Source organism: Phyllobates terribilis, unplaced genomic scaffold, assembly GCF_046119375.1.
Source record: "Phyllobates terribilis strain yellow unplaced genomic scaffold, ASM4611937v1 Scaffold_2__4_contigs__length_985480577, whole genome shotgun sequence".
In the NCBI taxonomy this organism is placed as follows: domain Eukaryota; kingdom Metazoa; phylum Chordata; class Amphibia; order Anura; family Dendrobatidae; genus Phyllobates; species Phyllobates terribilis.
Genome location: NW_027362762.1, coordinates 932965394 through 933087289, shown reverse-complemented (window position 1 = coordinate 933087289; position 121896 = coordinate 932965394). Strand labels below are relative to the sequence as shown.

General features: G+C 43.1%; 2 protein-coding genes across 3 annotated transcripts; both read left to right on the top strand.

Annotated features, from left to right (window-relative positions):
- The first annotated feature begins 910 nt into the window (after positions 1 to 910).
- On the top strand, positions 911 to 29165 carry GART (phosphoribosylglycinamide formyltransferase, phosphoribosylglycinamide synthetase, phosphoribosylaminoimidazole synthetase). Of its 2 annotated transcripts, none has more exons than XM_073668348.1 (22): positions 911 to 1022; positions 3844 to 3990; positions 6822 to 6917; positions 7746 to 7920; positions 9931 to 10042; positions 10280 to 10348; positions 10690 to 10815; positions 11261 to 11348; positions 11419 to 11504; positions 16962 to 17130; positions 17370 to 17601; positions 20544 to 20638; positions 20984 to 21093; positions 21233 to 21431; positions 22574 to 22825; positions 22957 to 23109; positions 23912 to 24115; positions 24282 to 24431; positions 25990 to 26120; positions 26383 to 26524; positions 27411 to 27526; positions 27994 to 29165. In XM_073668348.1, exons 2-22 carry the CDS (start codon positions 3846 to 3848, stop codon positions 28198 to 28200), a joined length of 3057 nt encoding a protein of 1018 aa, XP_073524449.1. In that variant the 5' UTR covers positions 911 to 1022; positions 3844 to 3845; the 3' UTR covers positions 28201 to 29165. The 2 variants fall into 2 exon arrangements, with proteins under 2 accessions (XP_073524449.1, XP_073524450.1); XM_073668349.1 differs by lacking the exon at positions 911 to 1022 and adding an exon at positions 1042 to 1291.
- Positions 29166 to 40217: 11052 nt separating this feature from the next.
- DNAJC28 (DnaJ heat shock protein family (Hsp40) member C28) lies at positions 40218 to 43272 on the top strand. The gene is made up of 2 exons (XM_073670829.1): positions 40218 to 40315; positions 41871 to 43272. Exon 2 carries the CDS (start codon positions 41906 to 41908, stop codon positions 43037 to 43039), a length of 1134 nt encoding a protein of 377 aa, XP_073526930.1. The 5' UTR covers positions 40218 to 40315; positions 41871 to 41905; the 3' UTR covers positions 43040 to 43272.
- Positions 43273 to 121896: the final 78624 nt, after the last annotated feature.

The following is a 121896-nucleotide window of genomic DNA, read 5'->3' as shown; positions in this document are numbered from 1 at the left end:
GAGGTCATACAGGCACATGGAGGCCACACACAATACTCAGCCTTATCAGGAGCATGCCCAGGCGGTGTAGGGAGGTCATACAGGCACGTGGAGGCCACACACAATACTCAGCCTCATCAGGAGCATGCCCAGGCGTTGTAGGGAGGTCATACAGGCACATGGAGGCCACACACAATACTCAGCCTCATCAGGAGCATGCCCAGGCGGTGTAGGGAGGTCATACAGGCACGTGGAGGCCACACACAATACTCAGCCTCATCAGGAGCATGCCCAGGCGTTGTAGGGAGGTCATACAGGCACGTGGAGGCCACACACAATACTCAGCCTCATCAGGAGCATGCCCAGGTGTTGTAGGGAGGTCATACAGGCACGTGGAGGCCACACACAATACTCAGCCTCATCAGGAGCATGCCCAGGCGTTGTAGGGAGGTCATACAGGCACGTGGAGGCCACACACAATACTCAGCCTCATCAGGAGCATGCCCAGACGTTGTAGGGAGGTCATACAGGCACGTGGAGGCCACACACAATACTCAGCCTCATTTTGACTTGTTTTAAGGACATTACATCAAAGTTGGATCAGCCTGTAGTGTGTTTTTCCACTTTAATTTTGGGGTTGACTCCAAATCCAGGCCTCCATTGGTTAATAAATTAGATTTCCATTGATGATTTTTGGGTGATTTTGTTGTCAGCACATTCAACTTTGTACAGAACAAAGTATTCAATGAGAATATTTCATTCATTCAGATCTAGGATGTGTTATTTCAGTGTTCCCTTTATTTTTTTGAGCAGTGTACATCAGTTGGAAAATGAGGACATTTAGACACAATGATCAGCAGCAGACTCTCCCCACACTCACTCACATCACTGGCTCAAGTTTCAAAAACTTTATAAAAGTTCAGTAAAGTCTTCCGACCAGCAGGTGGCGCTGAAAACACAGATCCGCGCTGCTCGCTGTAGTTTCCTGCCCACTGTGGGTCCTGTACAGAACACGTGGGTCCGACCCGCTGTGATACTTCCCGGTGAGTGCTACTAATACCGGGACATAGGCCTCCACGTTAGTACTGGTAGAAGCCCAGTGAGGCGAAGCGGCAGCGGGCGGCTCTGCTGCAAATCCCGCGGGCGAGAGTGCAACTGCACGGACTGTAATACACATGCGGCCGGCAGGGGGCAGTGTGATAGTGCTGATAATGAGTGTGACCGGTATATGAGCGGCTGCGCGGTCGGTTGGTGGTCGCACATACACGTGGGGGCTGCTGTGTCCGTCAGACTGCTGCGTACTGAGCTGGGGGTGAGAATGCAGCTGCAGAGCTCTGTACTGTACAGTATGTGTGATACTAGTGCCTTGGATTGTGTGTGTGTGTGTGTGTGTGTGTGTGTGTGTATATATGTATGTATATATATATATATATATATATATATATATATATATATATATATATATATACAATTAGTAAAAAAAATTCTGCATGCATCTGATCTAGAATACATAGGGATTGATAAATTAGAGGGGGGAAAAAAATAATATACATATGTTTTATATTTTTTTTACCTCTAATTTATCAATCCCTATGTATTCTAGATCAGATGCATGCAGAATTTTTTTACTAATTGTAAATTTATATATAATCTCTACAGCTTGTAGTACAGTGCATGCATGTGATATAGAATACATAGGGCAAATGCAATATATTTTTTAATATATATATATATATATATATATATATATATATATATATATATATATATATATATATATATATATATAATTTATTATTTTTTATTTTTTTTTCTATAGACTCCGAGTGTTGGTCCATGCTAATTGTCTTTAGTTGCTTTTTTTGTTGTTGTTTTGTGTAGTACATGTTCTATGGCAGGAATACTTTCTTTCATTGGCATTTTGCAAGTGAAAGCCGCAGCAGTTTCTACAGCCCTGAGGATTTGCTGTAATTAAAGGATATCAACAGATTAGGGGACTTTAATTTTTCTTTTGCATGTGCGGTGCTTTTAAAAAGAACCTGTTGTGTGGAGAGAGATAGATTTACTATTTTAGAACCATCCATACATTACATTGTATGCTAATGAGTTAGAAGTGCATTTGTCGGGCGCTGCACTTGCAGCTCTCAAGCTTCTCTCCATATTTCCTGCCTCTTGTCTGTGACTGACAGGTTACTCATGTTTCAGTTACTTGTCAGACAGGAGGAAGGTGTGGAATATGGAGAAAAGCAGGAGAGCTGTAAGTTAAGCACCCAACAGATGCACTTCTAACTCATTAGCATGCAATGTAATCTATGGATCTCTCTAAAATGGCAAAAGTGGTTTCTACAAGAAAGGTAAAGATTTTGGAGTATAAAATCCCAATGATCGGTTCTCTTTAAGCTGAAAAAAAAAAGTAATCTTTGCAGTTAAGTTTAATAAAAAAAAACAAAAAAAAAAAACGCTGCACTAGAGTTGAGCAAAACTATTGTCAGGACCCTGGTCCAGCGGGAGCATCAGTATTCCGTGACCACCAGAGCCCTGCAAACTTCCTCCTGATTTGAAGGGACCCCTTAATATCATGATGTACGTGGTGGGGGGGTCTACTAATCAGAGGAGGCGTGCGCATGGGGTGTTCTGATTCTTCTCTAACTGGTGGAGGGGTAAGTGGGATCAGGCTGTTGGATATTGACATGCCCAATCGTATCAGCGGTGGCTGAGCATGAGTGAGAGGAAAAGTTTTAAGGCAAACAAGCATGTAAAGGATGACTGGTTTATGTGGCCTTGGCACGGTGATGGCATGGCCAAAGCTTCACTTGCCCGCAGTGGGCTAATTGCTGCATTATTGAGGCAACTGTCCACTGAAGTTAGCTGAGCTTTAGCCGGGTTATACTAAGGCCGGTTTCACACCTCCGCATATCTCTGGTACCGGAGATATCAGTGTCAGAGTATGTCACACGTGTGCGACATCAGGGTCACACGCCTGAGAATCAGCGTTACATTTAGCACTGTTCCCAATCACCGGTGCTGAACACTGCCCTCATCATGGTTCCCTGCCGGCGCTGTAATCAGCACCAGCAGAGACAATGACGAGGGTAGTGGTAGTCTGCTCCCGCAGTGTCCCCACCTCTCCTAGGTGTCCCCTGCTGTAATCCATGCTACCTCTGCTGCCGGGGAGATTGAGCGGCTCCGGAGCTACAGCTCAGGAGCGGTGTCCTGTCATTCACTGAGCGCAGCTCCGGAGCCGCTCATTCTCCTCTGCGTCAGCGGTGGCATGGATACATCGGGGTTTACCTAGGAGAGGTGAGTTCATGGATTTTTATTTTATTCTTATTTTTACAGGTGGGGACACTACTATCCTCATCATTGTCCCTGCTCGACACGGATTCCCAGGCGCCTGTCCGTGTCACACTGATGAAACATGGATGTCATCCGTGTATGTTCAGCGTTAGACACCGTGTATCCGCAAAAAGACTTGACTCAGTGTGAAGCACACGGAAACACACTGACATGTGCACAGACCCATTCATTTGAATGGGTCTACGTGTGTCAGTGTCTACGGTATGTGTGGAAACTGTCACCACACGTACCAGACACACTGACGTGTGAAAGAGCTCTTGGAATGTGTTCGCATTGCTTTAAACGCCTTGATTGGACGCATGCCATACTTATATGCTGCAATGCATTAACCTATATAGGTAAATGTGTCACTTATTGGCACCTATGTTTATAAATTGGATACTGGACAGTGAATATATAGATATATTAATTTTTTTTCCCCTCCACCCCCCCCCCCATCTTTCTGTAACTATGAACCAATTTCTTTTATGACTCTAAAGTTCGTTCTTGTAATTTTTTTTTTGGCAGAGATGGCCGGAAAGGTTCTTGTGATCGGTGGCGGAGCCAGAGAACATGCTTTGGCCTGGAAACTGGCACAATCTTCCCATGTCAAGCAAGTCCTGGTTGCCCCGGGAAATGCCGGCACTGCCAACAATGGAAAGATCTCAAATTCTGGTAAGTTTGATATTGTATGAGTCAGTGTTGCGTCACTGCTAAAGTGCCCTTGTGGCCATATACCCCTTAAGGCCAGTTTCACACGTCCTGATTTTTCTGGTACCGGAGATGTCCATGTGCTGCATCAGGCGCACACATACTGACTCCTGGGAATCCGTGTACAATTAGAGCTGTTCCCAAGTGCTGTGTGCTGAACGCTGCACTCATCATTGTCCCTTGCTCAAATTGGGATCAGCACGAGCAAGGGACAATGTTGGGAGTAGTAGTCTGCTCCTGCATTGTCCATGTGTAAAAATAAGAATAAAATAACAATAAAATCCTTATACTCACCTGTCTGGAGATGTCCCCCACTGTAATCATCTGACCGCTGACTCTGAAAAGAATGAGGCGCTCCAGCGAGTGGGGCCCTGCACTGAGCGGAGCTCACTGAGTAACAAGACACTGCTCCTGAGCTCAGCACAGCTCTTTGGCTCGCTCACTGGAGCTGCTCATGCTCCTCGGCATCAGTGGTCAGAGGATTACAGTGAGGGACATCTCCGGACAGGTGAGTATTTTTTATTTTATTCTTAGGGCCACTGCAGGAGCAGACTACTACTCCCAATGTTGTCCCTTGCTCCTGCTGATCACAGCGCAAGCAAGGGACAATGATGAGGGCAGCGTTCAGCACCCGACGCTTGGGAAACTAGCTACACTAATTCCCAGGCATTGGTACGTGTCACACAGATCTCATACGTCTTCAGTGTGGGACGTTTTGCAGCCTGTGCGGTGTGTGTTTAAAAAAAAAAACACGGACATGTCAGCGTGTGGAACACATGGTCCGTGGAAACACACTGAGATGTGACAGATTTGACTGAGTCTGCATGTGTCAGTGTCTCCAGTATGTGTGGAAACTGTCACCATACGTATCGGAGATACTAATGTGTGAAAGAGCCCTAAGGCTGCATACACTTTTCTGTGATTTCCAAACTTTCGGCAGAACTGAGCCAAACTCTACGCCCTCATATGTTTAACATAAAAGTCTGATTTAGTCATTCTCTGACACTTTCCCTTTGAAAAGGGGTCTTCAAGAGAACAGGGTTCTGCAGAGACTGAGGGAATGGGATTGCATTATTAATGCCAGCACTTAAACTTTAGAGTTTCTCTATAATAGTAAGGTGTGGCAGGTCCTGACCAACTTAGCCCATCCCAAAAATATATCTCTGGCAGTAGTCGGCAAACCTGTTCACCATCTCTCTCATACTTTGCTCAAGTACGTTAATTCCCCCCCCCCCCCCCTTGCAATTTACTCTTCAATATGTCATTCCTTGTATATATCACAAAGAAGGGAAGAAAAAAAAAGTTGCATAAAATCAACTTTTATTAAACAACAACAAAAAGTTATTGGCAGAGTGCAAACCTGATTACACTACATTGTGCACATAATATATTGAAATTAATGTTAATTTAAGGTGAATAAAACTATAAAATCTATTTGTGTTACTCCTATATAAGTACCAGCAGAGGGGGTGAGAATTTTAGAATAGCATGGCGACTAGTTGTGCACTACTTGCAGTAAAATCAGAAACCCCAGCTGTCACCTGAGCTGAATAGCGGCGCACTCATGTCATCCTACATGGACTTCTCAATGGCTTTTGTGAAGCACAATTAAATTACCTTCTCTCCATCCTCCCTCGATCATGTGTGAATCACATGGAGAATCATCTGATCGTTATGGCTTACTGACATCAGTCATGCAGAATGAGGGTGAATCCGCCAAAGGCCACTGTCGTTTAGGCCTATAGTTATGGCATAATTGATTTGTAGCTATGACTTTATCCATTGCCACCCCCCCCCCCCCCCAAAAAAAAAAAAAAAAAATTGCATATATAAGGCTGAATGTTTGTCTTAACCTGCTTGTATCAAAAACCATCACTAGTCTGCTGCTTGACTGGTTCAAGTAAGCCTGATTTATCTATTTTTGTTTGTTTTTTTTGTCCATGTTATGCACCAGATCCTTTCAAATTTGATGCATATGGTTCATGAATTTTATACAAAATCAGAAAATTTCTTGTCTCGTGACTTTTCAAGCCCAAATAAAAAGGCAAATGTTCCTCTAAAATGTTACAAAACTTGCATAAAACTCAAGCGTACATATAAAATAGACTTTATTCTCTTCTCAATTTGTGCTTTTATAATGTGCAACAGTAAAACAGGCAAAAAAACACCAAAAGCTAGAAAGGTGCAAATGCAATAATGAATCTGGCTTTTAGTGTTTTGTTCTTTACTTTCTACAATAGATTTTTATGTTCTCACAAATCTTCAAGGACTCTGTTGCCACCCTTGTGAATTCTCAGGAATATTTTTGCAGTGTGACCTTAGAGTAGGAACCAGCTCTTTGAATGAAGGATAAACAAAGAATCCCCTTTTTTTTTTTATTTTTTTTTTTTATAATTTGTGCCAGTGCCCTGATCCCCCTTCTAATTATGTGTTTATGCCATATTCTCTCCTTAAAGGGGTTGCCCAGTATTTTCATATAGTTGTCCAGCTGAAAGAATTGTTAAAAAAAAAAAAAACAACAAAAAACCCCACATCATTACTTTTAGATCCCTCGCTTCTCCAGGACCCATGTTCTCATAGTCTTCCATGGTCATGCAGTAATGATAAAAGTTGACTTCTGACCGCTGGGACCCCCAATGATGCTGAGAACAGGGCTCTACACCTTGCATGGAGCAGAGGTGCCTATGTTTGGTCTACGTTCCATTTAATATCTATGGGGCTTCTAAGTACAATAGATAGGGGGTAACTTTTTTTTCTTAATTTACTACTGTTACTATGTCTTTTCTTCCTTTCAGACATTCCTACCAACGATCACAACCGACTTATCGAATTTTGCAAAAGTGGCAACGTATCCCTTGTGGTGGTCGGCCCAGAAGCTCCTCTTGCCGCAGGTAGTGGTGCCATCTAGATTGCTTATACCTATTGAGCCATAAAACTCAGATTATTGGTCCAGTGGCCATGTTGGCTCCTCTTCTTTTTCCATTAGTCAGCCGGGGGCGACCTCATGCCTGTCTTCTGTAACGATGACGTTAGGCCTATTAATCAAAAGAGGTGCTAAGGATGCCGGCAGGTAGGTCCGTACGTAGGGCTTTAGTCTGGCAACCACAGACTACGGACATGGCCACTGATCCAGGGTCCTGAGCATCGTGTTTTTTTTTTTTTTCTTTTTTTTTTTTAAATTCCCTCTACTATTAAGTGAAAAAGGGCTGAAAATGCAAAAATATAGAAATGGTAATCTATTAAGAAAAAAAAGAAGTTAAAACTGAACCCAAAGTTTGGTTATTACATCTTAAAGTGATGTTTTTTGTGAGGGGGTTTTATAGTGGCGGCCATTTATACATGACTGACTATAGGAAATGCAGCTGTTAGTTATTGTCTTTTGAGTTAACTTTTTGGCAAAAGATGGTAAATCTATCAATTTCAAAGGCCACAACCAATATGGCTTCACACTTGTGTGTTTTTGAAAGAGCAAAACAAACTGCCGCAACAAAACTTATGGATGACCATATCTCTATAGTGTGTATGTATGTCATTTGTTTTGTCTTTTCTTCGTTATTTTTCCATCCATACTAGGCCTCTAATAAAGGCTTTGCTGCCCATAGCAACCAATCAGAGCTCAGCTTTCATTTTGAAAACAGCTCTGGTGAAATGAAAGCTGCACTGTGATTGGTTGCTATGGGCATCAGACCCAGTACTTTCCTCTTTTTTTTTCTTTCCAGGCCTTGTTGATGATCTGACCGCGGCCGGATTGAGATGTTTCGGGCCCACAGCAAAGGCCGCACAACTGGAATCCAGTAAAAGCTTTTCGAAGGATTTTATGGTTCGCCATGGTATCCCGACAGCCAAGTACAAATCCTTCACTAATCCAGAGGAGGCCTGTGACTTTATAAATAGGTAGCCCATCCCAGAAGCTCAGCTTACCCATTACAAGAGGACCTGTCTGCTCTCTTGACATGTCTGTAATTACTTTTCCTGGAGCCCTGCATTGTGCTGTTCCTCTGTTATTCTTCTTGGAAATTTATGAATAAAACTGCAAATGGACAGTACCTGTACCCTTGTGAACCCTTGTCTGACCTGCTCACTCTCTGACACCTCGAAATGGTAACATTCAATGACAAGTTGTTAGTATATTTACTGGAGGAGCAACAGAGGGACATTTTCCAAAGTTATTTCTTAAAAAAAAAAATAATTCTGTGTTTTTTTTTTTTTTAAACACCGAATATAATTATTTGCACTAGTCAAAAATGGCTAATGTATAAAGGGAAAAAAGGTACATAATTGCTATTGCCATATGTGAAATTGCCTGAACTAAAAAATCTAAAGATCTCCCATATGCTGAGGACTAAAAAAAAAAAAAAATATGCCACAATGCTGGTTTTCAGTCCTTTTCCTTTCCCCCTTAGGCTGTGTTCACACATTGCACTTTTTTTTTTTTTTATTTTGCAGCGAGACTTGATTTCTTGCCATGAAGGTTTGTTCAGGGTTTTGCTGTGTGTTTTTTTTTTTTTCCTGTGTATACAGTTTTGTCTCTTTATGCATAAAGTTCAATGGAGGGGGGGAAAGGAGAAAAAAAAAAAAAAAAATATAAATAAATAAATAAATAAATAAATATATATATATATATATATATATATATATATATATATATATATATATATATATATATATATATATATATATATATATATATATATATATATATATATATATATATATATATATATATATATATATATATATATAATTTTTTTATTTATTTCTCATCAGGTTTTGGCACCACAAAAAAAGACACCTGCATTTTTGGTGCGGTATTTTTCACCACCCTTTACTTTCAATGGGTGAAAAACGCTGAAAGTAACCTGCTCTGTTGTGCAAAAAAAAAAAAACATGCAAAATCCTGATGACACAAAAAACAAGGTGTGTGCATGAGATTTCTGAAATCTCATAGACTTTGCTGGTACTGTAAAACACAGCTGAAAATTTGCATAAAAAAACGCAATGTGTGAACATGGCCTTACTTCCACCTGCATCCCCACCTTTAAAAAATAAAAAAAATGTATAAAATTTTATATATAATTCTATAGTGCCAACATATTCCGCAGCGCTTTACATTTTAAATGTAATAAAATACGATTAAAGCAAACGCTCATCGATGGAAGAATTAAAATTAAGGCTCTTAAACTTTTTTTTTTTGTGAAAACTCTAAATCTTTTTAAAAACAAAGTAGTTTGGGGTCTTATCATGCATACTTTTTAATTTATATTTTTGGTTCAGATCGTCAAACTATCTGTACCTCCTTTATTTCAGTGTCCTTTTCTCCCCTCTGACCCAATGAGGTCTTTAGGGGGCATTTTAACATCTTAATACATCCCTCCCCCCTGTAATCCTGTATACATATGTGCTGCTTCAACGCTGTATGTGCAAAGATTGAGAAGGCAGAGATGGTAATAAACCCTCTGTCTGTGGGGGGAGTCCGGCTGTGTCTGACACTCTCAGCACTGTACCACCTCAATCGTGTGCAAGCATCTTACACTGCATTGTTGTTTTAGAACAGTGCAAAGTAAAGTGTGGACTGAATGGACTTTTACAGTTCATGGCTAGTCCAGAAGTAGTTAAGAGGTGAAATGGGACCTTAGACTGTACGATTTTAAGGTCTCATACACCCAGACCCAGCCATACACTATTCACTGTATCCTGCACCTTTTTTTTATGCAAAAAAGAAAGAACTCACCTCCCCCCCCCCCCCCCCCCGTCATAGTTGATTTTTTTTTTTTACCTTTTCAGAAATGTGTTAATATGTATCTTATGGAGAGTTTCCTATATTATTATTTTTTATTATTATTTATTATTATTATTATTATTATTTTTTTTATTCATTCCCCTTTTTTCTTTTGATTATTTTAGTGCAGATTTCCGTGCCTTGGTGGTAAAAGCGAGCGGCCTGGCTGCCGGGAAGGGAGTGATTGTAGCGGGCAGTAAGGAGGAGGCCTGTAAAGCGGTGAATGAAATCATGCAGGTTTGTTCTGGTTGCAGTTTTATTTCCTTATTTTTAGCCTATATTTCAATATTTATGCAGATAATTACTTTATAAAAGTCGGTTTCATCTTTATTTATTTTTTTTCTATTTTCCTTCCATTGTCTGTGTGCATTATCAATTGGCGTCTGCAATTTTATTTGTAAATGTGATGGCTTTTTGCTTATCCTTTGCTGGTTGTCCCTGCATTAATTCTTATTGTATATTTTCTTCTAATAGGACAGGACTTTTGGAGAAGCTGGAGATACAGTTGTGGTCGAGGAGCTGCTGGAGGGGGAAGAAGTGTCTGTATGTATCACATTTGCCAATGTAATTGCCGTCGATAGAAGGACTGTGCTGTAACGCAGTCTATATATGTGTATATGAAATATAAATCACCACTGCAGCCAATCGCTGAGCTCAGCGTCTCTGCCAATGTAGATGGCACAAGCCACAGTGTATTCGCTACTTGGGCACATAACGTTTTACAGGTGTTCTATATTATTCATTATAACTTTATGATCTGGATTTTTACAGACTGAGCCGTGGAAATTTCCCACTGTTTCTTTGTTCTCTTGGAAAACTAAAAGCTTTACGTATCTGCTGTAATGACTGACTACAAACTAAGCGCCTTGTATTCTTCTCCGCAGTGCCTGTGTTTCACGGATGGACTCACTGTTGCCCCCATGCCACCGGCCCAGGATCACAAGAGACTAATGGATAAAGACCAAGGCCCCAACACAGGAGGAATGGGAGCTTATTGTCCTGTTCCCCAGGTATAACCTACAGTAGGGCCTAGAGGAGGTTTCTTTAAAAAGATCTGTCAGTTTTGGTCATTAATTGTATTCTTGGTAAAATAAGACAAGTTAAACTTTCCCTAAAGTTGAGTCTTGTGTTGTCGCTCTCTTATTCCTCCTGGAAAGGTATGAATTAACTGACAATCGGATGTCACTAGTTATGGTGGTGCCTTTAATCAGTGCTGCATCATGTGGACACATACAGAAAGAATATTAACAGAAATTTACAGGAGGATTAACAGAGGAACATATTTTGCTTGGTTACAGGAAAAGTTTCTCCAGAATTAGTTGTCACTTGAGGTTTTCCTTTGAAAGTCTGCTAGATATCGGAGCACAGCTCTGTTGTGCCGGCTAAACTTTCTGTATTTCTGTCCATATTTTGCTTGTAGAAATTTGCCACTTATTTAATTTAATCTCTTGTCAGATTTCTAAGGATTTGCTTGATGAGATCCGGGATTCTGTTTTGCTAAGAACCGTGAATGGGATCCGAGAAGAGGGCGCCCCTTATGTCGGTGAGTAGGAGACATCCCCATGATATAAGCTAATGGTTTTCCAGATTTGATACCAAACTTTATATTTCAGGCGTTCTCTATGCCGGATTAATGCTTACAAAGGACAGCCCTAAGGTGCTCGAATTTAACTGCAGATTTGGGGACCCGGAATGTCAGGTGAGTCTCGGAGGCAATTGACTGCTGTCGTTTGTGTGTGAAGGGGTTACATAGGATGAAGAGTGGGTGGACAAATGGCTTTGGGGTAAATCATGATTCCAAAACTCTGCCACAACTTGGCCCTGATCTGATGGTGTCCAATCCCCTGGATTGGCCAGCAATATAAAAGTAGTGGACAACCCCCTTAATTTGCTGAGACCAGCTGGGTATGGGGCAGGTCGCCTTAGTCATTGTCGGGCCTGTTTACTGCAGTGTCTCTCCATGCCTAATATGATGTCAGGTGGAGAAGAGCGGCTCCCGGCGACCCCACAAAATCAGGTTACATTGTACCTATAAATCTTCACTATGAACTAATCAACTTTTCCAGGACGTCCCTCCTGACAGCACCATCAGGAGGTCATCCTTGATAGGGACAGGAAACACACAAGGTTAAAAGACCCCTCCCTCCACCCCCACTTCATTGTTTTTCCTGTCCCTATCAGGGATGGACACAGAAGAGGATTACGTACCGGGAGCAGGAGTTCATGAAGCAGGGCGCAGGAGGATCGGGGTCCTCTTACTCCTCCCCTCCCTCCTACCAGGGTCCGGAGGCAGACACCCCGCCGAAACCAGGGGTCCCTCAGCCTTTTTTCTGGTGGGAATGGAACAGTCTTCCCCGCAAAGGGGGCTCTTTGGTTCCGGCAGCTGCAGCCCTGCATACTCCAGCGTGCGCAAGATGGTGGAGACAGCACTTCCGGTTACAGAGGAAGCGATACGCGAACCTCTAGTAACCAGCGTGCGTTCCACAGTGGAAAGCACTTCTGGAAAATTTGAAAATAGCTCTAAACTAAAAATTAAAGGAGAAACGCTTTTTTTCTGACGATTCAGATGGAAGACAGGTGAGACAGTCCCATCTTCCCCTTAACCTTAGGTCTATTTATCAGTCAACCAGCACACCAGTAATGGCAGATCAAACCACTGGTCATTCTGACACTCCGATTGAACCTCCAGTCCAAGTAAGTTTACTAGGTACGTCCCCTCTTCTCACCTCATTCCCATTTGTATACGGTAGTAAAAGTCTTGTGCTCCTTATCATTTTAGGACAAGGAGACACCTAAAAAAGACTCGATGACATCAGCTCCTAAGAAAAGGAGATGCGCCATCTGTAACAAACTACCTGACACATATGGGAAACGGTTATGCTCTACCTGTATTGCAAAAATTGTCAGAGAAGAACATTCCTCCTTCATGTCAGACTTAGAGCCATAGTAAGAGAGGAAGTACAGCGTACTGTCACATATTTAGCCGCTCCTCAGGGTGCGCCCCGTCTCAAGAGGCCACGTCAGGAGCTGGAGTCCAGTTCTGGGGAAGACTAGTTGTCGGACTTTTCTGTCCCCGATCAGCACAGGGAAGACTCTATCATTAACCCTCCAGAAGAGAAGAAAAAATATCTCTTCTCCTGGGAAGATACCGATACACTGTTAACCGCAGTAAGAAACACTATGCAGATAGAAGACACTTACCAACCATCATCAGTGCAGGATGAGATGTTTGGAGGGTTTTTCCTGTGAATAGTCACATTAAGGCAATGATCCTGTGGTTGGGAGGACACCGAGAAGAAGCTAGTAATTCCCAGAAGCTTCAGAACTCGCCTACCATTCAAACCAGAAGATATAAAATTATGGGATGAAACCCCAAAAATTGATATCCCGATTGCCAGGGTAGCGAAAAAAACATCCATCCCGTTTGAGGATTCATCATCTCTAAAAGATGCAATGGATAGGAAGGCAGACAGTCTCCTTAAAAAGACCTTGGAAACATCTGCAGCAATAATAAATGCCAATATCGCATCCACTTCAGTAGCAAAATCCATGAGTATATGGCTGGAACAACTTGAAAGACATCCAGAGAGGAGATCCTCGACTCTATTCCGCTACTTAAGATGGCAACAGGTTTCATTGCCGATGCCTCGGCAGAATCAATAAGATTTGCTGCTCGGATTGGGGTCCTTTCTACTGCATCCAGAAGAGCAATATGGCTAAAAACCTGGTCAGGAGACAGTCACTAAAAGTAAATTGTGTGCCATTCCCTTTTCAGGCCTCCAGGTGTTTGGTCCATTATTGGATGAAATTCTGGAGAAGGCCTCAGATAACAAAAAAGGGATTTCCGGAGGAGAAACCTAAGAAGTAGGTGTCCTCCTCTTGGAAACCTCGTTACCAGCAAAAGCCAGAATATTCCGGTAAAGGGATGTCTGGTAGATGGAGCTACCAGAAGGAGGTATCTAGAGGAATCCCCTTCCCACTACAAGTGCTAACACACGTAGAAGATGACGCCAGGAAAGTAGGAGGAAGACTCCCAACTTTTCCACGGAGCTTGGATGAAGATTACCAACAGCCCATGGATTTTCCAGTCTATCGCACAGGGCTACAAGATAGAATTCAGACAGATTCCGCAGGGAAGGTTTCACCTGACAACAACCCATTCCGCCCAGGTCTCCAAAAGGCTGCTAACAGATGTGAGAAAACTGATCAAATCGGGAGCAGTAATACCAGTACCTGAAGCGGGATAGTTCCTGGGCTTTTACTCGGGTCTTTTTTCAATAAAGAAACCCGGGGGCGATTATCGCACCATAATAAATCTGAAGTCTCTAAACCAATCAGTCTTTTACATTAAGTTCAAAATGGAATCAATCAAGTCGACAATTCCCTTAATTGGACACAATGTGGTGATGTGTACAATAGATCTCAAAGAAGCCTATTATGTCCCAATTCACCGTCGGTCAAAAATTTCTATGGTTTGCACTAAAAGGAGACACCATTCTACATTACCAGTTTACTTGTCTTCCATTTGGCCTATCTTCAGCTCCACTTATCTTTACCAAACTGATGGCCAAAGGTATGGCGTTCCTCATTGAACAAGGAATATTATTCAGTATCTAGACCAGTGGTTCTCAACTCCAGTCCTCAAGACCCACCAACAGATCATGTTTTCAGGATTTCCTTAGTATTGCACAGGTGATGGAATTATCACTTGTGCACTACTAAGGAAATCCTGAAAACATGATCTGTTGGTGGGTCTTGAGGACTGGAGTTGAGAACTACTGATCTAGACTATTTCCTGGTATTGGCAGACTCTCCACAGCAGTTAAAAACCAACCTAACATCAACCATCCTGACCCCAAAAATTTAGGATGGATTATAAGGAACACGAAAGTTACCATTCAGGAATGTATGAAAATCCTGGGTCTCATGACAGCTTCCGTACCGGGAGTCAGGTGTAGCCAATTCCATTCGAGATAATTGCAGCAACAAATTCTATCAACCTGGAATCGGAAAATGGTCGATCTGGACAAAAGGGTTTCCTTATCGAAGGTAACCAAAAGATCATTAACTTGGTGGACCTCCAAGGCCAACCTACAGGAAGAAGTCATGTGGAAATTAACCCCATTCGTGACTCTCACTACCGATGCGAGCAGCAGAGGCTGGGGGGCTCGTGTAAACGGTCAATACCTACAAGGTACATGGCGGACACAGGATCGTCCCAGATCATCAAATCTAAGAGCGCTTCAGGCCATCTGGGAGGTGTTGAAAAGGTGTCAAAAACATCTAAAAGATCAACATGTCAGAGTATTAACGGACAACATGACATCAGTGGCTTTCCGCAAACATCGGGGAGGTCCTCGTCACCACCTTCTACAATCCTTGGCGGGCAAAATCTTCCAGTGGGCAGAAAGATCGGTCCTTTCAGTATCTGCAGTACACCTTAAAAAAAAGGTTCTCAGAATACAGTAGCAAACTTCCTCAGTCGAGAAACTGTTCTACAGTCGGAATGGGAGTTGAACTGGGAGGTGTTTCGTCAGGTAACACATTGATGGGGCATTCCCCAATGGGATCTTTTCGCCACTTGGAAAAACGCAAAGGCAGAAAAATTCTTCTCCCTCAATCCAGAAGACAGACCAGAAAGGATGGATGCTTTATCTCAAAGATGGAACATGAATCTATCATATGCATTCCCTCCTATACCCTTGATACCGTCGGTGCTAAAGAAGATTCAGGAAGACCAAGCCAGGGAGATAATAATTCTACCTTTCTGGCCCAAGAGAAGTTGGTTCCCCTTACTGAAGAAAATGTCCCTGGAGGATCCAATAATCCTGCCGGAGAGGCAGGACTTGCTGTTTCAGGGCCCGATATTCCATCCCGATGTGAAGTTTCTCCAGCTTTCGGGATGGACCCTGAAAGGCAGATCCTGAGATCTAGGGGCCTATCAGACGCCGTAATCTCAACCATGCAAAATAGTAGGAAACCTGTGACATCGGCCATCTATACAAAAATCTGGAAGAGATTCCGTTCGCAGGATCAACCAGCATCTGAGACTTCCGTTCCAGACTTCCCTAAAATATTAGAATTCTTGCAGACAGGGTTTGGAAAAGGTCTAAGGTCCAGCACATTAAAAGTACAAATTGCTGCATTGAGTGCTTTCATGGATTACCCACTAGTTCACCTTCCATGGGTAGAAAGATTTGTTAAGACCACCAATTAAAACCCACATCCCACCATGGGACTTGAATATGGTCCTAAAGAGTCTATGCAACAAGCCCTTCGAGCCTCTCATAGAATCAAACATAAAATTCCTCTCACTTAAGACAGTGTTCCTTGTCGCAATAACCACAGCGAGAAGGATTGAGAATGCTTGAATTTCCCCTGTCAGAGACCCGTACTTGAAATGCCTAGACAATTGTATTATCCTCAGGTTAGACTCAGCTTTTTTGCCAAAAGTAGTTACCCCTTTCCATGTGAATCAGGAGGTAGTTCTACCCTCTTTTTGTCAGGACTATATAAGAATGATCAGGAACTAACCTTCCACTCACTTGATGTCAGGAGAGTAGTTCTACAATACTTAGAGGTCACGAAGGACTGGCGCATAGATTCCATCCTGTTCATACAGTTTGGAGGAAAAAATAAGGGGAAGAAGGCAACAAAATCTACATTAGCAAGGTGGGTCAGATCAGTAATTAGTCTAGCCTATTTAGCTGGACATTCTATCAAGCCAAAAGATGGTCTTCGGAAGGAAGGTCCTCCAGGCAGTGATCCCCCACCCACCCTAAAATGTATACTCTGGTATTCTCCTGATGGTGCTATCAGGAAGGATGTCCTGGAAAGTAGGCATTAGACCTACCGGTAATAGGGTTTCCTGGAGTCCCTCATGACAGCACCCATTATATTCCCTCCCTAAATATTCCTAAACTGCTATGTGAAATTAACATAGATTGTTGAAAGGCAAATAAAATAGAGTTGCCTCCATCCTGGTGTGGTACTTGAAAAATCACTGGAGTGGGGGTGGAGGGAGGGGCCTTTTAACCTCTTGTGTGTTTCCTGTCCCTATCAAGGATATGAAGGACTACCTCCTGATAGTGCTGTCATGAGGGACTCCTGGAAACCCTATTACCAGTAGTTCTAATGCCTACTTTCTATTTTCAAGGTGATTCTGCCGCTGCTTCAGAGCGACCTGTATGAAGTCATCCAGGCCACGATCGACGGTCAACTTGCTGGTTCTATGCCGGTCTGGTTAGAAGACCACGCTGCTGTTACTGTGGTCATGGCCAGCGGGGGCTATCCTGGAAGTTATAACAAAGGACTGGAAATCACAGGTAAAGGGAACTTTTTTTTTTTTTCCATTTTATTTTTTTTTTATGTAAATATTATCTGTCATTGATACTACTAGTGACTCGATTAGTTTAAATGCTGAGTAGAATGGAAAATTTGCAAGTTCCTTATTCTCATTCAAACTATGAGTAACAATGATCAGATATTTCATAGTTTCCACCAGTAGAATAGTGAGTGCAGCTCTGGAGTATAATACAGGATGTAACTTTGGTTTCTTTCCCAGGGCTTACAAATGCCAAGAACCTTGGTACAGAGGTGTTCCACGCTGGCACAGCACTGAAGGACGGAAAGGTAGTCACCAGCGGTGGGCGAGTTCTGACAGTGACTTCAGTTAGGAAGGATTTACGATCTGCCCTAGAAGAGGCCAACAAAGGAGTGTCTGCCATAGACTTCTCTGGAGCCGTGTACAGGAAGGACATTGGTTTCAGAGCCATTGCCTATCTCAAGCAACACAGGTGTGTATAGGAGGAGCAGCAGTGAGACTTGTCATCAGGGACTGTAACTCGGCCATTGAGTACCACAACTTATCCACTATGACCATCTTTTTGTAGATTTTTGATCTGTAACTTTCATTTGATCACAATAAAACACTACAAATTTTGTTTAAAGCCAGTGTTGTCTTCATGGAATTATCACATCTATATCATACTTCCACGAATGTTTGTGCTTTTTTGGGCCACTCCCCTCCTTTCTTTCTCCTCTTGATATCCTCTTTTACATCGGTCTTTACAGAGTTACATTCACATCAATTCTGCGTAGTCGATTGCAGAAGATGCACTGTTACAGTTCATCAGATTTTTGGAAATCTGAGATCTGCAGCATTTTAATTGATGTTGCGGATGTCTGTGCCAAAGTCCCCCCTTGAAATGCATTCAATGAAACTTGCAGCTCCTACACATCCTTTTCATAACCAAATCCAAAGTTGTTAATGCTACGGCTGGAAAATTTGATAAGGGGACAAATTTTATCACCCTTCAACCCCAGTTTTCAGAGTCAAGTTGCAATATGTTATTATTCTCCATCACCTTTCTAAAAAGTGGATGGGGCCTTGTGAAATGGGTCTGCGTATGACAACCTTACAAAAATCCACACCAGCAAATTTGTGTAAATTATAGCTGAAATCTACAGGGGCTTGTAATTCTACACACAACCCAAATATATTGTATAAGCTTAATGTCAAGCAGCAGCTGCAAAAGCAAACAGGATTTTTAGGATGTATAAAGAGAGGGGGGGGGGGGGACCCGTGATCCTAACAGATTGTTGCTCCTTTATAAATCACTCGTGAGGCCACATGTAGAATATGGGATCCAGTTTTGGGCTCCACATTTTTAAAAAGGATATTCAGAAGTTAGTTCAAAGGCAGCAACTAGTTTATTACATGGGATGGAATGGCGCTCATGATGAAGTTAAGTTTTGGAAAACGATGCCTCAGAGGAGATTTCGTCTATGTATAAATACATATGTGGTCAATACAAAGTACTTGAACATGACTTATTCCTTCCAAAGACCATACTAAGGACCCGGGGGCACTCATTACAGGTGGAAGAAAGGCGATTCCAGCACCTAAACAGGAAAGGGTTCTTTACAGTCAGAGCAGTCGGACTGTGGAATGCCGACCACAAGAGGTAGTGATGACCGACACTAACAGCTTTCAAAAAAGAGCTGGCCGATTTCCTCACTACACATAACATTGTCGGTTAAAGATAATTAGTGACAAATGTATAATTAGTGGAGTAAGGTTGAACTTGATGGACCTAGATCTTTTTTTTTCAACCTATGTGACTAAAAGGGTATACACTTCTTTTTTTTTTTAATTTTTTTAACAAAAAATAAAAAAAAATTTGGAATACCTTACCACAGCAAACTTTTGGTTATCACTTCCATCTTAAATTCCATATATTGGAAGAAACTCAAAGAAAGACCTATGATTATTGTGTGCCCAGCTTCTGAAGGAACGGGTGCAGTCTTATCTTTTGCAGCCATTGGACACTCGGTATTTTTATATTTTTTGCTCCTGCTTTAATATTGGAACAATGAGAAGAAAATGGTCAACAGAGCAACCAATCAGAGGATGTTTCAGCTGCGAGGGGGTGGAGCGAAAGCCGCATCTTGAACCAATGATGTTACAGGGGGCGTATCTAGGACTACCTCAAACTTGCTGTAGACGCTGTACCTAAGATGTGGTCACAGATTCCAGCTAAAACCGAGCAATGCGGAAAATCTCAGACAAACGAATTGCAAGAAGGCATTTGCTGTAGGTACCGACTTGAATATCTCTGTCCTTTTAAAACAGGCTTTAATACAGATCTTAAATTGAATCTGTCACCAGGTTTTTGCTAGCTCATTTGAGAGCAGCATAATGTAGGGGCAGAGACCCTGATTCCGGCGATGTATCACTTAGTTTACTGGGTGCAGTAGTTGTGACACAATCAGGTGTGTTTTTTTTTTTGTTTTTTTTTTGATGTAGCATGAAGCAGAGCTGAGAAAGCTAACCCTGCTTACACTACAGCTCTCTATGTACATTGTCTATTGACAGTGAGCTGCTTATCAGGGTGAGGGTGTGGTCGGACCAGAGCACCAGTCCTGTCAATAATAATCTCCTGGTGATAAAACATTTATTGTATTGAAACAGCTCACAGCCTAATAAGTGACACATCCCTCAAATCTGTATCTTAGCCACTACCTCATGCTGTCCTCAGATTACATAGAAAAAAAACTTGCCAACAAACTCCCTTTTAAAGTAGCTGCCTAGTCAGGAGGTCAAAGTGATATTTGAGTCAGTACCGACAGCAAATGCTTACTTTCTATTAATTTTGTCTATCACTTTGACTTCCTGACTAGGCTGGCTTAATACAGATTTTAAAATTTTTATTTTCTTTTTTTCATACTGGGTTTATTTTATTTTATATTTTTTTTATAAGTGAAACTTGCTGGTATTTTATATAAATAAAAAAAAAAAAAAAAAAGCTAATGCAGACTAAAGTGCTTCATTCTTTTTTTTTTTTTTTTTTTTAAAAAGAAACCAACAAAACAAACTCCTATTCACTTAAACTGTGATTTAAATTAAGATTAAAAAGCGGAAAAAATGCCGTATTGAAACCCAGCCTAATACGGGGGGACGACAAAACCACCTTCAGAAATCTCACTTGGGTAGATGGCTAATGTGATCAAACTCCATAAAACATTTTAATATTTTATATTGCGCTAACATATTCTGCAGCACTTTACAATTACTGTTTCTCTCCCCCCCCCCCCCCCCACCTCCCAGCATCTTGAGGAAAAAAAAAAAGTTGTTTTATAATTGAAAGTTAATCAGTAGAACTGTACAGAGCAAAATGTTTACCACTATATAGATAACAGTAGAGGGTGACTTTTTTTAGATTTCTGTTTCCTACAGACCTCTCACCTACAAGGACAGTGGTGTGGATATTGAGGCTGGAAATAACCTGGTGCGGAAAATTAAACCATTTGCGGCAGCTACAGCTAGACCAGGTACAGTTATTCACATGGACTGTGGTGACCCATCCATAGGAAACATAATAATTGTAGATGACAAGCAGGAGAGCAAGAGCAAACACACAAACTACATATAGGCATATTGAGAAGACGAGCTTTCAGTTAAAGGCAGGCCAGTGGATGGAGGAAAAGTCGAGGTAAGGCAGCTCCAGCACCTATAGTGCTGGAGGAATGCTAATAAGGAGCCACCACTCAAAAAGGGGTGAAGGTCAAGTTAGAGAGCATGAGAATCGGGTTAGCAGTTTTAACTTTTTGTAGCAGATATCGGCCAAACCATGCCATTGCTTTTGTACATTGTTGCTATTTGACTTCTTCCCACAGGTTGTAATGCGGAGCTCGGGGGGTTCGCCGGCCTGTTTGATCTTAAAGCTGCAGGATTTATTGACCCCATACTGGTATCTGGTACAGACGGTGTAGGAACGAAGCTAAAGGTGAACTGGGAACCTGTTTGTAAAACTTCTTAGAATTTATTAAGAAATATAGCACAAATCTTGGTGCCTGGATGATGCTATAGCTGCCAGTCTCCTGCCCGGATACAACATGTCCTAAGCTGTCCTGTTCTCTCCATAGATCGCTCAGTCGTGTAACAAGCATGACACCATTGGCCAGGACCTGGTGGCCATGTGCGTCAATGACATCTTGGCGCAGGGAGCGGAGCCTCTGTTCTTCCTGGACTACTTTGGCTGCGGGGCCTTGGACTTGTCTGTGGCTGAATCGGTGGTCTCTGGTATTGCCAAAGCCTGTCAGATGGCCGGCTGTGCCCTTCTAGGTAGGGACTTTTTTGGCTTTATCACTTGAACTTCTTTTATAAAATGCTATTTCGGGCGACTTGATATTAATGAGAATCTTTTCCTGGGTCTGGGAATCCACTTTAGAAGGTCCGTGCCAAAAATGACACCCTGTGGGGCCAGGTCTACCCCCTGGAGTAAAAAAAATAAATAAATAAAAAAAATATTTGATGTTCGAGTCAGTGTATTTATTTTTTTTTTCCTCCTCTATATTCCGTTTCCCTTTCTGCTCCCCCCCAGTAATTGGAGCAGGTACGTAACTACCCCAGTGGACCATAACCTTCCCAGTAGTCACAGCGGTGCCTCCTTCATTGGGCACGGGCAGCTTCTACTTTCAGCCTTTTCATATTTTTACAGCCTCTCACCACGCACCAATGTATTCACAACAGACATCCTCTCCTGTGTTTCCAGTAGTCACAGCAGCTCCTCATCACACTAACCTAGTCAACTAGTCACAAAGACCCCCAACCCTCCTTGTCCCTTTCCTAATTGTGATGGCCACAACCACCCTCATTTGTTCCAGGTCCCCTCTCACGATCCCAACAGCTGTAACAGCTCATCCCCAGTAGTCACGGCAGCCCTCGCTCTTCTAGTGGCGGCAGCCCTCGCTCTTCCGACTTTCTACTAGCTTCAAAACACACTTGTCTTGTCACAAAAGACCACCTTCCCCTCTTTCCCAGTTATCACAGCCACATCCCACGCCTCCACTAGTCAGGACAGTCCCCAACCATACTAGTCTAGTTACAACAGCCCCACTATCCCATATTTTTCTCAGTCAAAACAACCCACCACACTATACCGGACACTCTCAGTAATCGCACCAGACCTCCCTTCAATGAATTCATTGCACTTGGCATTAGTTAGTAGTACCCGGTGGTGAATGTCACCCGTTGTGCCGTGCTGGTGGCCGCGACATTCAGGTTTTTGTCCCGCTCTGCTCTGATATATTCTACATTCATTTCATAATTCCAGTAGTCTGGAAACCTTACCAGGCTGCTAGGACTGGACTATCAGGATTCTGGCGGTTTATCTAAATGTAAACTTTTTTTTTTTTGTATTGAGATTGTAGTGAAATCTAATAGTGATTGATCATTATCTTATATTTATTGCCTTCTGTTGTCAGGTGGGGAAACGGCTGAGATGCCAGGCATGTACACCCCCGGGGAGTATGACCTGGCCGGCTTTGCTGTGGGCGCGGTGGAGCGAGGCTGCATGCTGCCCCTTCTGGAGAAGATCTCTGCGGGTGACCTGGTGATTGGCGTCTCTTCCTCTGGGGTTCACAGCAACGGTTTCAGCTTAGTCCGTAAGATTCTTGAGAAGTCGTCTCTGCAATTGTCGTCACCATCACCACCCGGATGTGGGAGTGGGACATTGGGTGAGAACTTTTTTAAATTAATTATACATTTTGAGACCCCCCCCCCCCTTTTTTTTTTTTTTTTTCTTTTATGTCCTTGAGATGTTCAGTCTTTTGTCCTTTATCTGTGTGGTTTTCCCTTTTTCTTGCAGGGGAACTTTTATTGACTCCTACCAAGATCTACAGCAAAACCCTCCTGCCCATCCTGAAGTCCGGCCACGTGAAGGCCTATGCCCACATCACAGGGGGTGGTCTGCTGGAGAATGTTCCCAGGGTCCTGCCTGCATCACTTGGAGTAACTTTAGGTGAGATTTTGTGCATCTGTAGCTAGTCACGCTAGAGACCCTAATGTGTTTATTTTATTTTTTCTTTCCCATTTTTCAAAGAACACTTTTTTTTTAGTTTTCACTCGACATACCCTTATGAGGGGTTTGTTTTTTTGCTTGATAACTTTGTAGTTTTCAATGATTACATTCATTTTCCAAACAGGTGAAAAAAATAGTTTAAAATATTTATATATTTTTTTTTCATCATTTTAGCTATTGGGTTAAATTTATTATTTTTGTATATTTTCATAGATTGGACTTTACGCACACGATGTCAAATATTGTTACCTTTTTGTTGATTTTTTATATTTGTCTGGACTTCACCAAGATGGAGACCAGGACTTAATCCCAACAGGAATCGGGACATTTTAATCCCACTGTCCGAGATTGGCTATGGTGTGTGAGTGATTAAACAGCAGCTAGCTCCGATCACTGCTATTAAAGACAGGTGCTGACTGTATAACACAGCTGGCACCAGCCCTACATACAGCAGGCTCCATTCTATTCACCCTGTCTAGGACTTGTAATAATAAGTGTTAGTCTGCCATATTCATTATACTCTGTTCATGAAATGTTTATTATCTCGGTGAAGACTCGTGTAACAGATTTCTCCGCTGTTCCCGATCCGGCACATCCCAGGTTCCCCACTGGTCTCTACTTCTTGGTGCCTCAGACAGGACCACTCACCCAATCACGTTCTCAATGATGACTCTCCTCAGCTAGTGACTGGCTTCAGCTGCTCACAGCACAGGTTGTCCTCTAATGCACAACTATTTTTCAGATGCCCTTTGCTGGCAGATACCAGGTATTTTCTCTTGGCTTCAGAAGGAAGGTGGCCTATCGGAGGAGGAGATGAGCCGGACCTTTAACTGTGGTATCGGTTCTGTACTTGTCGTGGAGAACAGGTTTGCAGATGGTATCCTGAAGGAAATCCAGGCCGTTGAAGATGCATGGCTCATCGGAGAAGTAATCCTGCGCCCATCAGGTCAGACTACCTGCAGTTACCAGCAGTAATATATATGGGGAGCAATCGAGCAGAGCTAATGATAAAGGGCAGAGCAATGTTAGGAAAGCCCCGGCTCCCACAGTCCTTAGTCATAGAAAACCATTGCTGGAATTGGATACTGCAGTGATCTGTTACCTTCCCATAGGCTCCGAAAGTGTGAAAATCCAGAATCTGACTGCTGCTCTCTACAGGACAGAGCCACAACCACAGAGGTATATGTCTGCATCAGTCTGTGGTGGGGAACGTCTGGCTGTAGAGCCGAGAGTGAGAGTAGCCGTTCTCATTTCTGGGACAGGTAAGGACTTAATCTGATCTGTAGGAGTCAAATTATATAAAATATAGTAAAATGATAATCCAAAGTTGTAGGCTGTAAAATATGCATATAGAATCATAGAATGGTAGAGTTGGAAGGGACCTCCTGGGTCATCTGGTCCAACCCCCTGCTCAAAGCAGGATTCACTAGATCATCTCAGACAGATGTCTGTCCAGCCATCTGTCATGTCTTTGATGGTTGGTATAGGAAAGCAGGCTTGTCATCAGACATAACCTTAACAGTATAGATAATGATCTACAGTGCCAGGGCAGAATGGTTCAGATTAGTATATGTTCACAGACTGCAACTCTAGAGTATAATACAGGATGTACCTTGGGATCATTAATGTATGTACACCGTGACTGCACCAGCAGAATAGTGAGTGCAGCTCTGGAGTATAATGCAGGATGTAACTCGGGATCAGTACAGGAGAAGTCATGGATTTACTTTTAATTTTATGTAGATTTTTGCACAAAATTTAGAGACCGCTCTTAGACCACAGTACAAGAAGCCATGTAGCACTGGCCTATGAACAGCACATAATGAATGATAATGTGGTGTACGTGTCCATGTGAGACATAGACTTCACCTGCTAATATCATCCTGTGTGGCACAGTTCATTAGGCTATGTTCCCACGATGCAGAAATGCTGCATATTTTTTACGCTTCTCCCTGGCAGGAAAAACACATGCGGATTTTACATGCGTTTTTCCCGCCAGGTAGAAGCGTTTGTCAAGTGTTTTTGCATGCATTTCTGCACGCGGGTTATCAAGCGCTTTTCCAAGCGATTTTAGCATCACTTAGAAAAGTGCTTGACAACTTGTTCACACTATATAAATCCATGCAACCGGCATATATAGTGTGACCAAGTAATAGTTAAAAAAAAAAATAAAAAAGAATAAGAATGGTAAAAAAAGATTATACTCGCCTTCCGATGCCCTCCCGGTGTTAACTACCCCGCGTCCGGCGTCTTGCACTGCTTGCAGTGGTTTGAAGGACCTGTCATGACGTCATTGAGTCATGTGACCTGTCACATGACTCAGTGATGTCACCACAGGTCCTTCAAACAACCGCGAGCCGTGCAAGACACCGGACGCGGGGTACTTAACACCGGGAGGGCATCGGAAGGCGAGTATAATCTTTATTTTTTATTTTAAATTATTTTTTTTTACAGTTTCTATGGTACCCAGGTCTGGATGAGAGTCTCCTCTCCTCCAGACTTGGGTACCATCCGCACATAGAAGCGCATATTATCCGTGTGTACAAATGTACTGAGACGGATAATATGCGTTCAATGCAAGTCAGTGGCATTGATTACGCTGCGTGTCCGCAAAATTAATGGGCATGCTGCAGAAAATCCACAGCATGGGCATTGATATTTCGGCTTGTCATTGGGGACCATGGGGGGTGGATTACCAAGCGTTTATGCTGAGGAAATTCCGCAGCATAAATGCTTGGAAAACGCATAGTGGGCACACAGCCTTATATTGAGCCGTGCAGCATTATAACAGGTTTGCTCTGTTCGCTCTACTTTCCTCAGGTACAAATCTTGATGCCCTAATAAGAAGCACCCAGTCCCCCGGCAGCGCTGCGTACATTTCCCTGGTCATCTCCAACAAAGCTGATGTCGGCGGCCTGCAGAAGGCGGACGCTGCCGGGATTCCAACAAAGGTGCGTCGTTCTTTCTTGCACTATGATTTACCATCATCTGCAGCTTTCCACATGGCCATATTACAATTGACGGTCACTCTTGCTATATCCGCTAAGATAACGCCCAGCACTTCTGGATATATTGCACAATTTTTGGCATCCACATCACATTCCAGTCCTGCGTGCCCATCCTCACTCAGTAACGCTGCTCATTAGTCTGTCTGGCCTTGGTATATGGCTGTTTTTAGAATGACCTATACTAATCCAGCCTCTCCCATTGTAGGTGATTGACCACAGACAGTTCAGCAGCCGGGAAGAGTTTGATAACGCTATTGGGAAAGTTCTTGAGGAGTTCTCCATCGAGCTCGTATGTCTGGCCGGCTTCATGCGGATTTTATCTGGTCCCTTTGTCAGGAGGTGGAATGGTAAGTGTGGATAGTTACAAAATGTGTGGGGGGTTTTTTTTTTTATATATTTTTTTACATTCTGGGTGGTGATGTGAACACTTAAAAAAAAAATAAAATAAATACAATTAAATAAAATCTGTAATAAAACTGTACTCCTATGAAGCTTCACAAGTGTACAAATATGACAGCATTGCTATATGGCTGTTGTGTCTATCGGGACCTCATGTCCAATTTCTTAAATGCCACTACCATAATAGATTTGGGGGTTAAATTGGTGCGATGGGTGCTGGCTGTACAACACAGCTGGCACATGTGCTGTATGACAAGCAGTGCACGCAGGGCTCGGTGGGCTCCCTGACAACCATGTTTGCCAGGTACATATAGATACTACACTTAAGGACTCGAAGTAAAACTAGTCATAGAAGTTTCATAGGAAGCTCCCGGCTCATTCTGATCCTCCCTGATGGCAGATGGCAGCTCTCCCCACTCCTCCCATACACATTTAATGGTCGTCCAGTCACTTTCAGATACTCGTATTGCGCCACTTGGCACCGTCAATAACTTTTTCACTCACTTTAGCGTTTTGGCCTTAACTTCTGAACTTTCTGCTTGTTTAATAATTGGCTAATTATCTGTTTGATGGGGGGGGGGTTATGTAGCATGAAACGTTGTCTTTTTCAAATTAATCACTGTTCATGTACTGTGTGGACACGCCAGAGCTAGTTTTTACTAAAGAAGTCCCTCTTACTTGTCCTTGAGGGGGAATCCTGAGTGGTGGGGCTATCCCTTTTTATTACACACTAAAGTGGTCACATAGGACGACAACTTTCATCTCCATCGTCCTGACTTTTGTAGTACAATCCTATAGGACACTGACATTCTTTTTTTATATTTTTCCCGGCAGGAAAGATTCTCAATATCCATCCATCGCTGCTTCCATCATTTAAAGGAGCCCACGCCCACAAGCTGGTGTTAGAAGCCGGAGTGAGAGTCACCGGTTGTACTGTGCATTTTGTAGCTGTAAGTACATGAAAAGTTTTAAAACTTTGTTTTAATATTGGATGTTGTATAATTTATTGAAAAATCCCGCTGATCCCACACAGGCTACGCGACATATGATGGATGCGTGTCCTACGTGTAAGTGTGGAGGTGGTCAGAACTCCCCATACAGATGAATGGAGAGCACCGTGCACATACGGCCACCTCTCCACTGTTAATAGGGCTCGTCTTTACTGCCTGACCCTGTTAGCACGGATCGGACACTATAGGGACGTCCATATTGGCAATGGGAATAGTAACACCCAGTTGTGTGTATTTATTCAATGTTTCCAGGAGGATTAACAGAGGGGACAGCATTGCATTGCAGAGTTCTAAGAAATGATTCCTAAATTTTTAGTTTTACCAAATTCTTCTATTGTCCAATAAAACAAGTCAGAATAGTAGACTTTTCCTTTTAGTCCTAGAAATGACGTTTTTGTTTCTTGCAGGAGGAGGTTGATGCGGGAGCCATCGTCTATCAGGAGGCCGTACCTGTAGAGTTTGGTGATACTGTAGACAGCCTATCTGAGCGGGTCAAAAAGGCTGAACACAAGGCTTTTCCTGCAGCTTTAGAGCTCGTTGCCAGTGGTGCTGCAAAGCTGGGGGAAGATGGCAAAATCTGCTGGAATAAGAACCTGCTGTGCAATAAGCATTGAGGATAACGTGTGCGGAGTAATTCTGTATATATCTAGCTCTATTGCTTTTTCCCAATACAGTGTACCAAATCACCTGAATAGATGTAAAGCATAGCACACTGGCTGCCAATAGTCGCCACTAGAGGGAGCTCACTACACACTGTTCTACATTGGCCGATGCAGAGAGCTCCCTCTAGTGGAGACTTGCAGGAAGCCAGAATGTTATCTCTTAATCTCTCTACGCAGAGGATATGGTACTCAAAGATCTATATAAAGAAATCAGCCAATACATATCACTCAATATTTGGACCAAAATAAGATTTGATGTGTCAGATACATGTGAAGTCTATGATCTTGGTCCAGGCAGATGGTGAAATCATGAGATCCTTACAGTGCTATATCACAGAGCCATGCTGGCCGCCAGAGCGGTGGCATGGTAGCCGGTTTCCAACCATGGTCGGACAACTTTTATAGTTAGAACGCTAATCATTAGTCACCCTAGTGAGCTACCTGCCCCACCACCTAAAACCACGTCTCATCATTCCTAGAAGACGTCTTACATGTGAAGCCTTTTCATCAGGCTTTGGGCCCGGTGATTGAGCTCTATGTGCATTGTGTAAACCTGTGATATACAATTATATGTAGAAATGTTTTTTGTAAATACCTTTTCCATTTGTTCTCCTGATGTACAATATTTCAAATTTAAAAAAAAAAAAAAAAAAATGTTTTGGCTAAGAAAAAGATGTATGTGGGTCTAGATATAGTTTAGAGATGTGCAGTATCGACTGTTCATGGCACATAAACTGTTCCCTATATCCCACCCCAACTCCAGAAGCTAATAGTAGAACAAATATAAGAAACATAATAAATCATCAGATACTATTTCTTTATCCACTTAGGAGCCACTTCTTTCCTGATGAACTAATCATTCACACTGGAAAAACTGCAACAATCGGTCTTTATCCTAAATAAAATGGAAAACTAGCTCACTGAATGCAGCTGTCTATTAATGTCTATGGACAGGGATGGTGACTGGGAATCTTAAAGGGGTATTCTCATCGCAACGGCAGGCAGGCAAGCTGGCGGGCACGACTGACAGGCAAGCTGGCACAGGGAACTGAGGGCTGAGGAGAGTGTTAGCACACAAAAAGCAACCTTGCACAGGCACCTCCATTTTGGAGGAGGTGCCTTATATAGGGGGAAGTCCTCCGGCCATTGGCCGAGGACTCTTTAGGATGGCGCGCGCGGCCCCTTTAAGAGAAGGGAGCGCTCGCTCCCTAAGCACAGTGCCCGGGAAGCTGCGCGCATCAGGGAAGCAGGAAGACGCCGGACCAGGACCGCGTCGGTAAGGGGGGGCGGTGGCTCTGCCCGGCAGGAGGCAGAGACGCCGATGCTACAGTACCCCCCCCACCCACCTTACTCCCCCTCTCCAGGCCCCCCGAGAAATTCTTTAAGATGATGAGGGGTATGAATGTTCTCCCTGGGCTCCCAAGATCTCTCCTCCGGGCCAAACCCCTTCCAATCCACAAGAAAGAAGGTTTTTTCCTCTTACCCTCTTGGTGGCCAAAATGTTTTCTACCTCAAAGATGTCCTCAAGCGGAGACTGGAGCTGGGGTGGTACCTGGATCGTCAGAGAAGGGCAACTGGTTTGAGGAGAGATACGTGAAAGGAGTTGGGAATCCGTAAGGTGGCCGGGAGTTTCAGCTTGTAAGCCACGGGATTAATTTGGTTCAGAACCTCGAACGGACCGATGAACCGCGGACCCCACTTATAAGATGGTATCTTGAGACGAACATATTTGGAGGAAAGCCAGACTTTGTCTCCCAGACGTCTCTTATCAGCGTGTGTCTTCATCCGCTCGGAGGACTGAAGAAGCGCAGATCTGGTGTCTTCCCAAATTGCTGAAAATTCGCTGACTAGAGACTCCGCGGCAGGATTGTCTGCTGAAGAGGAGACTGGAAACTGAATCCGGAGGTGTCGACCGTAGACAAAAAACGGAGATTTAGTAGAAGACTCGCTCTCATGGTTGTTATAGGAAAACTCGCCCCAGGGCAGGAACTCAACCCAATCACTATGGTGAGCGTTGACAAAGTGCCGAAGAAAGCTGGTGAGGATTTGATTGATGCGTTCCACTTGACCATTGGACTGAGGATTATAGGCCGACGAAAAATCCAAGGAGACATCCAGCAGTTTGCATGTGGCTCTCCAGAAGCCCGAAGTGAATTGATCTCTGCGATCCGAGACAATGTTGAGGGGTAGGCCGTGAAGACAGATGTGATGGATGAAATCCTTAGCCAGCACCGGGGCAGATGGAAGACCAGCCAGAGGGATGAACTGGGCCATCTTAGAAAAGCGGTCGGCGACCACCCAAATGACAGTACATCCGGCAGAAACTGGGAGATCCGTGATGAAATCCATTGCAATATGTTGCCACGGAGCGGAAGGCACAGGAAGAGGAAGGAGACGGCCGGCTGGAAGGTGCCTGGGAATCTTGTTACGGGCACAGGAGGAACAAGCCGTGACAAAATCCGCAACATCCTTGTGCAGGGTAGGCCACCAGTAATGTCGGGCAACGAGCAGAAAAGTCTTCCTCTGGCCAGCTAATTTGGATAAATGGCCCCAGAGAAGAACCTTCTTCCGATCTGGAACCGCTACAAAGGTCTTACTGGGTGGTAGATGAGACAGGTCAAACGGAGCAACAGTCATTATTTTGGAGGGATCAATGATATGTAGAGGCTCCTCCTCTTGGTCAATAGACAGGAATGAGTGGGATAAAGCATCAGCTTTAAAGTTCTTGTTTGCCGGGCGGTAGTGCGGAGTGAAGCAGAATCGGGCAAAGAATAGAGACCTCCTGGCCTGACGCGGATTTAGTCTTTGGGCGTTCTGCAGATAAGCGAGGTTTTTGTGGTCAGTGTAGATGACCACCGGATGCAGAGCCCCCTCAAGCAAATAGTTCCACTCCTCCAGCGCTAATTTGATGGCCAGCAGTTCTCAATGTCCTATGGAGTAGTTGCGTTTGGACGAGGAGAAGAGCTTGGAGAAGAAGCCGCAGGTCACCATTCGCCCGGATGAAGGCTTCTGGGTGAGCACTGCTCCGGCCCCAGAGGAGGAGGCATCAACCTCCAGGAAGAACTGCTTGTTACAATCCGGACGGTGTAGCACAGGAGCGGAGGAGAAGGCTTGTTTGTCAGGCAAAATGTATTTTTGTCCGAGTTTTAAAAATGAGAGATGTCCTAAATTTCCACCCCCCTGTCCATTTGTAAGACATAGGATTCACTGTAGCTTCCCCCAACCGAGGAATTTTTATGACGCCATAAAACCTCAGCCCAGAGCAAGTATACTAGTATACCCTGGATTTTTCCCTCCAATTCTATTGTTTAGCTTTACAAACGTTGAATGGCGATTTTAATAATGCACATGACGGTCACAAACACAGGGACCACATTTTTGGAATGCTCACCTTTTCCCCATTATAATAATATATCTTGCATAACTGAGAAACGACCGGGAACTGGGGAAATGGATTCTGAGCATCATAGAGATTTCATATTTGATATCCATCTTCATGAATAGTGGTGACAGCAAACATGAGGTCTCCTTCTTGGATGTGGGACCCCCCCCCCACACCGAGATATGAAATTTGAAGGAGTTTTAGGTCTTCTGCAGCTGGGTGGGTTCACAAAACCGAGCCCCCGTGTGAGGTAAACACCATGGGTGTCACCTAAGGTTTTGGCCCTTTGCTAAAAGCCAGAACGGCCATTTTCCAAGTTATTCTTGCCAGGGACGTCAGACGCATGCCCTACACTCTGCGTGGAAGAATCGCATCTAATTTCCGGGGAGCCGTCCCCCCCCACAGAATCTGAGACCATCACCACGTAGCACAGGTTTTGCTATCACTTATTAAAATAAAAGGGATAACTGTTTATGCATATATGTAAATTGTCTCTTTTATAATATCTTGTATATCTTTTGTAAACACTGCCCACTTTCGGGAGTAAATCATTATTATTTACCAGCTTTGTTCTTCTGGTCCCATGTCGAGCAAACACGTTCCTCACCCGCTAATTCACGTTACCTAACAGGTACCCGATCCACCTGTTAAGCGATCGGTGGTGGCAGTATACCAGTATTTATGTGATATTGTGGTTTGAGGGTGGCTGGTCGGAGGTATATATACGTTCCTGGAAGGAACTGGTGGTATATATACGTCCTGTCATATCACGTGCCACAATAGTCGACATAAATTAGAGCAGCTGTGCCCGTGCTTATCCTCGGTCAATACCGTGTTTGACCAGCAGGATAAGTGGGCGCCAGAGAGCTGCAAGGTCTGACCCAAAAGTGGGTGTTTTCGTGACATTGTTTAAGGGAGACTAAGGCATTCTCCACCTCGGAAGTCCATTCCCTGGGATTTGCTCCTTTTACGGGTGAGCGCTGAGATGGGCGCAGTCCAGGAGGACGAATGAAGAGGCGGTAATAATTTGCGAAACCCAGGAACCGTTGAATCGCCTTCATGCCCTCAGGTCGGGGCCACTTTAAGACAGCAGACACCTTCTTGGGATCCATCTGCAGTCTGGTCTCGGAGATGATTTATCCCAGAAACGGCAGAGAGGTCTGCTCAAAGAGACATTTCTCGTATTTAGCATACTGGCGATTCTTCCTTTGCCTCAGCAGAACCTGACGAACCTCCCTCCGGTGTGAGGGCAGCTCCGGGGAGAACACTAAGATATCGTCCAGGTACACCACCAGGGGGTCCTCTCTCCCACAGGGGGTTAAGCCACGCCAACGCCTGTCCGGTGACGTGAGACATGATGAATGCCACCTTGGCCCGGTCGGAGATGAACCGGTGTGCCAGAAGTTCAAAGTGCAGCGTGCACTGATTAATGAAGCCCCCACATAAGACAGGATCACCATCGAAACGTGGAGGTGCAGAAAGCCGGGTGCCACAGCGCCACTGGGTAGAGGTGTCGCCGGAGCGGGTGTCGCTCGATAAGAGACAGACACAATCTGGGTGGACAGCGTGTCCAGTCGGGAGTTGACTGTCCGCAGATAGGACAGGATAGTTTCCTGCTGGGATCTCTGACGAGAGACCTCCTGGTACAGTTCTGAGAGCGAAGGGGCCTGAGAGCCACTGGATTCCATGGCCTGTGCAAACTGTTACGGATCCGGGTGGTGGAACCTCTGTACTTTGGGGCAAGGAGGGACCAGAGGGGCGTAACGAAGTGCCTACTCGGACTGACCCAGGTCACACGGGGGCTTAGTCGACTCCGTGAACTACGGAGGGCCCGGGCAGGTGGACCAGGTACCACTCTGGGACCGACCTCGAGAGAGAGCAGGCGACTCCCACGGGTCAGATGACTGAGGCTGACAGGTACAGCAGATGAGCACGGCAGGTAGGCAGGTGGGTGCTCCGGGTAGACAAGCAGGCGGGTATGGCAGATGTCTACCCGGAGCACCCGTCTGGCTAAGCAGGTGGGTATGGCAGATAGCCAGACTGGTGCTCCGGGTAGACAAGCAGGCGGGTATGGCAGATAGCCAGACGGGTGCTCCGGGTAGACAAGCAGGCGGGTATGGCAGATAGCCAGACTGGTGCTCCGGGTAAGCAAGCAGGCGGGTATGGCAGATAGCCAGACGGGTGCTCCGGGTAAGCAAGCAGGCGGGTATGGCCAGATGGGTGCACTGGGCTGGTGGGCACGGCTGTTGGGCAGGCTGGCACAGGGACCTGAGGGCGGAGAGTGTTGGCACACAAAACCAACCTTGCACAGGCACCTCCATTTTGGAGGAGGTGCCTTATATAGGGGAAGTCCTCCGGCCATTGGCCGGGGACTCTTTTGAAGGGGCCGTGTGCGCGCCCTAAGCATAGTGCCCAGGAAGCTGCGCACACCAGCAGCAGCAGGGGAGCAGGAAGACGCCGGACCAGGACCGCGGCGGTAAGGGGGACGGTGTTTCTGCCCGGCAGGAGGCAGAGACGCCGATGCTACACTGGTGTTGGATCCTGCTCGTGCACCATAGATATAGGAAGTGCTGTGATATTCTACTTTATTTGATTTTCTCCAAAAAGCTTGTCGGCAGAGGGAAGCATGAAGTGCTCTAAAATGTCCTGGTCGACGGCTGCGCTGACTTTGGTCTTGATAAAACACAGTGGACCTACACCAGCAGATGACATGGCTCCCCAAACCATCACTGATTGTGGAAACTTCACACTAGACCTCAAGCAGCTTGGATTGTGGCCTCTCCACTCTTCCGCCAGACTCTGGGACTTTGATTTCCAAATGAAGATTGGGACTCTGGGACCTTGTGGAGTGTGTCAATGACTACCTTCTGGACATCTGTCAAGTCAGCAGTCTTCCCTATGATTGTGGAGCCTACTGAAACAGATTAAGGGACCTTTTTAAATGTTTTGGAAGCCTTTGCAGGTGTTTTTTGTTAATTATTCTAATTTACTGAGATGATGATTATGGCTTACAGCCAATGAAAACACAAAAGTCATTAACAGAAATAAACACTTGAAATAGATCACTCTGTTTTTAATGACTCTATATAATATATTTATTTCAGTTCTTCAATACAAAAAGTGAAACTAATTAACTTTTCGATGATATGCTAATTTAGTGAGATGCACCTGTATAATACATGTACTACTATGGTAAAATAAAGAGAAAAAAACCCCAAAACACCACAATTGCCATTTTTCTGTCTTCGCAAATTCATTTAAAAATCTATTAAAATGTGAAATTTACAGCGAAGTCGTGTCAATAAAACGCCAGTTCTCTTCAGATAAAAAAAGCTCTCGTACACATTCATTGACTAAAAAGAAAAAAGTTATAGATTTCAGAATGCGGCAACACAAACCAAAAGTTATCTTTTACAAAGTTTTTTTTTTTTTTTTTTTTTTTAAGCCACTAAAACATCCGGCCTTATACTGTACGTTTGGCGAACCCGAACATCCACCGGTTCACTCATCCCTACAGGGCAGTACTAATCCTTTAAGGATTTCACAGTGACAAAGTCTGCTATACAGTTTCAGTGTCTTTAAATGGGTTAACAACTAACTCAGTGATCGAAATCAGAGGTTGGTTATTAATGGAACATATTCTTATTGGGTCAAAGATAACAGTGGGGTACCTAAGGGGTCAGTGTTGGGCCCTCTTCTTTTTAACATAGAATTTCAATATGTGTAGATGATACTTAGCTCTACAAGGTAATCAACACAGAGGAGGATAATTTAATATTACAGTGGTATTTATTTAACCAGGAGGCCTGGGTCGAGAAATGGTCGATAGAAGTTTAAAGTAGAAAAATATAAGGCCATGCACTTGGGGCAAAACATAATCTACAATTTTACCATTTAGTATTAAACACTGGGAAAATCTGTCAATGATAAAGACCTGGGGGTAACGGTGGACAGCAGACTCAACTTTAGTAAACAGTGCCAGGCAGCTGCTGCCAAGACAAATAGAGTCATGGGAGCCATTAAAAGACATATTTTCAGTGGGTACAGTATTGTACGGTGCAAGTCGGAAGCGGATGTATGGAGTGGGCTCACGGGGTGACCCCGCACCATTCTCACCAGGTGATGGCTGTGTTACAGCCAGGATCTGCCTCTAATAATCGGGGGTGAAGTGAAGATCCGCCTGCAATTGTTAACCTGTTAATTGCTGCTGTCCAGAGGCATAGCTAGGGGTTTGGCTCAGTGGGGATGAAACTTCTTAGTGGGCCCCTAACCCGATAACCCTGATTACAAATGTGGTGGCGCACCCTAATACTGGATGTAGGAGAACCTCAGCAGATGACCGGGTTGTTACTAAAAAAAAATCTCTATACAAAGACCAACACTGATATTACTGGCATATGGTGACCACATAGTGGTAGATACCAGTGCTGCAAAACATATAAGAGATGAGAGTACAGTTACTGATGGTGACTTACAGCTGACATTTTTTTCTTGTGGAGGCAGGGCCGGCTTCAGGTATCCATGGGCCCCGGGCGAAAGAGTCTTAGTGGGTCCCTTTAACACATACCACGATTCATGATGCACAGATACAGCAGAGAAATATAGTTATAGTACAAGGCCAAAGATTTCACTGACTTCTTAGATATCACTCAAGTAATGTATTATAAATTCTACAATAGGTCAGAAACCGGCGAATCCTTGCAGCGCAGAGTGCAGACCGGACAGTATAGTCCTCCATACAGAATAATGGGCCCCACATAGTCCTCCATACAGAATAATGGGCCCCACATAGTCCTCCATACAGAATAATGGGCCCCACATAGTCCTCCATACAGAATAATGGGCCCCACATAGTCCTCCATACAGAATAATGGGCCCCACATAGTCCTCCATACAGAATAATGGGCCCCACATAGTCCTCCATACAGTATTATGGGCACCACATAGTCCTCCATAGAGTATAATGGCCCCACATTATGCTCTATACAGCATAAAGTGCCCCATATATTGCTCCATACAGAATAATGAGACCCATATATTGCTCCATACAGAATAAAGAACCCCATATAATGCTGTATACAAAATAATTGACCCCATATAATGTTCCATACAGAATTACTGACCCCATATAATGCTCCATACAGAATAATGAGCCCTATTTAATGCAGTCTGCAGAACCTGCAGGGCACGTATCAGGTTAGCTAAAGCTGACAATGAATTAAGGCTTGCAAGAGATGTCAAAAGCAATAAAAAAGGATTTTGGGGGTATGTTAAAAGTAAAAGAAAAGTCAAAGATGCTATAGGATTTTTACAGGATGAAAATGGTGAAATGGTAAGAAAGGATGTTGAGAAGGCCGATCTTTTTAATTCCTATTTTGCATCAGTTTTCTCTCAGAAATAAAATGTAACATCAACTGATCTTCACTGTCCTATTAAAGGAATAGAAGAATCCAGGTTATCTGTAAACAGAAAGACTGTGAGGGAATATTTAGCTAACATAAATGAGTTCAAGTCTCCAGGTCCAGATGAATTACACCCCAGAGTACTGAAGGAGATTGTAGAAGAAATTTTAGAACCACTCTCCATAATCTTTGAAAATTCTGGGAGAACAGGAGAAGTCCCAGAAGACTGGAGAAGAGCAAATGTTCCTATCTTCAAAAAGGGGAAGAAGGTGGACCCAGGGAACTATAGGCCGGTGAGTCTGACTTCTATACCAGGAAAGATCTTTGAACAAATTATTAAACAACATGTATGTAAGTACCTGGATAAGAATGAAGTGATTAACCAGAGTAAGCATGGGTTTGTAACTAACAAGTCATGTCAGACTAACTTAATTTACTTCTATGACAGAATCACTGACTGGGTGTGTAGAACGGGCAAGAAAGCTTGTAAAAGAACCTCAACATGACGTTTCAAGGATGGAGCGAGACTGTATCTGGCCAGTAGATGGCAGTCAAGCGGAACCAAAATATACAAGGGAAGTTGCAGGGGGAGCAGGTTCAGACGCTGAACCCGATCAGGTGACTTCCAGGAAGGAGTTCAGAGAGATAAGAGGCCAGCGCGCCAAACCTGAGGGGTCTTTGGTGCCAAGCAGCAGAGAGGAGCAGACGTGCTCCCTGCGTCCTGAGAAACCCCGCGTGACAGGCCAAATCCAGAGGCCTGAGAGGTGGTCCAGCCGGGCACCGGTAAAAGAGCTCCGGATCCCTCACAGTTGTGACCCAAGTGCTGTGCCTGCTGAGGATACTAGGAACCTGATCGCTGTGCTGAGTGAGTTCGCGGAACCCGACATCGCCCGCCAACAGACGAGGCCTGGACCCCCCTATCCAAGGCTCGAGAGACTGCCTCCAACGGCCAAGCAGAGAGGAGCTGCGTACGTGAGCAGGGCCGTAACTTCCACTGCTCACCCATGGTATCGGGGACAATTGGGTTTAAGTACTCAGGTTGGGAGGGGAACGGTTGGGGCTACAGTAGCACAACGTGATTTGATTGAATTTATCCGGAAGAGACTCACGGCCTAGCGGGAATAACCGGTGACCCCCGCTAGGGCCAAATTCACGGTTAAAGAACTTGTGTGGTGTCTCTCATGCTTGAGGGCATCACCTTACTTTAAGAGACTGCGCCTTATTTTAAGAGACTGCACCTTATTTTAAGAGACTGCGCCTTACTTTGAGAAATTTCGTATTTTTCTGATATTTCAAACCACTGTTCATTACCCTTGTTGCTAATCCCTTGTTTCAGTATACCTGTTGTATAAAACTGTTTACAATCATCTCTGACTGTTCTCGCCTTGTGTCTCTGTGCGTTGCATTCCGGCACCTGCATTACAGGTGAATCAGGGAAATGCTGTACATATAGTATATCTTGACTTCAGCAAAGCATTTGACAAAGTATCTCACACCATCCTTATTGAAAAAATGACCAAGTATGGAATGGACAAGGCAACTGTTAGGTGGATTCATAACTGGCTTAGTGATCGGACTCAAAGAGTGGTTGTAAATGGCTTCACATCCAGCTGGATGAATGTCTCAAGTGGGGTACCACAGGGCTCTGTCCTGGGACCTGTATTGTTCAACATATTTATCAATGATTTAGATAAAGGAATTGAGGGTAAACTGATTAAATTTGCTGATGACACAAAGCTAGGAGGGATAGCTAATACTAGAGAAGAGAGAGAGAGGATTCAAAAAGACCTAAATAAACTGGAGCAGTGGGCAGCAACCAACAGAATGGTTTTTAACGGGGAAAAATGCAAAGTACTACATCTGGGCAATAAAAATGAAAAAAGCTTCTACAGAATGGGAGGAATAGAGCTAAGCAACAGTACATGTGAAAAAGACTTAGGTATACTAATAGATCACAGACTGAACATGAGTCAACAGTGTGATGCAGCAGCAAAAAAGGTAAATACAATTCTGGGATGTATTAACAGAAGCATACAGTCTAGATCACGTGAAGTCATTATCGGTCTTTACTCCTCTTTGGTCAGACCTCATCTGGAATACTGTGTACAGTTTTGGGCACCACATTTTAAAAAAGACATAGACAAACTGGAGCAAGTTCAGAGAAGAGCGACCAGAATGGTGACTGGTCTGCAAACCATGTCCTATGAGGAACGGTTACAGGATTTGGGAATATTTAGCTTGCAAAAAAGAAGACTGAGAGGAGACTTAATAGCTGTCTACAAATATGTCAAGGGCTCTCACATTGTAGAAGGATCATCTTTATTCTCATTTGCACAAGGAAAGACTAGAAGCAATGGGATGAAACTGAATGGGAGGAGACACAGATTAGATATTAGAAAAAACGTTTTGACAGTGAGGGTGATCAATGAGTGGAACAGGCGGCCACGAGAGGTGGTGAGTTCTCCTTCAATGGACGTCTTGAAACAGAGGCTGGACAGACATCTGTCTGAGATGATTTAGTGAGTCCTGCTTTGAGCAGGGGGTTGGACCAGATGACCAAGGAGATCCCCTCAAACTCTACCATTCTATGATTCTATGATATAATGCTCCATGCAGAATAATGGACCCCATATAATGCTGCATACAGAATAATGGACCCCATAATAATGCTTCATACAGAATGGTCCCCATATATTGCTCCACACAGTTCCATTGACCGAAAACTAAAAATGTTACTGGTCTCGGAAAATAGCGACGCAACCCCCCAAAAATTGTTTAGCAAACTTCTGATTTTTTTACCACTAAAATAATAAACAAACTGGACATGTTGGGTATCGACGTAATCGTACTGATGAGGAGAATCATACTGCAAGGTCATTTCCACCACACAATGTACACAGTAAAAACCGTTCCCACAAAACAAAGTCAGAATTGCGTTTTTTTCACAATTTCTCCCCATTCTTTCCCGTTTTGCAATACATTATGTGGTAAAATGAATGGTGTCATTCAAAACTAAAAACTCGTCCCGCAAAAAACAAGCCCTCATATGTCTATGTGCACAGAGAAATAAAAAAAGTTATGGAAAATCCATGTAAAAAATGCAGGTAGACAGACCCCAAATCACACAGGCAAAAGATAAAGTATTCATAAAATAACCAGCAGATGGCACTGCTGTCAAATAATACAGAACTACATTTCCCAGAAGTCTGTCCTGCACAACAAACATGTCTGCTTCCTGAAAGGAGAGGAGTGCACAGCTGATCTGTGCAACTATAAGCCATAGGTAAGTAAAGCCACATGCACACACAGCTGTTTTATCAATCTGGTGCAGCCTTTGCTGTGAATGGAGAGATGGGAAAAGTTGCCGATTGTGCAATGTCCGTGTGACCCTGACCCCCAGATAGTCAGTGACAACCGTGCAGTCTGTGGCAGCAGAAAATGCAGAAGCTATTCATTATATATAGCAGCTTTGCTTTTAAGAGTAGCGTATGCATATTATAAAGGTTGTCCAATTTTATTTTTTTTACATTTTTTTATGGATTAAAAATAATTTTTGCAATTGGGTTTCAATAAATATTTTGTGCTGTTTTGATTCTTTCCCTGCACACTCAATTTTGATGTCATAAATCAGCTGAGAGGAGCTCAAAAAAATCACAGGTAAAAGAGTTAGGAAGTTTTCTTTAAACTTCAGGACAAGTTCATTCACTGACGGATTCTCAGTCAAATTATTCTGCAGAGAGCAACACAGAAGCTATAGAAGGCAAAGGGTGCATAAATTTTAACCAAACCCAATTTCAAAAATTATTTTTAGCTAAATTTACAAGCATTATTTGACCAATCCTGGGCCCCTTCAAGCAACAATGTCCCCCTTCCGGGTATAATATCCTCCATACTGTGCCCCTTCCAGTAATAATGTCCCACATACAGGTGTAATGTCCCCTTCCCAGCCCCTTCCAGTAATATGTCCCTCATTACTGCTCATGGTGATCATCCAATGTATTCTCCTTTATATACCGCCATAAGACACCGAGTGTGGCATTAAGTTTGGTGGACACTACATGTAGAACTCAGTGGTGTAGAGTCCGATAGATCCCTGTGCAAAATTTGGACCTGGTCTCCCATCTACATATTGGTCAGATGTATTAGTCCTTTTAGCGTTCTAAATCCTAGAAAGGCATACGTGTTTCCTCCCCATAATGTAATAATGCCCCCCATCCTGTACTAATGTCATCCATCCTGGGACCATTCCAGTAATAATGTCTTCCATTCTGGGCCCTTTGCAATACTAATGTACAATATCCTGTGCCCCTTCCAGTAAGAATGTTCCCCACCCTTGGCCCCTTCCAGTAATAATGTCCAACATCCTGGGCCCCTTCCTGGTATAATGTCCCCCATCCTGTCTCTATGTAACACATGTTGAGGAGCAGCAGCCCCAAGGAGGACATTAGGCAGCAATACTGAGCATTGTAACTATGAATCCAGCTCTGGAGTGAGATAAAACACTTACTAGAAAGCTCCAGAACAGATCTGTGTCTTTCTCTGTCTCTCTCTCACACACTTTTCCTTACTCCTCTTTTCCCTAGACTTCCCTCTAATCTGATCCCTCAGTGAGCTTGCAGTCCATCTTGGGACTTTAGCAGTTTTTCACAGTGATTGATTAGCCCAGGAGGCAGAGAAGAAAGTGGATCATAATTAGAGAGAAAAAGGCATATTATATGATGAAATATATTAAAAAGTTCCCTATATTCTCTTGTACTTTTGATTTCTGAAGCGTTTGTTGAAACGACAGCGACTATGTAATTCTGCCCCATTATTGTTGTTTTTTTTCCCTCTCGCAGGTTTCTTTTATGTTCACTTTCTTCACTATACCAACATGAAATTCATTAGTCTACTTCTAACTCAGAATACAAGAAATCCCCTCTGTTTTTTGGATACTGCAAATAAATTTCCCAGCTGTGAAGTCTTGAAGTTCTGTGGTTATTCGACCTACAAGCAGAAAAGAAACATCAAGGATTGTTACCAGATTCTTAATGTCCCCGAAGGATGTTCTGCCGATGAAGTGAGAGATTCTTATAAAACCTTAGCGAAGAAATACCATCCAGATAGTGGAGCAACCTCTGCAAGTGCCACTAAGTTCATGCAGATAGATGAAGCCTACAGGGACTTATTGACCCACTTGGCCAAAGAGTCTAAAAAAACACAAACTCTGGAAGACGATGAAGAAAAGTTGTCAGAATATAAAATGCCACAGCATAGACATTACTTGAATTATGAGGGTGTAGGTTTCGGTACGCCAAGTCAAAGAGAGCGTCAGTATGTGCAGTTTCGCGTTGACCGTGCTACTGACCAGGTTCTAGATTTTCGGAAGCAGAAGCTAGAACAACAGTATGCTGAAAACTCAATGATAGCCAAAGATGTAAAGCACAGCAAAAAGGTCAAAATTACTCAAGCCATTGAGCGTCTAGTAGAAGACCTTATCCAAGAGTCCATGGCCAAAGGGGATTTTGATAATCTCAGTGGAAAAGGAAAGCCCCTCAATAAATTCTCCTCGTGTCCACATATTGACCCTATGACCCATAATCTCAACAGAATATTGATAGATAACGGTTATCAACCCGAGTGGATTGTGTTGCAGAAAGAGATCCGGGAAACTATAGATAAATTGAGACAAGATTTGGTGGCTTCTCGGAAAAAACTAGGTGATCCCATGACCTACAGGCAGGAAACCCAGTGGATGGAGATTTGCGAGACGTTCAGAGAAGACATAACCAAACTCAACAAAAGAATCAGTGACTTTAATCTGGTTGTTCCTCTATTGAGCAGACAGATGGTCCATTTCAGGGCAGAGAAAGAAATATCGCGAGCGGAGCAGGCTTTTATCACCTTCAAGGAACAAATGAATGCGGCAAATAACTCTAAAGTTGCTGAAAAGACGGGCAATGATCGGGTCAACCCTACAGAGATCTTCTTAAATTGGATAAACCGGTGGAAGAACTTCAGAAGTTAAAAAATAAAGATTATTTGAATATTATATAATGAATGGATATATTATGTCAGGTTATGAATTATACAGGGCTGAGCAGTGATGTAGTTGGGTAGTAATGTTGTCGTACGTCACTGAGGCCATGGGTTTCAATCCAATTTGGCAACATGTAATTTGCTGTTTTTCCCCTATTCTTTGCTTTATTTCCTTAAAGGGAACCTGTCATGTCCCCAAACACTACTAACCTGCAGATATAGGGTTAATCTGTAGGTACATAGTGTTACAATGCTGTCCGGGCCACCACACGGAGAGCGCTGTTACCGGGAAGAAATTAACTTTACACCTTCTGGGCGCCGCCGGCTTTCAGTCATACAGGCATGAACAAAGAGGTATCAGTCACCACTCAGTACACTGTCAGAGGCGACTGCAAGCATGGCCCGACACCATGCTCTGCATGAATGCCCTGTAGAGCCAGCTGTCAAAGTGCCGGGACGTGCTTACTACCACTGTGCACAATGCTGTGAATGACTGCAGCTGCAAAAGTCGGCGGCTCCCGGGAGGAATAAAGTTTTTCTTCTGGTAGCCGGGCTATCAGTGTAACGGCCGTGCTGTATTGTAGCGCTGTTTACCTACAGATTAACCCTATATCTGCAGGTTAATAAGTTTGGGAACATGACCGGTTCCTTTTAAAGGGTGTGTACTAAGATTGCTACATGGCACTAAATAAATGAGAAGTGGCTGATAACTGGGGGGTCTGTCCCACCATGTGGACACCTACACCTGTCACTGTAGCAGCATGGGTGCTGGGCCTTCATTCAGAGTCTATGAGACTGATGAAGTAGCAGAGCTCTGTACCTAGGTATCTGTCTCCATTAGTCACATAGACTATGAATAAAGCATCAGTTTCCTACTCTTTTGCCTTCCCACCACAACCTGTCACGCAAGGTGTGGAAAAGACTAAGTGCAACACGAAGGGAAGAGGGGAGGAAGCCCAAACACTAGGGAAAGGGGGAGTGGAGACCCCTAGGCAGATCTAATATCACCCTGCCTACCCTACCGTCCCTATATAGGTTCGACATCTATCACTGAGCAGGACCCTGAACCCTGGATGACCCTAGAGCTTGGCCCTAGATAGGGAGGGGTGAGCACCAGTCAGGCCCCACTACAAACTAAAGACAACAAGGTAGACAAACAAAGGGGATAAACGTAGCTTGAGCAGACACCAGAGGAGTACCGCCAACTGTCCTCCAAGGGCACCAGAGAAGACGCTAGCCGACTGCTAGTGCTCCAAGCTCCATAGAAGTATCACCGACGATTCCCTGAGTGTTTTTAACTCCCAGGCAAGGGTGTGTCATTCAGCAGGAGGGAGGTCACCGCTGAAGGCAGAAGGATTAAGAAGGCGTCCTCAACCAATGGTAGCAGGAGATCATCTTGGATAACTCTAAGCACCAGGATGACCCTGTGATTTTATGGGAGACGGCGAAGGCGGTACTTCTGGGGAAAATTCTGGCATATACATTTTATCAGAAAAAAAAAGTTTTTAAAAAATATAATGAACTCTTCACTGAACTGAAACAAGTCTACACTAAATTCTTACTTGACCCGTCCCTCATGAATAAGGAGCATTGGTCACAAAAGCAAACAGAATTTAATCTCTATGCAGTTTTAAGGGAAAAATTTAATCTTTCTAAATCAGAAACCTACAGTACAGACCAAAAGTTTGGACACACCTTCTCATTTAAAGATTTTTCTGTATTTTCATGACTTTGAAAATTGTACTTTCACACTGAAGGCATCAAAACTATGAATTAACACATGTGGAATTATATACTTAACAAAAAAGTGTGAAACAACTGAAAATATGTCTTATATTCTATGTTCTTCAAAGTAGCCACCTTTTGCTTTGATGATTGCTTTGCACACTCTTGGCATTCTCTTGATGAGCTTCAAGAGGTAGTCACCGGAAATGGTTTTCACTTCACAGGTGTGTCCTGTCACGTTTAATAAGTGGGATTTCTTGCCTTATAAATGGGGTTGGGACCATCAGTTGTGTTGTGCAGAAGTCTGGTGGATACACAGCTGATAGTACTACTGAATAGACTGTTAGAATTTGTATTATGGCAAGAAAAAAGCAGCTAAGTAAAGAAAAACAAGTGGCCATCATTACTTTAAGAAATGAAGGTCAGTCAGTCCGAAAAATTGGGAAAACTTTGAAATTGTCCCCAACTGCAGTTGCAAAAACCATCAAGCGCTACAAAGAAACTGGCTCACATGAGGACCGCCTCAGGAAAGGAAGACCAAGAGTCACCTCTGCTTCTGAGGATAAGTTTATCCAAGTCACCAGCCTCAGAAATCGCAGGTTAACAACAGCTCAGATTAGAGACCAGGTCAATGCCACACAGAGTTCTAGCAGCAGACACATCTCTACAACAACTGTTAAGAGGAGACTTTGTGCAGCAGGCCTTCATAGTAAAATAGCTGCTAGGAAACCACTGCTAAGGACAGGCAACAAGCAGAAGAGACTTGTTTGGGCTAAAGAACACAAGGAATGGACATTAGACCAGTGGAAATCTGTGCTTTGGTCTGATGAGTCCAAATTTGAGATCTTTGGTTCCAACCACCGTGTCTTTGTGCGACGCAGAAAAGGTGAACGGATGGACTCTACATGCCTGGTTCCCACCGTGAAGCATGGAGGAGGAGGTGTGATGGTGTGGGGGTGCTTTGCTGGTGACACTGTTGGGGATTTATTCAAAATTGATGGCATACTGAACCAGCCTGTCTACCACAGCATCTTGCAGCGGTATGCTATTCCATCCGGTTTGTGTTTAGTTGGACCATCATTTATTTTTCAACAGGACAATGACCCCAAACACACCTCCAGGCTGTGTAAGGGCTATTTGACCAAGAAGGAGAGTGATGGGGTGCTACGCCAGATGACCTGGCCTCCACAGTCACCAGACCTTAACCCAATCGAGATGGTTTGGGGTGAGCAGGACCGCAGAGTGAAGGCAAAAGGGCCAACAAGTGCTAAGCATCTCTGGGAACTCCTTCAAGATTGTTGGAAGACCATTTCCGGTGACTACCTCTTGAAGCTCATCAAGAGAATGCCAAGAGTGTGCAAAACAGTCATCAAAGCAAAAGGTGGCTACTTTGAAGAACCTAGAATATAAGACATACTTTCAGTTGTTTCACACTTTTTTGTTAAGAATATAATTCCACATGTGTTAATTCATAGTTTTGATGCCTTCAGTGTGAATGTACAATTTTCATAGTCATGAAAATGCAGAAAAATCTTTAAATGAGAAGGTGTGTCCAAACTTTTGGTCTGTACTGTACTTCTATAGATTTGGAAATAAGCCAGGACGGATGCTGGCTAATTTAGCTAAAGGAATGAGGAAACCACAAGGAATATTCCAGCTAAGAAACTCAAAAGGAGAGATTCACACCAACCCTAAAACAATAAATGAGATTTTAGGCTCTTTTTATAAAGACCTATACAAAAATCCAAAACAAACCCTCTTCCACGGTTACACTCCTGGACAAGGTTAAGCTGCCCTCCTTCTCAGAGGAACAAAAGTGCATGTTGAATAAACCTATATCCGCAGAGGAGGTCACCAATACAATTAAAAACTTGAGTCTAAACAAAGCCCCCGGCCCTGGTGGCTATACTAATGAATTCTTTAAATCGCTGGTGGTGGAAATCTCCCCAATGTTGGTGTCGATCTTTAATAAAATATCTCAAGGTGATCCCATTTTTGCTTCCGCAAACATGGCATACATTAAACTATTATTAAAGCTAGATAAAGACCCTTTGTCCTCCTGTTCTTATAGGCCAATTTCTCTCATTAATTCGGATATCAAAATCATGTCCAAAATAATGGCCGATAGACTGACCTCCATATTGCCCAACCTGATATCTCCTGCTCAGACGAGTTTATTAAGGGCCGCTCAGCTACTTTGAATATAAGAAAAGTACTCTTGGTTCTAGATAAAATCCACACCTCACCTAACTTAAAAAATTCCCCAGCAATCATCTCATTAGACGCGGAAAAGGCCTTTGACAACATAAATTGGGAATGACTACATAAGGTACTAACAAAAATGTCATTAACAGGCCCCTTCTTTAACTGCATATGTAATTTATACGCATCTCCAAAGGCTCAGGTTTACACTACAGGCTTTTTGTCCACTCCCTTTCCCCTCGAAAAAGGAACGAGACAAGGCTGTCCATTGTCCCCCCTCCTGTTCAATTTAGCTCTGGAAACCTTAGTCCGCATATTATCAGATCCATACACCTTTTCGGGCATACAGTTCACAAGGAGATCAATACTGGCAGCTTTTTTTTGCTGACGACGTCATTTTATTTATGTCTGATCCCATTCAGCATTTGCCTAAAGTTCTCGAACTACTTAAAAACTTCGGCACTTACTCCGGGTTTAAAATAAATGTCAAAAAATACAAAATACTCCCCCTAACCAAGAGAGGAATAAAATTATTCCCGAGTGGATCTTTCAGTGGCATAACATTAGCCCCCTCATATATTACATACTTGGGTATCAAGATAGGTCTCTCGCCCTCGTCTTTATACACTCTAAACTATCCCCCCCTTATTAAAAAATTATTACTCAGCTAAAGACCTGGCAAGATCTACCCTTATCCTTTATGGGTAGGGCACACTTGGTGAAGATGATAAGTACGGCAAAGCTCATGTATCATCTACAAACCTTACCATTACTTTTAAAACACTCAGACGTTACTATACTTAATAGAGCTTTTAGTCAGTTCATCTGGAAGGGAAAACGTCCTAGAATTAGTATGAATAAACTGATAGCCTCCAAGGAAGAGGGAGGCATCAACTTTCCATGCATTAGAAATTACAACCTAGCTTGCCTTTTTCGATATATAATAGATTGGTTTCATAAAAGACATACATATTCGGACTACTCGCTAGATTCTGACTATGTATCCCCCTACAACTTAACAGCTCTCCTCCACTCCCGATTTACCTCACTACCCTTAGTAATCAAGAAATCCGTGATCTTTAGAGATACTATCTCTACATGGAAAGCAGTCAGGAAAAAATATGGCCTTTCATTCAGAATCTCAAAACACCTTCCGTTGTGGCACAACCCAGAATTCCCCCAAGGTAGTGAGAATAAATTCTTTATAAAATGGCAACAAGCAGGTGTTGTGAACATATCTCACCTTCTTCACCCAATTGAAAAGAGATGGCTAACGTGCAGAAACGTTGGGAAAATATGAACTACCCCCACAGCACTATTTCCAATATGAACAGATCCAACTCTCGTCATGGCTAACTTAAGAGATGTTACCTTTGAAACTTCTCGAAACGAGCTGGATACCATCCTGTCATCTCCAATGGGTACCCGCTCAATATCTGCACTATACTCATCAATGAAACCTAACCTTGTGGAAACACACCCAGATAACTTTTTTAACTACTGGAAACAACAATTTGATGATGTAGATATCCCCGAGAAGATTAGAACGGGTTGGAGGTTATTCAGGAAACATATTATAAATGAGTCATGGAGAGAAACTCAGTTCAAAATCATGCATGGTGCGATATACACCTTTAATCTACCAAAAAGAGACCCACTTTCTAATAGACTAATTGCGTGTCTCAAGTGCCAACATCCACGCTCTGACCTCCTACACGGCCTTTGGTCCTGTCCTGCATCGGTTTCCTATTGGGACCAGGTAGCTGACATGATTAACACATCATGGGGACCAGGATATGTCCTTTCTCCATGTTTAGGCCTGCTGCATTTTTGGACTAACATAAACAACCCTAACAAATTAATGGGGAGTCCCCCCAAGTTACTACATACCTGGCTTATATTGGCAAAAAAACAGCTCCTAAAACATTGGCTAGATCTCAATATCCCCCCATTACAGAACTAATAGCACAAATGAAGCATTATATGGAGGTAGAACAACAAGATGCCCTATGTAATAAAGAGAAGCAAGCAGGCAAATTCCTTCTAAAATGGAAACAGTTTATTATAAATTGCTGTTCAATAAAGGACAAAAGGAAAATGGTAGAACCCTTTACATCTACAGCTTGGTATATACTAGAAGATCTCAAAAATAACTTAGGTCCACTTCGTTTAACTTAAAATGAAGAAGAGAATGGTGAGAACAACAATCAATGGGCCAGGACTTCTGGCATAGATATAAATGCATTAATTATCCATGATGGCTTCAATGAGATATAAGACATACTGTCAACTAATTCATTTTGTTGTTTGTTATATCTGTTATACCAATTAAATATGTGAATAGAGTTGTTATAGACCCAGTCTGCGTACGGGCACTCTTACCTCTCTATGTACCAGATTTGATGTATGTTATGTATTTGTGTCATGGAAAATCAAATAAAAATGATGCTGAAAAAAAAAAAGAAGGCGTCTGTGATGTCAAGCGCAGTGACCTTCTACAGCCAGATCCAGAGCGACTGTCTATTACACATGACACACCCACGACAACCGCTTCCGCCGGCCAAGGTTTGGGAACAGGACTTAAGCATCCTGGGAAATGTTGGCTATCATGGACCTTGCACATACAGTAGAGTCCATGTGGTCCTGTAGGCACTTTAGTAAGGTATCTGCAGGCACCATACCATCTCTTAGGAAAAAACACTTCTAAGAGGGAATACTTTGGAACATGCTTCAGTTTTTCTTGTAAGATATTCCACTTTTATACAAATAATTGCCATGACATAAAATCAGGAAGTACGTTCCTAGGGCCTTCGAACATAATCGGGCATAAACCCAAGAGGTTACACCAGTATGTTATGTAAGCCCGCAAGGGCAGGGTCCTCTTCCCTCCATACCAGTCTATCATTGTTAGTTTGTTTACTGTAGTGGTATTCTTATTTTATATGTAACCCCTTATGTACAGCGCCATGGACTCAATGGCGCTATATAAATTAATAATAATAATAATAATGTTATTTGGATGCAGCATGTGCATGTTCCTCAAGATGTTGCTATGGTATTGATGCTCCCCTCGACTGATTCCAGCGTTGCATCCCCACTGACAGCCCCTGTGGACAGCTGTATCAGGTGGCCAGGCTATTGAATGCTTCCTCCTGTGCTGGTGTGAGTCCCGTCTTCTATTACTTGCCTTCTTAAATTCATATAATCTTGGCTGTCATCACCTGTGCTACTGATCCTGGGTCTGACTGACCCTGATTCTGACCTCAGCCTTGCTTCTTCGTATTGCTTTAACCTTACCATTGGGGTTGTTCTTCAGGGACGTTTTCTACCCCCAGCCCTGAGCCCTGGCTCCATTCCTGAATTACCTCCCATCTAGTCTTCTGCACAGTCATCAAAAGCATCTGTCATGAAGCGTCCAGGAGGCTTCCAGGGAAAGGGGACACGTCCATGACTCCAAAAATATTTGGGTGCTGCTGAAACCTTCTGAAAAGCAATGCTCCTGAAAATGTTTCTAGTGTAATGCCAGGAGACTCCATCATTAGAACCATTGTTATAAGGGCAGGGAAATGGGCGTAAAACATTTCAGCAACATGATAATACGCTGCACTTCAAACCACAGGGACATGCTCTTCATCCCCTTCCTGACTTGTGATGTACATGTCCATGCATGCAGGGCCGGCTCCAGGTGTTTGTGGGCCCTGGGCGAAAGAGTCTCAGTGGGCCCCTTTAACACATACCACGATTCATGATGCACAGCTACCGCAGAGAAATATATATACAGTCATATGAAAAAGTTTGGGCACCCCTATTAATCTTAAGCTTAATGTTTTATAAAAATTGGTGTTTTTGCAACAGCTATTTCAGTTTGATATATGTAATAACTGTTGAACACAGTAATGTTTCTGCCTTGAAATGAGGTTTATTGTGCTAACAGAAAATGTGCAATCTGCATTCAAACAAAATTTGACCGGTGCATAAGTATGGGCACCCTTATCATTTTCTTGTTTTAAATACTCCTGCCTAATTTTTACTGACTTACTAAAGCACTTTTTTTGGTTTTGTAACCTCATTGAGCTTTGAACTTTATAGCCAGGTGTATGCAATCATGAGAAAAGCTACTTAAAGTGGCCACTTGCAAGTTGTTCTCCTGTTTGAATCTCCTCTGAAGAGTGGCATCATGGGCTCCTCAAAACAACTGTCAAATGATCTGAAAACAAAGATTATTCAACATAGTTGTTCAGGGGAAGGATACAAAAAGCTGTCTCAGAGATTTAACCTGTCAGTTTCCACTGTGAGGAACATAGTAAGGAAATGGAAGAACATAGGGACAGTTCTTGTTAAGGCCAGAAGTGTCAGGACAAGAAAAACATCAGAAAGGCAGAGAAGAAGAATGGTGAGATCAGTCAAGGACAATCCTCAGACCACCTCCAGAGAGCTGCAGCATCAACTTGCTGCAGATGGTGTCACTGTGCATCGGTCAACTATACAACGCACTTTGCACAAGGAGAAGCTGTATGGGAGAGTGATGCGAAAGAAGCCGTTTCTGCAAGTACGCACAAACAGAGTCGGCTGAGGTATGCAAAAGCACATTTGAAGAAGCCTATTTCTTTTTGGAAGAAGGTCCTGTGGACTGATGAAACCAAGATTGAGTTGTTTGGTCATACAAAAAGGCGTTATGCATGGTGGCAAAAAAACACAGCATTCCAAGAAAAACACTTGCTACCCACAGTAAAATTTGGTGGAGGTTCCATCATGCTTTGGGGCTGTGTGGTCAATGCCGGCACTGGGAATCTTGTTAAAGTTGAGGGACGCATGGATTCCACTCAGTATCAGCAGATTCTTGGCAATAGTGTTCAAGAATCAGTGATAAAGTTGAAGTTACGCAGTGGATGGATCTTTCAGCAAGACAATGATCCAAAACACCGCTCCAAATCTACTCAGGCATTCATGCAGAGGAACAATTACAATGTTCTGGAATGGCCATCCCAGTCCCCAGACCTGAATATCATTGAACATCTGTGGGATCATTTGAAGAGGCTGTCCATGCTCGGAGACCATCAAACTTAACTGAACTGGAATTGTTTTGTAAAGAGGAATGGTCAAAAATACCTTCATCCAGGATCCAGGAACTCATTAAAAGCTACAGGAAGCGACTAGAGGCTGTTATTTTTGCAAAAGGAGGATCTACTAAATATTAATGTCACTTTTCTGGTGAGGTGCCCATACTTATGCACCTGTCAAATTTTGTTTGAATGCAGATTGCACATTTTCTGTTAGTACAATAAACCTCATTTCAAGGCAGAAACATTACTGTATCCAACAGTTATTACATATATCAAACTGAAATAGCTGTTGCAAAAACACCAATTTTTATAAAACATTAAGCTTAAGATTAATAGGGGTGCCCAAACTTTTTCATATGACTGTATATAGTACAAGGCCAAAGATTTCACTTCTTACATTACATGAGTGATATCTATTGTAAATTCACAATAGCTCAGAAACCGGCGAATCGCTCCACGCAGTATACTGGCCCCCATATAATGCTCCATACAGGATACTGGCCCCTATATAACGCTCCACACAGTATACTGGCCCCCATATAGTGCTCCACACAGGATACTGTCCCCCATATAACGCTCCATACAGGATACTGGCCCCCATATAACACTCCACACAGTATACTGGCCCCCATATAACGCTCCACACAGGATACTGGCCCCCATATAACGCTCCACACAGGATACTGGCCCCCATATAACGCTCCAAACAGGATACTGGCCCACATATAACGCTCCACACAGGATACTGGCCCCCATATCACGCTCCATACAGGATACTGGCCCCCATATAACGCTCCATACAGGATACTGGCCCTCATATAACGCTCCATACAGGCTGTGTGTTACGCTCACGCCTGGACTGACTGGCGTGAGCGTGGTTAGTGGTCCCACTGGGCCACGAACCGAGGAGTGCCTGGAGGGGCGTGACTAGGGGCCTCGCCAGATCCGACCACGAACACACGGCGGCTTAATCGACTTCGTGGTCTGAAGAGGGACGTGGGAGGTGGCCCAGGTGCTACTCCAGGTCAGACCCCGGTCACAGCTGTTGACCCACACCGGGGAATTCAGGAACGGGCAGGTTTGGCTGGTATGCAGACAGGTGGGTACTGGCAGGCACGGCTGGTATGCAGACAGGCGGGTACTGGCAAGCACGGCTGGTATGCAGACAGGCGGGTACAGGCAGGCACGGCTGGTATGCGGACAGGCGGGTACAGGCAGGCACAGCTGGTATGCAGACAGGTGGGTAAAGGCAGGCACGGCTGGTATGCAGACAGGCGGGTACAGGCAGGTAGGAAAACAGGCTGGATAGGGACCAGTACAGACTGGGATACAGGAAAAGAGCCGCAAGTGCAGAGGACAAGCGGAGCAGAGCAGAGCAGAACCGCAGGTGCGGAGGACAAGTGGAGCAGAGCAGAACCGCAGGTGCGGAGGACAAGCGGAGCAGAGCAGAACCGAAGGTGCGGAGGACAAGCGGAGCAGAGCCGCAAGTGCAGAGGACAAGCGGAGCAGGGCAGAGCAGAGCAAAGCTGCAGGTGCGGAGGGCAAGAGGAGCAGAGCAGAGCCGCAGGCAGACAGGACAGGGCTCTGTTCACATGGAACAGACTTGGAAACACAGGAAGATAGCTAGAACACAGGAGGTAGAAACGGAGGCAGTGAAATGGGCCAAGCAGAACCAGATACACACAAGGTACTTGCAATGAAGTAGCGAGTGGACACAAAACTCACAAACAGAAGTACAGAGACAACGAGTAAGAGTTAGGTACAGGTTCAGACACTGCAGGAAAAGGGAAGGATCAGACATAGAGACAAACAGGTAACGAGCTATTACACAGTACAGACAAGAACTGACACTGGAACGAGATACAAGAGCGAGCCTGGGTACTCAGCCCCAAGGGTGGCAGGAATAGACTAGAAGTTACAGATACAGGTAATGGGCCTGGGTACTCAGCCCCCAGGGTGTCAGAAACAGACAAGATACAGGACAGGACCTGGCAACTCAGTTGCACAGAACACACTGAAAGAAAGTGTTGCTCAGGCGCCTCCCACTGGGTGGGGGAGGTTTAAGTATCCAGTGACTCACAGCAATAGGCTGGGGGCGCATTAGGACTGCGCACACTGTAACTTTAAGAATCAGGAAGTACTAGCGCTGCCGCCCTAAGCCAACAGAGAAGAGACATGCACACAGCAAGTAAAGGAGTATAGTGCACAGCCTGGACTGATAGGTAAGTTGGCTGTCTTGCATGGTGGGAGATGGTAAGCCATGCCAGCACGCCGCCAGGGATGTTACAGTACCCCCCGTTTACGCCCCCTCTTCTTCAAGCCTGCAAGGATTTTCTGTAGAGAAGTTGGAGGTCGATCCTTCACAATGGATTCCCAAGACTTCTCTTCAAGAAGACTACCTCTTCTGTTCACTAGAGGGAGCAAGACTGGTATCACCATCCTGGTGACTAGGATGCTTCGTCCCATTGAGCCATCCTCAGCATCAGATGAAGTGGACGAAGTACCAGGAACAGGGTGTAGGAAAGTCTCTCTCCATTTGTTAATATCAGGTAGCACCCCAGAGGATTCAAGAGACAACTGGAGGTCCTCCGCCTGGTTGGAGGGGTGCAGAGACTTGGAGGTAGCGACTGCCTTGATGGACTTATTAGAGAAAGAATTAGAACCGAGTACTAAGTTGCTAAATATGATTAAATATCCAATATATACATCATACATTTTGCAACCTACTCATGGACATATGTCTCTGACCACTCGTTTAAATCAGTTTTATAGGAAGGATGCCGAAGCAAAAACAACGAGTCTAAGGCCCATTATATGAAAAAAGTAGAAAATATTTTATTAGACATTATTGTTTAAACAGTATCCGGAGTGACGCAAATATGCAACCGATACGTGAGTGAGTTAAAACATACTAAAAACATATATGAGTATTACAGCAGATCACCACAGGTAACCGGTGTATATCTCACTGATATCCCCATTTCACCACTCATTGTCACATAGAAAAAAATACACATAAGGGGAAAAAGGAGAAACCATCCAAATATCACAGATTGTCATATGCAATGACTCCCAAATATACTGTGTTCTCCCTCTCCTCCCTAAAAGCAAATGAAGAGTAGAATCTAGTTACCTTTGTAGCGTGGCACCGGTACTCTGTGTGATTCCCCGACGCGCGTTTCGGCGCTAATGCCTTTCTCAAGGGGATGGCCTTGGATGAGCCCGGAGTGTTTAAATATGACGTCGCCCATGTTTCTAGCCAATCAAGTAAAGGTCACGCCCATTCCGAAAAAGAGGGCGATCACATGGGCATCGTCATAGCGACCATAGCCGCTGTTTAGAAATATCCCGCGACCCGGAAGTAGACGATCACGTGGGCATCGTCATAGCGACATAGCCGCTATTTAATGTATCACACGACCCGGAAGTGGGTGATCACATGGGCATCATCATAGCAACATAACCACTGCTTATTGTACCCCACGACCCGGAAGTGACGCAGAGTGCGTCGCCGTAACCCAGACAACAGGACCCTCCGGCATCGCAGCAAAAACGCTACCCTGGATGTCGAAGGAACCAGGCGTGAGGGGACAGCGGTGCACCTGCGTACAGAGTCGATGGTAGATTACCGCCACATATCACACTGAACACTGCTGTCTAAGCCCTATTTTAACACAGATACTGGTATTACCATTTTAGCCCTTATTTACCCCTATATTGTCCCTTAATACACATAGATGTTATTCACGACACCAATATTCAAAATATCGTAATATATATATATACTTCTATAGATACACATGTATCATTGATGGTTATTACCTCTACGTATTAGTATTGTGAGTCACATCAGTAACAACTGAGCATAAATACAGGACAAATTAATTAACAATAGACTTATTTACATGTAATTACACACCATGAATGGATATTAAGGATATTCAAATATAAATACATGTATTTCTCCCGTGACCATACCATCACTTCATATCACAAATTTTAAGTCCTAAATCATGGTTACATACCAATATTATGTGAATCAGGGCCAAATACCAGTACACAAAGGGGGGATCACCACCCACATATACATCATCTAACCCTCTATGTGTACATAGAATCATATAACATAGATAAAATACAACAACTGTGCGGGTACAAATACATAGAGATCATTGGATATATATTTTATCTTCTTTTTTACGAATTCCTCTGTATTCGTGTGACGTCTAAGGCGAAATATCACGGATTGTGATCACGGGTGTGATATATAGCAATGTTGCAAAGACGGCCCCATCTATGGACGCACAATGGACCATACTCATCCAAACCAATAAATTCATTAGGCCTGCTGAAAAAATATCATAGTTAAAAACCACATCAAAAACAACATAAAACCGTTATTACACATATGGGTTGTATAGGACACCATGATGTAACTGCAAGATAGGTTCACAAAAATGGGGCAAACGTATTATTTTCATTAAGGCCATTTGGGTGTAGGGTTCCAAGGGTCCAGATCCACCTTGTCTCCATACGGGCAAGTTTCTGTGAGATGGGCCCACCCCTTATCCCCCCGTCCACCATATCTATACCTTTTACCACCAACAGTTTAGCATTGCAATCGTGGTGGATTTTAAAGTGTTTAGGTATCGTCTTAAGGGATGATATATCTTTTTGTTCAGACGCAGCTATTATCCCAAGGACATGTTCTCTAACCCGTATTTTTAGGCAGCGCGTGGTCATCCCAACGTAGATAAGGCCACATGGGCATGTGGCATGATATATCACATTGCGTGATATACATGTAATATATTTTTTGATCTTATATATCTGTTTGCCCGTGGAATCGACAAATGTGGTACTTCTAGCCACGTTGGGACAGGCCACACACCGCCCACATGGTATACATCCGGGATTGACACTAATATTGTCCATAAATGTCTGCACTTTACCACCCTCATAATGGCTCCGGACCAAATGGTCACGGAGATTTTTTGCACGGCGAAATACGATTGCCGGTGTTTTTGGGACGTATTGGGATAATACAGGATCAGCTCTCAATACTGGCCAAGCTTTGTTGAGAGCATCTCTAACGGCGGGTATCTGGGTGTGAAATGTTGTTATAAATCTAACCATATCATTCTCTTGTTTATCACGGGATTTATATAATAAATCATTCCGTGAAGAGTATTTGGCCCGATTATAGGCTTTTTTGATCATTCTACGACTATACCCACGCTCATAGAAACGCTCCCTCAGTTCCTATGATTGTTTCTCAAATTCCTGCTCCGTGGAGCAGATCCTGCGGAGACGCAGAAACTGCCCCACCGGAACAGCTCGAACCATATGTGATGGATGGGATGAGGAAGCGTGGAGAAGGGTGTTAGATGCAGTCGGTTTCCTAAAAATATTAGTTTGGACGGCATTGTCCCTATCACGTGTTAAACATACGTCCAGAAACTCAATTCTATGCGGATCGTATGCAAACGTGATATGTATGTTCATTGTATTGATGTTTAAAGAATCCATGAATATAACAAGATGTTCACATGAACCCTGCCAGATCAGAAAGATGTCATCAATGTACCGCGTCCAAGAAAGGACGCGGCCCATTGACGACCCCTGATCGGGCAGGGAGAGGTCCTTCTCCCACAGCCCCAGAAATAGGTTAGCATATGAGGGGGCAAAGGCCGCCCCCATAGCAGTCCCCTGGAGCTGTAGGTAGAAGGACCCCTTAAACACAAAAAAATTATGAGTAAGTGTAAATTCCAATAACTCCATTATTAGAGCTTGTATATCCATAGCTAGAGATGACCCTCTCAGAAAATAATGGGTGGCACGTAGGCCATCATCATGTCTAATATTGGTATATAGCGACTCCACGTCGGCTGTTACCAATAAAGAGTCGGTCTCTAGAAAGAGTCCGTCTACTCTCCTAAGCAGGTCGCTCGTATCCTTTAAGAACGAAGGGAGATTCTCCACCAGTGGGTTCAATTTAGAGTCTATCCATCTATTGATGGACTCCAAGTAATTCCCCCTACCCGATATAATAGGCCTTCCGGGAGGTTTATTCAGATATTTATGTAGTTTTGGGAGAAGGTATAGGGTGGGAATTGTTGGCTCGGCCACAGTTAATGTAGATGCCAGTTCATCCGTAATGACTCTTCCACTAACTGCCTTATCCAGAATCCCTTTCAGTTGTGCCTGAAAGCCAAGGAGTGGATTATATGTAAGTCTCTTATAGCATATTCCATCTCGTAACTGGCGAAATGCTTCTGTTTCATACATGTGCCGTGGCCAAACCACCAAATTCCCACCCTTATCGGCTGGTTTAATTACCACATCTGGTAAGTTCTTCAAAGTTTTAAGCCGTTCTCTCTCCTCCCTACTCAAGTTATCACCAGAAATGTATCTTGGGATCTTGTGTAACTCATTAGATACAATCTGCACAAACATCTCCACATTAGTATTACTAGATAAAGGAGGGAACCGCTTGGAGCCCTTTCTAATAGATGGAGGTACCTTATCACCATCTACGGAATTATGCTCCACCGCTAATTCCTCTAGCGTTCTCAATGCTCGTTGCTCCTCCTCAGTGGGAAATAAATTCCTTATATTGGGATCATGGAATTGATGTTTAAAAATCAAGGATCTAGCAAATATATGTAGATCCTTGATTAATGTAAATTCATCAAATCCCGCTGAGGGGGAAAAGGATAATCCCCTGCCAAGTAAAGAGAGATCGGACTCAGATAACATGTGTTGACTCAAATTAATTACCTTGTTGTCATTTTTCTTTATTTCGGGTAGTCTAAAGTTTTGCCGCTTATAAGGATGATAATTAATATCACGATGTTTTCTTGTCTGTGAACTGGACCTAGTCACCCTTGATGTAGATGCATCTTCACCAATTTCATTAATAGATGATCCAGATGTAAACGATGATGTACGGGATAGTCGAGTTTGTTGAGTAGCTATTTTTCGCCACCAATATACCCTTTTAGATTGATAATCGCGCATGTCTCTATTAATTTTTTTGAATTGGACCTCTTGTATTTTTTTGACAATGCCGTCCAAAGATTTCTCCAATTTTGCATCAAAAACGGGTAATTTATCCAAAGGGCAACTTGTCTTAAAGACTGCCTGAGCAGTATCAATAGATGCATCTAAATCAATAATTTTACCCGTATTGAGCTCGATCAACTGTTTCATAAGATTGATGGAACATTCATCACAGGTTGCTTCCCATTTAGAGATGAATAATACATCATCTACAGGGAAGGTAGGGACAATTCGCACACGTAGACCCCTTGGTATCATTTTTCTATTAAGGTAGGTATCCAGAAACGCCCTATTCCACCATAGCCGAGTACGTTTAACCATCATGTCTTGCATTCTGGAAAAATCCTCCTCCCATTTGCGACTCCCATCTTGCTGGGGAGTGTCACCATCCACCCCAAACGCCTGTTCAACTTGATTAAGCCATGCCTTTTCCTTGGCTTTATAATCCATACTTCTAATATCATAACCTGTGCTAGACACAGTAAATAGAATATGAGAGAAAGAATTAGAACCGAGTACTAAGTTGCTAAATATGATTAAATATCCAATATATACATCATACATTTTGCAACCTACTCATGGACATATGTCTCTGACCACTCGTTTAAATCAGTTTTATAGGAAGGATGCCGAAGCAAAAACAACGAGTCTAAGGCCCATTATATGAAAAAAGTAGAAAATATTTTATTAGACATTATTGTTTAAACAGTATCCGGAGTGACGCAAATATGCAACCGATACGTGAGTGAGTTAAAACATACTAAAAACATATATGAGTATTACAGCAGATCACCACAGGTAACCGGTGTATATCTCACTGATATCCCCATTTCACCACTCATTGTCACATAGAAAAAAATACACATAAGGGGAAAAAGGAGAAACCATCCAAATATCACAGATTGTCATATGCAATGACTCCCAAATATACTGTGTTCTCCCTCTCCTCCCTAAAAGCAAATGAAGAGTAGAATCTAGTTACCTTTGTAGCGTGGCACCGGTACTCTGTGTGATTCCCCGACGCGCGTTTCGGCGCTAATGCCTTTCTCAAGGGGATGGCCTTGGATGAGCCCGGAGTGTTTAAATATGACGTCGCCCATGTTTCTAGCCAATCAAGTAAAGGTCACGCCCATTCCGAAAAAGAGGGCGATCACATGGGCATCGTCATAGCGACCATAGCCGCTGTTTAGAAATATCCCGCGACCCGGAAGTAGACGATCACGTGGGCATCGTCATAGCGACATAGCCGCTATTTAATGTATCACACGACCCGGAAGTGGGTGATCACATGGGCATCATCATAGCAACATAACCACTGCTTATTGTACCCCACGACCCGGAAGTGACGCAGAGTGCGTCGCCGTAACCCAGACAACAGGACCCTCCAGCATCGCAGCAAAAACGCTACCCTGGATGTCGAAGGAACCAGGCGTGAGGGGACAGCGGTGCACCTGCGTACAGAGTCGATGGTAGATTACCGCCACATATCACACTGAACACTGCTGTCTAAGCCCTATTTTAACACAGATACTGGTATTACCATTTTAGCCCTTATTTACCCCTATATTGTCCCTTAATACACATAGATGTTATTCACGACACCAATATTCAAAATATCGTAATATATATATATACTTCTATAGATACACATGTATCATTGATGGTTATTACCTCTACGTATTAGTATTGTGAGTCACATCAGTAACAACTGAGCATAAATACAGGACAAATTAATTAACAATAGACTTATTTACATGTAATTACACACCATGAATGGATATTAAGGATATTCAAATATAAATACATGTATTTCTCCCGTGACCATACCATCACTTCATATCACAAATTTTAAGTCCTAAATCATGGTTACATACCAATATTATGTGAATCAGGGCCAAATACCAGTACACAAAGGGGGGATCACCACCCACATATACATCATCTAACCCTCTATGTGTACATAGAATCATATAACATAGATAAAATACAACAACTGTGCGGGTACAAATACATAGAGATCATTGGATATATATTTTATCTTCTTTTTTACGAATTCCTCTGTATTCGTGTGACGTCTAAGGCGAAATATCACGGATTGTGATCACGGGTGTGATATATAGCAATGTTGCAAAGACGGCCCCATCTATGGACGCACAATGGACCATACTCATCCAAACCAATAAATTCATTAGGCCTGCTGAAAAAATATCATAGTTAAAAACCACATCAAAAACAACATAAAACCGTTATTACACATATGGGTTGTATAGGACACCATGATGTAACTGCAAGATAGGTTCACAAAAATGGGGCAAACGTATTATTTTCATTAAGGCCATTTGGGTGTAGGGTTCCAAGGGTCCAGATCCACCTTGTCTCCATACGGGCAAGTTTCTGTGAGATGGGCCCACCCCTTATCCCCCCGTCCACCATATCTATACCTTTTACCACCAACAGTTTAGCATTGCAATCGTGGTGGATTTTAAAGTGTTTAGGTATCGTCTTAAGGGATGATATATCTTTTTGTTCAGACGCAGCTATTATCCCAAGGACATGTTCTCTAACCCGTATTTTTAGGCAGCGCGTGGTCATCCCAACGTAGATAAGGCCACATGGGCATGTGGCATGATATATCACATTGCGTGATATACATGTAATATATTTTTTGATCTTATATATCTGTTTGCCCGTGGAATCGACAAATGTGGTACTTCTAGCCACGTTGGGACAGGCCACACACCGCCCACATGGTATACATCCGGGATTGACACTAATATTGTCCATAAATGTCTGCACTTTACCACCCTCATAATGGCTCCGGACCAAATGGTCACGGAGATTTTTTGCACGGCGAAATACGATTGCCGGTGTTTTTGGGACGTATTGGGATAATACAGGATCAGCTCTCAATACTGGCCAAGCTTTGTTGAGAGCATCTCTAACGGCGGGTATCTGGGTGTGAAATGTTGTTATAAATCTAACCATATCATTCTCTTGTTTATCACGGGATTTATATAATAAATCATTCCGTGAAGAGTATTTGGCCCGATTATAGGCTTTTTTGATCATTCTACGACTATACCCACGCTCATAGAAACGCTCCCTCAGTTCCAATGATTGTTTCTCAAATTCCTGCTCCGTGGAGCAGATCCTGCGGAGACGCAGAAACTGCCCCACCGGAACAGCTCGAACCATATGTGATGGATGGGATGAGGAAGCGTGGAGAAGGGTGTTAGATGCAGTCGGTTTCCTAAAAATATTAGTTTGGACGGCATTGTCCCTATCACGTGTTAAACATACGTCCAGAAACTCAATTCTATGCGGATCGTATGCAAACGTGATATGTATGTTCATTGTATTGATGTTTAAAGAATCCATGAATATAACAAGATGTTCACATGAACCCTGCCAGATCAGAAAGATGTCATCAATGTACCGCGTCCAAGAAAGGACGCGGCCCATTGACGACCCCTGATCGGGCAGGGAGAGGTCCTTCTCCCACAGCCCCAGAAATAGGTTAGCATATGAGGGGGCAAAGGCCGCCCCCATAGCAGTCCCCTGGAGCTGTAGGTAGAAGGACCCCTTAAACACAAAAAAATTATGAGTAAGTGTAAATTCCAATAACTCCATTATTAGAGCTTGTATATCCATAGCTAGAGATGACCCTCTCAGAAAATAATGGGTGGCACGTAGGCCATCATCATGTCTAATATTGGTATATAGCGACTCCACGTCGGCTGTTACCAATAAAGAGTCGGTCTCTAGAAAGAGTCCGTCTACTCTCCTAAGCAGGTCGCTCGTATCCTTTAAGAACGAAGGGAGATTCTCCACCAGTGGGTTCAATTTAGAGTCTATCCATCTATTGATGGACTCCAAGTAATTCCCCCTACCCGATATAATAGGCCTTCCGGGAGGTTTATTCAGATTTTTATGTAGTTTTGGGAGAAGGTATAGGGTGGGAATTGTTGGCTCGGCCACAGTTAATGTAGATGCCAGTTCATCCGTAATGACTCTTCCACTAACTGCCTTATCCAGATGGACTTATTGCCAGACTTATTAGAGATGGAAGATCCTTGCTTCGGGACCATTTTCAGTCTGGTCTCTGAGATGACACGTCTGCGAGGCGGGGCGGTACCTGAAGCCAGATCATTGGTACAATCATCGAGACTTTGTGGGGACATCGCCTCCGCTTCCCTTCCTTCGGAGACTTCAGCGCACAGCGAGTCAGCGACTAGCAGATCTGGTGAAGAAGACAACATTGCTGACTGTACTGAAGATATGGGGACAGGACACCCCTTGTACCTCAGCAGTCCCCCAGGAAACACCATACAGGATCTCCAGACCTGAGCGGGCACTAGATTTCTCGGCTCTGGATGACCTGTGGGTAAACCAGACAGCACCTGGAATGTGATCTTCTTCAAGTGTAATGCTCCAATCCGGAGCTTAATTTGTACAGACATATTTAGATTGTTTCTGAGTAGGGCTCGCCCTTCCGCTGACAAAGCCCAAACCAGATTCTGAAGTTGTTGGACGGGAATCGGACACCGACTCTTCAAGGCTTTCAGCCCGAAACTTCCGGTAAATCCGGGGCCTTCACTTGCCATGGAGACAGTCACGGTCATCTGTGGAGAGGAAACACTAACGCCAAGGGCGGCCTCTCCTACAGGCCTAGTGTCTTGGGACTCTCCAACCTTCGCTGGACAAAGACCGTTAGGGTGTCCCAAACAACAGCAGCTGGTCCGCAATCCGATTTTATGACTGAATTCCGGCCTCTGCTTTGCCTGACAAACATGGTCAACCTTCATGGATTCTGTGCGGGTAGCTTCCTCTACAGGCTGGGGAACAGGAGGTCTTTGGGAGGACAGAACCTAACATGACTGTTTACCTCTACGCCTTGCACGTCTGGACTGCCTCTTGAGGTTGGGAAGGGAACTATTCTGCGGAGCATTGTCATCCTGTGTGGATTCTGCGTGGGCAGCAGCCTCTTCAGGCTGGGGAACTGGTGGGCTACCTACACGCATCACCCATCTGGACTGCTCCAGGATATTGGGAAGGGAAGCTTTACCAGAAGCTTCAGGGTTAGGGTCATCAAAGACCATTAGAAAGGCCACCAGGAATGCCTGCAGGTCAGAGACAATAGGATCCCTTGCTTCCCATAGGGGGGTGACCCAATTTAAGGCATCATCTGCTAGGTAGGACATCAGAAATGCCACTTTAACCCGATCAGTGGGAAAATAGTTGGCATAGAATTTGAAATGTAGCATGCATTGCTCCACAAACTCACGGCTTTGTTTTGGATCCCCATAGTATCGTGGTGGATCCGCAGGAACGAGTGCTGATAGCTCCATTTGGGCTGGTGCGTAAATCGCCTGGACCTCAGCTTGAGAAAATTTTTTTTCTTGGTGCACGTATTCGCCAGACAAGGATTCAAATGTCTCTGAGAGCAAAGGGCTGTGGGACTCAACGGGGACCATGGCCTGAGCAAACTGTTACACTCACGCCTGGACTGACTGGCGTGAGCGTGGTTAGTGGTCCCACTGGGCCACGAACCGAGGAGTGCCTGGAGGGGCGTGACTAAGGGCCTCGCCAGATCCGATCATGAACACACGGCGGCTTAATCGACTCCGTGGTCCGAAGAGGGACGTGGGAGGTGGCCCAGGTGCTACTCCAGGTCAGACCCCGGTCACAGCTGTTGACTCACACCGCAGAATGCAGGAACGGGCAGGCATGGCTGGTATGCAGACAGGCAGGTACAGGCAGGTAGGAAAACAGGCTGGATAGGGACCAGTACAGACTGGGATACAAGAACAGAGCCACAGGTGCAGAGGACAAGCGGAGCGGAGCGGAGCAGAACCGCAGGTGCGGAGGACAAGCGGAACGGAGCAGAGCAGAGCCGCAGGTGTTGAGGACAAGCGGAGCGGAGCAGAGCCGCAGGTGCGGAGGACAAGCGGAGCAGAGCAGAGCCGCAGGTGCGGAGGACTAGCGGCGCAGAGCAGAACCGCAGGTGCGGAGGACAATTGGAGCAGAGCAGAGCCGCAAGTGTGGAGAACAAGCAGAGCAGAGCAGGAACGCAGGTGCAAAGGACAAGCGGAGCAGAACCGCAGGTGCGGAGGACAAGCGGAGCAGAGCAGAGCCGCAGGTTTGGAGGACAAGCGGAGCAGAGCAGAGCCATAGGTGCGGAGGACAAGTGGAGCAGAGCAGGAACGCAGGTCCGGAGGACAAGCGGAGCAGAGTAGAGCAGAACCGCAGGTGCAGAGGACAAGCGGAGCAGAGCAGAACCGCAGGTGCGGAAGACAAGCAGAGCAGAGAAGAACCGCAGGTGCGGAAGACAAGTGGAGCAGAGCAGAACCGCAGGTGCAGAGGACAAGCGGAGCAGAGCAGAGCAGCAGGTGCGGAGGACAAGTGGAGCAGAGCAGAACCGCAGGTGCAGAGGACAAGCAGGGCAGAGCAGAGTAGAACCACAGGTGTGGAGGACAAGCATGGCAGAACAGAGCGGCAGGTGCGGAGGACAAGAAGAGCAGGGCAGAGCAGAGCAAAGCTGCAGGTGCGGAGGGCAAGCGGAGCAGAGCAGAGCGGATCAGAGCCGCAGGTGCAGGCAGACAGGACAGGGCTCTGTTCACATGGAACAGACTAGGAAACACAGGAAGCTAGCTAGAACACAGGAGGTAGAAACAGAGGCAGAGAAATGGGACAGGCAGAACCAGATGCACACAAGGTACTTGCAATAAAGTAGCGAGTGGACACAAAACTCACAAACAGAAGTACAGAGACAAAGAGTAGGAGTTAGGTACAGGTTCAGACACTGCAGGAAGAGGGAAGGATCGGACATAGAGACAAACAGGTAACAAGCTAGGACACAGTACAGACAAGAACTGACACTGGAATGAGATACAGGAATGAGCCTGGGTACTCAGCCCCCAGAGTGGCAGGAATAGACTAGAAGTCACAGATACAGGTAATGGGCCTGGGTACTCAGCCCCCAGGGTGGCAGAAGCAGACAAGATACAGGACAGGACAGGACCTGGCAACTCAGCTGCACAGAACACACTAAAAGTGTTGCTCAGGTGCCTCCCACTGGGTGGGGGAGGTTTAAATATCCAGTGACTCACAGCAATAGGCTGGGGACGCATTAGGACTGTGCACACTGTAACTTTAAGAATCAGGAAGTACCAGCGCTGCCACCCTAAGCCAGCAGACAAGAGACATGCACACAGCAAGTAAAGGAGTATAGTGCACAGCCTGACTGATAGGTAAGTTGGCGGTCTTGCATGATGGGAGATGGTAAGCCATGCCAGCACGCCGCCAGGGATGTTACACTGTGCCCCACCATAATGCTCCATGCAGGCTGTTCCCCCCACATAATGCCCCATGCAGGCTATTCCCCCCATATAATGCCCCATGTAGGATGTCACCCCCCTTATAATGCCCCATGCAAGATGTCACCCCCCCTCCCTTATAATGCCCAATGCAGGATGTCACCCCCTCCCTTAAAATGCCCCATGCAGGATGTCACACCTTCACCCCTTATAATGCCCCATGCAGGATGTCACCCCCCCCTTATAATGCCCCATGCAGCATGTCATACCCCCACCCCTTGTAATGCCCTATGCAGGATGTCACACACACCCCTCCCTTATAATGCCCCATGCCTCCATACAATAAAATAAAAAATAAATCAAATACTCACCTCACTTCTCCTCACCTGCTGCCGCTGGTCTGGTCTCCAGCGTTGCTGGCGTCTTCCCGCTCTGCGCTGTGACGACTCAGGAGAGAGCGTGGTGTAATGACGTCACCGCACCCTCTGACCTGAGACGTCACTGTGCAGCAGCCGCAGAAGAGACAGGACCTGCTGCGGAGGCACGGGGAGAGGTAAGTATTGCGCCGGCTGCCGAGGCCCTGAGCAAGAGGGGGGAGGGAGCTGACACCGCTCTCCTCTGCTCACGGGTCCCATAGCGCGGCGGGGTGCCCGACGGCGAGTGGGCCCCCCAGCCTGATCAGGGCCCTGGCACTTGCCTGGGTGCGCCGGGTGCTGACGCCGGCCCTACATGCATGGCAGCTGTGTCATGCAGCCGGCATCTACCTCAGTTTTTCTACTGTTTAACCACTTAAAGAGGACTTGTTACCAAGTTAAAAGTGGGCAGTTTTTGCTCTTATTTCATTCCCACTGCTCCTGAGTATTCTGTTTTTTGTTTTTTTTTCCAACTATACGGTTCCAGACAGGGCTGTGGAGGTAGTAAGCCAAACCTCAGACTCCGACTCCACAGTCCTGCTCACTACGGAGCAGGTACGTAAAGTGCAGCACAGACTCATCTCAACTAAATGCCGAGACCCTTAGATCAGGAACAGAACAGACATTTATAGGACATTTCATAACTTTCCCAAATTCTTATGAAAACATTTACACCACATCCTGCATTGAATTACTGTACCCAATGTATTTTATATAATCGAAGTCGGTCCATTTTATACCGACTCCACAGCTCTGGTTCCAGAGACATGGGCCTTTTTATTTACTACTAATTTTATGGTTTTAATAAAGGGGCGTGGCTCACAGAATTCTAATACAGAGCAGCCTATAGCCACGCCCCCTAGAATCCTGTGAGCCACGCCCACTTGCTAAACACATAAAATTAGCATATCTCTGGAACCATATGGAGGATTTGAAAGAAAAAAAAATGGATTATTCAGGAGACCAACAGAAATAAAATAAAAAAATTGTCCAGTTAATAGGTCCTCTTTAAACGCCATTGTAACTCTCTGACAGCGGCACGTGGCGCAATCCTGGTGGGGCGTTGAATCCAGCGCCCCTCCCCAAACGATGTGAACGCAGGGTGCCGATGGTTACCCATAGCTGCTTACTGAAGGCACCCGTCACTGCAGTCTGTGCACTTTTATGAAGTCCACCATAGTACAAGACACTAAACAACCGCAGGTTCTCTATAAAAAAAAAAAGAGTAAAAAATAAAAAAAAAAATTTTTTTTTGCTTAAAATTAAACATTTTAATAACCCTTTTCCCCACACACTCCCTTTCCCTAAAATAAAATAAATTAAAAAAATCCATATTTAATATTTTCAGGGGACATACTAAACTGCATATTGGGATGATGGGATGATGGGCTGCAATGCTAGACTCGACCACTAGATGGCAGCACATTTTTCAAATGCAGACCAGGAACTGACTTCTGGCTTTGATACTGGTTAAGAAGAAGCAGCAGTTTTTAACTCTTGACCTGTAATATAGAAAGAAATCAGAGGGAATTCAATGGAAATACTAAAATGAATCAGAACATCCACACGGCTGGATTAAAGTTTATTAATAGAACCAGGGAAAACAGATTGTAACTGTTTGGGATTAAGTGTAGAGTATCGGGGTTACAAATGCCTGGTGATATATCTCATCAACATCTCATAGGAATATAGGTATAATTATTGTTCTGTATGGGGATTAAGGCTAAAATAACACAAATACACAAGCCCAGGAACATATTTCATCTACTTCTCATAGGAATATGGGTATAACTATTGTTCTGTATGGGGATTATGGGTGAAATATCACAAATACACATGCCCAGAAACATATTTCATCTACATTCAATAGGAATATGGGTATAATTATTGTTCTGTATGGGGATTATGGGTGAAATATCAAAAATACACATGCCCAGGAACATATTTCATCTACATTCAATAGGAATATGGGTATAATTATTGTTCTGTATGGGGATTATGGGTGAAATATCAAAAATACACATGCCCAGGAACATATTTCATCTACTTCTCATAGGAATATGGATATAACTATTGTTCTGTATGGGGATTATGGATGAAATATCACAAATACACATGCCCAGAAACATATTTCATTTACTTCTGATAGGAATATGGGTATAACTATTGTTCTGCATGGGGATTATGGGTGAAATATCACAAATATACATGCCCAGAAACATATTTCATCTACATTCAATAGGAATATGGGTATAATTATTGTTCTGTATGGGGATTATGGGTGAAATATCACAAATACACATGCCCAGGAACATATTTCATCTACTTCTCATAGGAATATGGGTATAACTATTGTTCTGTATGGGGATTATGGGTGAAATATCACAAATACACATGCCCAGGAACATATTTCATCTACTTCTCATAGGAATATGGGTATAACTATTGTTCTGTATGGGGATTATGGGTGAAATATCACAAATACACATGCCCAGAAACATGTTTCATTTACTTCTGATAGGAATATGGGTATAACTATTGTTCTGCATGGGGATTATGGGTGAAATATCACAAATATACATGCCCAGGAACATATTTCATCTACATTCAATAGGAATATGGGTATAATTATTGTTCTGTATGGGGATTATGGGTGAAATATCAAAAATACACATGCCCAGGAACATATTTCATCTACTTCTCATAGGAATATGGATATAACTATTGTTCTGTATGGGGATTATGGATGAAATATCACAAATACACATGCCCAGGAACATATTTCATCTACTTCTCATAGGAATATGTGTATAACTATTGTTCTGTATGGGGATTATGGGTGAAATATCACAAATACACATGCCCAGAAACATATTTCATTTACTTCTGATCGGAATATGGGTATAACTATTGTTCTGCATGGGGATTATGGGTGAAATATCACAAATATACATGCCCAGGAACATATTTCATCTACATTCAATAGGAATATGGGTATAATTATTGTTCTGTATGGGGATTATGGGTGAAATATCACAAATGCACATGCCAAGGAACATATTTCATCTACTTCTCATAGGAATATGGGTATAACTATTGTTCTGTATGGGGATTATGGGTGAAATATCACAAATACACATGCCCAGGAACATACTTCATCTACATTCAATAGGAATATGGGTATAACTATTGTTCTCTATGGGGATTATGGGTGAAATATCACAAATACACATGCCCAGGAACATATTTCATCTGCAATCAATAGGAATATGGGTATAACTATTGTTCTGTATGAGGATTATGGGTGAAATATCACAAATACACATGCCCAGGAACATATTTCATCTACATTCAATAGGAATATGGGTATAACTGTTGTTCTCTATGGGGATTATGGGTGAAATATCACAAATACACATGCCGAGGAACATATTTCATCTACATTCAATAGGAATATGGGTATAACTATTGTTCAGTATGGGGATTATGGGTGAAATATCACAAATACACATGCCCAGGAACATATTTCATCTACATTTAATAGGAATATGGGTATAACTATTGTTCTGCATTGGGATTATGGTTTAAATATCACAAATACACATGCCCAGGAACATATTTCATCTACATTCAATAGAAATATGTGTATAACTATTGTTCTGTATTGGGATTAAAGGTGAGATATCACAAATACACATGCCCAGGAACATACTTCATCTTCTTCTGATAGGAATATGGGTATAACTATTGTTCTGTATGGGGATTATGGGTGAAATATCACAAATACACATGCGGAGGAACATATTTCATCTACATTCAATAGGAATATGTGTATAACTATTGTTCTGTATTGGGATTAAGGGTGAGATATCACAAATACACATGCCCAGGAACATACTTCATCTTCTTCTGATAGGAATATGGGTATAACCATTGTTATGTATGGGGATTATGGTTGAAATATCACAAATACACATGCGGAGGAACATATTTCATCTACATTCAATAGGAATATGGGTATAACTATTGTTCTGTATGGGGATTATGGGTGAAATATCACAAATACACATGCCCAGGAGCATATTTCATCTACATTAAATAGCAATATGGGTATAACTATTGTTCTGTATGGGGATTATGGGTGAAATATCACAAACACACATGCCCAGGAACATATTTCATCTACATTCAATAGGAATATGTGTATAACTATTGTTGTGTATGGGGATTATGGGTGAAATATCACAAATACACTTGGCCCAGGTACATACTTCATTTACGTCTGATAGGAATATGGGTATAACTATTGTTCTGTATGGGGATTATGGGTGAAATATCACAAATGCACATGCCCAGGAACATATTTCATCTACATTCAATAGGAATATGGGTATAACTATTGTTCTGTATGGGGATTATGGGTGAAATATCACAAATACACATGCCCAGGAACATATTTCATCTACATTCAATAGGAATATGGGTGTAACCATTGTTCTGTATGGGTATTATGGGTGAATTATCACAAATACACATGCCCAGGAACATATTTCATCTACATTCAATAGGAATATGTGTATAACTATTGTTCTGTATGGGGATTATGGGTGAAATATCACAAATGCACATGCCAAGGAACAAATTTCATGTACTTCTCATAGGAATATGTGTATAACTATTGTTCTGTATGGGGATTATGGGTGAAATATCACAAATGCACATGCCAAGGAACATATTTCATCTACTTCTCATAGGAATATGGGTATAACTATTGTTCTGTATGGGGATTATGGGTGAAATATCACAAATGCACATGCCCAGGAGCATACTTCATCTACTTCAGGTAGGAATATGGGTATAACTATTGTTCTGTATGGGGATTATGGGTGAAATATCACAAATACACATGCCCAGAAACATATTTCATCTGCAATCAATAGGAATATGGGTATAACTATTGTTCTGTATGAGGATTATGGGTGAAATATCACAAATACACATGCCCAGGAACATATTTCATCTGCAATCAATAGGAATATGGGTATAACTATTGTTCTCTATGGGGATTATGGGTGAAATATCACATATACACATGCCCAGGAACATATTTCATCTACATTCAATAGGAATATGGGTATAACTGTTGTTCTCTATGGGGATTATGGGTGAAATATCACAAATACACATGCCCAGGAACATATTTCATCTACATTCAATAGAAATATGTGTATAACTATTGTTCTGTATGGGGATTATGGGTGAAATATCACAAATACACATGCCCAGGAACATACTTCATCTTCTTCTGATAGGAATATGGGTATAACTATTGTTCTCTATGGGGATTATGGGTGAAATATCACAAATACACATGCCAAGGAACATATTTCATCTACATTTAATAGGAATATGGGTATAACTATTGTTCTGCATTGGGATTATGGTTTAAATATCACAAATACACATGCCCAGGAACATATTTCATCTACATTCAATAGAAATATGTGTATAACTATTGTTCTGTATGGGGATTATGGGTGAAATATCACAAATACACATGCCCAGGAACATACTTCTTCTTCTGATAGGAATATGGGTATAACTATTGTTCTGTATGGGGATTATGGGTGAAATATCACAAATGCACATGCCCAGGAACATATTTCATCTACATTCAATAGGAATATGTGTATAAGTATTGTTGTGTATGGGGATTATGGTTGAAATATCACAAATACACATGCCCAGGAACATACTTCATCTACATTCAATAGGAATATGGGTATAACTATTGTTCTGTATGGGGATTATGGATGAAATATCACAAATACACATGCCCAGGAACATATTTCATCTACATTCAATAGGAATATGTGTATAACTATTGTTGTGTATGGGGATTATGGGTGAAATATCACAAATACACATGCCCAGGAATATATTTCATCTACTTCTCATAGGAATATGGGTATAACTATTGTTCTGTATGGGGATTATGGGTGAAATATCACAAATACACATGCCCAGGAACATATTTCATCTACTTCTCATAGGAATATGGATATAACTATTGTTCTGTATGGGGATTATGGGTGAAATATCACAAATACACATGCCCAGGAACATATTTCATCTACATTCAATAGGAATATGTGTATAACTATTGTTCTGCATGGGGATTATGGGTGAAATATCACAAATACACATGCCCAGGAATATATTTCATCTACATTCAATAGGAATATGGGTATAACTATTGTTCTGTATGGGGATTATGGGTGAAATATCACAAATACACATGCCCAGGAACATATTTCATCTACATTCAATAGGAATATGTGTATAACTATTGTTCTGTATGGGGATTATGGGTGAAATATCACAAATGCACATGCCAAGAAACATATTTCATCTACTTCTCATAGGAATATGGGTATAACTATTGTTCTGTATGGGGATTATGGGTGAAATATCACAAATGCACATGCCCAGAAACATATTTCATCTACTTTTGATAGGAATATGGGTATAACCATTGTTCTGTATGGGGATTATGGTTGAAATATCACAAATACACATGCCCAGGAACATACTTCATCTACATTCAATAGGAATATGTGTATAACTATTGTTCTGTATGGGGATTATGGGTGAAATATCACAAATGCACATGCCCAGAAACATATTTCATCTACTTTTGATAGGAATATGGGTATAACCATTGTTCTGTATGGGGATTATGGTTGAAATATCACAAATACACATGCCCAGGAACATACTTCATCTACATTCAATAGGAATATGGGTATAACTATTGTTCTGTATGGGGATTATGGGTGAAATATCACAAATACACATGCCCAGGAATATATTTCATCTACATTCAATAGGAATATGGGTATAACCATTGTTCTGTATGGGGATTATGGGTGAAATATCACAAATACACATGCCCAGGAACATACTTCATCTACATTCAATAGGAATATGTGTATAACTATTGTTCTGTATGGGGATTATGGGTGAAATATCACAAATACACATGCCCAGGAACATACTTCATCTTCTTCTCATAGGAATATGGGTATAACTATTGTTCTGTATGGGGATTATGGGTGAAATATCACAAATACACATGCCCAGGAATATATTTCATCTACTTCTCATAGGAATATGGGTATAACTATTGTTCTGTATGGGGATTATGGGTGAAATATCACAAATACACATGCCCAGGAATATATTTCATCTACATTCAATAGGAATATGGGTATAACCATTGTTCTGTATGGGGATTATGGGTGGAATATCACAAATAAACATGTGCAGGAACATATTTAATCTACATTCAATAGGAATATGTGTATATCTATTGTTCTGTATGGGGATTATGGGTGAAATGTCACAAATGCACATGCCCAGGAACATATTTCATCTACATTCAATAGGAATATGTGTATAACTATTGTTCTGTATGGGGATTATGGGTGAAATATCACAAATGCACATGCCCAGGAACATATTTCATCTACTTCTCATAGGAATATGGGTATAACTATTGTTCTGTATGGGGATTGTGGGTGAAATATCACAAATGCACATCCCTAGGAACATACTTCATCTACTTCTGATAGGAATATGGGTATAACTATTGTTCTGTATGGGGATTATGGGTGAAATATCACAAATGCACATGCCCAGGAACATATTTCATCTACTTCTCATAGGAATATGTGTATAACTATTGTTCTGTATGGGGATTGTGGGTGAAATATCACAAATGCACATCCCTAGGAACATGCTTCATCTACTTCTGATAGGAATATGGGTATAACTATTGTTCTGTATGGGGATTATGGGTAAAATATTACAAATACACATGCCCAGGAACAAATTTCATCTACTTCTCATAGGAATATGTGTATAACTATTGTTCTGTATGGGGATTATGGGTGAAATATCAGAAATACACATGCCCAGTAACATATTTTATCATTTTATTTTAAGAACATATATATACATATATATATTTATCCCAAATAGTCATGCCCAATACCACATTTGATGAATTTCCCATAATAATATGCATATAATTATTCACCTACATGGTAATTCAATGTGAAATATTATATTTACAGAGGCCAAATAATTTTGCAGCTTTGTTTGAAAAAATATCTTTAATAACTTGTGGGCACCTAAGCTCCATAATAAATGAATACCTATATGTCATTTGTATTACAGCGTCAAATAGGCGAAGTAATTTCCTTTTAAAGCTTGGTAATACTGCATTCAATGGCGCTGTAATAAGCCAGTATAGGCTGTTTATTATCTCTATATGACGGCTTTTCATTAATATTTCGAAAACAGTTTGAACTATTAATGTGAAAATATCCGCATTGATTTCCTGGACATCTGCAGGGTTTATACGCTCAGCGATGGTGAAACAGGCCTGGAAAGACGGGTTTAACAAAGTTTTTTCTTTTTTCTTTTTTCAAGATTGTGAAAACTGTCTGAAGCATTGACTTGAAAATGGCTTTTGTGACTTTATTGATATATTTTGTGGTTGTACGTCAATGTTGCTGAAATAAGCAAATGAAGGCTGATTTAAGAGACTTTTGACTGTTTATCTTCAATACTGAAAAAATGGCTTAAAGCTGACCATGTCATCACATTCAATGCCACCAAGCCGCAGCTATGGTGGCATAGCTGACAGGTCCAGCAGTGTGGACAGCCCTCTATCCGCCTCCCTGGTGCCTCCTCACTAAAATATTACACTTTATTGCCCTCGGCGGGCACCACTGGAAGCATGAAGTGTCTGTATCGGTCCGATGGAGTGTGAACAGATCTGCGCTATCTACAATGCACTGCGTCATCAGTTGCTGGGCAGGAATTTTTTTTCTGCCCAGCGACTGATGACGCGACACAGCGCAGGGCTCAAGCACTGATTGGCTCACACTCCAAAACACCAACAGGACCACTTCCTGATTCCCGTTACGCGCGTCAAGGGGGCAATAAAGCTTAGTATTTCAGTGAGGAGGCACCAGGGAGGTGGACAAAGGTCTCTCCACAATGCTGGACCTGTCAACTATGCCACCATAGCTGCGGCTTGGTGGCATTGAATGGGATGACAGGTCCTCTTTAAGGCGTCGAGTTGAAAATAGCCTGTGTTTTCCTGGTGAGATTTTATGCTTAGCTGCTCAATCGTGCATAGCGTGTGCTGTCAACCAACAAACCCCTTACCCCACTAATTTCACATAAAATGTAATGTGATATGATCATCAGATGTGGATGATTATATTATTGATTATTATCAATATTTATTTATATGAGGATTATGATTTGGATAACATGGCTACAAATCCCAACTCCCATATTTATCCTTTACCTGATAGAAATATCCAGTAGAGTCTTTTTTATCCAAGCTAAACGGGAGCAGAGGGTGCTTGGATTAGTGAAAAACTTGGATACCTCAAACAACTGAATAAAATGCCCCCCCTTTGTATCCTGCTGTCCCGCTTTGGGTCTTCCTGTCCCTCTGTGTATCCTCCTTTTGTGTCATCCTACCTCTCTTTTATGTTCTACTGTCCGCTTTTGTCCCTTTTTTGTGTCGAAAAAGGGGAGCCCTGGGCAGCCGCCTGGATGCTTGGATAAAGCAGTAAATTGGTTGGCAAAGTGCTGTATACATTACCCTCATCTTTTTCCCACAGACACAACAAAAAACAAAAACAACACACACAAAAAAAAAAAAATGAAAATAATTTCTTTTTTGTTAAAGGGACTGCCACTGCCAAATCACATGTGTTGTGCTCAGCAGGCCTGCATTGACCTGCTGCCGCACAGCACAGTGATCCCAGCCGCGCTCCGATCCGATGAGCCGTTCAGGTGCTACAGCCCCCGGAACGGAGCGCGTGCTGGGCTGTCACAGCGCTGGGACTAGTCCTGTGACGTAGCTCCCCCATTCAAGTCAATGGGAGGAGACCCCGTGACCGGGACTAATCTCGGCTCTGACAGCCAGCATATGCTCCATTCCAGGGGCCGTAGCACCCAAACAGCTCATCGGATCAGAGCGCGGCTGGGATCACTGTGCTGTGCTCAGTAGGCCTGTATTGGCCTGCTGACGCAGAGCATAGTGAGACCAGCGGCGCTCCGATCCGATGTACCGTTCCAGTTCTACGGCCCCTGGAACGGAGCGCACGCTGGCTGTCAGAGCCGGGTTTAGTCCAGTCACATGGTTTCCGCCATTGAGTTCATTGGAGGAGCTGCATCATGGGACTAGTCCCAGCGCTCTGACAGCCCAGCACGCGCTCCGTTCCAGGGGCCGTAGCACCCGAACGGTACATTGGATTGGAGCGCCTCTGGTCTCATTTTGCTTTGTGTCAGCAGGTCAATGCAGGCCTGCTGACAGAAGCAAAGATGATTTTGAGGTGGCAGATTAAATGGCTTTTACAACTGCAGCATGTCTTTCTCTATACATGGAGAGATCCAGCTCAGGATGGTCACCTGACCGTTACCAAAGCAACATCTTAGGGGAAAAGTTACAAAGTTACATATATTAGATGCTACTAGTAGCCTCTCAGTGACCCTCCCAGGATGAAGGAGAATCTGCCTACATTCTTAAACTGAGTTTTCTTTCTCTGACCATTGTACCAATCTAATGGCGAACAATCCATATTTAAGAGACAAGAAGGATGACCTTACAAATCAACAGGTTATTGACCTGATTGAAAAGGTAGCTCGAGGAGAAATTCCAGAAGAACTATTTATGCATGGTCCACCAGTGACTCCCAAAGGAGGAGAAATTTACATCTTTGTGCCTCTAAATAGTCTTCAAGAAAATGATTATTCAAGAGATCAATACAGATGGATTTCAAAAGGAAACAACAAGCAGCGCAAGTGGTATGTGGAAACACAACTCAAAAAAAGGTGTGTTTCTAAATAGTGTTGAGCGATACCTTCCGATATCGGGAAATATCGGATCGGATTGGATCGGACCGATACCCAAAAAATATCAGATATCGCCGATTCCGATACCGGAAACCAATGCAAGTCAATGGGACACAAATATCGGAATGAAAATAAACCCTTTCTTTCCTTGTAGGTTAATTCTACATGAAGTTAAACAACTAAGAATAATGTAGAATGTATTACATGAAAAGCCGGCAATTCATCAGCGGCATACACCGGTACCCGACAATTTACAACAGAAAGAATAGAGCATCACACATAGATTAGATAGATAGAAACATGTCAGTCACATATATAAGAAGTACAGTGACAGTGTTGCTTACTGTACTTGTCATTTAGTGTTAAAGGATTTATTAAAAAAAATAATACTGTTTTCATGCACCGTCTCTTTAAAAAAGCCGGCGGCAATTCAGCATCGGTACCCGACAATTTAGAATAGAAAGAATATAGCATCACACATAGATCAGATAGATAGAAACATGTCAGTCACATATAGAAGAAGTACAGTGACAGTGTTGCTTACTGTACTTGTCATTTAGTGTTAAAGGATTTATTAAAAAAAATAATAGTGTTTTCATGCACCGTCTCTTTAAAAAAGCCGGCCGGCAATTCAGCATCGGTACCCGACAATTTAGAATAGAAAGAATAGAGTATCACACATAGATTAGATACATAGAAGCATGTCAGTCACATATATAAGAAGTACAGTGATAGTGTTGATTACTGTACTTGTCATATAGTGTTAAAATAAAGGATTTATTAAAAAAAAAAATTGGTGTGGGGTTCCCGTAATTTTAGTTTCTAGCGGAGGTTAAGCAGACGACTGGGGCAGATGTTTGAAGCCTGGGAAGAGGATAATACCCACGGAGCTTCCCAGGCTACTAATAGCCCCCAGCTGAATACCTAGCCTTTACTAGCTATTAAAATGGGGGACCCCCCCAAAAAAATGACGTGGGGTCCCCCCTATTTTAATAGCTATCAAAGGCTACTCAGACAGCTGGAGGCTGATATTAATAGCCCAGGAAGGGTGCCATGAATATTGGACCCCTCCCAGGCTAGAAACACAAGCCGTCAGCCGCCCTAGAAATGGCGCATCCATAGGATGCGCCAATTCTGGCACTTAGCCTCGCTCTTCCCACTGCCCTGTAGCGGTGGCAGTGGGGTAATAGGGCTGGGGTTGATGTCAGCTTATAATGCCAGCTGACATCAAGCCCAGGTTAGTAATGGAGAGGCGTCTATAAGACACCCCCATTACTAACCCCATAGTCAATGTTAAAAGAAAACACAAACACCCAGAATAAAGTCCTTTAATTGAAATAAACACACAATTCTTTATTGTTCTAAATTAAACCATGCTTACCATCACGCCCATTCCAGCTGAAGCCAATGTCTTCTGCAATAAAAGTAAAATAATAAACCAACCTCATCCTTACCTTTCCATGGTTCCCACGATGGCTCCAGCTCTGCTACATTCACATGACAGGCTGGACCGCAGCAGAACGCTGCCATCCAGCCTGTCATCCCTCAGACACTGAGAAGCGCAGGCATGCTTGCGCTCTGCAGTGTCCGGCTGTGACGGCATCCAGATGAGCCGAGCTCATGTCTTGTCATCCTTCAGAGACACTGCAGAGCGCAAACATGCCTGCGCTCTGCAGTGTCTATGAAGGATGGCATGCTGGATGGCAGCGCTCAGCTGCGATCCAGCCTGTCATCTCAATGCCATCCCAGCGTGGGAGAACTCTCCTGCTCAAGCGCTGAGCGCAGGAGAATTCTCCCACGCTGTCAGTGGCGTGCATGAGGTGAGCTGAGTTCATTGGACGTGACCTCGGCTCATCTGGATGCCGTCACAGCCGGACACTGCAGAGCGCAAGCATGCCTGCGCTTCTCAGTATCTGCGGCATGGCTAGCTGGATGGCAGCTTTCGGCTGCGATCCAGCCTTTCATGTGAATGTAGCAGAGCTGGAGCCGTTGTGGGAACCATGGAAAGGTAAGGATGAGGTTGCTTTATTATTTTTCTTTTATTGCAGGAGATCGTTGGCTTCAGCTGGAATGGGCGTGATGGTAAGTATGGTTTAATTTAGAACATTAAAAAATTGTGTGTTTATTTCAATTAAAGGACTTTATTCTGGGTGTTGTGTTTTTTTAAATACTTTACTAGAAATTCATGGCGGTCATGTCTAATATTGGCGTCACCCCATGAATTTTGGGCTTAGGGCCAGCTGATAATGCCAAGTTGGCCCTAACCCCTTTATTACCTAGTGAGCCACCGCACCAGGGCCCTGGATGAGTTGGGTGCAGTGCCAGAAGATGGCGCTTCTATGAACGCGCCATTTTCTGGGGTGGCTTCGGACTGCAAATTGCAGCGGGGGGCAGAAAGCTTTGGCCTCCCTGCGCTGCGGAATCCAGCCCCCAGCTGCCTAGTTGTACCTGGCTGGACACAAAAATAGGGCGAAGCCCCACGTATTTTTTTTTAAATTATTTCATGAAATTCATGAAATAATAATAATAAAAAAAAAAGGGTTACCTATATTGTTGTGTCCGGCCAGGTACAAATAGGCATCTGGTGGTTGGGGGCAGCCCGTTCCTGGATGCTGTACCTGGCTGGCATACAAAAATATGGCGAAGCCCACGTCAAAATTTTTGGGAAAAATTAATTAAAAAATTATAAAAAAAATAATAATTTAGGGACTGCATCTTTAGTAACCCCTCACGTGGAGGGGTTAATAAAGATGCAGTCCCTAAATGTGTTTTTTCTTTTTAAATTTTTATTGAATTTTTCACCAAAAATTTGACGTGGCCTTTGCCATATTTTTGTGTCCAGCCAGGTACCGCAGGCAGGAACGGGCTGCCCCCAACCACCAGATGCCTATTTGAACCTGGCCGAACACAACAATATAGGGAAGCCCTTTTTTTTTAAATTATTTCCTGAATTTCATGAAATAATTAAAAAAAAAAATATGTGGGGCTTCGTCCTATTTTTGTGTCCAGCCAGGTACATCTAGGCAGCTGGGGGCTGGAAACCGCAGCGCAGGGAGGCCAAAGCTTTCTGGGGCCCCCCGCTGCAAATTGCAGTCCGCAGCCACCCCAGAAAATTGCACGTTCATAGAAGCGCCATCTTCTGGCGCTGTACCCAACTCATCCAGGGCCCTGGTGCGGTGGCTCACTGTATAATAAAGGGGTTAGGGCCAGCTTGGCATTATCAGCTGGCCCTAAGCCCGAAATTCATGGGGTCATGCCAATTTTAGACATGACCGCCATGAATTTCTAGTAAAGTATTTAAAAAAACACAACACCCAGAATAAAGTCCTTTAATTGAAATAAACACACAATTTTTTAATGTTCTAAATTAAACCATACTTACCATAACGCCCATTCCAGCAGAAGCCAATGTCTTCTGCAATAAAAGTAAAACAATAAAGCAGCCTCATCCTTACCTTTCCATGGTTCCCACGACGGCTCGAGCTCTGCTACATTCACATGACAGGCTGGATCGCAGCCGAAAGCAGCCATCCAGCCTGTCATGCCGCAGACACTGAGAAGCGCAGGCAAACTTGCGCTCCTCAGTGTCTGGCTGTGACGGCATAAAGATGCATGTCACTGACAGCGTGGGAGAATTCTCTGGCGCTGTACCCAACTCATCCAGGGCCCTGGTGCGGTGGCTCACTGGATAATAAAGGGGTTAGGGCCAGCTTGGCATTATCAGCTGGCCCTAAGCACGAAATTCATGGGGTCATGCCAATTTTAGACATGACCGCTATGAATTTCTAGTAAAGTATTTAAAAAAACACAACACCCAGAATAAAGTCCTTTAATTGAAATAAACACACAATTCTTTATTGTTCTAAATTAAACCATACTTACCATCACGCCCATTCCAGCTGAAGCCAATGTCTTCTCCAATAAAAGTAAAATAATAAACCAACCTCATCCTTACCTTTCCATGGTTCCCACGACGGCTCTTAAATTCCTGCCCAGCAACTGATGACGCAGTGCATTGTAGATAGCGCAGATTTGTTCACACTCCATCGGACCGATACAGACACTTCATGCTTCCAGTGGTGCCCGCCGAGGGGAATAAAGTGTAATATTTTAGTGAGGAGGCACCAGGGAGGCGGAGAGAGGGCTGTCCACACTGCTGGACCTGTCAGCTATGCCACCATAGCTGCGGCTTGGTGGCACTGAATGTGATGACATGGTCAGCTTTAAGCCATTTTTTCAGTACTGAAGATAAACAGTCAAAAGTCTCTTAAATCAGCCTTCATTTGCTTATTTCAGCAACATTGACGTACAACCACAAAATATATCAATAAAGTCACAAAAGCCATTTTCAAGTCAATGCTTCAGACAGTTTTCACAATCTTGAGAAAAAAAAAAAGCAAAAACTTTGTTAAACCCGTCTTTCCAGGCCTGTTTCACCATCGCTGAGCGTATAAACCCTGCAGATGTCCAGGAAATCAATGCGGATATTTTCACATTAATAGTTCAAACTGTTTTCGCAATATTAATGAAAAGCCGTCATATAGAGACAATAAACAGCCTATACTGGCTTATTACAGCGCCATTGAATGCAGAATTACCAAGCTTTAAAAGGAAATTACTTCGCCTATTTGACGCTGCAATATAAATGACATATAGGTATTCATTTATTATGGAGCTTAGGTGCCCACAAGTTATTAAAGATATTTTTTCAAACAAAGCTGCAAAATTATTTGGCCTCTGTAAATATAATATTTCACATTGAATTACCATGTAGGTGAATAATTATATGCATATTATTATGGGAAATTCATCAAATGTGGTATTGGGCATGACTATTTGGAATAAATATATATATATATATATATATATACAGTACAGACAAAAAGTTTGGACACACCTTCTCATTTAAAGATTTTTCTGTATTTTCATGACTATGAAAATTGTACATTCACACTGAAGGCATCAAAACTATGAATTAACACATGTGGAATTATATACTTAACAAAAAAGTGTGAAACAAATGAAAATATGTCTTATATTCTAGGTTATTCAAAGTAGCCACCTTTTGCTTTGATGACTGCTTTGCACACTCTTGGCATTCTCTTGATGAGCTTCAAGAGGTAGTCACCGGAAATGGTTTTCACTTCACAGGCGTGCCCTGTCAGGTTTAATAAGTGGGATTTCTTGCCTTATAAATGGGGTTAGGACCATCAGTTGTGTTGTGCAGAAGTCTGGTGGATTCACAGATGACAGTCTGAATAGACTGTTAGAATTTGTATTATGGCAAGAAAAAAGCAGCTAAGTAAAGAAAAACGAGTGGCCATCATTACTTTAAGAAATGAAGGTCAGTCAGTGCGAAAAATTGGGCAAACTTTGAATGTGTCCCCAAGTGCAGTTGCAAAAATCATCAAGCGCTACAAAGAAACTGGCTCACATGAGGACCGCCACAGGAAAGGAAGACCAAGAGTCACCTCTGCTTCTGAGGATAAGTTTATCCGAGTCACCAGCCTCAGAAATCACAGGTTAACAGCAGCTCAGATTAGAGACCAGGTCAATGCCACACAGAGTTCTAGCAGCAGACACATCTCTTCAACAACTGTTATGAGGAGACTTTGTGCAGCAGGCCTTCATGGTAAAATAGCTGCTAGGAAACCACTGCTAAGGACAGGCAACAAGCAGAAGAGACTTGTTTGGGCTAAAGAACACAAGGAATGGACATTAGACCAGTGGAAATCTGTGCTTTGGTCTGATGAGTCCAAATTTGAGATCTTTGGTTCCAACCACCGTGTCTTTGTGCGACGCAGAAAAGGTGAACGGATGGACTCTACATGCCTGGTTCCCGCCGTGAAGCATGGAGGAGGAGGTGTGATGATGTGGCGGTGCTTTGTTGGTGACACTGTTGGTGATTTATTCAAAATTGAAGGCATACTGAATCAGCATGGCTACCACAGCATCATGCAGCGGCATGCTATTCCATCCAGTTTGCGTTTAGTTGGACCATCATTTATTTTTCAACAGGATAATGGCCCCAAACACAACACCAGGCTGTGTAAGGGCTATTTGACCAAGAATGAGAGTGATGGGGAGCTATGCCAGATGACCTGGCCTCCACAGTCTCCAGACCTGAACTTAATCGAGATGGTTTGGGGTGAGCTGGACCGCAGAGTGAAGGCAAAAGGGCCAACAAGTGCTAAGCATCTCTGGGAACTCCTTCAAGATTGTTGGAAGACCATTTCCGGTGACTACCTCTTGAAGCTCATCAAGAGAATGCCAAGTGTGTGCAAAGCAGTCATCAAAGCAAAAGGTGACTACTTTGAAGAACCTAGAATATAATACATATGTTCAGTTGTTTCACACTTTTTTGTTAAGTATATAATTCCACATGTGTTAATTCATAGTTTTGATGCCTTCAGTGTGAATGTACAATTTTCATAGTCATGAAAATACAGAAAAATCTTTAAATGAGAAGGTGTGTCCAAACTTTTGGTCTGTACTGTATATATATAAATGTATACTGTATATATATATATATATACATATTTATATAGGTAGTGAAGAATATTTCCATAGAAAACGTATGTGTAAATGACCCAGATAATTTCCCTTTGTTAAAGCCCATGTTAAAATCACATGGAAATCGGATGTAAATCGGATGCTAGGTGATAAAACCGCATAGCACTCGCATGACACTCTACTGTTTTTTCAGTCCAGATATTGGAACGTTTTTTTTCTCACATATGGGTATGAGCCCTAAAGCAAATAATCAGGATTAGGAGCTAAAAAAATTAGCCCTGATATCTAGGTCTATGGATATCAGTAACAGCAGCAGACAGCACGTGCAATGGACACTATTCTGCTCTATACACTCTCCACAAACCCTAGCTGCCTAACTCCTGCTATCATCAGTAATTATATATGCAGCTGGATTAGTCCTTAGAAGGACTGTTAGTTCAGATGTATATACACTGCTCAAAAAAATAAAGGGAACACTCAAATAACACATCCTAGATCTGAATGAATGAAATATTCTCATTGAATACTTTGGTCTGTATAAAGTTGAATGTGGTGACAACAAAATCACACAAAAATCATCAATGGAAATCAAATTTATTAACCAATGGAGGCCTGGATTTGGAGTCACCCGCAAAATTAAAGTGGAAAAACACGCTACAGGCTGATCCAACTTTGATGGAATGTCCTTAAAACAAGTCAAAATGAGGCTCAGTATTGTGTGTGGCCTCCACGTGCCTGTATGACTTCCCTACAACGCCTGGGCATGCTCCTGATGAGGTTGCGGATGGTCTCCTGTGGGATCTCCTCCCAGACCTGGACCAAAGCATCCGCCAACTCCTGGACAGTCTGTGGTGCAACGTGACGTTGGTGGATGGAGTGAGACATGATGTCCCAGATGTGCTCAATCGGATTCAGGTCTGGGGAACAGGCGAGCCAGTCCATAGCTTCAATGCCTTCATCTTGCAGGAACTGCTGACACACTCCAGCCACATGATGTCTGGCATTGTCCTGCATTAGGAGGAACCCAGGGCCAACCGCACCAGCATATGGTCTCACAAGGAGTCTGAGGATCTCATCTCGGTACCTAATGGCAGTCAGGCTACCTCTGGTGAGCACATGGAGGGCTGTGTGGCCCTCCAAAGAAATGCCACCCCACACCATTACTGACCCACTGCCAAACTGGTCATGCTGAAGGATGTTGCAGGCAGCAGATCGCTCTCCACGGCGTTTCCAGACTCTGTCACGTCTGTCACATGTGCTCAGTGTGAACCTGCTTTCATCTGTGAAGAGCACATGGCGCCAGTGGCGACTTTGCCAATCCTGGTGTTCTGTGGCAAATGCCAAGCGTCCTGCATGGTGTTGGGCTGTGAGCACAACCCCCATCTGTGGACATCGGGCCCTCATACCACCCCCATGGAGTCAGTTTCTAACTGTTTGTGCAGACACATGCACATTTGTGGCCTGCTGGAGGTCATTTTGCAGGGCTCTGGCAGTGCTCCTCCTGTTCCTCCTTGCACAAAGGCGGAGGTAGCGGTCCTGCTGCTGGGTTGTTGCCCTCCTACGGCCCCCTCCACATCTCCTGGTGTACTGGCCTGTCTCCTGGTAGCGCCTCCAGCCTCTGGACACTACGCTGACAGACACAGCAAATCTTCTTGCCACAGCTCACATTGATGTGCCATCCTGGATGAGCTGCACTACCTGGGAAAATTCTGTGGGTTGTAGAGTCCGTCTCATGCTACCACAAGTGTGAAAGGACAACCAACATTCAAAAGTGACCAAAACATCAGCCAGAAAGTATTGGTACTGAGATGTGGTCTGTGGTCCCCACCTGCAGAACCACTCCTTTATTGAGTGTGTCTTGATAATTGCCAATAATTTCCATCTATTGTCTATTCCATTTGCACAACAGCATGTGAAAATGATTGTCAATCAGTGTTGCTTCCTAAGTGGACAGTTTGATTTCACAGAAGTTTGATTTACTTTGAGGTATATTCTGTTGTTTCAGTGTTCCCTTTATTTTTTTGAGCAGTGTATATATATATATATATATATATATATATATATATATATATATATATATTGCTGTGGATGTGGAATACCTATACCTAACTAATAAACTGCCAATTCTCTCCCTAGCTCAGCAGCATCTCTCCCTACTCTACCTGTCTTAAGGGTAGACTGTGACGAGAGTAGGGTCACCGGGTCTGATATAGACCCAATGCGGCCAGCCAATCACTGTAATGCCACAACCAACATGGCTGCGGCATTACAGTATGTGGCAGTCAATCCCCGTATGTTTATTCGCTGTTAAAACAGCGCCAAACATGCGGGGCGGGAACTCGAGCTCCCGCCCGAGCAACCCAGAAGTACTCGACGAGCGCCGAGCATATCGAGCAGTGAGATGCTCAGGCAAGTACAGAGCAGAAGCAAGCACGCTCGATCATTACTAATTACAACATCTACTAATCTATTGGTATCTGTAGATATCTTTTCATAATGAAATATACCACAAGAATTCACCCACTAGATATACAGTACAGACCAAAAGTTTGGACACACGTTCTCATTTAAAGATTTTTCTTTATTTTCATGACTATGAAAATTGTACATTCACACTGAAGGCATCAAAACTATGAATTAACACATGTGGAATTATATACTTAACAAAAAAGTGTGAAACAACTGAAAATATGTCTTATATTCTAGGTTCTTCAAAGTAGCCACCTTTTGCTTTGATGACTGCTTTGCACACTCTTGGCATTCTCTTGATGAGCTTCAAGAGGTAGTCACCGGAAATGGTTTTCACTTCACAGGTGTGCCCTGTCAGGTTTAATAAGTGGGATTTCTTGCCTTATAAATGGGGTTGGGACCATCAGTTGTGTTGTGCAGAAGTCTGGTGGATACAAAGCTGATAGTCCTACTGAATAGACTGCTAGAATTTGTATGATGGCAAGAAAAAAGTAGCTAAGTAAAGAAAAACGAGTGGCCATCATTACTTTAAGAAATGAAGGTCAGTCAGTGTGAAAAATTGGGAAAACTTTGAATGTGTCCCCAAGTGCAGTTGCAAAGACCATCAAGCGCTGCAAAGAAACTGGCTCACATGAGGACCGCCCCAGGAAAGGAAGACCAAGAGTCACCTCTGCTTCTGAGGATAAGTTTATCCGAGTCAACAGCCTCAGAAATCGCAGGTTAACAGCAGCTCAGATTAGAGACCAAGTCAGTGCCACGCAGAGTTCTAGCAGCAGACACATCTCTTCAACAACTGTTAAGAGGAGACTTTGTGCAGCAGGCCTTCATGGTAAAATAGCTGCTAGGAAACCACTGCTAAGGACAGGCAACAAGCAGAAGAGACTTGTTTGGGCTAAAAAACACAAGGAATGGACATTAGACCAGTGGAAATCTGTGCTTTGGTCTGATGAGTCCAAATTTGAGATCTTTGGTTCCAACCACCGTGTCTTTGTGTGATGCAGAAAAGGTGAACGGATGGACTCTACATGCCTGGTTCCCACCGTGAAGCATGGAGGAGGAGGTGTGATGGTGTGGGGGTGCTTTGTTGGTGACACTGTTGGGGATTTATTCAAAATTGATGGCATACTGAACCAGCATGGCTACCACAGCATCTTGCAGCGGCATGCTATTCCATTCGGTTTGCGTTTAGTTAGACAATCATTTATTTTTCAACAGGACAATGACCTCCAGGCTGTGTAAGGGCTATTTGACCAAGAGGGAGAGTGATGGGGTGCTACGCCAGATGACCTGGCCTCCACAGTCACCAGACCTGAACCCAATCGAGATGGTTTGGGGTGAGCTGGACCGCAGAGTGAAGGCAAAAGGGCCAACAAGTGCTAAGCATCTCTGGGAACTCCTTCAAGATTGTTGGAAGACCATTTCCGGTGACTACCTCTTGAAGCTCATCAAGAGAATGCCAAGAGTGTGCAAAGCAGTCATCAAAGCAAAAGGTGGCTACTTTGAAGAACCTAGAATATAAGACATATTTTCAGTTGTTTCACACTTTTTTGTTAAGTATATAATTCCACATGTTAATTCATAGTTTTGATGCCTTCAGTGTGAATGTACAATTTTCATAGTCAAGAAAATACAGAAAAATCTTTAAATGAGAAGGTGTGTCCAAACTTTTGGTCTGTACTGTACACATGTCTATATGGGTGTTCATTTGCTGTGATTGATATTTATCTAAAGCGCTTATAATTCATGTTTGCATGCGAATCAACATGTGGAGATTTTCTTGGTCATGAGACTCTCTTGATACTTTTTGGTTTGCTATTGGAAGATATTTCTATGATAATATATGGCATTTAATGCCCGGTATGAGTTTCATGTTTACATGTTCTGAATTTATCCTGAACATGCATTCAGTGTGTAGACTGGACTTATACTTACCTCTATACTTACCAGTCAATTGATACACCATTGTTTTGGTCTCAAATTGATGGGAACCTTTACTCTCCTTTTTCTGATTTTCTACTTATTTACTTCATTATTGTTCAGTTGTTGCTATAAAAACAAAAATATGTGTATATTCCTATCAGTTATATTTGCCATAAGTTGCTATAATGCTATATGTAAGACTAACACAATACTGGGATTACTTTAAGCTTGTACTGCATTGCCCTTTTGGGGGCACACATGTGCTCTGGTGACAGTTACCTGTCACCATATAAGCTGTGCCTATGCATTGTGCAGGTGCCGATCCTTTGCCCTTTTGTGTGGACAGGTTGGTATTTCACTTCCGGAACACATTGTTGCGCTCCAATGCGTATCTGGTGACATAATTTCTGGTGTGCGTCTGCACACCTCTAGCTTGTGCTCCACTGACAGATGGAGCGTTCTGCATCCTCACAATGCGCCTACGCCGATTTTTTGCTCTCTTACTTGGACAGGCTGATACTCACTTCCGGAATGCATTTTTGTGTTCCAGTGTGGTTCCAATTATGTCATTTTCGGCGCACGGAAGCGCACCCTTTCCTAATACTCCATTAATTGAGCGTGGGTATAGATACATAAGGTTGGAACTTTATCAGGCAATATATGTGTGCCGTTAATTATTGTGTCTGTAATTAGCGTTCACTATTGATTTGTTAAACTACATTGTTTTATTTCCTGGTCATGTCTTGCTTTACAGCATGGATGCAGAGACATTACTTCTGGTGTGCGTGTGCGCACCTATAACTGTTACCTCATCTAAGCAAAACACACTGTGGCAACTGTGAATGTTTACACCTGTCTCTCTCGGCTGGATCTAATCCATGTAATTACATGTGTGTATATAAATGACTTAACAGGCCAGGCAAAGTTATACTCCTACCCCTGATGAAGTCACATTCCTGAGTGGTGATACATGTTGGGTATCTTCATCCATGTCTGTTTGTCTGTCCTGTCCATTCTATCAGGTTACCTTCTAAGCCTTAATATCTTCATTTGCGCCACTAGGATATACGGACCTATTATTGTGCCTGCAGTATATTGCCATTGTGCTTAGCTTATTTTCTAAATTGTACCTTTCATTAAGCCTTTATATCTTCTACCACATCATTGGGTGCAGGAAACCACTATTGGTGCTAGCAGCATGTACTGCCTTTTTATACTTATTGCATACTAGGCTTGTGATGTGTGTGTTTGTACATACAGTGCTGCTCACCATTATTGGCACCCCTTTTTTATCATAGACTGTACAATATCTTCAGAAGTAAATGGAAATTTACCAAAGTTATATCCTCAGGATTTTATGATTAGTGGTCCAAAGCAATACAACAATAAAACATTGTTTTTCAATTTCCATGTTGAAATTTCACAGAAAAAAACAGAATAAAAAGCAAGTCCTGCAATAAAGCTACCCCTAAATAATACTTGGTTTCCCACCCTTTAGCATTGCTGACAGCCTCAAAATGTTTCTTGTAGCCATCTATAAGCTTCTTGCACTTCTCAGCTGGAATTTTCTCCCACTCTTCCTTTGCAGCTTGTTCAAGCTCTTGAATGTTTGCAGGGTTCTTTTTCCCAATGGCAGATTTCAGCTCACCCCAAAGATTTTCAATGGGATTGAGGTCAGGACTCATTGCTGGCCATTTTAAAACAGTTCATTTTTTCTTTTTCAATCATTTCTGTGTACCTTTGGATGTGTGCTTTGTGTCATTGTCTTGCTGGAGGACCCATGATCTTCGACTCAAACCAAGTTTTCTTACACTGGGTAGGACATTTCGCTCTAAAATCTCTTGATAATTCTCTGATTTCATGATTCCTGTGATACATAAAAGCCTCCAGTACCAAATGCAGCAAAGCAACCCCACAGCATTATGGATCCTCCACCATGCTTAACTGTTGGTAAGGTGTTCTTTTCCTTATAAACTTCATTGTGCAATCTGTAAACAAACTGTTGCTTTGCATTTCCAAAAAGCTCTATTTTTGATTCATCTGTCCACAGAACATTTTGCCAGAAGGATTGTGGTTTGTCAAGGTACTCTTTGGCAAAAATCAGTCATTCCTTTTTATGTCTTCTCTTCAGCAATGGTTTCTTCCTTGGCCTTTGCTCATAAAGCTCTGCTTGGTTCAGTGTGCGGCATATGGTACTTGTTGAAACCATGAAGCCAGACTGTTCCAGGTTGGCCTTCAGGTCTTTGTATGTTTGACGTGGTGTTTTTTCCACCATTTGCACCAACCTTTGAAGACATCTCTTGTCAATTTTCCTCTTTCTCCCACATCCAGGGAGGTTCTTGACGGTTCCATGCTTGGTAAACTTTTTAATAACATTGCGCCCTGTTGAAACTGGGATACCAAGGTCTTTGGAGATGGCCTTATATCCTTTGGAAGTCTTGTGTTTGGTAATAATAGCAGTTCTGATGTCCTCAGACAGCTCCTTTGTCTTCACCACTTTGACAAAAGAACAGGGCCTACATGTGACTTTTTGAAACACTGAAGTCATCATTCATTGGCTAATTCATGTCACATAGGCATCGACAATTAATCACAAGTGAATCTCTTTTGTGATTTACCACAGGCGAGTAAAAATGTGTTCCCATACTAAATTAATGTAAAGCGTGCCAATACCAGTGACACAGCAAGCTTTAGGTTTTTCTATTTTTCCCTCCCATTGTTTTTTGTTTTAAATTATTGTTTATCCTTGGCTCTTTTGTATTTAACACAAGTTCTCTATATAAAAAAACTGTTTCACTTGATTCATTTTTTTCAGGAGATATTCCACATTATGTACTTAAACTTCATGGGCGCCAATAACGATGAGCAGGACTGTATAACACATAATATTGCATTGTATAGTACCGTATTTTTGCACTATTGAAAGCACTTTAGTTGACCTTCAGAAATCCCTCTGTTTAGGGGCTTCAAGAACAGACTCTAGATTGTTTGGCGTGGACTAATGTTCTTTAATTCCTGGTGTGTATTTCATTGGTCTTTCATGTATCATCCCACGGACAGATGGATTAGACCCCAATACTATAGTGTTGTCTGAAATATTGTTATGGCCATTTGTGCTTTTTACGTTTTTTTAATTGTTTTTGTCTCGGCTTGTGTGTCAATAAATACTTATTACATTTAAGTTGATCCCTGTCTTTGCATACCTTCTTTTCCTCCAATTTCTTGCTTCAGTTCATAGTGTGAACCTTTCTCAATCTTTGTCACATTGGCCATTAAAGTCCTATAATTTGTACAGTTTTTGGAGTGCTGATTCCATTTTTCTGTTTCTATATATTATGTTATATAGACAAAGCTGCATTACTGTATATAATATGCAAAACATGGCAGCTGTCTGTATGTTTGGCTTTACCTCTGATCATAGCCATTGCCCTGTGGGTGAAAATATAGGTACAACACCTGTACCCTGCAGTGATAGTGCCATAAATGTCTGATGCAGGGTGCTAATATCTAACTTCCATCTAGTGTTGAGCCACCCCCGTAGTGTTCGAGTTCGGTTTGGTTCGTCGAACACCCGTGTGTTCGCCGAACTGTTCGTCGAACTGTTCGTCGAACACCTTCGAACACCGTTAAAACCAATGGCAGGCAAACAAAAACACGTAGAAACACATAGAAAACACCTTCAAAGGTGTCCAAAAGCTGACAAACTGCTCAGAAGACACAACTAACACATGGAAAAGTGACAAGTACATATAGTCATGCGAAAAGAAAAGAGGTGGAGGAGTAAAAGGAGGGGGAGACACAGATATAGGCATGTCATGCCCTTCTAAAATCCAAAAAGTGAGAAGCCGACACGTTCAGTCCGCTCCTGCCCGTGCCACCTCCGTGTCGCCAGGTTTGTGCCAGAGCCGCGGTGAACCCTGACGGCCAGCCCCCCTCTCCCAATACTGGTGCCTGTCCGCTGGTGGGTCGAGCGAGCCCCCCTGTAGTGGAGGCAGCTCTAAGCTTTTTAATTTAAATTGTCTCTCTAATTTGAATGAATACACTTTAAATCCATTTACAAGGATCTATTGGAGGGCAAGTCTCATGCCAGCAGCCGCGTAATTCCAGCTCCAGTAGCGTCCACTAAAGCTGCTGCAGTTAAAAAGCTTTTATAAGGATCGAGCTCTGCTGTCCATCGCAAGGCATCCTACTGCCAGTCCCAGCCCCTATGCCTTGGGGTGCCTCCTGATGCTCTTCACTGAGTATCCCGTGGTCCCGAAGCATTTCCTTTGAAAAAATTAAGTGTCCAAACTACAGGTGGTGTAGCTTGCTTAACAGCCGGGATAATCCGCTGACTAGCAGACACTGCTACTAGGCACAAAGTATTTCCTAGGCTAGATGCAGTTAAAAATTTGTAATTAGATACTCTCGTTGGATGCTGAGAAAGCATTCCATAGAGTCTCCTGGCACGCCATATATGATTCTCTTAAAAAGCTTGGGGTAGGGGTCTAGGGGACCCTTTTATAGCCAAAATCACAGCCCTGTATCACAATCCGTCACCTAGGCTGAAGATAAATGGAACTGTAGCACCCCGAGGGCTCGGTTGCTACAGAGGTATTGCACCTCACCCAGAGGTGTGATATCTCACTCTCAGGTAAGGATGGAGTGTGGATCAGGACCCGACACCTGCATGCATTACACCACATTGCCGTGGGGCAGGGCGACCAATATGCCTCTGAGATGGGCACGACAGTCCCTGTCCCTGGCTGGAGTGGGGGGAGGGAACACTGAGGAAGGGGAACCCTGTAGTGCAGGAGCAGGGAGGAAGCAGTTCCTGGGTGCATTGAGAAGGGAGTATAAAAGGTGGGCACCATCTTAGTTCAGTGCAGAGAAGTCTGAGCAGAAGTGGCAGGGAGCAGGGGCTCTGCATGAGCTCTGCTCAGGAGGCGGGCCTAGTAACAGAGGCCCAGGCCTGGAAGAGGGAGAAGGAAGGAAGAGGAGCAGAGAAGGCTCCAGGAACGAGGAATGAAGGGATCCCAGGGGTGTGGACGGGCGAGTCGCCACCGCACGCCCGAATCCACCTGCGTGGAGGGGTCAGGCCAAAGGGGGAGACCGGTCCCCGAAACTAGTGGAGGCAGGAAACGACCCTCAGCTAGAAACCGGAGGCTGTGACATTTTATGTGGAGCAGCCCCTCGCTACACCCGCTAGGAAGGCACCACATATGGTCAGGGAAACTGGCGCCAAGTTTACCAAGAGGAGGCCCGAGGCAGCCGGACAGAAGGGTTGGTAAGAAAGGCCAGACAAAGGACACACAAAGGGGGTCCTGTGAAGCGCTCCAAAGTTATCTGGGAGTTGTCTGAGCCCCTCACCTGGTGAGCACAGTACGACGTGGGCATCCGTTACCTGCAGACGTGGTCTGAATAATAAGAACTGTGAGTAAAGGCCCTGGACTGCATCACTGACTCCGTGTCGTTACTGCTGCTGCCCTGCACCATCACCCCCATCCTCCGCATACACTGCCCTGAGGCTATACTCCTCCCGTGGGGAGTTATGCTACGCTCTGCTGCACCCACAACACCAGCCTCAGCGGTCTGCCCTGCAGCGGCGGTTCACTCTGACCGCAATCCACGGGTGGCGTAGTCGGACATTTAAACATCAAAACCACATAAATAGTTCCGCCACTGGTTTGACCACCCTGAGCCACGGAACCGGGTCACCGCCACGAAGACTACAACCACCAGCATCCACCAAAAAGGGTCCGGCTCCGGGTGTCCCAAGGCCCAGGGGGTGCATCAGAACATTTTCATCACCTTTCACAATCACCAATGGGACAAGGCAGGGATGTCCTCTGTCCCCTCTCTTATACATCCTAGTGACGGAGCACCTGCTCTCATCAATTCGCCATAACCCCAATATTAGGTGGATTGAGGTGGGAGGCACCAAGTACAAGTGCTCTCTATTTGCTGATGATGTCCTAGTATATATCACTCAATCACATATATCCATCCATGCTGTTATGGCTGAAATAGATCACTTTGTTACATGGTCAAATTTTAAAATCAATGCAGCGAAGTCTGAGGCCCTCGATGTCTCCCTCCCCAAATCCATATAGGATTCCATCCAGTCCAACTTTCCCTTTGCCTGGCCCTCACAGGGTATCAAATACTTAGGAATTCCTATTCATAGAGACCTCTCCCATCTATGTTATCTTAATTTTGGGCCCTTTATTGAACAACTCCATACAGACCACGGTTGGCAAGTTAGAACTGTAAGATTCACTACGTGAACCACTGGTGTTTTGTGGAAAAGCACATGTACACTGTGTTCCAAATTATTATGCAAAAAGTGTTTAGGAGTGATAAGGGAAGAATTTGTTTGCTTGTCAGTTAAACTCATTGATGGTGATGTGTGTCAGGGCTCTTTATATCACTGTAAGCAATTGCAGACACCTGTGCTAATTAGTTTGGCAGGTGTGTCCAATGAAAGGCAAGACTACTTAAGAAGGCTGTCTCACATTATTAAGCAGCCTACATTTTCTGCCAAAATGGGAAAGAAAAAGGATGTGTCGGCTGCTGAGAAGCAACAAATTGTGGAGTGTTTAGGTCAAGGCATGACTACAATCAACATTGTGCGATGATCAGGATGAAGTGTCTTGGCAATCAAGAAGTATGTAGCTGATTCACAGTACACACGTGTGCGTGCTGATAAGGGCAAATTGAGGACTCTTTCCTACAGGCAATTACGTCAGGTTAAAAGAGCAGCGGCAAAAAAGCCTTGTCATAGCAGCAGAAAAGTTTTTGAAGCTGCTGGTGCCTCCAACGTCCCCCGAACAACAAGATGCAGGGTCCTTCAGAGGTTTGCAGCTGTGCATACGCCATCCTGTTGACCTCCTCTATCCACTTCACACAAGCAGAAACAGCTCCAGTGGGCCAAACATTACATGAAGACTGATTTCAAAACTGTTTTGTTCACGGATGAGTGCCGTGCAGCGCTCGATGGTCCAGATGGATGGAGTGGAGGATGGCTGGTTGATGGACACCCCACGCAAACACGGCTACAGCGCCAACAAGGAGGAGGTGGAGTAATGTTTTGGGCTGGAATCATGGGGAGAGAGATTGTCGGCCCCTTTAGGATCCCTGAAGGCGCTAAAGATGAACTCCATAATGTCTGTGGATTTTCTCAAACAGCACTTCCTGCCATGGTTCAAGAAGAAGAACCGTGTATTTCACAGCAAGATCATTTTTTTGCATGATAATGCACCATCTCATGCTGCACATAAAACATCTGCATCTCTGGCTGATATGGGCATAAAAGGGGACAAACTTATGGTGTGACCCCCATGCTCCCTTGACCTCTACCCCATTCAGAACCTCTGGAGCATCATCAAAAGGAGTGTCTATGATGGCGGGAGGCAGTTCACATCTAAGCAACAGCTCTGGGAGGGTATTCTGTCCTCATGCAAAACAATTTAAGCAGAAACCATCCAAAACCTGACAAATTCAATGGACGAGAGAGTTCAGAAGCTCCTTTCGAACAAGGGGTCCTATGTGAAAATGTAACATCACCTAGAATAAAGTTTTGAGTTGAAAACTGTTTGATTTCAGTTTCTAATAACCTGCTAATGCTTATAATTTCAAAAATGACCATTTTTTTGGTCTTTATTAAAATGAAAAGGTTGATCGAAAAGTTTGGGGGATCTAAGAGTGTGGCAACCCAGTAGTCATGATTACTTCGAATTCTGACAATATGAGGGTCATGTTGCAGGTAGTGCAGCAAGAAGGCACTTATGTGTCTTGCGCATCTCGGAGCCCCAAAATTATTTTCCGGGCTAGATGCAGCTAAAAATTATTATTAATTTTAAATCTGGTGGAGCTTAGTATAGATGGCCTAATAGGATCAGTGCTGCACACTGCTACAAAGCCCAAATTATTTTCTAGTCAAGATACAGATAAACATGATTAGTAATTTTAAATCTGGTGGAGCTTATTATAGATGGCCTAATAGAATCAGTGCTGCACACTGCTACAAAGCCCAAATTATTTTCCAGCCAAGATACAGATAAACATGATTAGTAATTTGAAAGCTTAAAACGGTTGGTAGGGTGATTTTAACCAATCATCAAGCTTTTACTCTCCCCAGGATGACACAGGGGTAGAAAAGTTTCGGATCCATGATTTGTTCATCTTTATGAACGTGAGTCTGTCTACATTATCAGTGGAGAGCCGCGTGCACTTATCTGTCAGCACACCACCAGCAGCGCTGAACACACGTTCAGACAGAACGCTGGCTGCGGGGCATGACAAGATCTCCAAGGCGTAAGTGGCTAGCTCCGGCCATTTATCCAGATTGGAAGCCCAAAAAGAGCAAGGGTCCAGTGACACAGTCGTGGCTTCAATGTTTACTTGGAGATACTCCTGTACCATCGTCTCTAGGCGTTGACTATGTGTCAGACTTCTTGTCTCCTGTGGCCTTGCAAAGGATGGGCTAAAAAAGTGGTGAAATGATTCCGCAAAATTGATGTTACCAGCAGATACTGTGGTTCTGTTACGGTTTGAGTGCTGAACACTTGACGGTGTTTTGTGGAAAAGCACATGTAAGATTCTGCAACAGTCTCTGCTGATACTCCTGCATGCGTGCGTCCCTTTCTATGGCAGGAATAATTTCTGCAAATTTACTTTTGTACCGGGGATCTAACAGTGTGGCAACCCAGTAGTAGAGATGAGCGGTGTTCGACTAGAACTGTTCGCCAATCTCAAATTCGAGCTGTTTTGGGCGGTGTTCGAGTTGTTCGACGAACCCGAACGATTTGCAAAAAATTCGGCTGTTCGAGGTTATGTTCGATAACTGTTCGTGCACCAAAAGCGTGTCCTGCATGTCTGGCGCTATTTAGAGCACCAATCATGCAGGGATTGTCTGCCACTCACTGTAATGCCACAGCCATGGTGGTTGTGGCATTACAGTGATTGCCCAAATCGATGGGAACAGTGCCAACAGTGAAACATGAAAAGCCGGCAATTCAGCAGCGGCATACACCGGTACCCGACAATTTAGAACCGAAAGAATAGAGCTTCACACATAGATTAGATAGATATAAACATGTCAGCAACATATATACGAAGTACAGTGACAGTATTGCTTACTGTACTTGTCATTTAGCGTAAAAGATTTATCAAAAAAAATAATAGTGTTTTCATGCACCGTCTCTTTAAAAAAGCCGGCCGGCAATTCAGCAGCGGTACCCGACAATTTAGAATAGAAGGAATAGAGAATCACACATAGATTAGATAGATAGAAACATGTCAGTCACATATATATGAAATACAGTGACAGTGTTGATTACTGTACTTGTCATTTAGTGTAAAGGATTTATCAAAAAAAATAATAGTGTTTTCATGCACCGTCTCTTTAAGAAAGCTGGCCGGCAATTCAGCATCTGTACCCGACAATTTATAACAGACAGAATAGAGCTTCACACATAGATTAGATAGATAGAAACATGTCAGTCACATATATATGAAGTACAGTGATAGTGTTGGTTACTGTACTTGTCATTTAGTATTAAAATAAAGGATTTATTATTAAAAAAATTGGCGTGGGGTTCCCCTTAATTTTAGGCTCTAGCGGAGGTTAAGCAGACAGCTGGGGCAGATGTTTGAAGCCTGGGAAGGGGGTAATACCCACGGAGCTTCCCAGGCTACTAATATCAGCTCCCAGCTGAATACATAGCCTTTACTAGCTATTAAAATGGGGGACCCCCCCAAAAAAATGACGTGGGGTCCCCCCTAATTTAATAGCTAGCAAAGGCTAGGCAGACAGCTGGGGGCTGATATTAATAGCCCAGGAAGGGAGCCATGAATATTGGCCCCCTCCCAGGCTAGAAACACCAGCCGTCAGCCGCCCCAGAAATGGCGCATTCATAGGATGCGCCAATTCTGGCACTTAGCCTCGCTCTTCCACGCTGCCCTGGTGCGGTGGCAGGGGGTAATAGGGCTGGGGTTGATGTCAGCTTATAATGCCAGCTGACATCAAGCCCAGGTTAGTAATGGAGAGGCGTCTATAAGATACCCCCATTACTAACCCCATAGTCAAAGTTAAAAAAAACACAAACACCCAGAATAAAGTCCTTTAATTGAAATAAAGACACAATTCTTTATTGTTCTAAATTAAACCATACCTACCATCACGCCCATTCCAGCTGAAGCCAACGATCTCCTGTAATAAAAATAAAATAATAAAGCAACCTCATCCTTACCTTTCCATGGTTCCCAGGACGGCTCCAGCTCTGCTACATCGAGATGACAGGCTGGACCGCAGCAGAACGCCGCCATCCAGCCTGTCATCCCGCAGACACTGAGAAGAGCAGGCTTGCTTGCGCTCCACATTGTCTCTCTGTGACGACATCCAGATGAGCCGAGTTCATGTCCAATGAACTCGGCTCACCTCATGCACGTCACTTACAGCGTGGGAGAATTCTCACGCTGAAGCGCTGAGTGCAGGAGAATTTTCCCACGCTGTCAGTGAGGTGCATGAGGTGAGCCGAGTTCATTGGACATGACCTCGGCTCATCTTTATGCCGTCACAGCCAGACACTGCAGAGCGCAAGCATGCCTGCGCTTCTCAGTGTCTGCGGGATGACAGGCTGGATGGCGGCGTTCTGCTGCGGTCCAGCCTGTCATCTCGATGTAGCAGAGCTGAAGCTGTCGTGGGAACCATGGAAAGGTAAGGATGATGTTGCTTTATTATTTTTCTTTTATTGCAGGAGATCGTTGGCTTCAGCTGGAATGGGCGTGATGGTAAGTATGGTTTAATTTAGAACAATAAAGGATTGTGTCTTTATTTCAATTAAAGGACTTTATTCTGGGTGTTTGTGTTTTCTTTTAACTTTGACTATGGGGTTAGTAATGGGGGTGTCTTATAGACGCCTCTCCATTACTAACCTGGGCTTGATGTCAGCTGGCATTATAAGCTGACATCAACCCCAGCCCTATTACCCCCTGCCACCGCTACAGGGCAGCGTGGAAGAGCGAGGCTAAGTGCCAGAATTGGCGCATCCTATGAATGCGCCATTTCTGGGGCGGCTGACGGCTGGTGTTTCTAGCCTGGGAGGGGGCCAATATTCATGGCACCCTTCCTGGGCTATTAATATCAGCCCCCAGCTGTCTGCCTAGCCTTTGCTAGCTATTAAATTAGGGGGGACCCCACGTCATTTTTTTGGGGGGGTCCCCCATTTTAATAGCTAGTAAAGGCTATGTATTCAGCTGGGGGCTCATATTAGTAGCCTGGGAAGCTCCGTGGGTATTACCCCCTTCCCAGGCTTCAAACATCTGCCCCAGCTGTCTGCTTAACCTCCGCTAGAGACTAAAATTAAGGGGAACCCCACGCCAATTTTTTTTAATAATAAATCCTTTATTTTAATACTAAATGACAAGTACAGTAACCAACACTATCACTGTACTTCATATATATGTGACTGACATGTTTCTATCTATCTAATCTATGTGTGAAGCTCTATTCTGTCTGTTATAAATTGTCGGGTACAGATGCTGAATTGCCGGCCGGCTTTTTTAAAGAGATGGTGCATGAAAACACTATTATATTTTTTAATAAATCCTTTACACTAAATGACAAGTACAGTAAGCAACATTGTCACTGTACTTCATATATATGTGACTGACATGTTTCTATCTATCTAATCTATGTGTGAAGCTCTATTCTGTCCGTTATAAATTGTCGGGTACAGATGCTGAATTGCCGGCCGGCTTTTTTAAAGAGACGGTGCATGAAAACACTATTATATTTTTTAATAAATCCTTTACACTAAATGACAAGTACAGTAAGCAACACTGTCACTGTACTTCATATATATGTGACTGACATGTTTCTATCTATCTAATCTATGTGTGAAGCTCTATTCTGTCTGTTATAAATTGTCGGGTACAGATGCTGAATTGCCGGCCGGCTTTTTTAAAGAGACAGTGCATGAAAACACTATTATATTTTTTAATAAATCCTTTACACTAAATGACAAGTACAGTAAGCAACACTGTCACTGTACTTCATATATATGTGACTGACATGTTTCTATCTATCTAATCTATGTGTGAGGCTCTATTCCTTCTTGTCTAAATTGTCGGGTACCGGTGTATGCCGCTGCTGAATTGCCGGCCGGCTTTTTTAAAGAAAGCGTCTTCTGAGCAGTTTGTCAGCTTTTGGACACCTTTGAAGGTGTTTTCTATGTGTTTCTATGTGTTTTTGTTTGCCTGCCATTGGTTTTAACGGTGTTCGACGGTGTTCTAAGGTGTTCGACGAACAGTTCGACGAACAGTTCCTCGAACATCCCGGTGTTCGACGAACCGAACCGAACCCGAACACTACGGGGGTGGCTCAACACTACCCAGTAGTCAGGATTATTTCTAATTCTCACAATTCGAGGGTCATGTTGCAGGTAGTGCAGCAAGAAGGCACTCATGTGTGTTGCGCATCCAGGAGCACCAAGTCCCTGTTATGTTGGTGGCGAGGTAACAATCATGCTTCCTTCCTCTGTCCTCTCCCCCCAACCTCGCACAACAGAAATGTGATCAAGGTCTCCCTCATCTGATGAGTCTTCCATCAGTTCGTCCTCCACTTCTTCCTGGGCTCCTGCACCTTCCTCACTAGTTTGGCTGCTACCATGCGCCCTGGTAAAACCATCTCCCCCACCTTCACATGCCTGCCGCCTTGGTGCTGCCGACCATCTGGACCTTGCAGATGTTAGCCCTTCCGCATACAACTCCTCCTCCTCTACTTCCTCCACCTCCTCTTGTGCCACCACCTGACTCCGAATTCTGTTTAACATGTGCTCCAGCATGTAAATCACCGGAATAGTCATGCTGATAATGGCATCGTCAGCACTAAACATCTTCGTCGCCATTTCAAAACTGTGCAGAAGGGTGCATAGGTCCCTGATCTGAGACCACTCCTCCAGCGTGATTTGCCCCACCTCTGGATCTCGTTGGCCCAGGCTATACGTCAGAACGTATTGCACCAGGGCTTGTCGGTGCTGCCACAGTCGCTGCAACATGTGCAGAGTTGAATTCCACCGGGTAGGCACATCGCATTTTAGCCGGTGAAGTGGCAGGCCCAACGACTTCTGTAGAGATGTAAGTCGCTGAGCTGCGGGATGCGAACGGCGGAAGTGAGCACACAGCGACCGTGCCCTCTGCAGAAGGCCATCTAGTCTGGGATAGTGGGCTAAAAATTGCTGGAGAACCAGGTTCAACACGTGAGCCATACAAGGCACGTGTGTGACATTGCCCCGGCGAAGGGCCGCACCCAGGTTTGCAGCATTGTCGCACACGGCCTTCCCTGGTTTCAGGTCCAGTGGAGACAACCATTCATGAAATTGGTTCTCCAGAGCTGACCACAACTCCTCAGCTGTGTGACTCACATTTCCCAGACATTTCAAAGTAAAAACCGCCTGATGACGTTGAGCCCTACTGCCAGCATAGTAAGGAGGTGTGCAGGATCCCTTCTGCGCAGTTAGAAAGCTTGTGGCATGACCAGACAGGCTTTGGGTGCAGGTGGAAGACCGAGAGGAGGTTGAGGAGGCAGAAGCAGTGGAGGAACTTTGACATAAAGAGGATTGACCCACAACTCATGGGGATGGCAAGACTTGGACAGCAGCCCCTTGTCCTGCTGTCACCATAGTTACCCAGTGCCCAGTCAGCGACATGTAACGCCCCTGTCCATGCCTACTCGTCCAAGTGTCTGTGGTGAAATGCACCCTGTCACACACAGAGTTTCTCAAAGAAGCGGTGATGTTGTGTGCGACATGCTGGTGGAGCGCAGGCACACCTTTCTTTGAGAAGTAGTGCCGACTGGGCATCTGGTACTGGGGCACTGCGACGGACATAAGGTCTCGAAAATCCTCTGTGTCCACCAGGCGGAAAGGCAGCATTTCTGTAGCCAAGAGCTTGCAGATGGTGAAATTCAACCTCTTAGCTTTCTCATGGCTAGGAGGAAATGGTCTTTTACTTGTCCACATCTGAGGGACCGAGGGCTGGCTATTGTGCTTAGACGGGGTTGATAAGGGTGTCCCCGGCAAACTGCCGGTCTGTGAGGAAGATGCAGGCGGACATGTTAGGTTGCCCTGATCCAAAGGTGGTGCTATCGATGTCGGACAGCGCTCAACACCAGCTGGTGTTACCACCTCCAAAGAAAATGATGACCTGCCAATCACGCTGGCTGTTGCGGGTAAAGAGGTGGCAGGTCTGCGCCCCAAAACAGGTGTGACTGCTGTCCCCCAAGTCACAGAGGATGAAGAGGCCGCGGATGCACAAGATATGGCAGACGTTGGTTGGCCCGGCCGCATTGTAGCACACTAAGCTTCCCACTGCAACTTATGCTTCATGTCCATGTGCCGGTTCATGCATGAAGTACTCAAACTATGTATTTTTTGGCCTCTACTTAGCTTTTGCTGACAAATGTTACAGATAACACGAGTTGGGTCATCTTTATCGATCTGAAAAAATGCCCAGGCTATGCAAGGCTTAGCACCCATGCGACCTGAAGAGCCACCACGACTTGTGGTGAGAGGCAGAGTTGTGTTTGAGGATGCAGTTGTTGACGTGCTTCCAGTACTACGTCTCTGTCCAGGAAGGCGCAACCTGACCTCGTCGTCACTAGCATCTTCCTCCACCTCCTCTGCTGACCTCATCTCTTGGCTGACTGTGGGTTGACAGTAAGTGGAATCTCCAACCTCATCATCATCACCCTGTGCGTTATCACACCCGTCGTCCTCAGAGCCAACCTGTTCCTGCCCTGACAAAAAACTAAAGTTGTCGCTCCAATCAGGTATTTGAGTCTCATCATTGTCTTCCTCATTGTCTCCACCAACAGGAGTTACAGTTTGGGAATGAGGGTCTACATTATGGTCAGAACCTTCTGCGTCTGGTCCTGGATCCGACTCATAAAGATTCTGGGCATCAGTGCAGATCATTTCCTCGTCTGGATTCACAGAAGCGCTGGAGTCGACCTCTGATTCCCAGGCTATAGTATGAGTAAACAGCTCTGCAGACTCAACCATCTGTTCTACCTCATACTCAGACGGGCAGCTGGAGATTTGGGAGCTGTGAGGAAGCAAGTGCGATTGGGGTGACACCTTTGAGGACTGGAGTATTTGTGATGTTGAAGTTGATGTGGAGGAGAGCCCACTTAAAGGAGCACTTGATATCCGTTGAAGCACCTGCTGTTTTTGTGCCTCATCTGGAATTTGTAGCGATTGGCGTGGCCGTAAGAAAGGGATCTTATCACATTGTCCGCTAAAAGAAGTAGACATTTTAGTTTGGCTGGAATATGGTCTTTCTTCTGCAGATGTTACTGTTGCTTTAACACCTACCCCACGGACACAACCTTTTTTCCCCTTCCCAACACGCCTATTCCACTTTCCACCAGCAGCAGGCCTTTTTCCACTCATTTTGGTGGTTAACTAATTCACAACTCTGGAGTTGTTTGCACAAAAAAACAATGGATGGGAACCGAGCAGAGCTGAGTGGCCAAACTGTGGTATTAGGCCAAAACTATTGGCTGGGTTAGATGCAGAAAAAAATTATATTCAATTTGCAACCTGATGGAGGTCAGTATAGATGGACTAATAGAACAAGTCCCACACACAGCTAGAAGCCCAAATATTTTTTAAGAGGTAGATGCAGAAAAAAATTGTATTCAGTTTGCAACCTGATGGAGGTCAGTATAGATGGACTAATAGAACAAGTCCTACACACAGCTAGAAGCCCAAATATTTTTTCAGAGGTAGATGCAGAAAAAAAATATATTCAGTTTGCAACCTGATGGAGGTCAGTATAGATGGACTAATAGAGAAAGTCCCACACACTGCTAGAAGGCCAAATATTTTTTCAGAGCTAGATGCAGGCAAAAAATTATTTTTAATTTGCAACCTGATGGAGGTCAGTATAGATGGACTAATAGAGAAAGTCCCACACACTGCTAGAAGGCCAATTATTTTTTCAGAGCTAGATGCAGATATAAATTATTTTTAATTTGCAACCTGATGGAGGTCAGTATAGATGGACTAATAGAGAAAGTCCCACACACTGCTAGAAGGCCAAATATTTTTTCAGAGCTAGATGCAGAAAAAAACTATATTCAGTTTGCAACCTGATGGAGGTCAGTATAGATGGACTAATAGAACAAGTCCCACACACAGCTAGAAGGCCAAATATTTTTTCAGAGGTAGATGCAGATAAAAATGATTTTTAATTTGTAGCCTGATGGAGGTCAGTATAGATGGACTAATAGAGAAAGTCCCACACACTGCTAGAAGGCCAAATATTTTTTCAGAGCTGGATGCAGACAAAAAATTATTTTGAATTTGCAACCTGATGGAGGTCAGTATAGATGGACTAATAGAGAAAGTCCCACACACTGCTAGAAGGCCAAATATTTTTTCAGAGCTAGATGCAGACAAAAAATTATTTTTAATTTGCAACCTGATGGAGGTCAGTATAGATGGACTAATAGAGAAAGTCCCACACACTGCTAGAAGGCCAAATATTTTTTCAGAGCTAGATGCAGATAAAAATTATTTTTAATTTGCAACCTGATGGAGGTCAGTATAGATGGACTAATAGAGAAAGTCCCACACACTGAAGAAGGCCAAATATTTTTTCAGAGCTAGATGCAGAAAAAAATTATATTCAGTTTGCAACCTGATGGAGGTCAGTATAGATGGACTAATAGAACAAGTCCCACACACAGCTAGAAGCCCAAATATTTTTTCAGAGGTAGATGCAGAAAAAAATTATATTCAGTTTGCAACCTGATGGAGGTCTGTATAGATGGATTAATAGAACAAGTCCCACACACAGCTAGAAGCCCAAATATTTTTTCAGAGGTAGATGCAGAAAAAAATTATATTCAGTTTGCAACCTGATGGAGGTCTGTATAGATGGATTAATAGAACAAGTCCCACACACAGCTAGAAGCCCAATATTTTTTCAGAGGTAGATGCAGAAAAAAAATATATTCAGTTTGCAACCTGATGGAGGTCAGTATAGATGGACTAATAGAGAAAGTCCCACACACTGCTAGAAGGCCAAATATTTTTTCAGAGCTAGATACAGATATAAATTATTTTTAATTTGCAACCTGATGGAGGTCAGTATAGATGGACTAATAGAGAAAGTCCGACACACTGCTAGAAGGCCAAATATTTTTTCAGAGCTAGATGCAGAAAAAAATGATGTTCAGTTTGCAACCTGATGGAGGTCAGTATAGATGGACTAATAGAACAAATCCCACACACAGCTAGAAGGCCAAATATTTTTTCAGAGGTAGATGCAGATAAAAATTATTTTTAATTTGCAACCTGATGGAGGTCAGTATAGATGGACTAATAGAGAAAGTCCCACACACTGCTAGAAGGCCAAATATTTTTTCAGAGCTAGATGCAGACAAAAAATTATTTTGAATTTGCAGCGTGATGGAGGTCAGTATAGATGGACTAATAGAATGATGCTATGCCCAAAAGATTTTACTTCACTAGGTGCAGTAAAAAAATTGTTATTCCACTGACTAACACACTCCTCAATAGGCCAAAAAGGATTAGCTTTGCTAGATTCAGCCAAATGCTGTGAAAAAAACTTGCACAGCACTGGCACAGACCTGCCTGGCAAAAACTGATAGGAACTGATGTAACCTAGTCCTGAAAAGGACTCCAATTACAATTAGTCTTTACTCCCACAATCTATCTATTTAAGAGCACAGCACAGAGCACAGACCTGCCTGATAAAAGTCGTAGGAAATGCTGTAACCTAGTCCTTAAAAGGACTGCAATCACAACTATTCCCTACTCCAAAGCTATCTGTAGATTTGTGCGAAAATTGGCATGAAATTAACAAGGTATAGCGCACACAGCAACAGCGGTGCCGTCTAACACGCAGCTGCAGCAGTGAGAAAATGGTGGCGACGGGGAAAATGGCTTGGTCTTATAGGGCAAGGACATGTGACATACACTGCCAATGACACATGCCCTTGCTTGTGTGAAAAAAAGCACTTCGCTCCGTGTGTGCGCTGCTGATAGGCTGACAGATTGCACCTCCCCACTGTAAATGCGGGAAAGAGAAAAAAAATGGAGATCTTCATTGTTCCTGCAGAGATCCATCCCCTGCCCCTCCCCCCACCCCGCTGTACACTCAAACTGCGTATTAACATTAATTTTCATCATTACTGAGAAAAAATCCAGTTATGATTTTGGTGCACGAACAGTTATCGAACATAACCTCGAACAGCCGAATTTTTCTCAAATCATTCGTGTTCGCCGAACGGCTCGAACACCGCCCAAAACAGCTCGAATTTGAGATTGGCGAACAGTTCGAGTAGAACAACGCTCATCTCTACTTCCATCATCGTAAATGTAAGGCAATTTTCACACATCAGTATTTCCGATCAGTATTTCATCAGTATTTGTATGCCAAAACCAGGAGTGTCTCCAAAACACAGCACAGGTGTCAATCTTTCAATTATTGTTTTTTGCTGTAAGTTCCACTTCTTCTTTTTGCATACAAACACCGATGTAAAAATACTGATCAAATACTGACGTGTGAATGAGGTCTAAAGCAGAAGACGCCAAGATGATAAAAAATGGAAGCTGCGTTGTGATTGTTGGCTATGAACAGCAAATCAGTTTTTGTTTTTTGACAGTTTACATTTTTCTGTTAATTCTAAAAATGAAGCACATTAGTCAGTGCAGTATAAACTAGGATTTTTTCTTGATTTTCAGCTACATCACTCTCAGGCTTCTACCTTCAGTTGATGACATCATAGGCTTCTTCCTTCCTTTATGACATCACAGCTGATGGAATGGAGGAATAATTGTGATGTGTGCAGCAGATAGCGTTCATTCCATCAGGTACATCTCAGACAAGTCAAGCGTTTTCTCCATACATGGAAGATCTTTAGGTGGTAATTAGTGATGATCGACCGTGTTGTATCAACCCCTTCAGCGAGCATGCTTGGGTGCTTGCCGAGTATTTTGGCATGCTCGGCATTTCTTTTAGTGTCGCAGCACCTGCAAGTGTCATGGCTGTTTGACAGTTGTGACACATGCAGAGATTGCCTGTCTGACAGGTGCTCGCCGAAGGGGTTAATAGAACACGCTCGATCATCACTAGTGGTAATCCTAGATTGTTCTGCAGGAAAAGCTCACTTCAGAATAGCAGGTAAGGATTATTTCAGTTTTCCATGCTGTTTCGTTAGATAGTGTGACATTTTGACTTTTTCTTGACTGGATGGGTTTCCATTGTAGTGTAAATGTCAAGGACTCAGGCTGTATATTACAAGGGACGCAGAAGTCACTTTCATAACACAGTAAGCTAAAGTTGATATGATCTCCTTTCAAACAGTTATATGGTAAAAAACTTCAGCATTTTTGGAAGGTCATAAAACTTTTACATATTAGCCTGGTGCACCCCTGATTTTAGTTATATCAAATATGGCGGACATGAGGGGATATTATAGGGCGTATTGCATATATTACAGGATGTTGTCTATCCTATTGTAACTAAACAAGTGTAAGAAATCATACACCTAAAACTATACAAAAAAAAATTATATTAAAAATAGACTAGACCTCTACTAGCACCTATGGGGCGTAGCAATCCTAAAAGTCAATATCAACCCTTTAAAAAGTTTTGTCACATGTCTTAGGATAAGCAGCCAAACCAGAAGCTCTGTTTTCAGAGATATATTTTGGGGTGTATGCCTCTCATCACTGTAAACCAGGAGAACTGATTTGACTGGGTGAGAGGCCCCTGACATGCATTATAAGGGGTACATTTTCTCCTTGTGGAGAGTGCCAGGTATGTTTAGGGAGAATTCTAGGTAAGCAATGGTTCCCTGGGAATTTAAATTTGCAAATAGAGTCGTTGCCACTCTGAAAAGACTATTTGTATATTTACATTTCCGGACTTGCATTGCATGGCCTATAAGTCTCCCTACGCCGACTTGGCATTCTGCACAAGAATACATTTTACCTCTTAATACATCTATGGCAGAGCAAAATTGATACAGGAACATATTCCTGGGAGAAATGTTTAGCTGTAAATATAAAAGCCAGTGCTCCATTTGGAATGTAATGACTTGGATCCTGCACCTTCAGCCAAAAGCCACATAGTATATAACACAAAGGATATCCTCGGTTATTATACAGGGGATCTTGGATAATTACCCTATAAGAAACAATGAAAGAGAATTCATAAAGTAATACAGCATTTATTATATTGTTATGCTCTTGCTTGATTTTTTTTAGCAATGTTATTAAGTAAGAGTTCTGACTTTTCAAAATGTTTTACACCACTTTTCTGGCAAAAACACTGTGAAATAGCCTTGAATATAGTCATTTGCTGAACTTTGAAATTACAAGATCATCAACCTAATAGCCGTGTATTGTACATGGCTGTGTGTCTTATGTAATATTTACAGGTAGATAACATCAGTCTGTAATGCAGTTATGGAAATAGTATCTTATCTAAAGAATATTTTCTCCTATATAATTCTAGACAATGCTGCATTACCGTATAAAATATGCAAAACATGGCAGCTGTCTGTATATTTGGCATTACCGCTGATCACAACCATTGCCCCATGGGTGATAATATGGGTACAACACCTATACCAGCAGTGATAGTTGCCATAAATGTATGGTGCAGGGTGCTAATAACTAAGTTCCACTTCTTGTTTTTGCATATAAACACTGATGTAAAAATACTGATCAAATACTGACGTGTGAATGAGGTCTAAAGCAGAAGACGCCAAGATGATAAAAAATGGAAGCTGAGTTGTGATTGTTGGCTATAAACAGTAAATCAGTTTTTGTTTTTTGACAGTTTACATTTTTCTGTTAATTCTAAAAGTGAATTGAAGCACATTACTCAATGGAGTATAAATTAGGATTTTTTCTTGATTTTCAGCTACATCACTCTCAGGCTTCTACCTTCAGTTGATGACATCATAGGCTTCTTCCTTCCTTTATGACATCACAGCTGATAGAATGGAGGAATAATTGTGATGTGTGCAGCATGCAGTCTTCATTCCATCAGGCAGATCTAAGACAAGACCAGCGTTTTCTCCATACATGGAAGATCTTTAGGTGGTAACTAGTGATGAGCGAGCATGTTCTGTTAACCCTTTCGGCGAGCCTGAACATTCGCCGAGCAACTTCAGCGTGCTCGGGTGTTATGTTTCAGTCTCTCGTGTGCATGCTTTGCGACTGTTTGACAGCTTTATTGCATAATAATAATAATAATAATAATCTTTATTTATATAGCGCCAACATATTCCGCAGCGCTTAACAATTCACAGGTTCATGTACAACAGTCATAAGTAACATAGCTAAAGATAATACAATAATTACAGCAAAAATAATGACGACCCTGCTCCTAAGAGCTTACAATCTACAATAGCTTACAATCTACAATATGCATTGTATGTGAGGAATGGCTAAGAAACAGGCAGGAATTGCATGTGAGGAATGGCTAAGAAACAGGCATTCCTCACATGTATTAAAGTTGTCAAACAGTCACAAATCATGCTCACGGAGTGACTGAAACATAACACTCGAGCACGCTGAAGATACTCGGCGAAAACCCGTGCATGATCGTAAATCTCGAGTAACGAGCATGCTTGCTCATCACTAGTGGTAATCCTAGATGGTTCTGCAGGAAAAGTTCACCTCAGAATAGCAGGTAAGGATCCTTCCAGTTTTCCATGCTGTTTTGTTAGATCGGTGTGACATTTTGACTTTTTCTTGACTGGATGGGTTTCCATTGTAGTGTAAATGTCAAGGACTCACAGTTCAGTGACAGGCCGTATATTACAAAGGTCGCAGAAGTCACTTTCTTTACACAGTAAGCTAAAGTTGGTAGCTCTCCCTGCAAACAGTTATATGGTAAAAAAATCTTCAGTATATTTGTGAGTTCATAAAACCTTTACATATTAGCCTGGCGCTCCCCTGATTTTAGTTATATCAAATATGGCAGATACGAGGAGATATTGTGGAGCATTTTGCATGTATTACAGGAAGTCGTATATATCCCATTGTAACTAAATAAGTATAAAAAATCATACACAGAAAACTACACAAAATATATATATTGCAAATAGACTGGAACTCTAGTACCACCTAGGGGGTGAAGTAATCCTAAAAGTCTTTCCACATGTCTTAGAATAAGAAGCCAAACCAGAAGCTGAATTTGCAGACATGTGTTTTGAGGTTTTTTCCCCTCATCAGTGCAAACCAGGAGAACTGATTTGACTGGATGAAAGGCCTCTGATTGGCATTTTAAGGGGTAAAATTTCTCCTTGTGGAGAGTGTCGTTATGCTTAGGGAGAATTATAGACATGCAATGGTCCCCTGGGAATTTAAATTTGCAAATACAGTCGTGGCCACTCTGAAAAGACTATTTGCATATTTCCATTTTCAGAGTTGCATTGCATGACCTATAAGTCTCCCTACGCTAAGTTGTCACTCTCCACAAGGAGAAACTTTACCCTTTAATAGTTATATATGGCAGACCAAAATTGATATAGGAACATATTCCTGGCAGAAATGTTTTATTTTACATATAAAAGCCAGCGCTCCATTTGGAATGTAATGACATAGGTCTTGCACCTTCAGCCAAAAGCCACATAGTATATAGCACAAAGGCTATCCTTTGTTATTATACAGGGGATCTTGGATAGTTATCCTATAAGGAACATCGAAACATATTCTCTAATACAACATTGTTATGCACTTGCTTGATATATTTTTATCAATATTATTAGATGAGAGTTATACTTTAAAATATGAAATGAAACAAACAATAAATAAAACAATCATGTTTTATTTATTTAAAAGCAATAATCAGACAGTAGCTCTCATTTGGAAAGCTCTTTTTTGCTTTCTGTGATCAAACCTCAAATTTAACACAATTACTAAGGTAATCGATGATTGCTGCTAATATTATAATAACCCATTACTGTATTTCTGCTTTAAAGAAAAGTACTTTTTGCAGGAACACAGTAGTCTTTATCTTACATGATGTATGCTCAATTTGCAAAAAAGAAAAAAGAAGAAATAGGGCCCAAAAACCTTTAACAATAAATGAATGCACAGGTGCACATTGCGTCAGCACACTGCGACTGATGAATATATGAACTCCAATATTGCTGTTATCGTTAAAAACGTAAGGAACTTAGTTAAAGCGCACCTGTCAGCAGGATTGTACTCCGTGAACCACATACACTGTCTAATTAAAATGATACCTTGGTTGATGATATACATCCTATGGTTCTTTTTTAAAGGAGTTGGCCACTACTTTTTGATTGATGCCCTATCCGTAGGATAGGGCATCAATGTTTGATCACCGATCAGCTGTTATCGGTGTTATCGTCCAACAAAATGGCGCCGCTAATGGCGCTTGCGAAGTAGCATTTATCGGCAAGTAATATGTGCTGCTGCGCCTGCGTAGGCACCATTTTGCTGGAGGAAAAAAATTTGACTGCAGCAATATGGCGCCGCCGATTGTGCTTGCGCAGTAGCATCTCTTGGTAACAGAGAGATGCTACTGCGCATGAGTGGGCGTCGGTGCCATTTTGTTGCATGTAAATTTATTTATTCATTTCAACCACAGAATTATATATGCAGTATTTAAAATATGAGGTAGGTCACTGAAGAATCAGTGACCTGTTCAAAACGCAGAAAGTGAATACATAAGCAGAGCACCAGATAAAGCCCCTCCCCAAAGGCCCGCCCCAAAGCACGAGCATATCATTATTTCAAAACTGAAAGTAAAGATTACACAAGAACCACAGGACGAATTTCATCAACAAAGGTATCATTTTAATCAGTGTAATGGCGCCAACCTGACAGTGTATGTGGTTTACTGAGCACAATCCTGTTGACAGGTGCGTTTTAACATTTTTTTTATCAAAGAACGCAAAAGCCATCCAACCATCCAACCACGTCAAGGTGTACCTTTTAATATGGATGATCCCTAACCAGTATATGTCCTACGTCTCCTTGTGCCAAACCAGGCCTCATCTGAATGGGGAGTGAAAAGGAAACCAGGCGTAGCTAGGAATTAAAATATTGTATGTGAAGGATGGGTGTATAAGGGTGCTGAGTCCTGGAAGGTGCCACATCACTTGATATATACTACACAAAAAAAGAAAAAATAGGGCCCCCACACCTTCAATATTAAATTAAAGGGGCTTTCCCATGAACGAAAGTTAATTTTAATCAATAGGTCTTGGAATGATAATAAGTTCCACAATTGGATGTGATTAAATAATATGTTTCTGTGCTGAGATAATCTTATAAATGCTCCCCTGTGTAATGGCTGTGTCTGACTGTGTATGGTACATGGTCTGACCATACCACAGCTCCTGGGCAGGGGAGGAAGCAAAAAAGAGTATACAGGCATTACAGCAAGGGATCACAGTTGATTCTTTTTGTGAGTTAAAACATTTCCCTGCCTGTTTTTAAACAATATTTTACTTCAAAGAAAGAATCAACTGCAATCCCCCGCTGAAATGTCTATATACTCTTTTGCTTTCCCCCCTGCCCAGGAGCTGTGGTATGATCAGACCATGTTCCGTACACGGTCAGACACAGCCATTACAGAGTACACAGCAGGGGCACATTTATAAGATTATCTCAGCACAGGAACATTTTATGTAAATACATTCAACTGTGGAAATTATTATTAATCCAAGATCTATTGATTAAAAGGAACTTTTGTTCGTGGGAAAACCCCTTTAATGCACAGGTGAACAAATACAATATGTGGCGTCCAAACATATACATACACAATGTATAAGCACACTGAGACTAACGAATACATAAACTTCAATACTGCTGTAAACGTTATAAACGTATTGTACTTAGTGTTTTTTGATCAAAGAGCGCAAAAGCCATCCAACCACGTCAAGATGACCTTTTAATATGGACTGTTCCTAACCACTATATGTACCCCTGTCTCCTTCCAGGGATCAGCACCCTTATCCACCTTTACATACAAGGTTTTAATTCCGAGCTACGCCTGGTTTCCTTTTCAATCCTCATTCACTCATGCCTTTTTTTGTATATGGAGAGGTAGGACATAAGTACCTCATGCTTTTAATGTTTACACCAATATTGCGGTTCATGTATTCATTAGTCGCGGTATGCTCAATTTACAACCCTAAAATAATTTTCGTTTCTATAACTTTTACTGATATGGACGTACTTCAGATAGCAGATTCAGGATACGTGGAAGAAATTCTCTTGAAGAGTAGCAGGTAAGTTAAACATTTTCTCAAAGATTCGAGGCACCTGAATATTTCTTCTCAGGAAAAATGTAGCTTTTATTCCATCCCTAAAACTACATGGCAAACACTATATGGCAACATTTTGGCTGTATCTGGCTGTATCCAGCCTTTATCAGGCCAGAAATTAAAGAAAAAATAAATCAAGTACAAACAATGACATATTTCAGCTATTCCACCTCCACCTCTTCCTCCTTCTCCAATCCCATCCCCATCACAATGGCACCTTTAAAGCTATTGAATGAACAAAAAATAAAAAAATCAGTTAAAAAAACATTTCTACATATATTCTGTACATTGTGGAGAATAGGCTCCTGTTCATACATCTGACCCACATGCTTATCCAAGTAGATCATTAGACAATGACCTGTTCAGAGGTCTCCTGAGGATGAAGCGAGGTAAGCGTCTTCCCAGTCCTTATAGGTAGGCCCTTTGCTATGATACAATTTGACACCTACATAACCGACATTCAATGCAATAGTGTTCTACATGTGACTCATCTAGTTGTCATGGCATGCGCCAATATTTACAATGCGTTTCGGTGCCCTAAAATGATATATATAAATTGCAATCGCTCCACTGTTTAGAGAGTAACCATAGTTTTTTCCCCCATAAATCAATAGTCTACATAAAAATAAGAAACTTTGTAATATATTTTATTAGAGAAATAAGCTACTTTCTCCTCCAGATAAGTAATTTTCAAAATTCTCAATTCATAGTTAAAATATGTATTCAAAAAAGACAGATTTTTACATTAGATGGCAGGAGCATGCTGGACTGTCAGTATTGTGAATGGGATATCCCAACCATGCAATCATGGACTGGAGCATGCTGACTGTCCTCATGCTAATTAGGCATAGTTTAGCCTTCCAGTCAGGGGATGAGGTGTGCTGGGCTGTCCCCATGCAAATTTACGATTGACCAGCAGTCCAATCAAAGGCTGGGTCTGTAAGGCTTCCAATAGGTGTCTCCCTTTCAGGGTGATCACCTGGCTATTTAACTGGCTGGCAATGGTCAGACCATTGTCAGTCGTAGCTTTGCTTTTTGGAGTGCCTATCTTGTGCTTTAGTGTTCTGCTGTTCTGATCTTCTGCAGCCTGACCCTTTGTCTTAATCCGCAAATTTTTGGACTGCTGACTTTGGACTGTAACTTGTTTACTTTATTGTCATGCCTCTGTGCCTTAGCTGTACACTCTTGGTATTTGACCCCAGACTTCTTGACTCCCCCTGCCTCAAAGCTTGTCCGTGAGAAGTGACAATAGCCAGCATCACAGTAGAATTACAATATGACCGATCCTTTTGTCCCCAATTGAGATAAGCTGTCACCAGAGGTGTCTTGCTCTGACTTACTCCCTTCTCCCTATTCACAACACATACATATTTGGACAAACCGATCATACTTCTGTTTAGGGAGTTCAACAGGAATAGCTAATACACAATAGACTAAAATCACCCAATTCTGTATATTTGAATATGATTCACTTACCGTGTAACTTGCATTATGCGTTTTTCTAACCTTTTAGGTCTAATCGAGCTATAAGGTTACTATCAAAGATATATAAGCTAGACAGATCTCTGAAGTAGACATTACAGAGCTGTGTACAACATTCTATTTCTACTTTTCCTAAATTATGTGCAAATCGCTGAGGTTTTTTTTCTACCAAATTGGTAGAAAACACACCTATATTGGCGATGGAAAGGAGGCTTTGAGGGGATATGGAGGAGGCCTATGTTTTTTAACTTTATTTTTAGGTGTGCAATAGTTTGTTTGCTGATAACTTTGGAAAAGTAGTTACAAATCAATGAAACTATCATAATTGTTAATTTTAAGGATGTGGAATGTGTGAAAATATGTTTTTTTTGTCTGTAATATGCTTTATACACAATAGAAGAAATTTTGCCGATTCTGTAAATGTGGATAAGATCCGACTACACTGTAATTTGCATTATGTATTTCTCCGACCTTTTACGTCTAAGTGGTTTAAAAGATTACTTTCAAAGATACATACGCTATACGGATGTCTAAAGTAGACATTGCTGTGTAAAACATTTTTCTACTTTTCCTAAATTATGAGCAAATCACTTTTGTTTTCTTTTCTACCAAAATGGTAGAAAACACACCTATATTGGTGATGGAAAGGAGGCTTTGAGGGGATATGTAGGAGGCCTATGTTTTTTAATTTTAGTTTTTGGTGTGCAATAATCTGATTGCTAACAATTTTGGAAAAGTAGCTACAAATCAATGAAACTATCATAATTGTTAATTTTAAAGATGTGAAATGTGTGAAAATATGTTTGTTTTTGTCTGTAATATGCTTTATAGTAAAGGTTACCATACACAATAGAATAAAATCAGCCAATTTTGTTAATGTGGATAAGATCTGACTACCTTATAATTTGCATTGTGTTTCTCAGATCTTTTAGATTTAAGTGAGCTAATAGATTACCGTATTTTTCAGGCTTTAAGACACACCAGACCATAAGACGCACACCAAATTTTGGGGTGGAAAATAGGAAAAAAAATATTTTTTATAAGATGGGGGTCTGTCTTATAGTCTGAATAGGTATCCTACCTGGGGGGGCGATGGAGCGGGGGTCACAGGAGGCAGGGTCCTTCAGGAAGCCGGGCCTGGCGCTGGTGGCCTTGGTCTGGGGGCTGGTGGCCTGGCACTGGTGGCCTGGGAATGGGGACCTGGTGGCTGGTGCTGGGGCCTGCTACCGGGCCCCGTGTCTTGTTGGCGTGACAGAGCTGCGTGAGCAGCTTCCAGTGTGCTCAGTAATCTTTCTGAAGCTGTGTTCTATAGGAAAATGTCCGCCGGTATTGCAATGCCCATGCGCTGGCTCCGACGGCCATTTTCCTGTAGATCACAGCTTCAGAAAGATGGCCACGAGCATCGGAAGCCGCTCACGCCGCTCACAGCAAGACTCTGGCCTCAGTACTCGGCAAGGCCCCGGTCACCAGGCAGATACGGGCTCGCTTCACTTTCTCCTATTCTGCTGCCACCTGCTTCTGCTGTCGCTTTCGCTGCCACCTTCCTGATGGCCCTGCAATCCCACGCCACCACCACCGGTAAGTAAGTTTGAAACCATAAGATGCACCCCCCATTTTCCTCCCAAATTTGGGGGGAAATAAGTGCGTCTTATAGTCCGAAAAATACGGTACTATCAAAGATACATATGCTAGACAGATGTCTGAAGTAGACATTGCAGAGCTGAGTAGAACATTCTTCTACTTTTCCTAAATTACGAGCAAATCACTTTGTTTTTTTTTCTCCCAAAATGGTGAAAAACACACCTATATTGGCGATGGAAAGGAGGCTTTGAGGGGATATGGAGGAGGCCTATGTTTTTTAACTTTGTTTTTAGGTGTGCAATAATCTGTTTGCTGGCAATTTTGGAAAAGTAGTTACAAATCAATGAAACTATCATAATTTTTAATTTTAAGGAAGTGGAATGTGTGAAAATATGTTTCTTTTTCTCTGTAATATGCTTTATACACAATAGAAAAAATGTTGCCGATTCTGTAAATGTGGATAAGATCCGACTACACTGTAATTTGCATTATGTATTTCTCCGACCTTTTACGTCTAAGTGGTCTTAAAGATTACTTTCAAAGATACATATGCTAGACAGATGTCTGAAGTACACATTGCAGAGCTGAGTACAACATTCTTCTACTTTTCCTAAATTACTACCAAATCACTGTTTTTTTTCTACCAAAACGGTAGAAAACACACCTATATTGGTGATGGAAAGGAGGCTTTGAGAGGATATGGAGGAGGCCTTTGTTGTTTAACCTTTTTTTTTTAGGTGTGCAATAGTTTGTTTGCTGATAACTTTGGAAAAGTAGCTACAAATCAATGAAACTATCATAATTGTTAATTTTAAAGATGTGGAATGTGTGAAAATATGTTTTTTTTGTCTCTAATATGCTTTATACACAATAGAAGAAATGTGGATTTCTGTAAATGTGGATAAGATCCGACTACACTGTAATTTGCATTATGTATTTGACGTGCCCCCTGGGCCATGGGGCACCCGGATCCGGGCCTTGTAGATGCTGTGGGTTGTAGTCATCGTGGCGGCGACCTGGTCCGTAACCCAGGGCGGTCAAACCAGGGTAGTTTATGTGAATCTGTTTGTATAGTCCGACTACGCCACCTGTGGAATGCGGTTATTGGGAACCGCCGCTGCGGAGCAGTCCACTGAAGCTGGTGGTGTGTGCAGCAAGGTGATTTAACTCCCCACAGGAAGAGTGGAGCTTCAGGGCAGCGTGGGTGGATGGTTGTGGTGATAGTGTCGGGATCAGTAATGATAACACGGAGTCTTTGCAGTGCAGTCCTAGGGTCTTTACTGGTAGCAATTATATAGACCCCAACGGGAGTACTTGCTGGGGATGAGGGCCTGGTCAGTCTGGGAGCAATCCTAGAATTCCCCTGGCCAGGTGGAGTTGTAGGCCTGCCGTTCTGACTGTACTCTTTGGCTATCCTGCTTATAGTCGTGTTGTAGCCCATGTCCCTGAGTGTGACATGCCGTGCTCACCCGTATGGCTGGCGACTCGGATCCCGTGTATTCCTCGCTCCTCTGTGGCGGTACTGGTCCTTTCATGTGGCTGAGCCTCCGGGCTACGGTGGGTAAGGAGACCTGCAATCCCCTGCCCTGCGGTATCTGCTGCTGGGCCTGAAGGGTCCCACAGCCTCGAACTCTGGTGTCCGGTAATCTGTATCCTGACCAGGACGAGCTATGCCCAGCTCCAGTCCCTGGCTTCTTACTCCTGTGTCCTACTTGACTCCTGACACTGTCTGACCTGACAGAGAACCATAGCAGAAAAAATACCCAATAAAAATTAAATTTTAATAATTATCCTTAAAAGTGTACTCTATAGTACAAGTGAGAAAAAACTACACATATATCTCAAAAACAGGATACCATTTAAGGAGAATATAATATGAAATTAGCAATTAATTCAGACAAACTTACCCTGGATAGCACCTAATAAGATTGCTCTCCCTACCTAACAGCGGAGTGTTTTTCACCCTAAGGTTCAGATGGTGTCCCCGCTCCTCGGAGGCTGTCCCTCTCCTTTCCCTAGGTATCCCTACACAGTCAAAAGATGCCACACACATACATATAAATGGACCAATTGTAGACTATTCATGTCATAATTGACATGCTCAATATAAAAAATTACAACAATACCATATCAGTGGGGAGTGGGCAAAAATAGATATAGTTGCACAAATAGAAGGTTTTTGATTTACAGTAGCCCACTAATATAAATAGATAGACATGTGTACCAGTCAGAGCAAGTCCGAAAAAAATATTAAGAATATTTTCATCCCCAATCAAACTAGGATTCAAGCAATGCCATAAATGATATCAATTAGTTGGCCTTTAGTACAATGACTAAATGTAGTCAATCCACAATACAAAATTTCCCAAAGCTATAATAGCAATATTCCAGACATCAATATTATAAGATTCCTCAGACTGGTGTAAAGTCATCCGCAAATAAGGTTATAATTAATCCCTTTGTCCCAACCCACTGGAATAGGTAAAAATGTGTACTAGTCAGACCAAATAAGAAATAGTAATACACTTATCTTAATCTCTAGTCCATCTGAGATTCACACAGTGCCTTGAGTGGTGTCCATTAGATGTCCTTTTTTATATACATAACTGAATATAGTCAATCCACAATTCAGAACTCCCCAAAATGGTAACAGCACTCCAGGCATCAATTTTCAAGGTCCCTCAGACTGGTGTAAAATCATCAGCAGTAAAGTTATTCCTTAGGATTAGTCCCTTCGTCCCTACGCGTTTCACCCCCTCCTCAATGTGGGGCTCATCAGGGGACAAGAAATATTAGAGGAGATAAGCCATAATAGATGCCCGCATAATAGCTCCTTGTATACCGGAGTCCAACCGCATGTTCAATGGTGGGATTCATCCCTATATATCTGTGGAATGCCATGTGCCACGAGATTAATTTCACCTGTGATCAATCCCAGCGTTACCCTGACTACGAGACGCAAGCTTTAAGAAACTAGCGTACCACCGTGTTTAACATCACTTCCGGTCCCAACGTAATACGTCATTTCCGATTGCGTAGCCCAGGGTATTAGCTAAGGGATCGTACGAAGAATGCGTAAGCAAAGTACGTATCCTCCCGCTTTTTACGTCACTTCCTGGATCCACCAGGTGGAACGCAGACTGCGTTTCACTATCTGCATGGAGGATACCGCTACTCTCAGTTCAACGGGAACATGCAAGAGACAATCACTACCACAAAACAATAGACCCGGAAAATCACAAGATGAGCTGAATATTCCACCATAATTAAAAAGATGTGCATCCATCCCCAAAGAAAAGGGGGGGGGGGGGATAGGTAGCATATTATCCACTTATGTGTGAGTAACTAAGGCAGTATTACAGTCCACCAGTATGGTGAATACACACACCGGGACTATCTGTAGATATATAAAAAAGGCTGATCAAGATTTTTATCCGTAAGGCTAATTGAAACAACAGTAAGGCTATACAAAGCTAGAAAAGCTTAACTGTTCATTAATACCCCCGGGATTCAGAGATTCGAGCCAGAAAATCCATCTGGACTCCCGCTGCAGAATTCTTTTATCCCAGTCCCCCTGTCGCACTGAGGGACTCACCACTTCAATAGAACGAAATGTAATAGAATTTAAATCACCTCCATGGTGTGTATTGACGTGTTTCGCTAGAGGAGTATCTCGCTTGTTTCGGATGTCACCTAAGTGTTCACCAATACGTACTTTAAATTGTCTTCTGGTTTTTCCCACATAGTCTTTTGGGCAAGTGCACGTACATACATAGACGACACCTATTGTTTTACAATTAGCAAAATGTTTGTTCCTATAGGTGCGTCCAGTTACAGAGCTCACAAATGTATCTGAGATGGAGACATAACGACAATAAGTGCACTGTCCACATCTTAAAGTACCAGTAGACCTCCTATCCAACCAGGTCCCCTCCTTCTTGGGGGGCACAAAGTGACTATGTACTAGGTGATCTTTGACAGATCTGCCTCTCCTAAAGGTGACAGAGGGATAGTCTGCAATCCATTTGGAAACATCCGGATCTGTCCTCAAGATATCCCAATATTTTCTCAGGATTGTCATAATCCTAGGATGTTGATCATCATATGTTCCAATTAGCCTAGTAAGGGAGGTCTGTTCGGGCCTGGAGTGAGACACCAGTAATTTAGATCTATCCTGTTTAAAGGCATGATTAAATGCTCTATTGATCACCCTTGTTGGATAGTCCCGATCAGAAAAACGGTCCTTAAGGTCCCTAGCCTTATGAAAATAGTCAGAGGTAGAGGAGCAATTTTTCCTTAATCTTAAGAACTGGCCTTTAGGGATACCTTGTTTCAAAGGAACCGGATGATAACTATTCCATTTTAATAGGCTATTTGCTGCTGATGGTTTTCTGAAGATAGATGATCTCAATGAGCCAGATTCATCAATTGATATTATAACATCCAAAAAGGCAATCTTTTTACCTCCTATCTCATAAGTAAATTTAAGGCCCAAATCATTTTCATTGAGGCGCTGTATGAACCCAATGAAGAACTCCTCATCTCCAGTCCAGAGGACGAGGATGTCGTCAATGTATCGGCCCCAAAATTGAATGTGGGGGCCCCCGACGACATCCTTGTCCCCAAAGACTATGTTGTCCTCCCACCAGCCAAGGAGCAAATTAGCATAAGTGGGGGCACAGGGGCTCCCCATCGCTGTGCCCCTAAGCTGGTGATAGAATCTCCCATGAAAAAGAAAAAAATTATGCGTAAGAACATAATCAAGCAACCGAAGAATGAATTCGTTGTGTGGGATCAAGTGGTTTCCCCTTGTTTTCAAAAAG

What these genes read in the sequence shown, in the direction of transcription:
- GART (XM_073668348.1), top strand. Translation starts at nt 3,846, where the DNA reads ATGGCCGGAAAGGTTCTTGTGATCGGTGGCGGAGCCAGAGAACATGCT. An exon ending in GCCTGTGACTTTATAAATAG is followed by an intron (nt 7,921 to 9,930) that starts GTAGCCCATCCC and finishes TGATTATTTTAG; the next exon opens with TGCAGATTTCCGTGCCTTGG. An exon ending in CTTTGTCAGGAGGTGGAATG is followed by an intron (nt 26,525 to 27,410) that starts GTAAGTGTGGAT and finishes TTTTCCCGGCAG; the next exon opens with GAAAGATTCTCAATATCCAT.
- DNAJC28 (XM_073670829.1), top strand. Translation starts at nt 41,906, where the DNA reads ATGAAATTCATTAGTCTACTTCTAACTCAGAATACAAGAAATCCCCTC.